The sequence below is a fragment of the Chenopodium quinoa genome, unplaced genomic scaffold (genome assembly GCF_001683475.1).
Source record: "Chenopodium quinoa cultivar QQ74 unplaced genomic scaffold, ASM168347v1, whole genome shotgun sequence".
NCBI lineage: Eukaryota > Viridiplantae > Streptophyta > Magnoliopsida > Caryophyllales > Amaranthaceae > Chenopodium > Chenopodium quinoa.
Genome location: NW_018745684.1, coordinates 4,166,387 through 4,308,876, shown reverse-complemented (window position 1 = coordinate 4,308,876; position 142,490 = coordinate 4,166,387). Strand labels below are relative to the sequence as shown.

The window sequence follows — 142,490 nt, the reverse complement described above, 5'->3', positions numbered from 1 at the left end:
AGAACCTTAATTAACTAATCCCCCATTTTTCCCCAATTACAGTGCAACAAGAACCCTAATTTTTTTTTTTAAAAAAAATAAGAATACCTGATGCGAATTCATCACCTGCTGTCTTTCTTGGGGATGCGTCTGCAATTAGGGGAAGTGTATTTTGTGAGATTTTGGGAGAAATTGAAGAAGAAATTGCTATTTGACTAAGGGGAAGTGTTTTATGGGAAAAAATCGGGGAGAAATGAATTAGAAAGAAAAAAATAGCCTTACTAGCTGTTGGGTGGGGTCCACAAACGAAAATTCCACCGGAAATTCGAAATGGGTGGTAATCTGCGCGCTTATTTAATTTAAGGGGTGATTAAATAAAAATAATTTTGTTTTGGGTGGTTATATCAAAAATGGTCTTATTTTTGGGTGGTAATTTTCAAATTACCCTAATAATAATAATAATATAATAACTATATACTAAAAGACACACCAGCAATGACACGTGTCATTTCTTGGTGTGTCCTTAATTTTAATTTTTTTTTTGAAAAAAAAAATCAATCATAGAATAAAATCTTATACGAAAATAATTTATTATATATGTTAATAACAAAGATAATTACTTTAAATATAAAAGATTTGATTACCTTTTCACACAAACATTTATGACTATAATAGAAAATATTAATATGATTTGCGACATATAATGATTTACTACACGAGAGTATTTATTTTTTTATTCCCCTAAAGTTGTTTATTTATTGATTAGAATTCACAATAGAGTAGTGCATATACTTGTACTACCCCTTGAATAATAATAATCCCGCTCTTTCCTTTCTCTAAGTGAAAATGAGTTACTGTATTAAATTATTTTATTTTATTTATAGAAACAATACTATTTACTACCTTAATATATAAAAATTAGTTAGACTATACTTCATAATATTAATATAAACACACACAAAAATCTCATGAAGATCAATATTACAGTATTATTTATTGTCCTCATCCAAAACATGTTGATACTATATATAATTATATATTTGAATACAATATCCTCACATCAATGTTTCAATTACTTAATAGACGATTCTATTACTTTGTATTTAAGAATATCAAATTATTCAATTTATACTTATTAGATATATCCACTTATCTTTCATATTTTAATAAAAGATTGTCCATAGTGTTTTTAGATTTTTTGTTTTATTGTTGTAAAATAACCAATTATATTGAAAACTTGATATTAATTTTTTAAAATTGTCGTGCATGGCATGAGACCTAACCTAGTTTTTAATATTTCCATACACCAAAGCTTGTATCAATTCTTTGTAAGTTTTTTAGATTTTTTTTTTTAACAAAAAAGCAGCTGAAATTACATTAAGTAAACTGAGTTTATAACAAACGAAAGGACAGTAAAGTAACATAAGTTACTATTGGCATAAGAAGCCCTTACATAATACCAATTAAGGTCATTAACGATATTTACCTTTAGGATATTACAACGAGTGAGGACAACGCATATAAGGCTTACCAATATACATTTAAACAGGCGAGAGACTATTGATAGAACAAGGGAAGTTGGGAATGATGTTTCGTGTTGTGCAAGGTATTTTCTAACATACAACTAAAAGTCTATGAATGTTGCTGATATGACGAAGACAACCCAAAATCAGTATGCCTTACCTTAAGGGACCTTAATAATTCAAATGGATAAAATTTTCTTGAGATCTATGCTTCATACATGTCAATCACATTTCTTGCGATCTGACAAAACCATATCTTATACTCCCTCCGTCCCATAATATAGTTCCTATTGTGTTTTTTCACGGTATTTAAGAAATGGGAGGAGAAGTGGAAAAAAGTTAGACAAAAGTACAAGACAAGTGGATAATTTAAGGGGAAAAAAGTGAAAAGTACAATTATAGACAAAAGTTAGAGAGAGAAAGTGAAAAAAGTACAATGCAAGTGGATAAGTTAAGGGTAAATTAGGAAGTTTAATGAATAAAGTAATAAAAATAAGGGTATAATGGGTTTAACATACTATTCAAAAATAGAAACAGGAAAAAAAATTTGGGTCTCTAAAATAAGAAAACAGAAACTATATTGTGGGACGTAGGGAGTATATATTCTCATACAAGGTCATAATGTTGTAATGACTTTTACCGTTATCACATACAAATGGGTTTAACAACACCTATTACCATCCTCCTTCAACAAGGGTTTATGTAAATATGAAATTGAAATTTTGCTACATCTTCCAACAAATATAAGTAACACCACTTCCATTAAAGGAACACATTTTTTTATTAAAACTAAAGAGATTAAAAAGATCAATTCCAAGAGTCAAACGACTCCATTTCATCCTCTAATTAACCCTGAATTCGACTTGTCTTCGTTTATCGATGTATTATTTTGGGTGCTTCTAAAATCTAAGTTTTATTTTTTAGAAAAATTCACTTTAATTTATTAATCCGAACTTTCAGCGATTTACTCTCAATAATCCCAATTTACATTTATTAGGGAGCATTATAAACTTTTGGGTTAATTTTCTTCCACTAGGTCGATCTACCAGTAACTTAAAGAAAGGGTGAATATTATTTTGTAAAAGCCATGTGTGATGTGTCGCAACATAATTGGTTCAAATTTTTTTGGTAAAAAAAGAAAAAAAATAATTAAAAACCCCTCTCGGCCACCATCCTTCCTCCCCTTAGCCCTAACCCCCAGCTCGACCAAAATTCGACCGCCCGCCTTCCCTAACAATCAATAACAGCCGGTCGGCCCCTCCCGACCCTTAAAATCACTTGGGCGACCCATCTACACCATCGAAACCCCCCCTTCCCCCATCCTCAAAATAGCCTCTCTCTTCTCAGGTCGATGAAACCGCCCCTCCTCCCTTCCCTCGTTGTCGAAATGGCCGATTTTTAGGCCCCCTCAATTGGAGATTATTGCCAAGAAATTAAATGTAGTTGTGTTACTCAAGGTTTTTGTGGTAGATTTTTTTAGATTTTTTTTTTTACAAAATAAATAAATAAATAAATTGTGGTTATTGTTCTAAAAGTAGTCATTATAATGGTAGTTGTTGGTAAAATTTTCTTAAATTTTCACAAAATTACCCTATATCTAAAGTATAATACTCCCTTTGTCCCTTTTATTGGATACATTTTGACCTTTACACGTTTGTCAATACACCTATTTGATTATTATTCATTAAATACTTTTTAAAATTATAACGATTGAATATTAATAGAGTATTCGTTGAGATGAATCAAACATGATCTCATATGACTCTTTTACTTTTGTGAGTAAATTTGAAGATTATCTAATACTCCCAGAATACATGACATAGTCAACATTGCACACATGTCAATGCACTACTTTGACTTTATTTGTATATAATTAAATATTAATGAAAATTATTTTAAAAATTATATTTTGAAATTTATATATATACCTATTTAACAACATATTATATGATAAAATATGTTTTATTATGTTAGTAAAAAACTACGATCCAAACTAATACATGAATAGTGAAAAAAGTCCAACGTCTCATATATTTTGGGACGGAGGGAGTATTATATATGAATACTGTTTAAAATCTAAACATAACCAATAAATAGAAACGGAGGAAGTATTATGAATAGTTTTTAAAATCTGATAATAATCAATAAAAAGAAACAAAGGGGAACCATACAAAATTAATCATCCTAAAGTTTTTGTCCAAAAAAAAACAAAAAGAATCATCCTAAAGTAATTGAAACACTTTAATATACATTTTTGTTGATACATAAAATTATTTTACCTTTAATAATTTAGATCGTATATTTACTATAATTAGTTGATACTATGAAATTCTATACAATGTATCAATTTTTTGTTAGGATACTAAGATAACAATTATCCTTACCCTCTCCAAACAAAATAAAGAGAGTTACGTTTAAGTGATTCAATTCTATGTTTAAACCAAACAAATGAAAAGAAAACGATTAAATGATTCATTTCCTTCTACTTATTAGAGTTTTTTTTTTTTTTTTTTTTTTTAACTCCATTTCCCATATCTATACCAAACGACCAGTAGTGCTACCTTTACTAGTTGTTTGGTATAAAAAACGTAAATGATTACAAGCAATTCATTTCCTCTTGTTTGGCATAAATAACTTGAAAACAAATAGTTTTCCTATTATTTTTTGTTGTCTTTGCTATTTTTTGTTAAAATTTATGCAATGTAGAGCAACACTAATTACAATACAATGTCATATGCTAAATATAGGCAAAGTAACATAAACTATTGATTACAAAAGTTACAGATTTTGCAATTCTTGCATTTAAAAAAAACAAATTCTTGCATTTAAAAAAAAAAAAAAAAAAACATTCAAAGTCTATTGCATATTTTTTCTTCATATTAGTTGGGGCTTGATAGAAGATGCGGAGTTTATGTTTCAAAAGAGGTGAGTGAATAGTGGAAAAGTGTAAATAATGCAATTAAAATAACGCATGAAGTAATTAATTAATTACATAAAATTATTTATGAATTAACAAATTACATAAAATTATTATAATTATTAAAACAAATAATTTATTCAACAAAAGTATTATCATTTTGCCCGGGCCACCAAAATATTAGAAACGGCTATGAGCAAAACTGTAACAAAGAAATTGCATTATATTATTTAACATAACTTTAGTAATTTCAACGAATAAGTTTAATAATTCGACATAGAAGAACCCTAAACTGATTATACAAACAATTGAATTAGCGATTAACAATAGACTGAAAAGAATATTCGATGATTGAAAAAAAGAAGCATCTTACCTGAAAAGGTGGTTCAGTGGAAGAAAGAAAGCTCAGAAGGTGGTTCAATGGAGGAGAGAAAGCTAAGAAGGTGGTTCAATGGAGGAGAGAGAAAGGGGGAGGGGTGCGACGAGGCAGAGTGAGCTTGAGAAGGCTCCAAACATAGGAGAAATGTTATTGACACGCTTGTATTGTCAACCATTTACCCGAGACTCAGTTTGACCCGATCATGGACCGGGTTTTGGAAACAAAGTTGGCCCATTTTGGGATAAAACTTCGGGTTAGGCAATAGCTGGATCATACCCTGTAAAATTAACACAACAAAAATGACCAAACATGTTTTTAAATGCTATAAAAAAAAAAAAAAAAAACAAACAAACAAACAAACAAAAGTTTTATTTTAACACAACAAAAAAACAAAATTTGTGTTTAGTCCATAAATACGTTGCAATTCATGAAATTGGTCCATTATGGACCGACCATCAACAAATTTAAAATTATTAAAATTGCTAACTAAGAATTTCTTACTTGAAGCGTCCTCTGCCATGTACTTGCTCTCCAAAGACTCCCAAAGCTCCTTGGTCGACTCAATGTTTTGGTAAACATCAAAGAAGTCATCCTCCATACCATTCAAGATATGACCACGACAAATAAAATCATCGTTGTCCCATTTCGATCTTTCCCGAATATTCTCCAAGGATTCATTCTCATGTTCACTAGGCCTTGGAGTACTAATGACATAGGCTACATTCAAAGATGTAAGAAGAAAATACATCTTCTTCTTCTTCCATCTTCGAAACTCCACACCGTCAAACTTTTTAAGGTTAACAAAATTTGTGGTCAATTCTTTCACACTAGACATACTTGACAAATTCTAAATAAACCTCTTTAGATTATTAGGATTTACAGTGATTTCAATTAAGAAAATACTTAAATAATGTGTGGGAACAAATCCTAAAAAATATTATTACAATTCCAAATTGTAAATATCAAATACTAAACAAAGTATTACAATCAAGTATTTGAATTGCCAATGAAATTACTGAAAATATACAATGACTACACTAGTGTGAAGATGATTAAACTTGCCTTAACTCCAAGCCGATACAACCAAGCATGAACATGAGAATACCAATGTCCCGTAAGATTAGATCCTTGATACACTGTCAAAGGCGTGTAAACACTTTCCTAAAGTGGTTTATTTCCCCCACACGGTACTTGGGTTAACCGGAAATCCTCTTTGAGATACAATTGACAGCAATTTCGTTCTTAGTACTAGAATCAAAATCAAGATGACAAATTCACAAAATTTGGAATAATTGAAAGAGTTTTCTCACAAAAGTTTGCAAGAAATTTGAGAGAAAATGTGGAGAATTTTGTTTAGGGAAATGAAGAAAATCTTCTGTGTCTTTTTCCTTTCACGAATATGTCTTTTAATAAAAGACTCAACCGTCAAGAAAACCGCAAAACAGGGAGACGCGGGCGCGCCACCAGTTGGAGCAGGCGCTCCTATATTAGGAGCGGGCGCTCCTCATCAGATATGCGAAATTTCCACAGGAAGGCAGAAGGGGGCGCGGTTTAGGCGCGACCAGCTGCGAGAGCGCGCCACTAGGACGCACGGCCGCGCCAACCTTACCCTTCCAAAGATCCAAATTCCAGAGAGGTACGCAGTTTAGGCGCGCTCTTTGCGCGCCGCGCCAAACTTGCGCGGGCGCTCCTTCATGGTCGCGATCGCACAACCATCAACACTCTAAATATTCAACAATCCTCCCCCATTTAGAGTGTTCCTTAAAACATTCTCCACTTCTAACAATTAAACCACATCTCATGCATCAATGCCAATGTCCCTTCGGATTGAATTGACACCCAGTACAACACACTTAACGATGATCATATCTCATGATTTCCATACGGATTGTATCACACGGATATATCCAACCATTCGAAGGTGAAGCACGCACAAGACAAATCGAATTTATCATCACTTGACACTTTTGTACAGCCATGTGTCCGTATCTTTCATAAGTTCATTAAAGTCTATATGTTCATCTAGATTTCTTGAAGCGGCTAAACTTCAAACTCATATAGGTAGGTTCTCATATATGTAATAGTGTCCTTGTGATAAATCACCTTCATTTAGAGCCTCTCAACTCTAAATCTTTGAGAACTTTAATTAGACGCTACCTTACACATCACAAGTAACATAGCAATATGGGTCATCAAATATTGCTAACAAACAACAAAAATGCGATTCAACCACATTGAATCTAAGACTTGATGTTTCTTTAAGCGTTAGATTGGGTTTCACAAATTCGTGTTTTCGGACATAAACTCATTCCATTCATAGCAAATATGATAGAATGTCTTGGCATTGCCTTTGTAAAGCAATCTGCCAAATTCAACTTTGTTGGAACATAGTCAAGACTTATGACTCCATCATTGATAAGCTCTTTCACTAGGCTATTCCTTAGTGAAATATGCTGAGACTTACCATTGTACACTTGACTATACGCCTTTATTAACGCCGAATTGGAATCATAATGGATTGCCACCGGTGGCATTGGCTTTGGCAATAAAGGCAATTCTATCATGAGATTCCTCAGCTTCCTTACTAGGTGAAGCAAGAGCTATAAACTCCGCTACCATAGTGGAATCAGCGATGCAAGTTTGTTTCTTGGAAGACTATGAAATGGCACTTCCTTCAAACATGAATATTCAACCACTTACAGAAGAGTCATCCTCTTTGTAAGTGATTTAACTAGCATCCGAAAATCCTTCTAAAATCGAAGGAAATCCATTATAAGTCAGACCATAGTCTAATGTACCCTTAAGGTACCTGAAGACCCTTCGAACTACAAACCAATGTTGTGCACCCGGGTTACTAATAAATCTACTTAGTTTCCCCACAACCAATGCAATATCCGGTCTTGTACTAGTCATGTCATACATCAAGGATCAATTATCCTTGAATATTCCAATTGGGAAATCGTTTTCCCTGAATTCTTAACCAATTTAACATTAGATTCCATGGGGGTGTTCACAAGACACTTATCAAACATATTAAACCGTTTGATCATCTTCTCAATATAATGAGATTGACTTAAGATAAGTCTTCCATTGTCCCTTATAATCTTGATGCCCAAATTGACATCTGCCTCCCCCAAATTCTTCATCTGAAAAGATGAGGATAAGAATTCCTTGGTCAATTCTACTTGCTGTAGACTTGTACCAAAGATAACCATATTATCAACATATAGACAAATGATGACACCATGACCTTTGTCATCAAATTTAGGGTTTAATCTGAGATTAGTATTGGGTTTCAGTGGTTCAATTGTTTAATGCTTGTCAAATGACGAATAGGTTTTAAGTAGTCAATTGAGGGTTATGTAAGATTATAAAGAAGGTGCAAATTTGTTTGAATGTCTTTTATGCTCGAATGTAGTCATTAACTTTTGTATTCTGTACTAATGTTAAGGGATTTAAACTCCTTTTGCTTTGTTTTTAATCCCTTTTCGGATTGTTATATCGTCTCTTATTCTGCACATGTTATGAAATGGAAGATTTCATGTCTCTTTGTTGTAAATGGGGACTAGGGAATGAATATTGTACTGGATAATTCCCATTCATATAACAATATTCAGTATTGACATTAATGAGTAAAATCTGCTTGCCCTTAAATTTTTGCAAAAAGAATGTAATATGATCACAAATTGCATTGCATTTCTTATAGAAGCTTTGTATTTCTTAAAGATGTGAGTTAGGATCAAAGAAATCAGATTAAAATGTATGTTTGCAATAAAGGTTATTGCTGATTTTTTTTTTTTTTTTTAAGAAAGTTATTGCTGAAATTTTGTTTAAATTGTAGAGAAAAAGTTCATCAGAATGCATGACTTGTTTTTATTTTTCAATGTTAATGTTTAATTTGTTTCTTACTAGCTATTACTTCTACTGGGACAAAGAAAGGCGAGTTGTATGTAGCTCCTCTTTTGTGTTTATTTCAATACCTTATGAAGAAATTAAATAATTGTAACCTAAATCTAACTATAAGACGAGTTTATAGTTATAATTTGCAATAACAATGTCGATAATTTTGTAAATTACTCCGTATTACTTCTATATTGGGGTACCATATTGTACATGATTTTATAGTAAGGAGAATGTTTATTCACCGCCTACATATTTAATATACTCTATATCAAGGTAACTATTTTACAGTTTCCTCACGACATAATATTCTTTTATCAAAATTCCAAACATTGCATGGATACGAAAATTGATGTACCAAAATACAATATAATGGACACAACCCTAAGGCATTAGCGCCAACTGCTATAACTCTCCCTAAAGAGTAAGCCATTTTACGTGCACGACCCTAAACATTAGCGCCAACTTCTATACTTCTCAAAGAGCTAACCGTTTCACACGCATCGCGCGCGTTAAACCCAATAGTAATAAAAAAAAGTTATATTGTAGTGGGTTTGGGTGAAGACCATGAAAGCAGAAATATATAATATTAAAATATACCCCCTCCGTGTTTTTAAAAAGTGTTAAACTTTAACCAGCACTGATGGGAGGTTGTCTAAGCACGTCGTTAAATGCTTAAAAACCTTATCAACAAAATTTATAACACTCAACCAAACCTAAACCGAGTATAGGGTAAGTCGAGGGTCGATCCACGAGGAATGGGGGGGTCAATCACTATAGTCTATGCGTTAAGCTATTTCGAAGAGTTTATGAATGTGTAGTTGAGTGAGCTAAACAAACGAAGCAAAATTGGATTAAAAATCAATATCAAATGCACTAGGGATTAGGATCCACATACAATCATGATAGTTATGCTAATTGAAGGAAAATCAATCAACCAAATGTTGCAAAGGAAAAGTAGTAATTGCAATCAAGAGAATATAACAGGTTATCTCCTAGAAGTCAAGCTAGGTTTCCTCTATGAATGACTAACAAGAAGAATCACAAATCAAATTCAATCGATAAATGTAATCCCTAAATCAATGGTTCGTGTCATTAGAGATCACAATGCAATCTAGCTTGAAAATCAAGGTTAGCTACTCCTTAACAATTCAAACACATGCACAATTCTATCAACCAATTTAATCACATCATTCAATCAATCAAAACCCAACAATCAGCAATGATCCATCATTCATGCATGTTTCACCATCACCCTAGCAAGAAATCTACTCAGTAAGCATGGTGGAAATGAAGAACAAAACTAAACTAATCATCGAAATCATCATCATCATTGCAAACAAACTATTAAGAAGAAATTGTGCTTGCATTCAAAGTAGAAGGAAATCAAATGTAGAAATCATCCAATTCTCTCAAGTTTCTCTCTCTAAAATTTAAGAACTTTCTCTCTCTAGCCTCTCTAATCAATTCAATGCATAATTCTCTGTCTAGAATAACTAACTAAAGGGAAATAAAGTGGACGTCCAAAAGAAACCCGAACAGGTGCGCCCTCACTCCGGAATGCGTGACCGCGAAGAAAAGGGTACGAAACTAGAGACTCAGAGGGTTGCGCGCTCGCGCCACCAGACTGCGCGCCCACGCCCTTGGAGTAGAGGATCTCCTCCGTGCGTCCATCAATGCAAGAGGTGCGCTCCTCTTGATTGTAATTGGGGATGGCAGTCCCAAAATGAGTTTACGGTGGGTTCAACACCATTATACTTTCATGAGAGCGCAGCATGAGGGCGCAAGCATGAAGTCTTGGAGTAAGCCATCCCTTGCTTTGTGAGCTATAAGAGAGCATCTACCTTGCACTTTAAGCATGTTCTAACCCGAGGAATCACTATGAAGGGCCTTGGACTCCACCTTTCTCCTGAAAATAAAGAAAAGTAACCAAGTAAAAGGTAAAAGACGATAAAAACTACGAAAATACAAGAAAAAGGGAGAAATAACTAGAATGAGATCAACTAGAGAATAAAAGACTAAAACTAAGGATAAAAGCATAAAAAAGCTATAAAAGTTACTAAAATCATCCCAAAATAATGCTATTTGAGTGCCATAAATGGAACTCATCAAACTCCCCCAAGCTAAACTTTGCTCGTCCTCGAGCAAAAACAAAAGCAAGTAGGAGTAGGATGAATGACTTATTCAAATAAGAAAAAGGAAAGAAGGGACACAAGAATATACACTAAGACTCACTAACGTAGAAATCACGGTTGTTTTTAGCTACAACAGGCCCTTAAAACCCCAAAGTCGCCAATGAGGACGAGTGAGATCTCGTAAGGGTTTCCAAAGAGCTTAACCCATAACTCTCAAGGTAAAACGAGGCAAAGCATAAAAGGAAAAATAAAACCAAAAAGGAAAAAAAACACAAAAGCTTTTGAAATGGACCTTTGCAAATGACCAAATACAAATGAATAACAACTTTCTAGACAAATAAGGGTATGCACGTTCCAAGATATCCAAGGTTGATTGAAACATAAAATATGCTAAGCATAGAGAACTAATAAGACACATTCACCTTCATCTCAAACAATCATACCGCGTTCTCCCTACTAGTTTCAAATCCACCTCTAGAGAGCATCTCAATGATTCCTCGAAGGAATCGGAAAAGAAAAGATTCTAGGGCTACTCGACATCTTGACTATGCAAACCGCTCCATAGGCTTGACTCCCATCTCCCTTCACCGACTTGTGACTCAACCATAAAGGTCAAAAGGTCTTGGAAAGGGTTGTAACGTATTGGCGAAAAGGGTAAAGGTAAGCTAAATTTTGAAATTTGGTGGTATACCTAAATTGTGAAACAAAGGGTGATCAATCCTCAACACCATAATCAAGTAATCATTAAAAAAAAAAAACACCAACATCCCCAAGCTTATTCAAAGCAAAATCACAAACATATATACAAAAAGCGTAAGAACGCTTCCTCCCAAGCTTAAATGGACTATTGTCCCCAATGCTTTAAACTAGGGGGATCACACTTACATCAAAATATTTTTGTGTTTTTCATTTATCACTTGTTCTCTTTTTTTCGTTGTTATTTTTTTTCAAAGCATTTGCTCATGCATGCTTCTTCTCCTTTTGTACTTTATTGCTTTGCCCTCGCATCTTTTAACTATGGACGGCTTTTTCAACTTGCATTCGCCTTTATTCACATACTTTATATACAACACATACTTGCTTAGCAATAAAACTAAATAATCATGCTCATATTCCCATAAGCACCAACAAACTATGGACCAATTGCTTCACCAAAAACCAAAGATGGAAACAGAAATGAAACAAATGGCTCAAAAGCTAGAAATATGGCTAGAAAAGAGGGTATAAGGCTCAAATGGTTAGCAAAAAGGCAAATGTAAACCCAAAACCAAAAATATAAAATCTAATCCTAGAAAAGGAAAAATTACCACCCCGAAAAGATTCCTTGGTCCTTCCCAAATGGTTCGATTGCGATCTTGGGAGATAAAAGTCAAGTTCTAGATAAAGTAAGCGATAGTCAAGGATCCATGTGTCTCTCATAAAAAATAGGTAGAAAGCTCGAAGAAATGAAACCTCACATGGTTGTAGAAAAAACTCACTTTTAGCTTCAAATCCACTATAGGAAGCAACATCTTCTTACCACAAACAAGTAGACTAGGGCTTCAAGGTCCCAAAAGTTCTAAACAAACTACCTTAGCATACTCTATTCTAGAATCAACCAAGCATATTCTCAAACCGTGATACCGTTACCATATAGGAAGTCATTTATTCAAAAGTACAAGTGCAAATGGTATTATGTCCAAATCATAAGCGAATGCAACAAGAAAAATCAAAAGAAAAACAAAACAATGCCTCAAAAATCTTTTTGGATTTTTTTGTTTGGTTTTTGTTTATATTCAAAGTAAATAAAAAGAGAAAAGAAAAGAAAAGGGAAAAGAAAAAGGAAAGAATAAGAAAAGGAAAAGAAAAGGAAAAGTAAAATAAAAGCACAGAGATGCATGCAAAATCATGTAAATCTCAATCGTCAAACAAGTGGTCATTCGACTACAACGTCAATGACCCCAAAAACCCTTACGGTGTTGATACAAACATCCTTGAACCGTTCAACTCTTCCTAAACTATTCCTAATCTAAGCAAACAATAAAGAAAATAAAGAGGGAAAAATAGAAAGATCTCACCAAGCGATCCAAGCTAGACTTTATATAAGAAGCATAGAAAAGCTTACACCTCCATGTTGCTCCAAGAAGCATAGCAAAAACTACATGGCAATATGAGAAAGAAAATAGGCTATACTCATAGAAGAATGTTAGTAACTTCAAAACAAAATCAACAAATAAAACTATACACTAACTAGAAAGAATTTGGATTATAGGGATTTGGATTCATGGGATTCGGATTGAAAGGGAGCACAATCATAATTATTCAAGTCATCATCAAAAATTAATCAAAAACTAAGAACCATCATCAAGAAAAATCATCACAAATCAGGAAAAATCAAAACACCAAGTAAGAAACATCAAGAACTATCATCATCAAAACAACAACCAACAACATCCTCAAGGGCGAAAAGAAGGCACATGCACTACAAGGCGAGAAGATAACAAGCATATCCACAACAAGCATGCTCAAGACACCCATACCTCCCCATAAACAAAGAATAAAAGTCCCCCCAAGCTTGAAAGAGATCATTTCAACATCCTATCATACAAAGCAAATGATCATAAAATAAAGGGACGGAGGAAAAAGCACAAATAGAGGACTATTGGCCACTAGGAACGACCTCACCGTCATCATCCTCCCTATCATAGGAAAAGCCGAACGGGGGTCCATAAGGATCCCATCCCCCAGTGTAACCGGGTGGCCAATTATAATGACCTCAAAAGTTCTCTTGTTGCCAAGAGGTCAAAGGAGTATATTGCGGAGGCAACTCAAGGGGGGCGGGGTGAGTGGGATCGACATAGGGGTAGTTAGGAACACCCCTATAGTCGCTCCCACCGGGCACACGGTAATCGTAGTTACCATGTTCATCCGGAAAAGAGCGCAACTCTTGCGGACCTTGCCAAAATGGATATGTAGGCTTACCATCAACCCCCCAAGACGGTACGGGACCTTGTTGTGGCAGAAAATATGGATAATTAACCGCGGGGGTGATTTCGCCTCGGTTGATGCTCGCATCAAACAAAGCTTGTTGTTGGAGAAACATACCTTGTTGCATCTCTATGAGTCCTCGCATGCCAACTTGCATGCTCTTCATTTATGTGTGCATGGCCGAAAAATCTTGCTCGAACATACCTTCCAAGCCAAGTTGCAAGCTCGTCATTTGTGCTTGCAAAGCCTCCATATCATGGTTGGAGCCTTAATGTTGTTGTCGTTGTTGTTGTTATTGTTATTCACCACCATCACCATCATCACCATACTCATCCTCCTCCTTATTACCTTGTAACTGATTGCTCAAGGGCACAAACCAAACATTCGGAGCATCTCGTTGCAAGGAAGTCAAGGAAGGGTTTGAGAGATAACACCGGTGCTCATTCCTTACTAACCAATCGACTACCTCATCATTGCTATTCTTTGCAATGAAATTAACTTGCTTGAGTTGAGGGATGTCGAGGTAGATATCATTAGCATCGTCCACCGGAGTACATGAGGCAAGATAGCGGTCATACCCAAAGCTTGAAGCTAACCGAGTAACCATACTTCCACAAGTAATCTCACCTGTTTTCCTTCCTCCCACCATTGATACACAACTCCTCATGAATAGATGTCCCATGTTCAACCTCCCTCGCCACTCTTCTCTCGTGGCTAGCCAAAGTACCACCAACTCAAGCTTCGATATCTTTCCTAAATATTGCTTGGGGAAAACCGAGTACCCTAAAAGCCTATGCAACACCCGAAGACATGGTTGGAAGATGTCACTTGCCAAAGAGTAACGAGCGGTGAAATGCTCCTTCCCCGAAATCACGTTCCACCATGCGTACTCCGCATACCCATCAAATCTTTCATACTCGGGGAAGAGGAGATCGACATCGGGGTTGAAGTCGAGAGTTGTATTGAATTCCAGGAGTGAAAGAGTGCCGAACATTGAAAAGTTGGAAGGTAATCTCGAAATCGGCGTCACCAACCGAGGTGGTAGAGAAGGAAGCTAGAAACTCCCTTATAGGCTCAAGATAGGTTCGATAGGCAAAGTTTACAAAAACACCTATCTGAAGGTTCTCAAAAAGCAACCACTAATCCTCGTTGATGCCCAATTTGATCATATCTCCTCTATGATAATGGCGACAAGGTCTTATGATTCTCTTCTTAAGTTAGTGTGGATTGATTTGTGTAGTGGGTTATGGAATTTGAGAGTTGGTAGAGGTAAGGGTTCATTGGAGGCATGTGTTTGAGGGGTTTGTTGGGGCTCCTCAATCCTCACTTGGGGCTCCTTCCCCTTCCTCCTTTTGGGGGACAAAGATCTCAAGATTCTGACGGAATATGACATAATGCTAACACTAGCACCAAGGTCACAAAGAGCATTTTGGAACAATTTTCCATTAATATTGCAAGGGATGGAGAAATTCCCCGGATCTTTCATCTTTAGGGGTAGGTCATTATGGATAAGAGCACTGCAACACTCCCCAACCTTCACCGAACAACCTCATTACACTCTCTTTTTCCACTCAAGATTTCCTTAAGGAACTTAGAATAGTTTGGCATTTGTGTCAAAGCATCGGTGAAAGGGATAGAAAGGTGAATTTCCTTAAGCATGTCAAGAAATCTTCCAAATTGATCATCAATCTTGCTCCTTAAGAACTTTTGAGGGTGGGGAAGTTTAGGTTTGATCACATCCTTTTGTACACTCTCTTCAATGTTGACCTTCTCATTGGCATCCTCACTTTTTTTGTTAGACACATCATGCTCATCCTCATCAAGTGAATCACTCACCTTCTAAACTTCTTTACTCTTCCTAGAAACACTCTCTTCAAGGACCTTACCACTCCTAGTAGTGATAGAATAAACCGGTTTCTTAGGATCAATCCTTTGAGAAGGTAGAGAAGTAGGACTAGCACTCTCTTTCAAAGTGTTTTCTAGTTGAGTGATTTGAGTTTCAAGCATCTTGCTATGTGTCATCATTTCATTGAATTTCTTATCACTAACCGTCATGTATGTGTTCAAAATCTTGGTTTGATTTTCAATTATCTCTTCCAAATTAGACCTAGAAGAAGAAGAAGAAGAAGAAGAAGAAGAAGAAGAAGAAGAAGAAGAAGAAGAAGAAGAAGAAGAAGAAGAAGAAGAAGAAGAAGAAGAAGAAGAAGAAGAAGAAGAAGAAGAAGAAGAAGAAGAAGGTTGAGCATAGGAATTATCACCTTGGCCTTGGGTCTTTGGAGCAAAACCGGGTGGGGGACCCCTTTGAGCATTTTTTTGAAAATTTCCCCTATTTTGATTGTTCCAATTACCCCTATTTTGATTTTGGCCATAGCTTTGATTATGGTTACTATAACCTTGGTTATGATTACCATAACCTTGGCCTTGATTTTGGCCATTATAACCTTGGTTGTCATAGTTACCTCGAAAACCTTGGTTTCCTTGGTTCCTATAGCCACTACCTTGGTTATAGTTGTCAAAATTGCCTTGGTTGTGATAGTTCCTATTCCCTTGGCTTCTTTGATTATCAAACCTTAACCCATTGTTGTTATTGGACACATAATTCACATGCTCATTCACATTATCATCAAAATCATCACATCCATCCGAAAAGGCATGAGGGCAATTAGAAGAATCATGCTCATACGAACCGCATATATCACAAAACAAGCATCCACTAGGCATGTTATTAGAAGTAGAAAAAGGAGTAGAGTTGGAAGATGTACCTCTCCCCTTATTTTTGGAGGGAAGAGTAGGTGTTAGAGATGAAGCACTCTCCAAGTTGGCCTTGATGGAAGTCATCTCCTTCCCTAGATTTGAGATTTGTGAGGATAAGTTATTGATGGCATTGAGGTGATCAACCGAGTACGCCGTAGAGCCACTCTTGCTTGTTGATTCTCACTCACCGTCTTGCCAATCCATATAATGCCTCACTACATCTTCAATGATATCCACAACTTCCTCTTCCGTTTTGTTCATAATGGGTCCTCCGGCTCCAGCATCAAGACAAGACTTCCCTTGAGGGCTTAGACCACCATAAAAGATTTGAATGATTTTGTTGGTAGGAATTCCATGGTGAGGACACTCTCTTTAATAGTCCTTGTACCTTTCCCAAGATTCATAGAGGCTTTCATTAGATCTTTGCTTAAAACTTTGGATAAGTGCTCTCGTCTCCGCTATTTTCTTTTGGGAGTAAAACTAGGATAGAAACTCCTTAGTAACCTCGTCCCATGTCTTAATGAGTTCGGCTTGACTTCTTTATCCAACCATTCCAAGGCACGCCCTATGAGAGAAGAAGGGAAAATCTTAAGGCGGATGAATTCTTGAGAAACCCCATTCACTTTGATAGTGTTGCAATACTTCTCAAATTCTTCGAGGTGGTTTAGAGGACTCTCAAGCTTGGCCCCACTAAATTGTCGCCTCTCTATCAAACTGATCATTGCCGGTCTAATTTCAAAATCATTCGCTGGTGTTGTAGGTGGAGAATCCCGCTCTCAAACCTATATGCACCCAGAATTCCCAATTCCTTCAATGCCACTCTTGGATTTGCTTCCATGCTTGCTTGTTCTTCTTGTTGTGGTTCTTCTTCACTTGGAGGGCTAGAACTCAAAGAACGGCTAGCAACTCTTATCCTTGTAATTGTCCTCTCTATTTCCGGATCAAATGGCGCTAGAGAACGACCACGTGCTCTATGAATACAATCTCAAAAGAAAATATTAGTAGCACGGCTACTAATGTAGCCAAAAAGAGAAAAACCATTTTGTGTATTTCAAATAAAATGAAATAGACTCAACAACAATAGCAAACAACTACACCACTCCTCGACAACGGCGCCAATTTGATGGAAGGTTGTCTAAGCACGTCGTTATATGCTTAAAAACCTTATCAACAAAATTTATAACACTCAATCAAACCTAAATCGAGTATAGGGTAAGTCGAGGGTCGATCCACGAGGAATGGGGGGTCAATCACTATAGTCTATGCGTTAAGCTATTTCGAAGAGTTTATGAATGTGTAGTTGAGTGAGCTAAACAAACAAAGCAAAATTGGATTAAAAATCAATATTAAAGGCACTAGGGATTAGGATCCACATACAATCATGATAGTTATGCTAATTGAAGGAAAATCAATCAACCAAATGTTGCAAAGGAAAAATAGTAATTGCAATCAAGAGAATACAATAGATTATCTCCTAGAAGTTAAGCTAGGTTTCCTCTATGAATGACTAGTAAGAAGAATCACAAATCAGATTCAATCGATAAATGTAATCCCTAAATCAATTATTCGTGTCATTAGAGATCACAATGCAATCCAGCTAGAAAATCAAGGTTAGCTACTCCTTAACAATTCAAACACATGCACAATTCTATCAACCAATTTAATCGCATCATTCAATCATTCAAAACCTAACAATTAGCAATGATCCATCATTCATGCATGTTTCACCATCACCCTAGCAAGAAATATACTCACTAAGCATGCATGGTAAAAATGAAGAACAAAACTAAACTAATCATCAAAATCATCATCATCATTGCAAACAAACTATTAAGAATCAAAATCAATAAACTTGAAAATGCAACAAATTATCAAAATCAAATGCAAAAGATTGAATTAAGAAGAAGAAGATTCTTACAAACTTTGATCAAATCAAAGGAATTGTGCTTGCATTCAAAGTAGAAGGAAATCAAATGTAGAAATCATCCAATTCTCTCAAATTTCTCTCTCTAAAATCTAAGAACTTTCTCTCGGTAGCCTCTCTAATCAATAAAATGCATAATTCTCTCTCTAGAATAACTAACTAAGGGAAAATAAAGTGGACATCCAAAAGAAACCCGTGCAGGCGCGCCCTCACTCCGGAATGCGCGGCCACGAAGAAAAGGGTACAAAACTAGGGACTCAAGTGGCGCGCCCGCGCGCGAGGTTTGCTCGCCCGCGCCACCAGACTGCGCGCCCACGCCACCAGCCTGCGCGTCCGCGCCCCTGGAGCAAGGGATATCCTCCGTGCGTCCATCAATGCAAGAGGTGCGCTCCTCTTGATCTTCATTGGGGATGGCAGTCCCAAGATGAGTTTACGGTGGGTTCAAAACCATACTTTCATGAGAGCGCAGCATGAGGGCGCAAGCATCAAGTCTTGGAGTAAGCCATCCCTTGCTTTGTGAGTCATAAGAGAGCATCTACCTTGCACTTTAAGCATGTTCTAACCCGAGGAATCACCATGAAGGGCCTTGGACTCCACCTTTCTCCTGAAAATAAAGAAAAGTAACCAAGTAAAAGGGAAAAGGCGATAAAAACTACGAAAATACAAGAAAAAGGGATAAATAACTAGAATGAGATCAACTAGAGAATAAAAGACTAAAACTAAGGAAAAAGGCATAAAGAAAGCTATAAAAGTAACTAAAATCATCCCAAAATAATGCTATTTGAGTGCCATAAATGGTATTCATCAGGAACATAATTTTAGGGAACTTAATTAACTTAAATAAAATAAGAAATTAGTGGGGGTAGTTAGAGTATTAAAAAATAGTAAAAGAAAGATAGTAGGAAAGTAACGATTGTGAGAGGAAAGAAATAATAAAAAAAATAAAAAAAAAAGTAATAGTAGATTTGGGTGGAGACCATGAAAGGAGAAAGGTATAATATTAAAATGTAGCTTTTTGCCAAAAAAGAAGTGTAACACTTATTAAAACACAATTACATTTGGTAAGTGTTGTATACTTTCTACTCTTACTTATATAATTAAAATACGTACTTTTATATCGTATCAAGGCTGGCCCTTACCCCAATGCAGCCTGTGCGGCCGCACAGGGCCCAAATTTGATAGGGGCCTCAAAATTACAAATGTATAAATAATACATGTTGTAGTAATTGTTCATATATGCTAATTGTGGCCTAGTAGTTTAATGATCTCAAACGTATTGCAGTAGTTAGCGGTTCGAATCTCGTATCTCACTCACATCCATAATTTTCAATTTTTTTGGCACTCTATATTTGCACAGGGCCTCCAAAAAGGCCGGGAAAACCCTGTATCGTATAAATACTCTAAAAATACGAAATATTACAAATTAACTCAGAAACAGTCATGGAACATGCTCGGCTACAACTGACCAATTGCAAAGTGAATTAAAAAGATGGGTTGATTAGTATCCATGGAAAGCATATTTAAAACATAAGCAACATTGAAGTGAGCATGCAGCTAGGAGGCTATATTGATCAAATAGTCTTGTTTGGCCTTCATTCGGTTTAGGGGCAATTATGGATATGATTGATTAAGCAAGGAAACCGACATGCTAAAAGTCGTATAAAATATTTTCCTCGATTAATCAACCTCTTTTGCAAAACCGACTAAAGACCAAACAAGGATAATAAGCCTAACAACTATCAATAAAGAGTAGAATAAAAGATTGTATCAGATTAAAAGTGCCGCCGATCTAGAAATATTGTCAACAACTTTATTAAATAAACAATCCAAGGGGGTTTTTAAAGGGATAAAATGGCGAAAGTTACAATTACGAGAGGTCACTATTTTCAGAAAAGCACCGTTTTGGTTGTGCCATTGAATATGTCAGAGATGATTATGTGGAAGCCACATGCATCACCATACCCTCTTTGAGAAGCAACCTCCCGGTTAGACCAATGAGAGCCTGACACGTGTTTAAGCAACTCAGCCTAGTTAGGGCAATTAGATTTGGACATGTGGTAGCCGGGTTAGTCCACTCGTAAAGAATGGGCCATAATGTGCGCGTTCTAACTTCTCACCCATGAAGTTAAAATAGCACTGTAATTAGGCTTAATGCTCTAATTACCATGCATTTACATGCTTTATAAAACCCATCACTAATGATAGTAAACACAAGTTGAACAAATGATTAGTGTTCCCTAAGTGCAATAGGTACCCAATTACTATCCCATTTATTGCTTTGAAAATTCATCTTTCAGTACTAATTTGACTGTTGGAGGCAAATCTCTGTCAAACTAGAGTTTCATAGTTTTGCAAGTGTAAGGACTGAGATTTGCAACTGTAAGGACCGATCGGAACATATTCAGTGTTGTAACTTTCTCGAGGGTCATCCGAAAAACCCCGAAATATCAATTTTTTTTATTTCATTTAAAACACTTGTGGATCTATTGTAGTTTTCTAATTGTGACACTCTATATTCATCCATTGTAGTTGTACTATTATTGCAAGTCTTGATGTAGACATTAACCGAATTTGCAATTAGATGAACAAAAAAATGCAATTAAATTAACCAAAGTTACTCTTAAAAATTTGTGATAAATTAGCAAAAAATTGTTGCATGTAAATTTCATCAAAATTTCTTCATAAAACTACAACTTGTTTGAACAAATTTGTGCCATAGAGTAATTTGTTTTTTTTTGTAAAAAAAAAAAAGGAAAAGTGTACATAACCTCTAATTCAAGGTTGTTTTCCGATTGATTTGTTGTTGGCTTCAATTTCCCGTCAAATATTGATGTTTATAAACCATATACATGTGATCTAGAAGCTTGCGTAGTGAAAATGGTAGATGATGAATATTTGTAGAGCAAGAAAGTCGTGGGAGGTTAGAGAGATAAAGTGAAAACAACAATTTTGAAATGAATTGAAAATTAGGGTTTTTGTATTCTAAAGTGGTATTTATACCTCAATTTGTAATATTACAAATTTTTGATTCTCAAACAATTATAAACGGTGTCGTGTTTACGTGGGACTTTAAATTGGTAGATAGACCAGCTAATACTAATAGTTCTAGAATTTTACATTCCAGGTCTTCAGTACGGTCGGGTCCGATCTTGGACCGACAAACAACCCTAATCACAAGCTCACAATCGCCCCCTTCACTAGTCAACTCGGGTCACACACTGACACTCTAGGTATGAAGTATAGGTTTAGAATGACTAAAACCCATATCATATATTTGGTTGTCAAAAGTATGAATTTCAAACTCATACCTCAAACCCATGAGGTATGGGGTTTAGAAACCTTGGGGGGGAGGTGGGTTTGGCACTTTGGCCATTCCATTTCCTTAGGTATCAAATAAAAGGAGAGAAGAGTGAGGGGAAAAGGAAAATTACCGCAAAAGTCCATCTCCTACTTCTGCTGCCGTATTAATTCATCGTTCATCCTTGAGCTGTTTAGCAGCAATAATTCAGCCTTCTTCCAAGTAATTCTTCTTCTTTTTTTAATTTAATTTAAATAAAAATTAAAATCTTGTTCTTATTTTATGATATTTCCCCAATTTTTTTATTCACTTTTTCCCGAAATTTAATGTATAATTATTCCGGTTAGCTATATATTGTGATCAAAGTAGTCACCTTTCGAGTAAAATTTATTGAATTTAATTATAATAATTGTATATGTTTAGCAGAATTTTTATCAACTAAAATAATATCAGATTGGTAAATTACCGACATTTAATTGTGAAATAGTTCTGATGTATGGAATGGAGTGTTCACTATTGCGGCCCACTATTGTGAACTATCTTTGATTTCGCTTTTTCTGTTCCATTCTCTGTTATCTAGATATTACATGCTGACTTTTCTTTTTAATTCTTTGTGTGGATTGCGTGCCTTTCTTTGGCTACTGCTCTTTCATTTTTCTTTTTACTCCCACCAAAGGTTGTATATATATTAGGCAGAAAGACACTTAGACAATAAAATAAGAATATTATAGGCAAACACATGAGTAAATACTAATAATCAATTTGTATAGTAGGGTAATCCTTTTTGTGTTGTGTTTTTACAAAAATGGAGCCATGTGGACTATCCTTGTTAAGGAGGAAGAGAAAGCGACAAACAGAACTACTTGTAACTTTATTGGAATTTCATGATTCTCATGTATTTCATGTTACGTAACCGAATTAGAGATTAGAAACGTAATATATTAGTTAAATTAAACTCGTTGATTAGATCAGAGATAGTGATGTTGCTTGTAGGAGTGAATTGCGTATGAACAGACATACTTTTGGTGTGCTTTGTGAGATGATAAGCAATATTGGTGGATTGAGAGGGACTAGAAATATGAGCTTACAAGAGATTGTAGCTATGTTTTTGTATACATTATCTCATCATAAAAAGAATAGGTCGATAGGGCATTACTTTTATTGGAGTGGAGAAAGTGTTAGTAGACAATTTAACCTTTGCCTCCTTGCGGTTCTAAAGCTATATCATCGATCACTTGCTTAAAAAACCTACACCTATTACAGAGGATTGCGAGGATAGTAGATGAAAATGCTTCCAGGTATATTAACACTATTAAAATATAATAAAAAAAATGTTCATTCTTTAATTGATTAAAAGCAATGTTCTACATACGTTCTATGTAAATAATCTTGTGTATTTTCTTTATAATTGTAGAATTGCTTAGGAGCCCTAGATGGTACATTTATTGAAGTTCATGATCCAAATGAGGAGAGAGAAAGGTATCGAACAAGGAAAGGAAACCTTGCAATGAATGTTTTAGGTGTTTGTACACCTAAAATGGAATTTGTTTTTGTCTTACCTGGATGGGAAGGCTCTGCACATGATGGTCGTGTTTTACGAGATGCAATTTCGAGGCTTAATGGTTTAAAGGTGTCTTAAGGTAAACCATGTGATTAAAATTAACCATATATAACGATTTTCTTTAATACAATTAATAATGACTTCAATCTATTCTATGATTTTATTTCAAGGTTGTTACTTTTTGGTAGATCCTAACTACACTAATTGTGAGGAGTTTCTTGCACCATATAGAGGGCATCGTTATCAATGAGAATTAGTTTTCATGAAAACATATTTTTAAGGAAATGTACAGTTGCAAATTAATTTTCTTTTGTTTGGTTGCATACTAGAAAAGTTCAAGAAAAATAAAAAATAGGAGTGGAAATGTGAGAATGGATGAGAGGGAAGTAAAAAAGAGGCAACGAGGAAGGAGGAAAATATGGTTTCTCTTGTTTTGTAAAGAAATATTTTTTCCATCATTAAGGATGCAATTTTCCACCATTGGAAAAATTGTTTTCCAACCTCTTCACAAACCAAATAAAGGAAAATGGAAACAAATGGAAAAATTGTTTTCCATTAAAACACTTTACATTAAACCAAACAGGGCCTTAGTGTAGTTGTATAGTGGTCTGTATAGTTTGGGACATCCTTTAATTGAGATGCGACCTGATGAAAGTTTGTTTAGATTTATATTTGTAAATATGTTTTGTGCTACAATTTAATCATATAAAAACATCTAGTGCTAAAAAGTTCTATCCAAATTATTCATTTGTCACTTTGTTTCGTTCGGTTATAAGTTATATGGCTTTTGGCCTTTGTTCATTGTTTGGGAAACAAATCATATATAAATGGAATGATTTTTTTTTTTTCAGCCACTAAACAAAACCAAAATTTTATTTAGATCCTTTTTCTAGCTTACATAGCTAGATTCTGAGCTCTAAAGACCACTACTCTAGGAACATAATGTTGTTAGACATAAGTACTTAAACAAATATACATATTACTAACAAACTTTTTGCGAGGATGGTAGGAGAGGACCGATAGTGGTGGTGGTGGTGGGGGGGGATATTCTTTCGCTTCATACCTGCACAATACAAACCTGCACCAACTAACTTATCTTTAAACTTACTCTTATATTTAAACTTATTCGTGTCCACCACCACCTCTTTCACCTTCACTATCAACTCTGTCTTCCTTCATTTCCGACTAATGTTGATCTGTGATGCACGGACATGCCAGAAAACTGAAGAATCCGAGTCGACACGCATGTCGGACACGGACACGAGTGGGACACGGGGCGACACGTGTCCGACACGCAGAAAACCGTGTCCGGTTTTTTTTTATGTTTTTGATTTTTGGACACGGGCCGTTCGGTAGTGGACACGCGAAATACCTAAATGCCTATGCTTTGCCTGCCTCTCTGCCTCTTTCCAGCTCTCTAGTCTTAATACTCTCAAACTCTCAATCCTCTCATCCTCTCAACTGAACCCTTCTGTCGTCGTCAGTCTCACCGCCGGCTTGCTGACTTGCTGTCGCCGCCACTCGCCGGCCGTCAGGGTTGCTGTGTAGGGTTGCTGTCGCGGCCTCACGGGGTTGCTGGAGTTGCTGCTCGTGGCCTCGTGCTAGCCTTCGCTCATTGTCGCCTACTCACTTGCTGGCTTGCTGCTCGTCCTCAGCCACCACCCACCACTCCACCGGTCTCATTGTCGCCCGTTCCGTCGTCAGCCACCAGGTATGGTTCTCTCTTCTCTACTTTTTTTTTTTTTTTTTTTTTTTTTTTTTTTTTTTTTTTAAATTCAATTAAAGTTCTGAAATTCAATTGCTTCTTCAATTTGTTTGTGCTGGATCAATTGCTTCTTCAATTTGTTTGTCCGTCGTCAGCCACCACCGTGTTCTGTTGATTACTTGATGAGATGTTTGATTTATTCACTATGTATCTCTTCTTATGCTATGTTACGTTGTGGTTATTCTACGATTTTGTGTGTAATGGTTTAGATTTTGGTAAAGTCCCATGGCGTGATTGTTTGATTTGTTTCATATGTTGTTCTTCGTGGTATTGGAGTAGCTTTGGAATGGAAGTATAGGAATTGTTACGAGGAAGGCTTAAGATTTACAGTAATTTGTTACCCTGTTTGTGCACAATTGCTACAAATCCCATCAAAGGAAATTCAATTCAATAAATTGTTTTTGGTATAATGGTACTTTGGGTGATATGTTCAAACTACCAAGTAGTAAGCTTTGAAGTTCTGTTGTACAGAAGCCGCTTACACTATGTTCTGGGTTGTGCGATGTGTGCATTTTGGCTGACTCATGGCCGAGGACTCTGTTTGGGCATATCTGTAACGTGTATGTAGTTTATGGATTGCCTCCAATGTAGTCTATGTCGACTTGTTGAGGTATTGGGTTTCTAGGAGAAGTGAAGAAGTAGAGAATACACTAAGGGGAGATCTAAGTTGTGGGATGTGGGTGGAGATGAGCATGACAACCTAGGAGAGGTTGGTATTCTAGAGATGGCCGAGCTCTCACTTGATGAACCCAAGATGGAAAATATGATTTTTGATGATGTACTTGGTGATGGTGAAGAATGAAACTATTAGTACTTATGTTTATTTTATTTATGATTTGTAAAACTATTATTAAGACATGTATTTGGTTTGATGGTTTCTTGATATGTATGAGACTATGTCCGTACACTTTGTTCATTTACTTGTTTGATTAAAATTGTGTGTTTTGAGGCTAATTATTTAGTGTTTTATTGAATTAGTTGTCAAATTCTCGTTTTTTTAATATATTATATGCCTTGTTATACGCCGTACCCGTGTCCCCTATTTCAGGATTGCCGTTTTCCCGTGTCCGTGTCCGTTTCCGTGCATCCTAGATGTTGATTCGAATCCTTGCTAGAGCAAAAATTCCATTTTTATCCCCTCTGATTCTTCATCAATTGAACAAAACATTTCCCATTAATCAGCCTTTAACCTCATTGTTAAACCCTAATTTATCGAGCTTGGGTTCGAATGACATAGCAAAACCAACAAATGGGTTTTCCTTAATTTTGGAGAGAGAATACCACGATGGTAGACCAAGAGGTCCTCTTTGGAGGGGTAAGAAGTTAATTGGCAAAGAGGCTCTTTTTGTAATTCTGGGTTTGAAGAGGTTTAAAGATGATGAAGAGAAGCTTGATAAATTTGTCAAAAATCATGTGTTGAGGCTTCTGAAGATGGATATGATTGCTGTTCTTTCTGAACTTCAGCGACAAGATGAGGTTTCTTTGGCCCTCAAGGTTTGTCTTTCGATTTCGAATTCTATTTTTATGTGTAAATTCTTGATCTTTATTGTTTGTTTGCGCATGATTGTGAATTTTGTCTGGTTATTTGCGCTTGATTCTGATGTTTGTGTTTTTATTTTTGCATGATTCTTGAATCAATTATTCTTTTATATGCAATTATTTAAACTATTATCATTTAGTTGTGGGTCATTATAGTAGTTGGGTTGCAAAATCGTAATTACTCGTGATACAATTTGCTTACAAGCATCTTAGGATGATATTATTGCTTCAAATTCTAATAATGGCTAGAGGTGGGAAATTTTGTATTTCCTATTTTAACTTAGGCCCCGTTTGGTTTGATGTAAAACATTTTCAATGAGAATTAGTTTTCATGAAAACATATTTTTAAGGAAATGTACAGTTGCAAATTAATTTTCTTTTGTTTGGTTGCATACTAGAAAAGTTCAAGAAAAATAAAAAATAGGAGTGGAAATGTGAGAATGGATGAGAGGGAAGTAAAAAAGAGGCAACGAGGAAGGAGGAAAATATGGTTTCTCTTGTTTTGTAAAGAAATATTTTTTCCATCATTAAGGATGCAATTTTCCACCATTGGAAAAATTGTTTTCCAACCTCTTCACAAACCAAATAAAGGAAAATGGAAACAAATGGAAAAATTGTTTTCCATTAAAACACTTTACATTAAACCAAACAGGGCCTTAGTGTAGTTGTATAGTGGTCTGTATAGTTTGGGACATCCTTTAATTGAGATGCGACCTGATGAAAGTTTGTTTAGATTTATATTTGTAAATATGTTTTGTGCTACAATTTAATCATATAAAAACATCTAGTGCTAAAAAGTTCTATCCAAATTATTCATTTGTCACTTTGTTTCGTTCGGTTATAAGTTATATGGCTTTTGGCCTTTGTTCATTGTTTGGGAAACAAATCATATATAAATGGAATGATTTTTTTTTTTTTTCAGCCACTAAACAAAACCAAAATTTTATTTAGATCCTTTTTCTAGCTTACATAGCTAGATTCTGAGCTCTAAAGACCACTACTCTAGGAACATAATGTTGTTAGACATAAGTACTTAAACAAATATACATATTACTAACAAACTTTTTGCGAGGATGGTAGGAGAGGACCGATAGTGGTGGTGGTGGTGGGGGGGGGATATTCTTTCGCTTCATACCTGCACAATACAAACCTGCACCAACTAACTTATCTTTAAACTTACTCTTATATTTGGAAGATGATCTTGACATAGTTTATTAGATGAAAGGTTGGCGGAGTTCTTTAATTTCAATCAGATTTCCTTCTTCTTTGTTGTCCAATAATAAACATATTGTCTCGTCCATTACTAGGTTTGCTAGCTGCGTCCTGTGGCGTATCATCCTGGGACTCTTCGATCTCCCTCTGCTTCGCTTTTTTCTAGGCTGGCCTCTGTCTTATTAGAGATTTTTCTCATTCTATGCTTCCATCGGAGCAATCTCACATGAGCTTTCGCTTGATGTGACGATTGATGAACTTGAGACCGCTTAATTCATGATTGCGGGGGGCCTCCATCAAGATTTCCAATTTATTGGGGAAGGTACGAACCTTCATAAAAGAGTTTGTATGAGGATGATAAAGATTTTCATACGCATGGAAGGTTTTCTTGTGTTGACAAAGGTAGTCTTCCAATTTGTTTGCCTTTGTGAGACAAGGCACGTGATATTGGCTCCTTCACATTATCAATGTCTACGCTCTCCTCTATGGGAAGATCCCCTTCATTACCACTTCTAGACGAGGTTTCGCTCCCTTCCTTGATTTTGTCCGCAAAGTCCTAGTCTTGGGTCTTAGAGCTTAATTCCTTCCCCTCTGACGGTTCACAATCCTGAACTTCTGAAGGTATGGGGTTCCTTCTTATACTTTGATCACTGAAACCAACTTTTGGCTCATGTAATAGGGCTCTTTTCACTGATGACAACTCCCTGGCTATAACTTTGTTATTTGGTTCCAATAGCCTTGCCTTATCCATGTCTTCGTAAGCCCTATCAAACATCCTAGACTTCAATAAGACTATTCCTCTTCTTTATAGGGCCTTCACATTTCTCTTGTCAATCCCCAACACCATAGAGCAATAGGCAATGGCTTTGCCCAGTTCATTTAGTTTAATAGCACAAGCTGCCAAATTAAAATGTAATATTATGGCTAAATCCATAAACAATGGATTATTTTCACAAGCACTGAAAATCATCACAAATTGTAGTTACTAACACACAAGCACTTGATTGCTTTGTTATACTTCACAAACACAGTACCAATTACATTCCTCTTGTAGGGAGAATTCTCCTCTTCTTGGAGGAAAGTCGCATAAGGGATAGCTTCATCCAGGCTAGAAGTTTTTTCAAATAATCTTCAACATTGTAATCATCTTCCAAATTTCTAGATGATAACACACAATGGAAGCCAAACTTAATTCCTCCTCACACTGCTCCAGTTGAACCATACTGAACAATACACTAAAATACTAGCGAAACACAAGAAAATGAGAATGAAATCACCCCAACATCAATATCGATAAGCTAGCGCATACTACTTAAAGAAGACCCATTAAGAGGCAGAATAAAGAACACCACTTAACTTTTACAGAGAAGACAATCCCATCGGAGCTAAATTGGAGAGTAAGCCTCTGCAAACAGGCTCTTGAGCGGGGTATAATCGTCTTCTAGGCGTTAAAACAGCTGGCTTGCCGGCAAGGGCAGCAACCCTAGGGGCTGGGGTGGCTGCAGGCAAGCTGCCATTGCCTGAAGCTGATGGGTTTATTGGTTTGGGGTAGTTGGGGGATGAGAGAAAAGTTATTGTAATTATTAATGGAATGAGTATTAGTGACTAGAATCTTCTGGATTGTGCAATCTTATATTCCCTCCATTTTTTGATACTTCTTCCATTTATCAATAATTGCAACAAGTTGACTTGTAACGAGTTAATAATAGAGTCAACTTGCTGTTTGTATTAAGAATCGAAGCAAGTATATGGTGACTTTTACACAAGGAACCTGTGGAGCATTTCAGGTGGGTTTAGCTAAAAGTCAAAAGTGGTGACTTGAGTTAGAAAACTGGTTGGTAGAATTACTATTTGCTAGGGTCTGTTTCTAGCTTTGGTAATTTATTCAACTCTGAGAAGCACGGATGATCATTCTGATAAAGTCGGCCGTTCTTTGTCTGTCAAATTCTTGTTGCAACTTTGAGAAGTATCTTGACTTCCCTGACCCCAGTTTTTTTATCCTACCTTTCTTTTGGCTATGAATAATGATGACTTTAGTGTGAGTCTTTTCTTCGAATGTCTTTTTACCACATTATGAAGAGTGAACAAGAAATGACTTTAAACAGGTTGTTCCTCCTTCTTTGCATAATTTTATCAAAGCTCAATAAAGAATCATTGACTTTCTTTGAGATCCTGAATTGATATATTTGAAATTTGAAGTACTATTATTCCAAAAAAAAAAAAACCTAGTAGTTATTTTGTACGGGCAAAACTTTTTTTGAGTGCTCTATGGCTGCCTTGAACTTCTGTTAATTTCAATGCTTTAATTGTGAGTAGTTTTGTGCTATTACAAGACACTAAAATCTAGTGGTTTATGAGGGAATTGATTTTTTCCCATTTTGTGAACTTTTCATTTCTAATATTAGATAAGTAGAGTTTTGCAAGTATAATATTTAAGATGCTGACAGCTATATGCTAATTTATTGCTTTAAGCTTAGTCCAAATAAATGTTACAAAATTTGCAGATGCTCTGCAAATCTGTGTCCCTCTTGTAGTGGTAGGTATGTGGGAGTTTAGGGTAGGAATGGGACTTGATTTCAATTGGATGAAACTCCCCTCCCATATTAGTTTCTTGGGTTTGGGGATAAAGCTTGGAAACGGCTATATGCCTTCTTTATTAAAAATAGTTACATTTACCTCTTACAACCACACAACGCATTGATCTTTTTTTTTTTTTTTTTTTTTTTTTCCTTAAATGAATTCCCAGCAACAAATCCCATTCTGTATCCCAGTCTCTATCGTCCAAATTCCCATTCCTACAAACGCCTCGTCTATGTGGGGAAATGACTACTCTCCTTCTAGGAAGTTTGCTCTTTCCATACAACTAGCAGTGTTTATTTCATTCTGTGTGCCCTACTCAATCATGTATACAAATGGCCATTGGAACCCTTTTGAAAAGAACTTTGTCTCCCCAATAGCTATCTTAACGGTTATCTTCTTGAATCAGGTGTTTAGAGTAATTCAAAAACAGGACTGGTATCATCCTGATACCTATCTTTATAAGGACTTGATTATTGCAATGGCGAGATCTAAAAGAATGGATGACGTGACGACACTTTGGGAAGACATGAAAAACGAGAAGTTGTTTCCTGATTCTCAAACATACACTGAAGTCATCAGAGGCTTCTTAAGAGATGGTTCCCCTGCAGATGCTATGAACATCTACGAGGACATGCTGAAGGCTCCAGAACTTCCAGCAGAACTGCCATTTAGGATTTTAATGAAAGGTCTTTTGCCACATCCTCTTTTGAGAAACAAAGTTAAGAAGGATTTTGAGGAACTTTTTCCCGAGCATTCTGTGTATGATCCACCTCAAGAGATATTCGGAATGCGATGAGGTTTGTAACTTGGATACTTATTTTGCTGTCAGATCTATGTCTCCTTTTTCCTTTGTACAAAGTGTCATATTGTGGTTTGTGGTCTTTTGTATATGTCATGCAGCAGAGAGCTTGATATTGTTGCTGTTGTGTTTGCTTGTGTGCTCTTTGTGCTATATAACTGTTGAAGTGTTGACAATATGTGTGGTATAGCTCTTTGTGCTATATAACTGTTGAAATGTTGGATTCTGTTTGACAATATGTGTGGTATGCTGGTGGTAAATTGGTAATTGACCTTGAAACACTGGTATGCCAAATACTTGTATATATAAATTTTCATATCCGGAATAGATAAAATTTGTAAAAGCACTGAGGTAATATTAAATATTGAGAGTTTTTAGTTCTATGCATATGTAACATAACTACTATGGAGTAATTTAGATACTTTATGATGTGTGAAACAAATTAAATAAGGATTGCCTTGTAACGTGGGCAACTTATTTGCTACTTTTAGGAAATTTTGAGTTGAGAGTTGATTTCAAATTGGTGTAATATATGTGTGGGATAAGCTACAGGGAAGGAAGTTTGTTTTATTTTTTTGTTTTTTGTTTTTTGTGTGTAGTAGGCTGTTAAAAGCATTAATTTTGTTTGTGTAAGGAAGTTTGATGCGTATGCTTAAGAGATTTAAACACACACAAGGATAATTCAAGCCTAATTCTCTATAGGATTCGTCCACGGAGAATTAAACAAGAAGACAAGTAGATTAAGTAAGTTAAAGGTCACGCCACCCCTTAATTAATCAACTTAAACAAAGCTTAAAGAACTTAATCACCAGCTTTAAGAAACGAATGTCTTGATTGCAAAACAAACAAATACTTTGATTTTATAATCTGAAAAAAATTTAAATCTCCAAAGTCATGAAATTACAACTATTTATAGACTAAAAACTAACTAATTCTAAGTCTAATAGGACTAGGACAAGCCCCTAGCCTTTAGCCCCAAGTAACCCAAATAGAATAGGAAAACTAGTTCTACTTAGATTAAGAAACTAATTCTAATTCTACTTAGTCTATAAATAAATAAATAAAAACATTATACTCCAGTATTAGTGTATTACGTCTAAATGAAATAAAAAAAAAAATGAAGTTCTAGGGACGTAAGAAGCTAGTGCCTAGTGCTAGGAAAGTAGTACTCCAGTACTCCAACATATTTTCAATTCATTCATAAATCACAATTTACAGTATAATTGTAGATGATGGTTTTAGTGAATGGGTTTTATGATATTTAATATTCTAATTTTATGAGTTGCATGTTATAAATAGCTAGTACAAAGTAGTTTAAGCTCTGGGTACTGTGGGTAGGTTGTAAACTTTAGAAAAATCATGATAATTTCATTAAATTTGTTAAGAGTGAGGGATACTTCAAGTGATTAGAACTCTACTTTCGGTTAGGGATGTTAACGAGGCAGGGCGGGGTGAATGTTGGTTTTCCCATCCCCATCCCCATCCCCGCCTAACATACTCAGCCCTATTCCACGGCGGGTCAAATACTCATCCTCATCCCTGCTCCGGCGGGTACAATTTCAAAACCATCTCCGCCCCACCCCTCAATTGGATATCCACCTCTACCTAATCCTTACCCAAGAGGCCAAGACCCGCCTAATCCCCGCCTTCCAAATACAACAATACTACATAACATAGATTAAAATTTAAAAAAATAAAATAAAATAAATTCATTGTTAATATTACACTATTTTTTAATATAAGTATATTAGAATGTATTATATTTACTACTTTATTTTACATTATAATTTTAATATAAAAAGTATAAATGTAAACAATTTTTTTTTTTAAATTTATAGATGTGGGTACGGGGTGGGGATGGGGCATGTACGAAGTGGGGTGGGCGGGGCGGGAACAACCTAATATCCACCCCCCCCCCCCACCACCCGCCAAATTGGGACACATCGGCGGGGATGGGGCGGGTCTCCTACTTGACTCGCCCCACTGACAACCCTACTCCTGCTTCTAGGTGATCTTGGGAATGCCAAAACCCGCCCCGCCCCGTTGACATCCCTATCTATTGGTAATACGAAAGGAGTAATACATGCTCTCTCCGTCCCATAATACTTGGATCGTTGAGATAGACACGTAGTATAAGAAAACTACAAGTGGGTCCATTTAAAACATTTATTTATTATATAAAGGATTCTTTTTTGTATTTTTATATTGTAAGAAAAGATAAAGTGGGGGAGGTAGGAGTAGTGAAGAGAAAGAAAATGTAAGATTTAATTTGGTTTTGGGATTTGTGGTCCCAAAGAGAGTATAGGAAAATATTTTTTTATTAGTGATCTTATTTCATATTTAATAATGTGTCAAGTATTTTGGGACGGACAAAAATGAGAATTGTGTCAAGTATTATGGGACGGAGGGAAAACTAACCACTATTCACTAAAAACAATGAAAAGACGCTACTGCCCCTCAACGTGCTGTATAACATAGCTGCCCTTATTGACAGTTTTATTGAAAAGAAAAATAAAATATATCTTCGGTTTTACTACCTCCATTTTATATTAATTGCAACAAATGAATTTTTTATATCTCACAAAAAAATACCCTTTTGTTGCATTTAATATGAAATGAAGGTAGTATTTAAAAAGTGTAATTAATGTTGACGTATATATTGATCTCCATGAGGCCATGAGGGACTAGCTTAGATTATGTACTCAAATTTTCATCTCTACCGTGTACGTGTGTAATCCTTTATACTTCGTATCTATAATTGAGAAAGTTGTATATGAGTTTGATTTATCATAAAAAAACTTCTGCAATTTATTTAAGATTTATACGTTTGAAATGGTCTTTAATTGAGATAGTCTATTACCTTTTAAAAATGAGAAGTTTGCCTACTGTTCTCTAGGAACAATGAAAAGACGCTAATGCCCCTCAACGTGCTAAATAACGTTGCTGCCCTTGTTGACAGTTTTGATTAATGATTATTCTTCGTTTTTATTTAGAAAGTGTGTTTAATGTTGATGTATATATACATTGATCTTCATAAGCAGCTTAGGTTATGCATCTGAATTGTGTGTAATCCTATAATGGAGAAGGCTATATACGAGCAAGATTTATCATAAAATATATGCAATTAATTCATGCATTTGAAACGGGCTTTATATAGGATTAGAATTGATATGCATGGTTTGGTTCTCATGTTTTGAAAATATATATACTTTTAATTTGAAAATACAATATTTTCATATCAAACAAAAAGATAGGAACTTGATTTTAACTTAATTTACAATTTGATTTTCAATTTGTACTACCCTTTTGCCTCATTTTCGTATAAAAAGTTCATAACACTGGTTATAAAATCTCAAATAATAAAGGGTGACTTGATGAATCGGCTTTATCATATAACACTTGTTTTTTTTCACTGTGTCAGTGGTTTGTTTTGTTCACCCTTCGGGTTGAGGACAGCATAAGCTTCAGTCAAAACATCCAAATTAATCTTCTGTTACTAAATGAAGCTCAAGTGATGCAGGAGCAGAAACTCTGCATCAGTGCATCACCTGCAGTAAGTCATTCATATGTCGTCGCCCACCTTTTATGTGTGCTGATGTTCTGTCTACCCCACTTCTGCGTGCGGCTGCTTGATTCCTCCACCTGCATATCATTCAGGAGGTAGCTCAATCATGTCTCTTGCAAGTTTATGACAATAGCAACTACCACCCTTTCAAAAATGCTTTTACATAATTTAAGGTGGAGTTTTGTTCAAAGTAAACTTTTTAAAATGTGTATTACAGCATACTCAAGAAGTGTACGTTCGAAATCTATTCAATTCATATAATCATATCAAGTATTAATGTACTCGATAGTTTTACTAATAGCCAAGTCTGAAGAACATAGCTCTGTCATGCTCACCTCTTTAGTCCAATTTGTTCTGTAAAGGATGAAGAGTAGAATGAGTGTCTGCAAGACGGTTCCAGCTATCATGCCACCCCAAATGCCCTATAATTGATAAAATTGTATTTCAGAAACTGTGTTTGCTAATGAAGAAATATAGTCTAAAGCGCATATGTAAAGGAATACATATATTATCCAGTACCATCACTCCAAAGTCTGCTACATAGCCAAGAAGGTATCCAAGAGGTAGCCCGAAAACATAATAGCAAGCCAAGTTTACATTAGCCACTGTGGCTTGCCACCCTCCTCCAACAGCAACTCCTACAAGTACGATAAGAAAATATATTAAATTCGGAAGTAGTTACGTACGGGTGTTTGTTCAAGAGGCCATTGATTAGTTGCACGTTGTCAGAGGAAATAAGGAAAAGTCAAAATCAAAAATACATGAGAAAAATTACACACAAGTCATATACCTGAAATGACAGGCTGAATACTGTTAAGAACCATTGTCACACCAAGAAGCCAGGCTAATTTAGAAACAGCTTGCTGCAATTCCTTGCTGTCTGTGTAAATAATCGAAAAATAGTCTCTTGAGACGGGGATAAGGACCATGCACAAAAGCCCAATGATGAGAGACTGGAAGACTGCAACGTAAACACCGTATTTGGTTGCCCTTGGATGCTGCAATCCCAGTTCATTTGATACACGAACACTGATAGTAACAAAATTACTTCAGAACTGACAGAATAATCTACCATAGCCACTTATAGCCTCCAAACTCCTAGAACACATGAACTGATCTGAAGAGATCAATGTCTAACATAGTAAGAATATTGATGAGTATGTATTTACCTTACAGCAGCATTCATTGCGATGAATATCATAAATTGTAGTCCATTTACATTCATGCTGAAACAAAGATAAGAGAATTTTATAAGCGACTTTGTTTGCAGAAAAATAACAGCTTGTTATCAAGCATAATATTTCAGTGAACATTTATCAAGAAAGATCAGGTATACCACAATTGTTCATCTTCTCAACAATCAAATGATGATATGCATGCAAATAGACAATATTCATACAAGTCATAGCTCAGAGAGGATCGGAAACTCACCATATAGAAAGAGAACCTACAGTAATCACAGCATTAGGAAGGTGACCAGCTAGAAGCATTATGCTCATCATGTACCAAATTTCAAGGCAAAGCATCACAGCAGAGGCAATTGAAAGACGAACAAAGGCCCATATATCCTTGAATGCTGCCCAAGTGAACCCTGTCCAAGCATCCCGGCACCAACCAAATGCATAAACAACTTGGCAAATTGCAGTCACCCATCTTGCAATGTTGTAAGCTGCTGCAGCTCCTTGCAGACCCCAGCCTAATACAGGAATGAATAACCAGAGAAGCACAGCGTGTTCAATTAGAACAATAAGTCCGATCCAAGCCATAACATCAACCTTGCTTTGGGCTTGGAGGAACTTCTGAGTAGGAAAATTGATAGCCAATGAGAATAGTGAGGGTATGGTAAGGATGGCAAACTTTCCTGCAAGGTTGGCTACATCATGGTCCTGTCCTAGAAGCTTTAACAATGGTGCAGCAAAGATGTATATCGGCATGAGTACAAGACAGCTTAGCAATAGTATGATCCAAGATCGTTGCATATAGACTCCAAGCATATGAACTTGCCCGGCACCAAAAGCTTGTCCACATAATGTCTCAAGCGCACTTCCCATACCAAGCTACAATATTGAACAACAAAATTTGATCCCACTTAAATCTTAGAAAATTCATGCTTCCACTTTTTGTGCTGCTGACAAGTCAAGGAAGAACCTCAAGAACAAGTAATACACTCTTTTAGCACTTAATGATTGTAACAACCAGTGCACCAAATAATTTTGATATCGTTTAAGGTAACAACTCAAGCATTTTAGTACATTCATGTAAATCAAATATACTCTTAACAAATTATACTCTTCAGATGTTAATGTTATGTTATTCACTTACTCAAAACTTTGTATTCAACAGTGTACTCAAGTTTTGAATTAATGAATAATTGTTTATGATCAAAATTCTTCTAGCCAACCTGCTCTTAACAAATACTCTCTAATTATTATTTTATTCACTTATTCAAAATTTATGAGAAACTCAAAGCATTTTAGTACATTCATGTAAATGTACTCTTAAATACTTTAATTAATTTTCTTGATCATATGTAATTAACTTATTTAAAACTTTGTCCAATCAGATATACTGATGAACTTGCTTATTGACTAATTGTTTATGTGAGAGCTGGTTGGCTAGAAGATTATTCTTGCACCGACGGTGTCAATGCTCAATATTCATTTTTGTTATAATGAAAAGACATACAAGTAATAACAATTAACTATCCTTAAAACACTCTTTAATTACTCGTATCTTCTAATGAAGGCATAAAGCTATTAATGACTATAGGTGACCAAAGTTTTAGGGAATTTCTTTCACCTATCACCTATATATGAAGTGCGAGTATAATTTTTTTTTGAAAAAAAAATCCTATTTCAGTAAATTTAAAAGGTGACCAAAAGGGTTGCACTCGTCCAAAATAGACATCGAAATATAATGACTATTTCAGTATAGTCATTAAAAATTATACTGAAAATTTTAATATCCTATATTTAAGCAAGTGATTATTTCGAAATAAAAGGAATATAAATAAGGTCAATTGGGCAGTCTAATACGGCAAATCAAAATCAAATCTTTGAACGCACGTTAGCCATTTAACATGCCACTATTTGTGCTGACATTCCCTAAAAAAAAAAAAAAAAAAAAAAAAAAAAAAAAAAAAAAAAACTATTTATATTTTTATATGATCACTCTTAAACTAATCATTATCATTAATCATACTACGAAAACAATAATTAACCAACTAACTAACGAAGGAATTGAGAGAAAGAAGCCGAATGCGAAGGTGTTAATGACGGAGACCGAAATAGAGATAGCAGGAAGTTCAAGTTCTCCAAGATGTCCTACAAATATGTTTGTAAGTGAATTTGTAGCGTATAAACATACAATGTTAAACACTAACGGTGTTGCTATCTTCCATAACTTCACCGTTTCTATCCATAACACCGTTGCCGCCTCGCTTATGCTTTGCACGGCCGTGTAATCCCCGTTTTCCACCTCCGGCCTCTCATCGCCGCCACGGTTCACCAATAATGGTGCCTCGTCCATTTTTCTCTCTTTTGTTAATTAGTTTTAATAATGAGACGTACAAACTACAAAGAGGTTTCGGTTTTTATAAGTTTGAATATAGGTTTATGGGTATCAAATTATTGCAGCAGAAATTAAGAACAGAAACTAACAGCACACCAAGGATTTTCAGCCTTCAACTTCATCGCTCTGTCCGCAGAGTACGAGCTTGGGCAAACTGGAACTACTTCATTTGCTTGCAACATCACATTATTAAGCACGTATTTTTAGGAGGTAGAAAATAAACAAATAAGTTTATCAAAATAATTTTAACACAAAGAAAATAATTATTGAAAAACTATAGTTCCTTCGTTTTTTTTAACTTGCAGCAAAAATTATACAATATCAAAGCACATATATTTAGGAGATGATTAAACTAAATAAAGGATGGAATAACTTTATGTATCAACACCTATCTCCGTTTTATATTATTTGCAACGATTTGACATAAAACGGAGATAATAATTTCTTTCTCAAAATGTGTATCATAAACCTGCGTTACAAGTAAAAGAAATTAAAACAACGAAAAATACAACGTTTTTTTTTTTTACAAGAAAGGAAATACACAAGTTGTAAAATTGGTTTCTCTATGGAAAAAAGAGCCCCCTGACATTTTCATTTTTTTTTTCCTTACTTCACAAGATGTCATAATTCATAATTTGGACAATAATAACATTAATATATACTGTAATTCTATGATTACTATTTTTGTGTTGAATCTTTTGTTAGGTTGAACAACTCCGTATAGGCGTATAATTATATATTATGACACTAAAAATATACAGAGTATCCATTTCAAGAAGATTTTGGTTCTTGTATGTTGAGGGATTTGAACCCACTACCTACCATATACTAAAAAAGGTATTGATGATAAAATAAATCAACTACCATATAAAAAAAATTTCATAATAGCATACTCATATCAACATAGAAATGCTTAATAAGTTAATATAGGAAGTACTTCGTAGAATTAAAGAACTTTTAGTGTTACGGCAACTAAGGATTACAAAGGAATATTAATTAAATTTACTACTAGTCACAACTAAAGGTCCTATGGTCTAGTGGTCAGGACATTGGACTCTGAATCCAGTAACCCTAGTTCAAATCTCGGTAGGACCATATTATTAATTATTAATTTTTTAGAGTTTTAATTTTAAACAGCAGATGTACTACGAGTAATGTTTATAGTGTAGAACATATTTACATTTGGTTGAACCATGTACTCTGGTTGGGACTTTCTTCATTTTTGTGCTCATAAGCTAAGAGGCCGGCCTAGATCGAGGGAAGCTCACACCTCAGTTGATTTAATTTTGCCAATGGAATGATATTATTACTCGACTAACTTCGTCAAAACCAAAATTTTGAATCATTGGTTTGGTTCGCTATTGATAATCTGAGCTTCTGAAGTATGCCATGGCTTATGCTTCATCCTGAGTTGCAGACAAATTATATCACGCTGTTGTAACAGACTAGCATATGACAATTATAAGAGAGGGGGGGGGGTAATAAAGTACCTATCTCCCATCAACAACATAGGCCAATCTGCCTGTGGAGGATTCAATCGATCTATTTAAAACCAGACCTGTAGTTAGCAACGCAGCAGCAGATAGCATATGGACCAAGAGTCCAAGAGAAACAGCAATTTCTCGTTACAATGTCTAGGTATTAACTTGTTAGGCCACTTCACATTCTTAAGTACTGATCTCTCCGCCTGTACCACTTCTGAATTTGATCGAAAATTTCTTTTTTGGTCTCCTAGAAGTCTAGAACCTCCTCTTTACTACTCCAGCTTATAACGAAGTACTTGTATAAGTGGCATAGACCTACTATAATTCATCCGGTAACTACTTTCAACTTTTTCTAAGCAACATGAATTACATACTATCACTTCTTTATGAATGTTATAGTATCTACAGAAACATTACCAGGGTTCTTTCAAAAGCTGATGAGACTAGTGCATATAAGAATTCAAAGATATAACGAACAGCAACCGATGGTAAATGATGTTGGAATTTCTGATATTTAGGACCTAGGATTTAGATTTAAGAGGCAGGCTGCATTGACAATAATAAGACCTCTAGTACAATAACAACTTTGAAAATGCTACTTTCTACAAAACATAGGAGCTCGTATATTTTACTCAATCGACAAATTTTAGCATGAAAACTTTGACAAACTACAAGACAGAATATGTCATCACTTAAAAATCATAGCCTAGTCTAGGGATGTATCATAGAAGCTCAGGGTATGAGTGAGTACTAATTTTGAAAATTATAGTCCTACTGTATTCCTTTACAACGTGACATATAGATGAAATTCATAACTTGTAATAACCTGCACAATGGTAGTCAAAGCCAAGTTTCGAACGCTATATGCCTGATGATACAACCACTAAGAGGATCCCAGGAGGTTTTGAATCTCACTCTGCAACAGAAAATTTAGAGGGGGAAACAGAAATCAGACAAAACAAAAACATGGTACTTTTGGAAGGACTTCTAACATCAAAACACTTAAAGAAAGTACTGAATCGAACCTCAATTTGTAGGGGGGAGGTCACAGGAGCATATCTCTCAACAACGCTTCCTTGCCTGTCCACCAAAAATTTTGCAAAGTTCCATTTGATCTCATCTACTATTACTCCGGACTTCTTTGATTTTAAAAACTTGTAAAGTGGTGCTGCATTCTTCCCATTGACATCTATCTGTGGAGTTCACATAAGCATCTTGTAAGTTGTATATACTCCATGAAGTTGTAAAGATTCAAAAGATTGCAAAATTAAACGCAACTTAAACCCTTAAGGAGTAGGGGAGGATGGGAACTAAGCAATGAGTTTCTACTCTACAAGAGTAAACGAGATCAAACGGAGGACAAAATTCTGCATCAAGTGCTTATCTAGGGCTTGGAGATAATTATTTACATGTTTCTTTTTTTATAGTTTCCAGATCACCCAGAGGGCATTAATGAAGTTAATTTACCATTATAGGAGCGGCGAAAGCTTTTTATATGATAGTTTTTATATTTTTTATCAGCATATAATACTTGAGCTATAGCATGAAGTCTCAGCAGGCATTGTTACACCTTAGCAGCAATTTTCGTTCTAGTAATCTTGAGTAAAGACCCATCTTAGATTGAAAAACAAGTCTATCTTTCAACTGTAACTAATTTTAGATGCATTTAAACATACGGCAGAAAATAAAGAAACAAACAACTAAAACAAGATGAGAAGAAGTATGGCATCATCATTAAATCTGAGAACCTCCTATGCAAAAAATCAAAAATATATATCCTTAATCTAATAAATTTCAATATATTCACTAGAAGCAAATTCTTGTAAAAGATGGTTAGACTGGTTCCAATCCATACATGATACATTAGTTAAACAAAAGTAAATAAAAGCTGCCAAAAAAAGAGAGGAAAAAAAAACAGGTAAAATGTCAGATTGTAGTGATAAAAAAATAAAAAAATAAAAAAAACCTTAAAACTTAAGAAATGGGGGTTAGAGAGAGAAGTGTAAGATCTAATTAATAGATATAAGGAAAGTATAATATGATTTAAAAATATCTAAGTTTATCTTTTTACATCAGCGTTACATTATTCACTAAATGACTAGTAAGTTCTCATTTTATGCTTTCTGACTATGTGAGATATATTACCTTCTGAAATAAAGGGAATTCTGCTTTAAAAGAAGAGCAGACAGCTTCATTGATTTCTTCATTACTTCCTGGTTCTTGCCATCCAAACTGATTACATGGGAAGGCTAAAATTTCAAAGCCTATCACAAAGATGACAGCCACATCAACATACAACTTAACTAATTAGACGCTGCAAGCAAACTTTTCAAAATTGTTGAAGAGAAAACAAACCTTGGTCCTTGTACTTCTTATACAAAATGTTCAATTCCTGATAGTTTGACTTTGTTAAACCACTGCACATGAAAACAAAGATCTCATATAAGCAAAATTCCAAAAGGAAAGGACTGAGTGAGAGGGAAAAAAAAAAAAAAGAAAAAAACTGAAGTATTCACATGTGGCAACATCATAGTTAGCAGTCTTAGCACTCTAATCAAAAGACTAAATTTTGTCATGTTGAGCTGACCCATGAGGATCAAGAGGATTTAGCCAAAATTGTACTTCCTACAAGAGCACTTTTCCAACGTTAGAAATGGCACTGGAATGGAAGCAACGAACCAGGTGGTATGTTGTGCTGCGCCTGTTCCTAATGCAATTACTGCGCAACTTGCTTGCAATTAGGTCTCTCTCATAACAGATGACTCGTTTGGGAGCCTTAGCTCTTGGTAGAATCTCCTAAAAACGGGTGATCACATCCATTTAATGAGGAAAGAAATACACTGCTAATTTTCTATATCCAGAAGATCTAACCATTTCAATACAATTAGTTGAACGCCTGTACAACATAAGAGTTACAGTTTAGCTCGCAAAGCCAGATCAAATTTGTGATTGCAAGGTTTTCAGTGTGCCATTAATCAACTAATCAAGGGTTTTATCTTGTTTCTCAATGCACCAAACCTTTCTTACTCACAACATTTTACTTTTCCATCCTTCCATGCTAGTTTGTGAATCAATGAGAATCTCAAGACCACATTCAATATCTATTGAAATTGTTAATTGAATTGTATCACATAACACTTCAGTATAACACCCTTACTTTAGCCCGAATTAATATCTCATAGAGCATTAACACGTCTCACACTTGGCTTTATAAGACTAAAGCAATGTACATACATTGCTTAACTTATGCTCCATAAAGATTGGTAGTTTCCCTCCGCAATTAACAGCTTTACAAAAAAACAAAAAAGACATTATTACATTATGCACATCAAACCACAACTGTTTTTGAACCTCACAATTCCTAGTTTCTAACAAAGTAACTTTAAGCTAGACTTGATAAAGTGGGATTCTTTTGATTGTTCCCATAGAAAAAGAGTTCAGCCTTGACCAAGATATATTATAGGCAAAGCAATTGGCACCTCGTCAGCTTAAATTGGGTCTCATCTCACGTTTCATACTTATGCACTTACCCAATAATTTTACCGCTGTAGATTGATTCAATGGTTCCTAGCACTAAATTCCTGGTTTTTGAGAAGTATGTGAATTCATACCAATTTGGAATGGTCTAAACATAAGCAATTAGTTTGAACATGCAAATGTACCTAATAGAGAGAAAGCATTTCATAGTTTACTAATCTCTTCTGTCCTCTTCACTTGAGAGAAATGGTTTGGTAATGAAATATGCAAAATACTTTCACTTACGCATCCCATATTTAAGCAACTCAAGGATTTGTAATAAACATATACGGAGTATGATCTACTTTTTTGTTTTTTGGATTGACCATGCCGTTCTGAGAGCCAAAGTTGGAAGACAACAAATGATAAATGATACTCCTTTATCTCTGTACTGTTTCCCAGAAGGATGATTTAATAAGATGGCTATACAATCAAATGATAAAATCTGACAACTGTCAAATTAAAATCCAAATCACTTTTTCCAAATTTCTAGGAGAAGTATAAACACTTGTTAGTGGGTCGCAAAATGTGTCATCAAGATGATCAATGGGCAGGCAAGTCTGCATAGATAGTTCTACGGAATTTCAAGAGGAGAAAAGGTACGTGGTAAAGCTAGATGAACTTGGACAAAGATATCAGACAGGACTTAGAGAAGTGTCCATTGCACTTGCCGCCCATTATGGTTCATATCCCAAGCCCAAAGTACTGTGGATTCCTGTCAGATGATCTCTGCTGGGTAGTTCTTGTGAATCTGTAACAGGCTTCCACTTTTCTATACAGCATAAAACTACTATTCAACAAAGATATTTCACCACTTTTTGTGAAAGTGATAGTGCCTATAGCAACATCACTAAGGATGATCTTTGATAACTGATGAAAAATGATGCATATAAGAGTTCAGAGAAACACACATTCAACAGCACAACAATAGAGAATAGGAAGGATATAGAGGATTGTATATAATACCATTGGGAAGCAACATTGACGATCAGAAGAACCTTCCCCTTGTAAGTACTCAAACTCACATTTTTACCATTGATATCCTATTATTCCACAAAGATTGAACCAACAAATCAACGTCAATAATAATACACTAGTTTCAAACTTTGGACAAGATACATCCGCATACAGTAGAAATAGTGAAATCTAACTCGGTTGTTTTTGAATATTTCATATTATTCAAGAAGGAACTTTTCCATCACAATCCGGGTACAAAGGTTCATCCCAAAGATCAACATCAATTTATAATGTTATACTTTCGTCTCACCAAACGCGGCATCAAAATCAAATGATCAAGGCAACAAAATTAGATAGTTCTTTATATGACATAATATCAAACAATCATCCTCAAAACACAACCATAATGCCGGTTGACATCTAATATATACGATTATTTTCATCCATAAGAGCAATACACCCCAAGTTACAATAATCACAAGTTCACAACTACCATTATGCAATCAAACACAACAAATAATGTCAAATTAACAAACAATTCTTTTAGACCCAAAATTTGAACTTAAACAAATACTAAGTATGAAACATACACTTAATCAAAAACCTTAAAACCAGTTGGGATTTTAAACATCAGCACTACAATTCACACACTTACAGCATAAACATAAAAAGGGGACAAATCATGATTGTAGTTAGTAATAATTAGCAAAAAAAAAAAAAATGAACCCAAAGTTCAAATTAATTAGATTTGATAATTGATGATTACCTTGACAGTGAAATCATAGAGAGAATTGGGTAATTCTTCAGCTGATTGTTGAGAAGATAGAGATGGGTAGATGTAGAAAAGAGTAAGAGCAAAACCCAGAAAGAGGAGAGAGACCCAGTGTGTTAATATCCCAAAAGCCATCAGTTGACCTCAAAGATATGAACTTTGGTTTCTCTCTCCTCTTCTTTGATCAGGGTAGTAGAAGACTAGGTAGTTGGGCACGTCTGCCGCACATTGAATGATCCCCAACAATCAATGATATCAGTTCATTCTTGACAAACATAATATGATCTTCCTATGGGGGACGAGGGGTGTAAATGACTCAAGAACTTGAGATTTCAATAAACAACTCGAATTTGAGGTTGGGTAAAGCTCGTTTATGTTAGTTTGTTAAATGAATTAGCCGAGTTTGAATGGATGTTTAATTTTGAAATAAACGAGTTTGAATATAATGTCGGTTTATTTATGTTCGTGGATAAACTCATTTATAATATGGAGTGTTTTTTTTTTGGTGAATGCAAAGAAACGAAACAATGATATATTTAGTATGATTATACTTATTAATAAAAGTTGTTCACTTATTCATAATTATTAACTGTGATTAGTTGCTTCTTTATAATTAGGATTTGATTATGATCTTTGTTTTTAAGATTAAGAGCAAGTAAAAAAAATTAATTATAATATCTATAACTATTACTAAAATAATAACCGCTGACATCATCCCTTCTCCTAATTGTACATATGTCAAGCTGCGGTAGAAAATTTTCCCGCCTAAAATATATATGTGATGTCATCACTTTATTTTATATTTTTTTAGTTGATTAAGTAATATCCAAATTTAGTCTAATAACTTTGTAAGCGTGACAATATAACAAATTTAGTTGTCAAAATCGTGCATCGCAAGAGATTAATTTAGTAATAAATCATTATTGAAACCAACTCAATTAATACACAGGTCGTTCATATTGATCAGGGGATTTTTATCCACCAATCACCGTCTGACAAGTGGACCAACCAGGTTCCGCCACGTGTCCTTCACGTAGGCCAATAGGAGCCTGCCACGTGTCAATCACAGATACGTCCTCTACGGACCAATTGAGACACGCCACGTGTCCACCCATGCCAAATGGGAAAACCGGCCACCCAGGCCCAACTTTCGATGGAAGCCCAATCGGCCCTAGGTTTACCTAAACCTAGGATGGGCACGTTTCCCAAGGTTATAAATACCTCCCTTAATCCTCATTAAGGAGAGGAACAGAACAGAAACGTTACGGAACACACTAATAACCGGCTGATCTCGCTAACAAAGCAGATTACCAACATTAAACACTCTCACCTAGAGAGACCTTATTACTTTAATTTCCGCATTAATTACTCCTTAATCAGGTACTAACTTGACCGTTGAAGGCGGAGCTCCCAGGAGTCTCCGTTATTTTGCAGGTACAGGCGTCCGGTTCCAGTCTCGGAATTGTAACTCTCCCGCAGGACATCAGAAAACCCCGAAACATTTGGCGCCGTCTGTGGGGAGAGTACTTCAGAGATGGCATCCAAGTCTGTACCGACTCCTGAAGAGAGGCGTCCCCTAAACGACCCTCACGTTCAGTCAGACCATGACACCGAAAGTGAATTTGAAGTTGAAACTCATACGGCTTCAGACGGGACCCTAAGGGCCCGACGTACCCGTCATACCGAAAGGAGGGAACGGGAGCATCTTCAAACAGGAAGCGAGCCAGCAGGCGCACCGCCTGCTCGGCAACAGCCGACTGATGGGTCTGCTCCCATCACAAGGAACGAACTCATGACCTTCATGAGGGACTTCAAGGGAGAGATTCAAGAGTTGATCAACAAGAAGCCGCCTGCTTCAGTCAAGGAGCAGTCGGCCAAGAAACCCTCCACTTCACTGAAGAGGAAGCCAGTTCAAGGGCGAGAGGCGACTCCTCATCCTAAATCTAGGAAGCGGGAGCCACCTGCCCTTGATTTCACAAAATTCCGTTATCCTACAGGAAATAGGAAACCGGTTCGTCATATTCAGGCGGACGGGTCAAAGCAAACATTCACAGATGCTCGGCTACTGCTAGAGCAGAAGAAGAGTGACCGATTGTCAGAGTCGGCTTCTACTTCAAACTTTCAAGACAGTTTGCGAAATGCCTCGATGAGGCATACTCAGTCGTACCATGAGAGTCAGTCAGGCGGCACCTCCCTTCAGTCCGGCTTTCATAGTGCCCAGGCGGTACCAAACTTACCATTTGTGCCGCAACAACAGTATTTTATGCAGCCACCTCCATTTGGTGGACCTACAGCAAAAAACGTCCAACCTATGGACTGGCAGCTACGGTTGCTTAGACTTGGTGAACAGCCGTCGGCCTTCTCCAAGGAAATTACTGAAGCCGCTCAGCCGGCCAAAGTGAAAAATGTACTAGTAGGCGCCTATGACGGCACTACTAACCCAGAAGACCATCTGATGGCATTCACCAACCTAATGTACCTTCAAGGGTTGGATGATCCCACTTGGTGCAAGTGTTTCCCAGCGACTCTCAAAGGAATCGCACAGCAATGGTTCGGCAACCTGCCGACTGGTTGTGTAAATAGCTTCAGGACGCTTGCTTACTTATTTGCCTCCAACTTCGCCATGAACATCCCTGCGAAGAAAACGACCCTTGATTTGGGAACAATTCAGCAGGGCGAGAAGGAGGGGCTTCGTTCTTACATCAGGCGGTTTAACCTGATGAGAATACAGATTCAAGGGTTACCGGATGAGGTAGCTTATACCGACTTTTTTAGAGGTCTCAAAGACGGGTCTACCTTCAAATTTGATTTGGTTCGAAAAAGGGTGGCGACTCTTCAAGAGGCCTTGATTGAAGCAGAATCCTATATACAGGCGACTGATCTGTGTACGATAAAACAGTCGGACGGGAAAAGGTTCGACAAAAGAGAAAGACGACAGAAACAGTCGTCAAACAAAGATGAGAAAAGAAAAGAGGTCTGGGCGGCTGATTCCTCTAAACAGTCGGCCCAGAAAAAGAAAAAAGAATTCAAACCATACTCCCCAAAGTATGAGTTTAACAAGGATAACCAGTTTATCCTAAAAGAAATCAAGGGACGGATCTCAATTGAGAAGCCGGTCCCCATGAAGGGTTCTGCAAACAACCGGAACCAAGATAAAATCTGTGCTTATCATGATGACGTTGGTCATCACACCAATGACTGCATCAGTCTTATGCGGTACCTAGACCGCCTGGCTGAGCAAGGTGATCTTGACACTTATGTCAAGAAGTCTACGGGGAACACTTCCTCAAAAAAGTTGTCGGCCAAAAAGAATCAACAGGCCGACAGCTCCGATACAGATGATGCAGTCGTCTACACCATTGCAGGCGGCTTCTCAGGAGGCGGCCCCACTATTAGGGGCAACAAAGATAATATAAGGCGGTTAGATGTAAATTCCGTTCACCAAGAACGGTCGTCCAAATATACATTTCCTGAGATTGTCATCACTGAAGAGGATCTAGGAGGGATAAGGGGGCCGCATGACGACCCTCTCGTTATTGAATGTAAAGTGGCCAACCAGAGAGTTGGCCGAATCCTCATAGATACCGGGAGCTCCTCAGATCTCATCAGCAGCAAATGTCTGTCGAAACTGAAATATCAGACTGACTGCCTACATCCGGCCTCCCACCCTTTAATAGGGTTTGGAGGAGGAGTCGTCCACCCACTGGGACGAGTAGATTTACCCATTCGCCTGGGCGAAAAAGGGGAAGGACGACACATGGTAGTCCGGTTCCTAGTAGTAGAGGAACTCTCGGCCTACAACATGATTCTGGGTCGACCAACCCTGAATAATTCCAAGGCTGTTATAATCTCGTCTCTTATGTTGCTCAAGTTTGAGAGGGATAATGGAACAGTCGGCTCCCTTAGGGGAGATCAGAGGATGGCCCGAGAGTGCTATCTCTCGGATGTCAAGCCCACTGTTATGGCCACTGGGTCAAGTGGTGAAAAAACAGACCTTGACAATGTCAAGGAGAGTGCGCCTGTTCAAGAAGCAGGCGGCAAAAAGAGAAAGGCGTCCCAGACAGAGTCCGCAAGAAAAGCAAGGAAATAGCAATCATTGGCAGAGGAGCGGCCGGATGAGTTCCGCCCTCAGCCGGCTGGTGAGCATGGGGACCTGATCTTAGACGACTCACGTCCTGACCGAACAGTCAAAGTTGGGACGACTGCTCTGAGAAACCTTGGTGACGACTTTCACAACCTATTGAAAGAATACAAGGACATCTTTGCATTTGAAGTCCATGAAATGCCAGGCATTAGTCCTGATCTGGCGGTACATAAACTCGCCGTGGATCCGAAAAAGAAGCCGGTACGACAAAAGAAGCGGAACCATGGCGAAGAAAGAAGTCAGGCGGCAGCCGCCGAAGTGAAAAAATTACTTGATGCAGGGTTCATTCGGCAATGTTACTTCCCAGACTGGGTTGCAAATGTGGTGCTTGTTAAAAAGCCGAATGGCACCTGGCGAATGTGTGTAGACTACACAGACTTAAACAAGGCGTGCCCCAAAGACAGTTACCCTCTGCCTAAAATTGATAACCTGGTCGACTCAACAGCCGGCCATGCCTTGATGAGTTTCATGGACGCCTATTCTGGTTTCCATCAAATTCCCTTATGGAAGAAAGATCAGGAGAAGACGGCCTTCGTCACTGATCAGGGGTTATACTGTTACACGGTCATGCCGTTTGGTCTTAAGAATGCCCCGGCTACCTTCCAACGAATGATAAACACAGTGTTCTTTGATCAGATTGGGAGAAACGTCGAGGCATATATTGATGATATGATTGTCAAGACTAAACTTCAGAAAGATCATCTGTCGGACCTCCGAGAAACTTTCGCCACACTCAGGCGGCACCATGTCATGCTCAATCCCAAGAAATGTGTATTTGGAGTTGAGTCTGGGAAATTTCTCGGATTCCTTATCAATCAGAGAGGAATAGAGGCGAACCCTGAGAAGGTGCAGGCGGTCATTGACATGCAGTCGCCTCGTACCATCAGAGAGGTTCAGAAGTTAACAGGTTGTCTGGCGGCCTTGGGAAGATTTCTAAGCCGATCAGGCGACAAATGCCTATACTTTTTCCAGGCAATTAAGAAAAAGGCAAGGTTTGAATGGGGGCCGGATGCCGAGGCCGCCTTCCAGAAATTAAAAGTTCACTTGCATTCCTTGCCGAGGCTGGTCAGCCCTTTGCCCAAAGAGGTTCTCTACATGTACCTGGCCGTCTCTGATCATGCGTTAAGCGCTGTTCTCCTTGCTGAAAGGGACGGCTGTCAGCTCCCGGTCTACTTTGTCAGTCACGTACTGAAAAATGCCGAGTTGAGGTATCCCCTAGTGGAGAAATTTGGTCTTGCACTCTTCATGGCTGTTAAAAAATTGAAGCCCTACTTTTTGGCACATGCAGTCGTCGTGTATACAGACCAACCTATCAAGCGGCCACTGACCATCATGGAGTCGTCAGGCCAAATGATCAAATGGGCCATAGAAATACAGAGCCTCGAAGTTACTTTCGAGCCTAGAAAAGCCGTGAAGGGGCAAGCCTTTGCTGACTTTATTGTTGAGATGACTCGTCCTCCTGACTCTCAAGTTCCAGACCAAGTCTGGAAGGTATATGTTGACAGAAGCTCTACTTCAAATGGTTGTGGAGCAGGCGTCATATGTCAGTCGCCAGAGGGTGACAGGTTCGAGTATGCTCTACGCTTCAGTTTTCAGGCTTCAAACAATGAGGCAGAATATGAAGCTTTACTAGCCGGGATCCGCATGTGCAAGGCGGCAGGGGCAAGAAAAATAGACGCCTGTTCCGATTCACAATTGATAGTGAGTCAGTACAATGGCGAATACGAAGCAACCCATCCGGCCATGATCAAGTATTTACAGGCGGTCCGACAAGCAGTCGGCTCCCTTGAGGATTTCCATCTGATCCAAGTGCCGAGATCAGAAAACAACCAGGCGGATGCACTGTCAAAATTAGCATCATCCGCCTCCTCTGATACTCCTCGAACTGTTTTTTGGGAAGTAATGGAGAAGAGAAGCATCGAGGAAAACCCTATTGGAATCCTAGACAGAAGCTCAACCTGGATGGATTCAATCAGGGCATATCTGACAAACGGTACACTGCCGGATGATCCTCAACAGGCGGCAGCCCTGAAAAAACGTGGTAGGATGCTTGCTCAAAGGGCAAGGCGGCAGGGCTACTTTTGGCCTACTTTGGAAGCAGATGCAATGGAGATGGTGAAAAAATGTGACAAGTGCCAAAGGTTTGGCAAACTAATTCACCGTCCGGCTACTGACCTCACTACCATTCACAGCCCACTACCGTTTGCTAAGTGGGGCATGGACATTCTGGGTCCATATACGCCTGCTACAGGCGGCAGAAGGTACATACTTGTTGCCGTTGACTACTTCACTAAATGGGTAGAGGCGGAGGCTGTAAAGGGAATCAAGACGAAAGATGTAATTTCATTCATTTGGAAAAATGTCATCACTCGGTTCGGGGTTCCCATGTCTATGGTTTTTGATAATGGTCCCCAATTTGAGACGCCTGTTCTCAAAAGCTGGTTGGGTGACCAAGGAATTGCAAACTACTTTGCATCTGTCGGCCGTCCACAAGCAAACGGCCAGGTAGAAGCCTTTAATAAAATCATCTCAGACGGTCTCAAGAAAAAGATTGAACGAGCAGGCGGCCTATGGGCGGATGAACTACCACATGTTCTCTGGGCCATTAGGACGACTGAAAAAGGGGCGACTGGAGAAACTCCATTCCTCCTAACTTACGGTGCGGAAGCTGTTCTTCCAATAGAACACTACGAGCCGACTCTTCGTGTAATGCTATATGACGAAGAGGCAAACTGGGAAGCCATGCGCCTGGCATTAGACTCACTTCCTGAAAAGAGGGGCAATGATGTCTTGCGCCATGAGATCTATCGCCTGAGAATGACTAGATCATACAACAAAAAAGTACACAGGCGTCCACTCAAAGTAGGGGACTTTGTACTTAGAAAAATGGAAGCAGTTGGTAGGGCTAATGAGTCTGGAAAACTAACTCCCAACTGGGAAGGACCCTACCGAATCTATGAGGAAGTCAGGGACGGTACCTACCGTCTGGAAACACCAGACGGACAACCGTTGCCTCGAACTTGGAATGTAGATAATCTTAAGAAATATTTCTTTTGAATGATGTAAAGTAAGGAGCTACTTAATAAAAGTTTGCACTTACTATTCAATTTTTGTATTACGAGGGGCATGCCGTCTGTACCTTTACAGTCGGCTACTCTCCATTGAGTTTTACACTCTATCTTCAGAGGGGCATGCCGTCTGTACCTTTACAGTCGGCTACTCTCCATTGAGTATTTCACTCACAATAGGGGCATGTCGCCTGGGCATATAGTCGGCTACTCTCCATAAGAAGATGGCCGACTGGTTCCAAGCACATAGCCACCCCCCTAATACTTAGCTAAAAAGATTAGGGCCTGGCCGACCCTGTGCCTAACAGGCGGCTACCCTTCTTTTACTTAGCACCTACGTTCACCAAGAACTTACCAAGGCCACATGCCGAATGATCAGACCAGGCGCCAAGCCAACTGATCAAATCTACAAAACTAATACGACCTGTCCCAACATCATAGCAGGCGTCCGACGGCATCCCTCCGGATGAAATTCGTCGCAGAGAGCAGCTCCCTTTTGGGTGGAACATTGTTCTATAAACTAATTACACGGCACCTATACGATTGTCCCCAAGGGCAACCACGTAGCCGTTTTTGAGACAAGGATAACTCTATCACTAACCAAACCAATGGTAGCAGTTGACATCTGAGTCAGATGACCGCCTGTATTACTTGGGATAAATGCAGGGGGTACCTATTGAGTTAATAGCCAACAAACATTGGCGAATCAAGGGGTCTAGCCGGCCTACGCCGCCTGGTACCTCTACTTCTCAAACAAAAGTGACGGCGACTGAGTAACTCCAACGTTAACTCATAGTCACTCCCTCAAATTTGGTATGGAACCTAAAAGGTTTGAGTCGTCCGCCTGTTTTTAACAAACAGGGGCACTCAAACCCCTATTCCTACTAGGTAACCTATTGAGTTAATAGCCAACATTGGCAAATCAAGGGGATCAGCCGGCATCCGCCGCCTGGTACCTCTACTACTCAATCTAGATTGTGACGAAGACTAAGTAACTCCTATGTTAACTTAATAGTCACTCAAACTTAGTATGGAGCCTAAAAGGTATGAGTCGTCCGCCTGTTTTTAACAAACAGGGGCTCTCAACCACTACTCTTGCTAGGTTAACAAATTATGAGTTAAAAGCCAACATTGGCAATAAAGGGAAACAACCGGTACCCGCCGCTTGTTATCTCTACTACTCAATTCCTTGGCGACTAGGTAATACTCTATTTACTTGGTCAGACCACTTTCCTACTTGGTTAAATTTACAAATGACAGGCCCGCCTGCCTAAAAAGGATCCAGACAAAATAGTTCGAATACCGATTGAATAAATGGTCGACTGATCGTCTATCCTGGAAACAGACAACCAGTCGTCCAGGGGCATAGGCGGCGTACTAACTATCCGTACCTGTCTGCAACGTTCGGCCATGTACAACAGTCGGTCTAGTAAACAATGGGATATTAGATATGGAATACTTGGACAAATTTGAAGCAAACAAAAATTCATTGCAAACAAAAATTCATTAAAAATAAGCCGGTCATTAAAGACCAGCAAAATATTCAAAGCCCCGGCCCCCTGGCCGGGTAAATACAAAGCAAACGGCACGCAGGCCGTGGAAAGAATACATTAAGCTTAAGAAGGGGGCAGTTCAGTATTAGCAGCTGCCGCCTGGTCAGCACTCTTCTTGCTGGACTCGGCTTCAGCTGCATCCTTTTTTGATGCCTTACCCCCAAGTGGCACAAGCGCCACAACCGGCTCCTCCTCCTCCTCCAACGCTTCTCCCAACGCCTCTCCTTCAGCAGCCGCCAGGATCTCTTGATTATATGTTTCCGAACACTGGCGGTACGTTCTTTCCCAAGAGGCAAAGTCGGCACTGGGGAAGAGGCGGCCCCAGGTCATGCGCTGGATTTGAGCGGAGTCTTCCATCATCTCCCGGACGAGCTCTTTCTTCTCTTGCTCGGCCTTTTCCGAGAGCTCTTAGGTAAGACTCTTCTCTTGGCTCACCAGGCGTTCTTTTACGCTGGCCAAGGATTTCTCCATGGCTTCGTAAGAGTACATTTTTTGGCGAAGAGGTTTCAGCTCGGCCTTAAGATTTGTGATGGTCGCCTCCAGCTCGTCATTCTTCTTCTGGGCCGCCTCTAACTGAGCCCGAACAGCGGCGGTAGCCTGCGCCTGATAATAAAGAATATCAATGGTCAGTACTTCATTTTGGGCAATTTGAAACATTGCCTTATCACAGTCAGAGGCGGCCATAGCTTTTGCAGCCTTTACCTCTTTGTTCTTCCGATCAAGCGGCTTGCGAAGGCCGTTAACTCGGAGCAGGGCCTAAGTACAAAAAAAAAAAAAAAAAAAAAAAAAACAGGCGTCAGTTTCCAAACAAAAAAGATAACAGGCGTCCTGGAATTCAAATACTCAAAAAGTATACCTCAGCAAGGACCCCTGCAATCCCATCAAGGTCAAGGGTGCCGACACCCCTGACCGCCTCCCTTTCAGATGGAGGAACTACTTTGATCATGGACTTGGCTACCTCTACCAAGTCAGGCCCCTGAGGGCCGGCTGCATCAAGCGTAAAAAAGCAAGTTAGACCTAGTCAAGAAGGAAGCAAGTGTAAAAGTTTTTACAAGTAATTGTCCATACTTCTAGGCGGCCCCGCCGGAGTTTTAGAAGAAGTGGCCGGTTGCTTCTCAGCCGCCACTGTTTTCCTGGAATACCCAGGAGAGCTTGCAACAGTCGTCCTCCGGGCCTTGGGGTCCGGCTGTTGCGAGGAAGAAGCTCTTGGAGTGCCCGACTGAAAAAAAAAAAAAAAAAAAAAAAAAAAAGAGTTAGTATATGCATAAGACAACTCCTAAAAGAGGAAGAGTTTCGAAGCCTACCAAGGGTGCCCCCTTGTTGGGGGAGTCGGTACAAGACTGTTGCATGAGAGAGGCCCGCAACATGGCCGCCGCAGTCTTGGATGCTGTTATTTTACTCATGGCGTCAGCTGCAAAAAATAAACAGCAAAGTTAGTAAAAATCCCAAGTAAACAAGGCGTGAAAAAACAGAGTATTTGTCAGGCCGGCTACCTCTAGAGCACCGACTGCTGAGGCCACAGGCGGCCAAAAAGTACTCGTCATAGAGCCACTTGAAGCTCGGGACGCAGTTTAGGGGTACTTGCTCTCGTACCCCTGAAGTAGAGTTCACCCTAGTCTCTACTTTGAAGAGTCCTTTGTCTAGGATCTCTTTTTTAGCCTTTGGGGGAACAGGCGGCATGCTGCGGCCGCCTGCGAGAAGAGGCGGATCCCTATTCCACTTGTTAAAGCGTTTGTTCAGCTCCGTGTCTGAACCCTCGATGATAAGGAAGGTGTTCCGCCAATCCTTCCATTTGTTCGCCTTACCTCTCGTCATGAGGTAGCCCCTATGGCTTGTTAATTGATACCAGCCGGTACCTCCCGACTTAGGGGTCCGGCTGAGATAGTTCATGTGGGCGAAAGCCTCAAAGCTTGGCTCCACCCCGTACATTTCGCACCCGGCCACATAGCCGAGTACGTTTACCCAAGAGTTGGGGGCTAACTGCCATAACCCCAAATCATACCCATCTAAAATCCGCTGAACAGCCGGATGTAATGGGAAGCGCAGTCTAGCTTTGATGGCCGCCACATAGCAGCCAAAGCAGCCGTCATCATAGCTGGTACCAGCCGGCCAGACGACAGTGTCTTCTGGATCCGGCACAAACACTAGAAAGTCGGGGCCCATTCTGTGGTTAGCTATAAAGCTCTCCACTTTGTCTTGCATGGCTGCGATCCGGCCCCGGGGTACCGTGCAGTAGTAGGGGGTGTTTTCCTCTCTGTAAGAGGCGGACGGCTCCGCCCAATTTCCCCCCTTCTCAACTGCATGAGAAAGCCTCGCCTCTTGTAGGCGGCTGTTTCTTTCTTCTGAGCCTGGAGAAGCGTGGCCAGAAGAGCTGGACTGAGGACGACTCCTCCCCTCTCCCAGAGGGGCCCGCCTCCTCTCCCTTAGAAGGAGCAGGAGGAAAATTAGACATAACGGTGAAATGGGAAGGGACCACCTTGACCCCTCCCTCAGAACTGTCGGCTTGGCAGCCGCCTCGTTTCACTTCTACATCTGGCGCCTGGTCAGATGTTTCACTAATGAGCACCCTTTGGGAGGAGCCGTCCGAGTTTGAGATCATAGCAGTCTTTTTTGTTCTGGCCATCACGTTCTACATAGACACAGATACAGTCGGACTTTGTATAAAGGGCAAAGATGGGTCCAGAAAAGGGCAGGCGGCACTCCTAGTCCTAGATTCAGCCGTCCCCGGTGACCGGCTGATCACTAACTTAGGTCGTGTCGTGTGCTTCCGTGGTGCCATTTCAAAAAATAAAAAGAAAAATTAAGAGTAAGAGAACTGACAGTTACCTGAACGAGTGACGGTTGATGTAGTTCTGAAAATCCTGTGCAGTCGGCTTGTCAGAACAGGCAGTAGGCAGAAAAGGTCCAAAATGTCAGAGCAAGTTCAGGGGTCCGAATGTTCTCGCAAAGTTCTCAAATGTGAAAATGACCGAAGTCAGCACTTCCTTATATAGGCAAAGTGAGAAGGCGAAGGGTCGCTTCCAAATTCAAAATTTGGGCGGGAAAATCTCTCGGCCATTTGCAAGGTGACACCTGTAGCAGGCCGTCGCCTGTCACCGTGCGGCACCTGTCACAGGTGACACGTGACCAGTCACGTGCCACCTGTGAGGGGCAAATGATTAGGGGATTTTTATCCACCAATCACCGTCTGACAAGTGGACCAACCAGGTTCCGCCACGTGTCCTTCACGTAGGCTAATAGGAGCCTGCCACGTGTCAATCACAGATACGTCCTCTACGGACCAATTGAGACACGCCACGTGTCCACCCATGCCAAATGGGAAAACCGGCCACCCAGGCCCAACTTCCGAGGGAAGCCCAATCGGCCCTAGGTTTACCTAAACCTAGGATGGGCACGTTTCCCAAGGTTATAAATACCTCCCTTAATCCTCATTAAGGAGAGGAACAGAACAGAAACGTTACGGAACACACTAATAACCGGCTGATCTCGCTAACAAAGCAGATTACCAACATTAAACACTCTCACCTAGAGAGACCTTATTACTTTAATTTCCGCATTAATTACTCCTTAATCAGGTACTAACTTGACCGTTGGAGGCGGAGCTCCCAGGAGTCTCCGTTATTTTGCAGGTACAGGCGTCCGGTTCCAGTCTCGAAATTGTAACTCTCCCGCAGGACATCAGAAAACCCCGAAACACATATGTTCTCAATTTTTGAAGATTGAGAAGAAAAATTTGACATAAGTGACCCATGCTCAATCAAATTTTTTTGTCACCTATGATTCGGATCACCTTAGCTCATTCATACACCTTATACATAACATATTGAGCGATATAGGAGACTTTTATGTCAATAATCTAACCCTCTATGCCATTTTAAATATCTTTGCGAATGAGTTTTATAAGTGAATTTAAGAGTTTGGTGTAATGGATTATTTCCAAAACAATAATCTGCAATGATTTTGTATAATTAAAGTTTAATGTGACCATTTTATAGTCAGCAATTACCAACCCTTATCACTAAATCCCTAAGTGGATTGTTAAACAACGTCATAAAAAATGATCACCACCACCAACATTTGGAGTGAATGAACAACCATGCCCTTACTACTTCACCACACTTTATCCTCCCCGACGACCCACCACCCCTTCCGACCAGCGACGACCACCACCACCTTGACCGGCGGCCCACAACATCTCCCTCAATGACGACCCACCACCTTCCCTTGCCGGGGGGAAGGTGGTGTTTTTTTTTATTTCTGGTAGCCGGTTAGTAATCGGAGCCCAAAACTGGACACTGTCCGGTTTACAGCTCTGATTACCGTGGTTGCTAGAATTTTAAAAAAATCCACCACATTCTGTGGGGGTGGTGATCGTCGCCGGTCAGGGTGGTGGTGGTCGTCGCCGATCAGGGTGGTGGCGTCAAAATGTTAGTGATTGGTGGCAAAAGGGAAGATGGTGGTGATGCATGGTTATCCATTTATACTAAATGTTAGAGGTTTTGATTATATTTTATGGCGATATTAAACACCCCAATTCCTAATCAATTCAAATTCAGGAAAAAATAAATGTATGTATTTCACAAGTGTATATTGTTATACACAATATACACTTATACTTATCAATTTGTTCTTCATATTTTCTCAAAGACATTGTTTTGCCACTATATCTAAAGTCAAAGGCTCACAGCTATAATTTTTATATGGGTAGTTTTTGACTTTTGGTTTTTACAATGTTGATTTTTTTTTTGCCCCTTAATTAATAATAGTGATTAGTTGTTACTCCATAATAATTAATTATTAATACTCAATAGTAAATTATTCACGGTTTATAGTTAGTGTTCTTAAAGCCATTTTACATTGTTACAATCAACGAGTAGTTGATTTTACCAAACATTTTTTTTAAAAGTCAATCACCAAACAACCAATACAAACAAGTAGCCAATCACAAAACAAACCATGCATCCAACCAATACAAACAACTAGCCAATCTAGCCAAATTGAACAACCAACAATCAACAACCAATTGCTAACAAAGGGAAATGATTTTGGCACGCCAAAAATGATTTTGGCACACCTCTATGTGAGAACACAGTGTTGTATGTTCTTCTCACATAAGGGTGTGCCAAAATCAATTTTTGCTAACAAAGTTTTAAAATTCACTAATAGTTAGAGTTTGAGTGAAGAAAGGAGAGGACTTGAGGAGATGCAAGGTGGCTAGCCAGTTATATTGTATAACAAAAATATATATAAAAATAAACTCAATAGTTTTTTATCACAAACTTTCATAATTAACAGGTTATACGGTGTGACCATTTTTCATGGGGTTACTCGATTAGTGTTATAGGGGTTTCGTGTTATTAGGGTTAGTTATATGAGTTAATTAGTTGGTAATACAAGGATTACTCTATTAGTGTTGTAAGGGTTAATTTATTGTTAAGAGTTATTCAATAAGTATACTAAGATTTATTCCGTAATATAATAGGGGTTACTTTGTTACTGTTATACTAGGTTAGCAAGATAATTTCACTATTATTTTAAATTCAACACTATATTTGTAACAACAACAATATACTACGTATATCTTTTTAAGAAAATTCGTTACAAAATTACATATACTCCATACAAAATATACTTATTGAACATTGAACATTTGAAGGTATGTATAAAATACTACATACTCCCTCTGTGTTTTAATAAGTGTTATACTTACAATTTAATATTATATCTTTCTCCTTTCATCGTCTTCACCCAAACCCACTACTATCTTTTTTTATTATTATTTTTATTTCTTCCCTTTCACATTCATTAATTTTCAATAAATTATTAACCCCACTATATTTCTTTTACAAATTTTTAATACTCCAATTACCCCTACTTACCTCTTATTTTATTTAAGTCAATTAAATTCACTACAAGAAAATTGTCTTTTTGTAGCGATTATTTCGTAGCGATTGTACATTCGTTACCATATGCATATATGTTTGTGAAATAATAGAGGCATTTGTGTCGTGTTATAATCGACATAATAAACCCATATGAAATCGGTACGAAAAACATAATAATGTATATTCACCTTTTTTCAGCGCATTTATAAAATTATGTAAAAGCGTATCATTTACAATCGCCACTAAAACCCAAAAATCGATACGAAAAAGCCTTTGTACACTAGATTTAAAATTTTTGTTTGAAAAAGAGAACATAAAATATGTCATAACTTATTGGAAAAACATTTAATATTTGAGCTTGAGGTTGTAAGTTCGAATCTTAGATAGATTATAAGTAGGGATTTTTTTTTTAGAAAATGAGTTCAACAGTTGTAGCGAATATAACTGCTACAATAATCACCACGATTGAATGTAGTTTTCCGTACCGATTACTGAGAACAACCCAGCAAAAGCGAAAAACACTACTAAAGGCTATGGTAACAACGAATGTTGTATCGAAAAAGCATTCGTTGGGATTTTTTTGGTAGCAATTACAATCGATACCAAATTTTGAAATAATCGCTACGAAAAAGTTATTTTCTTGTAGTGATTGCCTAAAATTATATGTCGGTCAAAGTGTAACACTTATTAATACAAGGAGGGAGTATGAACTTATGAAGTATTATCATATTTTATACTTCCTCCGTTCCAATAATATTGCAACAAGGATGAAATTACACATCACAAACCATATTTTATATGCTAAATACCTATCATTGTATAAGAGTAAAAATTATAAAAAGTTGATATTGTGAAAGTATTTTATGAGACGAATCTATTTGAGATCCTACATGACTATATTGTGAAAGTATTTTTTATGAGAATAATCAATTTAAGATCCTACATGACTGTTTTTTTTAAAATTTTTTTATTTAAGTAATTAAATAATATTAATAACAACCAATTACAAGTTGCCGTGGCACAATTAATCTTAATTACTAACGGCTTACAAAAAATGATATTTTGTGTTAACGTACGTTAACTGAGTGATATTTGATGAATTAAAAAATTTTGTGTAGTATATGGTGACGCATTAACTCAGTGGCATTTAATGAAAAATCCGCATACTAATTAATACATTTATTCTGTCAGTAAAAAAAAAAAAAAAAAAAAAAAAAGCCTGAAACGGTAAACCTCTCTAAATTCCCCATTTTGTATCCGTCTTCTCCAAGGCAACACTTCCCCCAAACTCAGCCACTATCCCTACCTCCGCCGCCGCACTTTCTCTTTCCTCCTCCTCTTCACACCCTTCAACAATGGAGGACGTTTGCGAGGGAAAAGACTTCTCCTTCCCTAAAGAAGAAGAAAAAATCCTCAAGTTCTGGGATGAAATCAAAGCATTCGAAACCCAATTACAAAAAACATCAAATTGCCCAGAATTCACCTTCTACGATGGACCCCCTTTCGCTACTGGTCTCCCACATTACGGCCATCTTCTTGCTGGTACCATTAAAGACATCATAACCCGGTACAAATCTATGACGGGTCATCATGTGACCCGCCGATTTGGGTGGGATTGTCATGGTGTACCTGTTGAACATGAGATTGATTCAATGTTGGGTATTACGAGTCGGTCCGATGTGATTGATATGGGAATTGATAAGTATAATGAAGAATGTAGAGGAATTGTTTCTAGGTATGTTAAAGAATGGGAGGAGGTTGTGAGGAGAGCTGGGAGATGGATTGATTTTCAGAATGGGTATAAGACTATGGATTTGGATTTTATGGAGTCTATTTGGTGGGTCTTCTCTCAGTTGCATCAGAAGGGGCTTGTTTATCGAGGGTTTAAGGTATGGTTTTGTTTTGTTTTCGGGTTTTTGAGTGTCGCGGAGGGGTAGTGGTGTAGACGGGATTTGATTTTTTAGCATCGGGTTTTACTTCCGAGGTTTAATGGACTATGTTAGATAATATATGCTGTTTTTGATTGTTTTGTGATGTGGGGTTTAAGGTTTTGGTTTGAGTGTGGATGGTTGCGTATGCTCTTTTGATTCGATTATGTATATGCTGTCTTTTGCAGGTTATGCCGTATAGTACCGGTCTGAAGACACCTCTATCGAATTTTGAGGCCAATTCTAACTATAAGGTTGGAGGCATTGTTAATTGCTTTAATTTGTCATAGTTAGACAAAATTGGTGTATATGTTGAGCTGTTGCTGTTATTTAACAGCATAAGTGATGCAGGAAGTACCTGATCCTGAAATCCTGGTGACTTTTCCCATTGTGGATGATCCTCATAATGCGTCGCTTGTGGCATGGACTACAACTCCATGGACTCTTCCTAGTAATCTAGCATTGTGTGTCAATGCCAATTTTGTCTATGTTAAGGTGGGTATCTTGTTTTTCTGTTGATATGGACTAGCATTTCATTCTTACATGGACCCTTCCTTATAATCGCGCATTGTGTGTATATATTTTGTGCAGGTCAGGAGCAAAGCTACCGGTGCTACGTATGTGGTTGCAGAGTCTCGTATGTCACAGCTTCCTAGAGATAAAGTAAAAACTGAGAAATTACCGAATGGATCAGGTGGTGAGGCCAAGAATACTAAGTCTAAAACTAAGGGTTCCACTTCTGAGAAAACTGCTTTGGATGATAGTTCGTACGAACTGTTAGAGAAAGTTCCAGGTGCATCCTTGGTGGGTCTGAAGTAAGTGTTTTCTCTCTTGGCATTTTATATTATGTGCCCTCCATACTCACACTTATGTGCTTTTACTCAAGAATTGTTTCATTTTGGTGGTAGTTGATGATAACACTTCATATTTTTGTGATTTATCTTGAGATGGTTGGTAGCATTTAGTGGTTTTAGTTCAAATGAGCTTAAAATGTCTCATGAAGTTGAAAGGTGCTTTAAGTTACTGTTGTTGGACTTCATCAAGACACCATTGTCACTGTAATATGTGCTAAGAGTTGCTGATCGCTGTAGCCCTGCCTAGGCATACATATTTTCCTTTAGCTATTAGTACTTATCCCAGAAAAATTCGCTAGAATATTGTTTTTAAATCTTTGGTCAAAAGATGAATGATTTGTAGAGAAGGATGATAGACTTGATAATATGTTGTATGAGAAGAAAGGAGACCCTTTGAAACAAAGGGCGCTTCGGAAAATTTATGGTTGACCATCTGTGATATTTTAGCTACACCATGGTCTCTTGTGAATGATGCCAGCTAATGAGATTCAGTTGCTTCACTACCAAATACTTGGTAGCACCCAGGACAATTCTGTTAGGGGATGGGTATCTTACATATTTGGCCTCAGCCCGAAGAGTCAGGATGCTGATGCAGAATCTTGTTTTTTCTACACCTGTATATAAAAGAAAAAAAAATATTTGTATGAGAGGGGTAATTTGGTTGTGTGCAGATGCTTTCCATCACTCCATGTAAATGTTTAGCTTCTTTTATGGCGGCCCCCTCAAGGAAGGGAGGGAGGTTGAAGTCATGTACTTGTTGGGGGAGCTTTTGGATCTTTGTTTTCTTGAGATTAGTGACTTATAAGTTGGGGGGGGGGATGAATATACAATGGTTCTTTTGGAATTGAAAATTATTGTAATCATATACTCTGTAATTCTGTAGTCATTATCTGAGCCATTATATAATCTTATGGAAAGAGCTGATTTTCCTAAATCAAGGGTCAGGATTAACATATGATGATTGTTTCATAAAGGGATTCATTTTGGAATTTTTTCTCTGATTGTATCATTACATTTTTGTGATCTTGGATGGGACTAGGGATTGGTAGTTTAATAGTATTCTGCTTCTATAATATTTGTTGAATAAGAGAGCACCCCATCATTGTATGACTTGTTTCTCTCTATATCAAGAATTGGTTTTGAGACACGAGCCTTTTTTGTCTCTTTTCCTCTAATATCATATTTGCTTATTGCAGTCCTAGTCTCCTAGATTATGATATTATTGGATACTTTGCCCACCTCTGGAATTGAGTCAGGTTCATAGAACCTAAAATGATTATCTTGGCGTAGTTAGTTTGCCTTTATTGAAATACTTCCAGTATGCCAATTGTTGGGCTGAAGTGTCTTTTCCATGTTCTGATTAGGCGTTTTACCAGCAAATTTCGTTCTATGAGTTTCTCATGTCTGTTTTCTGTTTTATTCATTCTCTATTATATAGAAATAGTGGCAACAATACTAATAAAAAAATTAAACTCTGCTTATTTAAAGCTCAAGGACAACTCAAATGTTGTGATTTGTGAATCTGGCTTAATCTTATCTTTTGAGGGCATCTTGTCTTCTCTTTTTCTTTTCTTTTCACTTTCTCTTGTTTCTGGTTTTCAAAATTATAATGTAACGAACATGGTTGCAGGTACGTTCCTTTGTTCGACTATTTCAATGAGTTTTCTGAGGTGGCTTTCAAGGTTGTGGCAGACAACTATGTGACTGATGATAGTGGAACTGGAATTGTACATTGTGCTCCAGCATTTGGAGAAGATGATTATCGTGTTTGCCTTGAAAACAAAATAATTGAACTGGTTAGCTACAAGCCTTTTTTTTTTTTTTTAAATTGGAAATCACTACATTAGTTGTCTGGCACTGACTTTTTCACTTGGCATGTTCAGGGGCCAGACTTGATTGTAGCTGTTGATGAAGATGGGCGCTTCATCGAAAAGGTTTCTGAATTTAAAGGACTCTATGTCAAGGATGCTGATAAGGAAATTATTAATGCAGTAAAGGCAAGGATATTTGATCTTTCTCATTCCCTTTTCTCTCCCTGTAATAAAAGAAAAGTTTTTTAAAGGAAGAAAGTATTTTGTAGCTTGGATTGACCTTGGCTTACCAGCATTCTTGATCTTATGGGGAAAACTGAAGCAGCATATTAAAATAGTTAATTTGTATTGTCACTCCCATGTGGTGAAGTACCGCTACTCCTGGTGCTTGTTATTTTATTTCTGTAATTGGCTTGTCTGTACAGATGCAAGTTTGAAATTCTCATGCTATTTCTTTTTGTTATGCAGCAACGAGGCAGGCTTCTCAAACAAGGAAGTTTTACTCACTCGTATCCCTTCTGTTGGAGATCTGAAACTCCTCTTATTTATAGAGCTGTTCCCAGCTGGTATGTACATTGGGCTTTCTGTGCAACTGCTTTTGACTTTATGTAGAGAATTGATTGTCTAATTTTTATTTGTGAAAATTGATTACTATCCTGACATTTTGCTACAATTTTACATTCTGTATTGAGGATTATCTTGGGCAATCAAGATATTTTTAATGAAGTATTTAGCTATCATTATGTGTCATATAGCTGAATATGTTTATTTTTTTATGCAAGGGCATGTTAAGACATTTTTCTTACTAACTGATCTTTTGCTAATTATCTGTAGGTTTATTAGAGTGGAAAGTATCAAAGACCAATTGCTTGAGAACAATAAAAAGACTTATTGGGTTCCTGATTTTGTCAAGGTTCTATTTCATTTATATCATCATATGTTGTAATTTTGTCTTCATTTTTCTTTTTGCCGTGTTTTAACATTCAAGTTTTTATTTTCATAATTTTAGGAGAAACGTTTCCACAATTGGCTTGAAAATGCTAGAGATTGGGCCGTGAGTAGAAGCAGATTTTGGGGGACACCGCTTCCTATCTGGATGAGTGAGGATGGAAAAGAAATGAGAGTCATTTCTTCTGTTGAAGAACTTGAAAGAGAATCAGGGGAAAAGGTTTGTCATATTCTTTACTACTTAAGGCTAAGCTGATACTTTGCATTTTTATTGATAATTTTTATATCCAATGTATACTTAATAAGTTTTCTTAGCTATCATGCAGTTTCATGTTTTTATAGTCATAATCTGATATAAAAACTTGATGATTTGGGACTACTTTTTTGAAGAACTCAGGAAAAGAAGAACCCCTCCTTTTTATTTTATAGTGAATTTGTAATTTATAACATGAGGTTTTTGCTCTGACTAAAACAGTTAGGAAAAAATCGTGGGAATAATCCCACCTTTGGGGTGTTCTTTTTTAAATAATCCCACCTTTATACTCAATCTGCTTTAAATGGTCTCAACCGGTCATTTAACTTGTTATAGCAAGTTACATGACACGTGTCGGCAGTTGATTGGTCTAAAAATAAAAGAAAAAAATAAAAAAAATTATACTTAATTAATTAAAAAACCACTTGGTTCATTTAAAAAAAAAAAAAAAAAATACCCCCACCAGCCCAACCACCCTCCATGGTTGCTCACTCCCACCAGCCCTCCACGCTGTCTGCCCACCAGCGCCCAAAGCGCCGCGCCGACTGTCTTACCCCTTGAAACGTCCCTTTCCCCCTCCCCTTGAACCACCAACTACACTCGAAAAACTCTTCCCTGTCCGGCCATCCTGATCGCGACCTCCCTCCCCTTCTCCGCCACGTTTCTTGCTCCCTCCCTACCCGTCCCTTTTCCGGCCACCTCCCCTTACCCTAGCCCTGAATTTGGCCCCTCTCCCCTTCACACGCCGCGATTTCAGTCCTCCTCTCATTTCCATGCCTTGATTTCGGATTTTCGGTAATGGGTTTGGTGGTTAAAAGGCGATGGAAGGGGTTGGGGTTGGGGTGGTGACCGCTCTGGGCGTGGTGGGACTGGGACGATGGTGGGGCGGAGAGGTGGTCGGGGCTAGTGGTTGGGCAATTTTTTTAATTTTTTTTTGAAAACACAATAGATTTTAATTTTAATTATTTTTAGAAAAGTTAGTTTTAAATTAGTTAATTAAAATTAATTAGTAATAATCTTTTCTCAAAAAAATTAAAATTAAAAGTTATTTTTTGACTTATTATGTTGTGACACGTGTACTTTAAACCAAAAAAAATAAAATTACCTACTCAACCAATTCCATGTAAAATGGGACTATTAAAAAAGATTGGGGGGTAATGGTGGGATTATTTAAAAATATCCCAAAGGTGGGATTATTTAAAAAGAACGTCCCAAAGGTGGGATAATTCCCATGAATTTTTCCAAACTGTTATTAAAGTCCAAGTTATTTTGTGTTATTGGTTATGATGAGGCCGGTTTTTTTTTGTTTTTTTTTTTTTTTGTTTAATGTTAATGGTGGGTTCTGTGTTGATTCCTATGTTTTCCGTTTTGTGAATGTTTAGTGGACAAGGCAACTGATTATTGCTGGCTTAGCATTTTTGATTCATCTTCTGAATACTTGCTACTTGTATAAATGGCCCCTCTTCTCTTTTTCAAGAAAATTCATTTAGGATATATGGCATTTCAATCTTAATGATCTGTTACAGATTATTGTTGTGTTTAGCATTACTAGTCAAGAATATTAAAGGTTGCTTTTACGTGGCATACCATGCAAGCAAAATTGGTTAGGGGAAGTTATAGAGGGAAATGAGTTAGTAGTAGGCAAATTTCCTGTGAAAGCAATGACTGAAGGAGGGGAGGAAAATTTTGATTCTCATGTGATATGGAGGGAATGAAGGTTTGGTTAATTGAAAATTTGCCGTTTGCACCATGTGATATGTCTTATGTCTGGTAAATATTATGGTTGGAATATAAAGCTTGTGTTTTTCTCATTCCCTATGTCCTTACTTTTTGTTGGTTGAATTGAATACATTTCTATAGTGGTGCTTTACTAACTGGTATATCTTCTACAGGTTACTGATTTGCATCGGCACTTCATTGATCACATTACTATTCCATCCCAGGATGGAAAAGGCGTCCTCCAGCGTGTGGATGATGTAAGACATTTTAATCAGCAATTTTATTTACTCCCTCTGTCCCACAAAATAGTTAAGAAATAGGTGGAACAAGTGGATGATGTACATTAATAAAAGTGAAAAGTACAATTATAGACAAAAGTTATATTGAGAAAGTGGAAAAAGTACAAGGCATGTGCAAAATTCAAGGGTAATTTAGGAAGTACAATGAATAAAGTAAAAAAAAAGTGAGGGTATAATGGTCTTTATAGACTGCCCAAAAATATAAACTGGAACAACATTTTGGATCCCCAAAATAGGAAAACAGGAACTATATTATGGGACGAAGAGAGTATAATTGATGTTATACGTGGAGGTGGAATTAATTATGAAGGGGGTGTGATTGTTAGACCGTTGGCTACCATTTTCTTGAAGTTCTAAATTATAATCTCGGGCATCATGCCTAACTTTTGACGTATCAGTTCTAGGGGTTTGTGTAATGGACTTGCATATAGAGATCTTATGTAAAACTTAAATCTTTTGAAGTTCCAAAAAAGGAAATACAAACACAACTGTTTTAATTTTTTTTGATATAGAAGTTTTATTAGATAAGAGATTTTTTTTTTTTTTTTTTGACGGGTAGATAAGAGTAAATTTTATTATTGTGAATAGAGAGCAGCCAAGAAAGCTACATATGCTATTTAAAGTTGTCAGCTAAACTGTGCTGTTCACAATTCATGAGTAACATGTTTGCATTGGAAGGTAATGGCATCATTGCGCTTAGTTGCAGTAGTCTGACAAATTATAGTAGAACTAATTCGTCTGAATTTTTGTAAACATGTTAATATCCTTTGATTCAAAGGGAAATTGTGCAAATTTTCTTTGCAGAGCTTACATTATCTTTTATTCCTCCATTTATTGTATGGAAAAAGGTTATGTATGGGTAAAATGAGTAAAAAGTTGTAGTATGTTTTAACATTATTATTTTGCAGGTTTTTGATTGCTGGTTTGAGAGTGGTGCTATGCCTTATGCATACATTCACTATCCATTTGAAAACCGTGAGCTATTTGAAAAAAATTTCCCTGGACATTTTGTGGCTGAAGGTCTGGATCAAACTCGTGGATGGTTAGTATCTTCCTCTCTATAATCAACACTCCTTATGCTGTCCTAGTTGCTTTTAGGTCTATGTATTAAAGACAATATAGAAGCATTGGATTTAATGTTGATGAATTTCACCCTTGGTGATTTATAATAATCAGTAGAAAATCTAAGTTTTCATAGTGGTCTAGTGTTACCTTTTTTATTGTTGCTCTTTTTGTCCTTATATCATGGACAAGACAATGCAAAAGATGTGTATGTGGTGTATAGTTGCTAGTGTTTTTTATTTATTCACATCCATTTGTAGGTTTTACACATTGATGGTTCTCTCCACTGCATTATTTGGTAAGCCCGCTTTCCAAAATCTTATCTGCAATGGGCTTGTCCTTGCCGAAGACGGGAAGAAGATGAGTAAGAGACTCAAGAACTACCCTGCACCATCAGAAATTCTTAATGAGTATGGAGCTGTAAGTGTTCTATAATTTTCCTTTTTTTCCATTTGTTCAGTCTTTTGCTGCAGCTTTCCGTATGGAAATTTTAAGATTTGACAAGGTGATTTTAAGTCTTGACATGGTGTACATTTTATTCAGGATGCGTTGCGGTTGTATATTGTAAATTCGCCAGTTGTACGTGCAGAACCTTTACGGTTTAAAAAAGATGGTGTGTTTGGTATGGTAAGGGCTATTACTCTATATTCTTAGTTATTTGTTTTGAGAGTGTCATCCCTTAGAGTTCTTGTTTCTCTTGATTTATGCTAATATTTCATTATGCTTTATCATTGTCTGTTTGATTGATGTGCAGATCAGAGATGTCTTCCTCCCATGGTACAATGCATACAGATTTCTTGTTCAGAATGCAAAGAGACTTGAAATTGAAGGTTTTGGAACTTTTATTCCAACTGATCGAAGTGTGCTAAAGAATTCCTCCAATGTCCTTGACCAGTGGATCAATTCGGCGACCCAACACCTGGTTCATTTTGTCCGACAAGAAATGGAGGCTTATCGATTGTATACGGTTTGTAACTAATTACTAATCAAATGAAATTTCATTCTTATACATGTGAGTGCCTTATGAATGATTATACCTTTGATAAGGCACCAATCTTTCTACAGGTTAGGGTATATCCCTTTTTCTTTTTTTTCTTTTTTATAACACACAGCTTTTAAAGTTGTGTCTGGGCCCTTTAATTGCTATGCACTTTGATGGGAAAAACGATTTTTTTTTTAACATTATCTACCTTTGCATTGCCCATCTTATGTAGCATACCGATCTACATGTTTCGCTAAACATTTTTAATGGAAGTAGCTTCTTTTGCCATTCTAGAGACAAGTTCGCATACATCCTTTATTCTAAATATAATTGGAACTTGGTGTAAAAAGATAGAATTTTGCTACAAAAAATATATATTGCTCTCTTCTATTCATGTCTTTCTGGTTTCTTTTGGTGTTACTTTGTAAGGTCTGTATCTAGGTTTTCACTGACTTCTGTAAAGTATGGTTGTCTCATTTTTCTTCTGACCAGGTTGCTAGAGGATTCTATCTTTGTTAAGTTAATATTGTTTTGCAAACAATTCTTTTAAACCAGGGGTCTATGAGGTCCTGGTTTGTATGAGTTGTATCCCATGCAGTGTGCTGATAATTTGAATTTTTTTTCTTTAGACCAACTACTCATATGGATTGCTTGACATTGTTTTTGACTTCTTTATGTCCTTTGCAGGTGGTTCCTCAACTACTAAAATTTCTTGATGATCTGACAAATATTTATGTAAGGTTTAACCGTAAGCGGCTAAAAGGTCGCACAGGAGAGGAAGATTGCAAAATTGCACTGTCCACTCTTTACCATGTATGTTACTTTTCTTCACCCGAGTACTGATTATCGATCCTTCATTGTAGGCTAGCTTATATATATTGACCTACAATAAAATCTTATGTTCTTAGAAGAGTGATCTTGGTTCAAGCATGATAAGGTTTTACTTTCTTTCTCTTATGTCCATCTATTTGTATCAGTTAACAGGCTACACTACCTCTAGTCCTCAATTCACAAGTCTCACATTTTCGATATTTTACTTTGACTGCAAATATTTAGTAAATTATGTAGATAAAAAATAGAAACTATACCATTAGATCATTTTAAATAGGTTATATATACTTTGTATTTTTTTCTTTTGTTTTTTATTAACACGTGCTAATAGTAATCAAGAGATAATAACAACTTAGTGAATCACGGGTTCCTTATATATTGAAACAGAGGGAATTGTAGAGTATTCTTTTAAGAGTTGATATAGGATTAAATCATTTTGTATAGTAACGGATCTCAATATCGGCATTTTATTTACCATAGCCTTAGTGCCTTGCATGAACTAGTGTAGCCTTGTATCATAAATTCCCTTGTCTAGGCCATTGCATGGTAGTTAGCTATAACGTAATCTTCATAAAAGATTTGAGGATCATATATGTTGATTATTTGCTTTCCAGGCATCTCATACGTTCACATTGATAATGTTGGATTATTACATGGATCCATATTCCATGTTTGATGCAACTGTGCACTCATGCATTAGAAACTGTCAAACCTCTTTTTTACTAGTGACATATGTATTTTTTTTTTCTGATGGATTTGGTTGGCAAGGGTTTCTACTGTGAAGAGGTTATACAATGTATTGTGTAATGTGTTTCCGTGGGTCAGTATCAGTAAACTATCCTGGTTTCTTTTAAAATTATTTAAAGGTATTAGGCCCTATAGCTCAGGCCTCCGTTTGCCCAATAGGTGGTTGGCTATGAGTAAATTAAACTCTTAACCTCTTGGTCTGAAGGTAAGAGTCTATTGGTGGTTTAAATGAGTCTTTTTGAAGATCTTCCGTCTCAAAGTTAATATGCTGAGTGGTCTGGAAGTCAATGACCTTTCTTTACGCATGGGAAGATCTGCCATTATAGCTCATTGCAGCAATCTGTTAGATAATGCTCTTGAATCATTTTTCACTTATTATCTGACTTTTTGGTCATAGGTACTGCTAACTTCATGTATAGCTATGGCTCCACTGACACCATTCTTTACCGAAGTTCTTTACCAAAATTTGAGAAAGGTTCGTGATGGGGCTGAAGAGAGCATTCATTATTGCAGTATCCCTGAAGACGAAGGAAAGGTAGTCTCTTTGGCATGAACTTGAAGAAAAAAAAAAAAAAAAACTGGGGTTTTTTTCCAGTTAATTTTAATTTTGTAAAAGGTATCTTGACTCAATCTCTCCGTAATTTAATATTTCAATTCTAGGGAGAAGAGCGCATTGTACAAAGTGTTTCAAGGATGACGAAAATCATTGATCTTGCACGTAATATCCGTGAGCGCCACAACAAGCCCTTAAAGACACCCCTCAGGTAGTATTTGTAACTTTTATGCTGTTTTATTTTATTACATGTTTCTACTTGCTCATGAGACTTGTTTGTTATTGGAGAGTACAGGGAGATGGTGGTGGTGCATCCTGACAAAGATTTTCTTGATGATATTGCCGGGAAACTAAAAGAGGTACATGTATTTCAAAGGTGTATTGTGTCCATTGCTTAGATTTAATTCAGTTGTGTCATGTGTACGGGAGCGGGACCTTAACAGGAAAGATTTCCATCAGTCGATGAATTTAACCTCTTTCGTTCAAACTGCCCTGCCCCTTGAAATCCTAAAAGCAATAGAGAAGGATTCAAAATTTTCTGTGATTTTTGTAAAAACATTTTCTGTGCTCTTTGGAGAACTGTGTTCTGTTGTCTTTATATCTTTCTCAATTGTTAACCTTCTATCACAAGAAAATTTTCTCATCTAACTGTTTGTTTTGTTTACTGGTCTGTGAATTGTAGTATGTTCTGGAAGAGCTTAACATAAGATCTCTGGTTCCCTGTGATGATCCGTTGAGATATGCTTCTCTTCGTGCTGAGCCTGATTTTAGGTATGTATGCTAGACAACTCTCTCTCTCTCTCTCCGTTGAGGGGGAGGAGTTGAAGTGCTTTTTTATTTGCTAAACTTTATCTGGTTTTACTTATGACGTGCATCTGTTCTCTTAGTGTGCTTGGGAAGAGGCTTGGCAAATCAATGGGAGTGGTTGCAAAGGAAGTCAAGGCAATGTCCCAGAAAGATATATTAGCATTTGAGGAAGCTGGAGAAGTAACCATTGCAGGCCACTGTTTGAAGCTGGGTGACATTAAGGTTCATTTCTGTGCTAAAGTTTAATGTGACGTTAAGTTTAAGAGTTTGCTATAATTTTTTTTTTCTTCTTTTTTTTTAAAAATGAAAATGTTGGATAATCAATTGTTATTTTTTTTGCTTATTTTCTGTGATAAAACATGAAATGGTTAGCTTGACCTAGGAATGTTGGAAGCTTCCTGTTTTCATTTGACATGAAGATCAAAATTAGGAGTATATAATTTGCCTGAACTCTTATATGACTGTGTCAAGCAAATTAATATCAAGTCAGAGGATACACAGTCCAAACAATAACACAGAAGTGTTGTCTAATCTGGCAGAAATTAACTAAAATTCTGAACTCAGTGAGGATAAAGTTTTTTATTACGTAGATCTTTTTTCTAATTCAAAACCCAAAAGAAAATTTGAACAGTCTTATCAAGTATGTACTCACATCTGCTCATTTGTACCCCTAGAATTTACTTTGCTTTACAGAAGTCATTAAATTATTAAAATGTACTACTGTTACGTGAACTTTCAGGTATTGAGGGATTTCAAACGTCCTGATAATACAACAGAAAAGGAAGTTGATGCTGCTGGAGATGGTAATAATAATTGTAAAATTAATTCTAAGGTAGACTTGTTTGTTTGTTGTTAACCCATCTGATAGCTTCAACATCCTGTGTAGGTGATGTCTTGGTCATTCTTGACTTACATCCTGACGAATCATTGTTTGAGGCTGGAGTAGCTCGTGAGGTTTGTTAGTGATAATTCTTAATTTTTGTGTTTTTAGTGAATGAAACATTGACTTGTATCTTCTCTATCTGCTTCGTTATTATACCATTCTTCTGCTAATACAAAAGGAATTGAAAGTGGTCTTGTTGTGCCGAGGTTTCATTTACAGAATATGCCATGTATTAATAAAATTTACAAGATCCTGTTAAATGTTTTGTCAGCGTTCACATTATAAGTACGCTATTTCCTTGAAGATTAGTTCTATTTAGAGTTGAGGTTCAATTGACAGGAGTCTATAAAAAGTGAAACTAAAGCTGCAATAAAATTATATCATCCTCATCAATTATTACATTCCCAAAATCTTAGGTTGTAAATCGCATCCAAAAGTTGCGGAAAAAGGCAAGTCTTGAACCTACCGATGTTGTGGAAGTGTACTTAAGTCCATCAGACAAGGATGCACCAACCTTGAAGCAGTTTCTGGCTTCACAGGTAATGAGATCCATATGCCAATCTATGGATTGTCTTTGATGTTTTTCATTCAGTCGTGGGTTTGAAATTTTTTATTAGTTTTCGACTATTTTCAATTACTGATTTCCTATTATTTGATACTGTGAAAATCCTCTAATGAGTATATTCTTTGTTGTGCAGGAACAATACATAAGGGAGGCTATTGGCTCCCCGTTACTGCTTGCAGAATTCATGCCATCTTATACAGTACGTATTTCTGTTTATTGTTTTTTGCTTAGTGATCAGCTTTTCTTGTATGCATATTGTAGTATCTTACCTTTTCTTCTAATTGATTGTTGTGTTACTCTGAGTTCAACTTTATATACTTCATTCGTTTTTTTCAAATGCAACACTTTCACCTGTGCAGAGTTTTATGCGCTTGAGTTGAATTTGTTAAACCTTGTCAAGAGATGAATTTTTTTGATTGATTAAGTCCTATATGCCTGTAGCCTGCAATCTATGTAAGATGTATGTTGCAGTTTTTATCTGATTTATTTGAGCATTTGTTACTTGGTCTGTACAATTACAGGTTATTCTCACTGAAGAAACTTTTCACGGTGTATACGACATGTCGTTCACTATTAGATTGTCAAGGCCAACATTAGTGTTCAATGATGAAGCTCTACTCAGCTTATATGAAGGTTTGAGCTCTTAGATCCCATGAAAACTGTAGCTTAGCTATTTGTTTAGGTTTGAAGCTCACAACACATTTTGCAATTACAGGAAACACAACCTTCGCACATGGTTTACAGGTTTACCTTAGATCAAGAGATTCTAACAAGCTGAAGTCTGAATTTAATGCCGGAAATGGCAAGGTATTTTTATTTACAATGTCCCTGTATTTTGCTGTAACTTATATCTTTCTCTTATTTTTGAGGAAATTGGCTTGCTTTGCTCTGATTTTTTCCGATCTTAATATTATTTTCAGATTAGGGTCGATTGCATCAAAGATCAACCACCAGTGGACGTATTGCTGGGTCAGCATGTATTCTTGAGTGTTGGAGATCATTATTTGAGCAGAAAGTCCGGGTGAAAAGCAAATTTAAGCCATTAATTACTCTTTTTTTCACCTTTTATAATTTTCATTTGCGCACATTATAATTATTAACATAATGATTGAGTGGTTACCAAATTATTGTCAATTTTGTAAGATTTCTCAATTAAATGAAAGAAAACAATATTTACCCACAGAAATTCTAGTCTTCCTTGTTGCTACTATAGTTTTGATACAGAAATGCTGATAATAATGTAATATAGACGTCTTGTTTGATACGGTTGTACGGATTTTCAACCCCAAACAGTGTCATACCATACCACGGAGTACTGGGAATCAGGAAAGAAAAAAACATCATCCCACAATTCCACAAATATTGCATCATTGAAAATTGGAGAGTATTATGCTTCCCAACGTATACTTTGAACATTAATGTGTTTGATTTTCAAATCTATGAAAACAATAGATTTGATATTTATATTAAATTATCAAGATGAATTTGACCAGATTTCATTTTAGTTGATATGTCTTTTTAGTCACGTTTGTCAATGCACAAATTCAATTATTAATATTAATTACCGATGACTAAAATTTATAAAAAGTTGATATTTTGAAAATATACATCGTGACGAATCTAATAAGATTTCACATGACTATATTTTTCATTGTGTATAAATCATAAAACAATATTAAAGAAAACTGTATGAATAGTGCTAAAGTTAAAACGGGTCAACTAAAAAAAACGAAGGTTGTATTTTTTTTTTTTTTCCATTTACTTACTACTCACTCCATCCCTTAATTAACTATGTCATTTCTCTGTTTGGGGACTGGGGTCGAGGTTCACCTATGCAGCTATGATCATTTGTTTCAAAGACAATTGTCGCACCAGTTCCCAAGACCCTTGTTTCCAAAGACATTTGTCACCTGAAAACATGCTTGCTACAATTCATTTACTCAACTCACTACCTCTATAATCACTTGCTCACTCTAGTAATGGAAAACATCGATTGGAACTCAACTGTTGTCGGAAAATTCTTCGGTCCAAATGCACCATTAGTCCAACAAATCGTTGTTTCACGATGGCTAAGAAAGGGGACAATTACAGTTCACAACACTGCCAATAGTCCTTACTACATCTTTGTCTGCTCACACGAGAGTGAATCTTTTGAACTTAGGATTGGGTAATGGTGGCCAAGGCAATAACGAGAATGGAGATGATGGTCATTAGAAGTGTTGATTTTATGGTTTGTTACTTTTTCTTTTTAATTATTAAATTAGAGTGAGTAAAGTGTGATTGTGTGAGTAATTTTGTGATTTCGTCCAGTTGGTCTAGTATATCAAATATCAATGTGTAATTTCTTTATCTTTCCAAAACTAGATTTTAAATCCATGTTATGTACGGTTTTTTTTTTTCTTTTGCTAAGCTAATTAAAAGAATATTTATGTAAGCTAACGATAGGGGTGTTTCTAATGCTGAGTCGAGTTCAAGTTCGAGTTTGGAATATCTCCACTCGAGTTTTGACCGAGCTTTGACCGAATTGAGGTTTGACCAAGTCAATTTCGAGTAGCTTGTTAATTGATTTGATCTTAGCAGAATCCTTATATAGTGTAACATTTGTTCCTTCTCTTTAATTTTGTATTATAAGAAATATACGAAGTATATGTGATGATATGAGTACGTAAATGTTATATTTATTCATTATTATTGCAAAATAAAGTTTTTGAATCAATTTTTTTTTTTAATATAATAATGTATAAAAGAATTCGAGTTTTTCACGAGTTTTTGAGTCGAGTATTGAGCAACTCGACTCGACTCATTAATATTTCGAGTCAATTTCGAGCTCGAGTTGAGTTCACTCGAGTCAAGTTTTGACCGAGTCGAGCTCGAGTAGCCTACGAGTTGTCTCGTCTCATAAGCACCCCTAGTTAACGCACTATGACTCTAAAGTAAAAAGTGTGTTTGTTCCTAACTTTTCGAGCCGAGCTTTGTTTGTATTTGATCTATTAAAATATTGAAAATTTCAAACTACTTACCCGCTCATTAACATCCCTATATGTAGTCATTTACCCCCAAGGTAATTTCAAAAAAAAAATGTACCCCCAAGGTTTCTAAGATATGGTGCCTCCATGTTTTAAAATATGAATCATGTAATTCTACCGTTTGCAAAACAATTCATCAAATATTGATTTTACGTTCTTTTGTTTGGATAGCTAATGTATGTGATGCTTGAGTATCAATCATTAACTTACTAAATGATACATCATCAAACGGGGTTGCAAAGTTGAGATTTCGATTTAGGACCTCAATTCTAATGGAAAAATCCATTCTAGGCTTTCAAATTCTAAAAACATGGGGCTTTATATCATGAAAATATAAGAAACTTTCGTGAAAGAATCACCTTAAAATCTTCTACAACCTTAAACTTATGGAATCACGAATTTGGAATTTTGTTTAAAGACTTCAATTTTGAGGGAACATCAAGTTGTGTGTTTCTAGAACTATGAGAAGACATGGCTTTGTATCATGAAAACATAAGAAACTTTCGTGAAAAAAACACCCTAAATCTTTTACGAGTCAAGTGGAGTTCTTGTTTGATTTGTTTTGATGAGTAATATTTTAAATATCAAACTTTTATGATTTTTATTGAGATGTAATTAGAGGCAGTAAAGATTTAAATGTGCCCTGACAAACATGTCAAAAAGAAATGGAATGAAGTTAAAAGGAATGTAGAGAGTATTCATTAAAATTCAAATAAATACATAAATAAAGAAGGAGAAGTACAAGTGCAAACTAAGATGAGATGAATGAGACCTATGGAAACTCATTGTTGGCGATTTACAGAATCATAACCAAAATTTATAAGCGTAATTCAAACAGAGACATAATTTCCAGAAAAGCCTCTCACTGGTGGAGAAGTCTGATGTCTTGGTGTAAAGAATGATTCAGAAAGTTTCATTTTAATCGCTCATTCATCATGCAAGAATATTTCAGGTTGAACTACATGATTCCAATTGCTAGCAATGAAACGTCTTATAGCAATCGTAGGAATCTCACCAACAATATACATTACCTGATGTAACCCACTTGCTGAACATAGCCTCCAAATCCTCCTTTTGAAGTTGACCATGGGGGCAACAAAGTCCAGAGAACTAGAGAAGTACCTTTAGCAGCAAGACGAGACCCAGCAAGAGACCAGCCCATGGATCAGAATGAAAAGTATCATTTGTTCTCTACGTCTCCAATCTTCATTATCACAACTTGGCTACACACACGTCTTCATTTTCACAAAATAACTTTTTTGTCCAACAGATTCTTCTCTTTCATATAGCAAACTTCTGATGGTATGATAGCTTTTTGAGAGGGCAACTCAGAGACAAAAAGTAGGGTTTGAGCCCAGCCAGCATATTTCCCATACCTAGTAACAAATGCTTCAGCCACACTACTGCACAGCTTTGGTGTCATACGGACACCTGCAAGCTCAGGCATAAAGTACCTCGTAGCAACCTGCCCAAACAACCGTCGCCGATAGAAGCTCAACAAATCAAAACAATGACTTTAACAAGAGAAAAAATCAAGAAAATACAAGCAATTGAGCCAAGGATAGCAAACATCCCTTGATTGATGCATGCAACTTCTGCAATATTCAGGTGCCCCCCAACTACCCAATACTATTTATGTGCACATTCCCTTATTTGGATTTTGGAGCTCTTGAAATGAGCAAATAAACTGAGTGAGAGAGTTCTAAGAGCAAAGGAGCAGAAAATATTATTGAGTACATAGAGCTAGGTACACCTGTGTATATATTGGAGCTTCTAATTGATGTAATAGTAAACTGAATTCAAAATTAATCATAAATCCTTTTCCTTTAATTAACCAACAGTGTTTGGTTTGTGCAGAGCAAGCAATCAAACTCCTCAGGTGCAAAGATATTCTACCCCAAAGATCCAAAACAACAAAGAGAAACACTTGGGGGTGGGGTCTTGGTTTATAAGGATCCAGTCACCATGCCAGATGTTAACTCTACGCCAACCATTAAAGGTATAAGTCATGAAAGATGAATTAATCTGCAAAAGATACAACTGGATGGAAAAAGCAACCTCTCAGCAGGAAACGAAGATTGTTATGTCAGCAACCTTCATGACAAATGCAATAATAATTTATATTTTGAACGTAGACCTTGTTCACAACTGGTTTATGAATGTATAGGCTGGACCCTAAGCACTATAAGCAGAGCATATCCTTCAGGTTGAGCTATCATATAACTATCTAACTAGAATAATGTATATATGCCACTACATACGCTACATATCCATCAAACATTAGAGTTCACACCATGGTTGTGACAACCAACTGAAAATTGATAAACGTAGACCATATTTAAAAAATACTAAGGAAAGAAAACTCAGCTATCAACATCAAAGGCCCCTTCAGCTTCCAAACACTCGCTCCTATTTGAAGCTAATTGACGCAGACTAGCCACCCTCATGCTGCTTTAGACATGAGAATGAAAGTTCTAGTCAACAAGGAGCCCCGAAGGCCCTCACCTATGATGCAACATCACATATGATCTGGTACTTTACCTTTCAGCATTTCAACTATCCCACTTAGTCCAATCCTTCTTTTGTTCTACTTGCATTCATTTGGTAAGGTATAGTAGTCAAAAGCACATGCTGCTTTACATGCCTGAATAGTTTCAACAACACCGTGTTATCACCAATCCAGTACCTCTCATGACTACATACCTATTTATTCTGCTTTTTTAGTTATTGTCTGTAAGCTTAAGCCTTGCAGACCTTCACGACTCTATAGACCCTTTTATTGGTTCATCCTAAAGGGACTGTTTTGATTACATAGTCAAACTTTGAACAATATACAACATTAATAATTATGTAAGATGTTACATAGATGTGATGATAAAATTGGGACGGAGAGAAAAAAAAAATTATATGGTGAGGATAAGAGATCATGTGAGTAGGTAGGAAACTAGGAATGTGCGTGATAAGACTGAAACCAGATGTTATTTTCAAAGAATTAGGGGTTTTCTTTAGGGGGGGAAAAAGCAAAAAGGTCCAACAGATTGATATGTTCATTTTATATAGTGTTTTATCCCCGCCCCTTGGTCATAGTTAGGAGTATTTTCGGCTCTTTAGAGCCACTTTTATTACTAATATGCGTTTTCTAGTGTTTCCGTACTTGCGGTATTGTTTTATAGGAAATTGCGGATTTGGAGCATTTCCCCGGACTTATTTGAGCCATTACGAGCATTAGAGTAGGAACGCATTATTATGACCACATTCCGAAGCCCAAGGCCGTGTTAGAGCAATTAAACTGGTGGTTAAGGGCTCGATGAAGAAAAAGAGTTCGAGGCAACGGACCGTGTTTCAAGACTCAAGAGGAAATTCGTTTGGGCCAAGAAAATAGCCCAATTGAGGATCCCAAGTGAAGAAGGCCTTGCCGAGAGCTCGCCCGACCGGGTAAGGGTAAGCCCTCGCCTTGAGGCGCGCCCGACCGGGCGAAGTATATGGGAGAGAGCATCCTTCGCCCTGTCTCGCTCCCGACCGGGCGCGAGCGAAGACTTAGAGAAGAAAAAGGCGCGCTTGACCGGGCACGTGTATTTATTAAGAGTTTCAGCGATTTTAGTCTTTCTTTAATTAGGATTTTTAGGCTTTAGTATAAATTCGTTTTATCTTTAGAGAGTGGATTACGTTTTTCATTACGCTTTTTCTCATTAACAAAATTCCAGATTTAGTTTTAAGCTTCGATTAACACTTGTTTTCTCTCCATACTTTTGATTTATGCAATTCATCCTTTCCGTTTAATATGGTAACAATTTCTTTTCCTTCTTATTTTAAGTAATTTAATTGCTTTAATTAATTATGACTTGTTTAATTGTTTTGCTTAGCTTAGATTTAATTATGTGTTAGTAATTTTATTTCTAGGGTTGTGAGGATTCATAAATAATATGAAGAGGTAAATTATTATTGTTGATTGTTAATGCTTGATTAAATTCCTATTGATTGTTATAATGCTATGCAATTAGATTTGGCCAGGTTTAATTGTATGAGTTATGCAATATTAATTCGAGATGTTTAGGCTTAGTTTCAATAGGCAGGTTAATTTATAAATGGTTAAGTCAAGATTCGAGAGATGCGATTTAATACCGATAGATTAATTTTGTGATTGTAATACGTAGCGAAAGCCCTTTATGATCTAATTAATTTATGCATTGATGATTGATTGTTGATTTCCTCCCTTATTTAATATAGCCTTTTATTATTGATTTCCTCCCTTATTTAATTCGCTTAGTTTAATTCTCACAAAACAATTTGGTTACTTGATAATTTAGATTATATTAATTAATTAAAAATAGAAAGACCTGTTTCTCTGTGGATTTGACCCTACTTCCTTATCTATATTAGGTAGTGGTTTTAGGAATTATTTTTGATTAGGTGATACGACTTTAGCCTGTCACAGATCCAATACCATACTGACCGGAATTTTTAGGTCCGGTCCCTGGTCCTAAAAAGCCATATTCCGGTTCCAGTAACTGTCCGGTCTGATTGTTTCTGGACCGTATGAGTAGGTTGCAAATTCTTTTACTAGTATGAGTTTACTAACTGACCATTCTCATACTCAACTCAATTACTTACTCCTTGCCCGCCAGGCCACCACCCATTTTCTCACTCTCTCCAGTTTTTTTTTTTATTTACTTTTTCTAAATTTCTCCACCACTTCCTGACCACCAGAAGTTGCCTCAGTATGCAACTCTTGTTTTCAATCACATTTCTAATAATTCTGAATGTATTACAACATAAACGTCCCTCTCATATTTTTTTTATTTTATTTTAACGTGTGGTTATTAACTCCTGAAATCACAATGCCAACAAGAGCAAGAGTGTGCAACATAGAATAAGTTGAAGATGGTGAATCCATTATATTCTAAAAAGCGGGAAGTCAAATGCACAGAAGTAGAAAGTACGGATGCAAAGAGGCTCTTTCCACTATACTAAAAAAGGTGATGACTACTAGACTACTTCACAATTTGGGCTCAGTTCTCCACTTATTGAAATAAGTTTTAGCGATAATAAGTAAAGTTTAGCATAATTAATTATTGTTAAAAAAAATTAAGTAGCAAAAATAAGTTTAGTTTAACAATAATAAGCCTAAGAGAAAAGAGCCACATAAGAAGCAAATGATCATCATAGCCTAACGCTTATAGAATAGTCTTCAACTTTACAATGAAGTTTTAGTATTTGGGAAGGAAAAGGAGGGGAAGAAGTGAGAGAGAAGGAGAAGGAAAGGAAGGAAAAATTACGTGAATGGAAGATGTTGGTTTAGAAGGATTTGAATTCGACAGAAGATTTGGAAGGAAAATAAAAGGGTAGCAAGTTAACAACCTTTCACAAGTCTCATTATGAACTATTCTTATTTATCTGAACGTTGGAAGATTGAAAATTTTAAAAACATCAAATTTTCAACCAATGACAACTTCCACAGCTACTTGGGAAATTAGACCAAAACTTTTTGATTTTATGTATCAAAGGATACAATATTTCTATCCTACCGATGCACCTAAGGCGCACTTGAGGCGCACCTAAAACACACTTGAGGCACATATAGGCAAATTTCTTTAATTATTTAATGTTGTGCGCCTCACTTCAAAGAGGCAAACCGAGGAGCGGCCAAGGCGCAGCAAGACCTTTATCGCCTCATTGCCCCTTGAGCCTTTTTATACATTGGTCGGAATTCAGAGAAGATCATCTGCCAACACTGATAGTCCATTTCAAATAAGTTCAATTGAAGGTTTAAGTCGTTTAACGATTAGGTAGGCAATTTGATGCTAGAAGTATTTGGCTTAGAAAAAGCATCAGGGAGCACACATGACACATCACAAGAAACAGCTCACCCCCCTTTACTTAAGCCTAACTAATTGTTATCCAAACAAAAGAAATTGAACCTTCTATTCCTCCCCTTCCCCTGCCCTCCAAAACTTCTATCCAACAACAATGTCAGTAAAAAAGAAGGCCATAATCACTGACGAATTTACAGTTGTTTACCTTCCAGACATGTGTGTCAACTGGAACTGCATGATGTTGATCCAGGGAGAAGAGAGCTATACATGATGCCACCTTTGGACCCACACCGGGAAAAGTGGAGAGTTCATTTATGACTTCTTTAAGGTCCAATTCACGCAAAGAAGAAAGCCACTCAACACCACCACCAGGCTTCAATTGCAGGGCTTTTACTGTGCCAACTATATATTTTGCTCTTTTCATGCAAATCAATGGAAGTCAAGTTACAAACAATGACAAGAAAAGCTATGCACTCTGACAAAGGTAAGAAGAGGACACATTATTTATAAAAAAAAAAAAAAAAAAAAAAGTAAAAAAAAGGATGCATAAAGGCGTATTGGGAATTGTATAAGATAATCTAAAAGGCTGAAAAAGTATAAAATAAAAACAGAGCGGAGGTGATGGCCAAGGCACAGAAGATCACAGGCAAGATTAGAGGTGGGCACCGTGCCGGGCCGGGCCGTCACGGGCCGTGCCTGGCCGTGCCCGGTGCTGGCTCGTGCCGTGCCAGCCAAGTCGCGGGCCGTGCCCGTGCCGTGCCACAATTTGGCACACCCCGGCCCACGTGCCTGTCGTGCCGTGCCGTGCCGGGCAGCGTGCCGAAGTTACTTTTTTTTTTTTTCTTTTTTTTTAATTGATATATATTTTTTTTAAAACAACTTGTAAAATAAGTATATTTAAATAAGTTTATTAATTTATGTTTATGTTTATGTTTTTGTATTATTATATTGTTATGTGCTTTTTATTATTAATTTATTATAGTTGTTTTACTCTTTATTATTTATGTTATTATTATACATATTTATTATTATTTAGCAAAAAGTAACAATGCACATAATTTAAAAATTTACGAGTACGATAACACAAAAATTGATGAATAATTTATTTAATTTTATTATAAGTCGATACGATAAATCGATAATACAATAATTTATAATGATAAAATCGTATAGTAATTGATGAATAACTTAACTTTATAGCTTATTTTATATAAGGTGCAATAATTTTATTTTATTATTATTATTATTATTTTATAATTGATGAATAATTTTATTATTATTAACCGTGCCCCGTGCCGTGCCACGGGCCGGTCGTGCCGACGGGCCGTGCCAGCGGGCCAGTGTTCGTGCCGACACGCCGTGCTCGTGCCTTTTCCCAAAATCGGTGTTCACGGCACGGCCCACGGCCCACCGGTGGGCCACCGTGCCGTGCCGTGCCGTGCCTCAGGCGGGCTCGTGCCGGGCCCGTGCCTCGGCCGTGCCGGCCCGGCCCGTGCCCACCTCTAGGCAAGATATAACAACTTTTTTATTATGTATTGGCAACCCTCACAATAAAAGTATCTATTGAGTTGTGATTGCAATAGAAGCTAAATTATTTTTATTTTCAACATAAATCACATGTACCTCATCTTCACAATGCCACTTAAATCGTAAGAAGTTCATGTTAGTATTGCATTCACACCAAAAACAATCAAAAACCAAACAATTGATAGAACTTAGTGCGGAGCTAATTAGCTCGTGTCAAAAAAAATCATAGCACCAAGACTTACACTAATTTGTTCACCAATGTAGCAGCAATAGAGGAGGAGCTCAAAAGATCTCAACTCAAAATCTCAAACTGGTTAAGCAGCCTTTATAGTGACATCCAACAATACAAAACCATGACATTCCAAGCACAAAAAATCATGATATTTTGACCAATCAATTTTAGTTGAGCATACATGAAGTTATACCTTATAAGTTATAACAATAAAAGAAAAGAGAAGAATTCCTTTCTGTTTGCAAGCCATTTAATCTTCACGAAAATTAAACGCAAGTGATTCAAGACAAAAGACAAAGAAAGTGACAAACTAATCTAGATGCAAAATGAGGGGAAAACCAACCTATAACCAAAGCCAGCCTCCCTTAGCTCCTCTTCAGAGATCATGGCCAACCGCTCCAATGATGGAAATTGATAAAATTGAAACCCCTCAACACTCCCCAAATAATGACCTAAAGAAGAAATGTAATCAACCATTCGAGTGATCCTTTGAATGTTATTATTAGATGAACACAAGAACTGAATGAGGCACTCCAAAGGATCCTGCCTAAGCACACGGGCACCAGCCAAATGGGGTGCTAGCTCAGAAAACCTCTGATCAAAGGCTGCAAAACTCTCCCACAAATCAGCCAGACGAATACCCACATTGAGAAAATCAAGCAAAGCTATCTTAGCATCCTCCTTCTCAGTGAAGTTGGAAATGGAACTGGAATTAGAACAGATAACCGGGTGAAATTGGTAAGCGACATCACCATTTTCAAGGTGCTTTAAGGACACCAGATGAGACTTGACAACGCCAGTGTATTGGAGTGTCCCTGTTTTCTTCCACCTGAAGGTCTGTCCAGTTGGAAAAGTCAGGGGCAAAGACAGCTCTGATTTCCCCAAATCAAGGGGCACCCATTTATCGGTTGGCAAGTTTTGGATTTTGAGAATTTGCGAAAGAGATCTCTTAGACGGTCTATTTGAAGAGTGGGACAAAGTTTCCGAGTTGAGGTTCGTTTTGGTTTTAGCAAACTGGGTGATGTCCACATTGCGCGGAGTTGGTGGGGTTGAGGGAGCTGTGCACTTAACAGCAGAACCAGGAGAAGTAAAAGGTCTCCTCCGTTTCATGATTGGTGTTACGAGTTTTACAGCGTTTCCTGAAACTGGCAATAAGGCATTGGAGAAGAGTGGTCAACCACTCCATAATTCATAGCATATATCCTCCAATGGACGATAATAATATGCTAGTTGTATCACAAATATGCAAGCCCAACAAATTAACATGCTGATAATTTTGTAATTATATCACAATTATCCAATTCTCCATAATAATGGCTCATCGAGCCACAACCAAGAAACGATGAAGCACAAGAAAAGTTCCATTTAAGCATGAAATGTTATAACTTCCTAAATTAGGGAAAATTATCCCAACTCTGACATAAATTAAGACAAAGCAATGACAATATCGTTTCAAATTAACTCGTAATCTTAACTGAAAACACTAGTTCTGGATTCAGTAGTTCAGAACTTATTCAAATTCTCGCCAAAAAAGAGAAGCAGAAAACAGATTAAAATACTCACTAATAATTCCGGCGACTTCAAGTTAACCTACAAAATCGATGAATTTTCCGAAACCCAATACGAGCTACCGTTAGAAGCATGCGATACCATTAAATTTGAGTTGATAGATCAACGAACATTTGAACAACGAAAATTTTTATTTGGTTAGGGACGAAAGAACTAGTGTTTGAGGAGAGTATGACTGAGTAATTGTAGAACGAGTGGGAAACCGGAAAATGTATGGGTACTTTGGTCTTCATAAAACATTTCCAACATTTACTATCTCTATTTCAAATTATTTGCACTAATTAGACATTTATCTCATATTTTAGGTCAAATCATTGCATATAGTACTTTTTTTTTTTTAACTGCATTACTTGTGTGTGTTTTTGCATTAATCTAGGGTTCAACAATTGGTAGTTTCAGCTTTTGATAATTGACATTGTCAAAATAATTATTCCGTTAAGAAATTGAAGAAGAAAAAGTTCAATAGTGGCTTCAATGGAGCTCTTGAGCGGAGGAAGTTAAACACCTTGCCCTTAAAGTTGTTAGTTGCCACTAAAGTTGTTGCTCTCCATTAACGACGTCACTTTATCTTTATTTCTGATTTACTTAACATTAATCTTTATTTTAAAATACAATATACTTACTCCCTCCTTTTTTTAATACTTGCTCCAATTCTCCATACGCGAAATTTTAGGAAAAATTAGAGAAAGTAATAAGATATGGAGGTAGTGGGGTTAGCTGGAAGGTAAATTGAAGGTGAGAGAATCTAAAAGGGCGTTTGGCAAATGGGAATGGGAATTTGGGGAATATAGGGTGGGAGTGGGAGTGGGAATTAATAGGTGAAAATTCATGAAATAATCTCAATCCTTTGTTTGGCATATTTTGGAAATAAGATTGAGAAATTTTAAATCCTATGTTTGATATGTGGGAATAATAGAGGGATTAAAAGGATAATTTACAAGATTACCCTTTGCAAATTAAAAAAGTGTAAATATATGTTATAAAAGAGGGGATAGTATTGTCTTTTTAACAATTCAGTGAATTTCCCCCAAAATATTATCCCCCCCCCCCTCCCAAGTAATAAAATGTAGGGAATACAAGCTAATTACTCCCAAGCCCATTCCCATTTTATATCATAATTCCCACCAACCAAACATGGGTTTATAAAGATTAGGAATTATTATCCCATTCCCATCCCATAATCCCACTTACCAAACAGCCCGTAAAGATAATAAAATATAATTCTATTAGGTTCCACTAGTTGAGAGAAATGAATTAAATATTGTAAAAGTTTTTCAAATGAGGAAATGGAGCAAGTATTTAAAAACGGCCAAAAATGGAAAGTAAAGCAAGTATTTAAAAACGGAGGGAGTATTAGTTATTACTCCATTTATTCAAATGCCAAACATAAATTTACATTATTACCACCAAAAATTGTCTGTCCTAGTGGTTTTTGCTCAATAATACTAATGATGCTAGATATGCAAACATTTGTAACCCTAAAATCACTTGTTTACCTATTTCCCTTATTAATATTACCAACAATTAAAGCTGTGACACAAATTCAAGCTGTGAAAGAACTCCCCAGCCGTGACTAGTTGTGACGCACGCGCATTAACTCAAAAACGCATTAGTTTGACAAGAAAGATATTAGCATTAAAAAAAAAATAATAAAAAAAAAATTAAAAATTAGAGTGGAATTTACCTAAGAAACCCCAAGTAGAATTATACCCCCAAATCAAAGGTGCCAAAAGTGGAATTTTGCCAAATTTGAAGCATCCAAGATGAGAATTTTGCAACAATATTTGCGCAATGTTTATGTCATGGAAACCGAGCAAAACAAAAATTCTCCTCATCAATTTGCACATGATGAATTGACAAACTCAAAAACGCATATAATGCAATTCCAGTCGAAATCAAACAACAGAATTTTTATTACGGAATTCCAAGATTTATCATAATAGCTCATCAGTGATGAGTATCACTATTGTCTTCACCCTTCGCCTTTCTTGCAGCTGCTCTTATCTGACGCTGCTCTTCCTTGTACACCCTGTTCCTTCTTTGAAACTGCAAATTAATCAAACAAATATACTTAATTACGTAGGAAGCCTCAAAATAAAGTATGCCAATAATGTGCCTAACCATGTTACTGTATTTTTGTAGCTTCTATCCTCATCACTTGAATTAATTAGTGGCAAACTGGGTTACACGATCAAATATATTAATTATATTTGAAAAGGAGATAGCTTATATGCATCTTATAATCTAATTACGATGGAGGGAGTGTAATTTGGGACAAGATTAAAGCTTCTAATGAGAGCCTCCCTCCCCAGATGTACTCTTGGTTGGAAGTCTTGGCACCATCAGTGAAAACTGCATGAGCAGGGATGTTTCCACAATCTGAGCTACCAGAGGCATTGGCAATTAGTTAAAGTGGTAACCTCAGATCATGGAAACCAGGAACAGTAAAGAAAAAAAATAATAATAACTATAAAGCAAGCATATTATCAAAGAAAGCAAAAGAATTCTCCATTGGCAACCTTCAAAGCCTAGCTGTAAAAGTTATGAGTTATGACATAGCTAAGCTATAGCCATCATGAAGATTTATTCTCATTGTTCCTAAAAACTGTCCATTTTTAGATGTGCCCAAGACATTCCCCAAATTCCCATGATGACACTAGAAAATTAATTGGATGAAGGAAATACAAGGAAACAACATCAAGTAGATGCCACCTTTGTTTTTCATTTCTAAAAATATAATGAGCACTTAAGGGGTATGAACATATATGTATCTTTACATCATTTCAACTGTATTACATGTCATTGATGAACTAGGAAGCTCAGATTTTTCACCAACAAAAGGTTGGCTTATACTTCAATCAATCTCAAACAGAATAGATAACCAGATTTGGTCAGTTATCATAGACCTAGTTTGCTGCATCACCAATGATCTGATATTCAATTTCAGAATTCCCATTCATTTCCTGCAGCAATCTTCAAGAAGAATTTAAAGTTTTACGATTTGTGTAATGAATTCACACTCCATCATGTTGAAGTAAACCCGAAATAACAGGAAATTGTCATCATCAACTGGATTTTCCTACAAACTAATTTTTTTTATATATATATATTTTTTTCTAAAAAGAACCAAGAAATCATGTATCAAATATTGTATAGTAAAGAGTCCAACAAACCAGCGTGGAAAATTTGTGCGCCAATCACACTATACATCAGAAATGAGGTTATTCGAAAGAAAGTACGGGTGGCAGGCATAGCAGACAAACTACAGGAAAATTGTCTGCTTTGGTTTGGACATGTAAGACAGAGACCCAAGGGTGCACCGGTACGAAGAGTGGAAGAGTGGGACCATGGAGGGGTTAAACGAGGGAGAGGGAGACCGAAAATGACTTAATTAGAAGAAGTTAGGAAGGATATGAAATATATGAATTTGCATGAAAATGAGGTATTGGATTGTAAGGGATGGACGAGGAAGATTTTTGTCAATGACTACACGGAATGATCACTTTTGGTTCATGTAGCCGACCCCACTTATAGGATTAAGGCTTTGATTTATTGATTGAATTACACTATACATCCGAAATTGATAAACTCATAAAGACCACAAGACATACATTCAAAAAGAGGCCTGGAAACAGCTTTATCCCACAAACAAACCCAATAAGAAGCCTTACTTCCAAAGTCCTTGTCATTACTCCCCAATTGTACACCTACTTAATAGCTAGAAAAACAGAATCATCAGGGGTAAAGACAGGTGTAACATACCACGGATCACTTGAACCTGCTTGAATGAGTCCAATAGTTTGCTTCTACTGAAGGTTTTACATAATATACATGAAACAATAACAAATGAGGCCACAAAAACACCTGACTACTAGGTCAATATAGCATATTGGGGCAATTCTGTAACTTTCTGCACCTGCATACCGTGCTCTAATAACTGACAGCTTACATGCTTCTACCAGGTGACACTATTTACCAGCAACCATCAAACCTTCAGAAATCTCAGTTGTTGTGAAAAGGATCCCACCTAAAACTGAGCTACTAAAACCACTTACCACAACAGATTTCTGAAAATATATAAGCCATACCTTGGCTAAGAAAATCGCTTCTAAGTTCCAATATGACATTATGGATTAGTACCCAATATTGTCACTCAGACTATAGATAGAACCCAGAACTAATCTAAACACTAGGCTTCATAGCTTTATACATCTACTATTTTTATTGCTAATTTACTAATTTAGCTTGCTCAAAGACCAACCATGATAGGGTCCCATTCTCTCTCCCCTTCACCCACTCTTATTTTCATAGCCTAAATAGACTTGTATGATATCTCCGATCTCTTTCTGGGCTTTAGATAACAATTGTAAGGATGTAATAGAAAGAGAACGGGCGTTAATTTGGCAAATGGTATTCTTAATGATGTTGGCAATATAAAAGAGTGCCAACATATGACGAAGGAGTGAAATAAGGTTCAATTTGGAAATGTTCAACAGGAAACCCCAAGAGGGGTTAATATTAATGAGAAATTCATGATACAATACATTAAAATGCCTTAATCCGTAATTTTAATAATAGAGATCAACGTAATTTTCTAAAAATGTTCAATTTCCTTCAATACATAATCACAACAGTAAGTTACTAATGATTTTTTGTATGGTTGTACCCAGGTCAATTGATTAACTCAACCGTATCATTTCATATACATTTAAAAGTCAGACACTAATCAACAAACAATCAATTTTACAATGACAAAGCCATAATAGTTTGAGAAAATTGGCGATCATAAATCAAGTAAATATCCAAAAAATTGCAAGCAGCAATCTTCGAAATTGTTAAAAGGGAAACACATCAAACCAATCGCCATATCTTTACAAAAAAATATAAAAATAAAAATTAATTATAAAACCAAGATCTAAAAAGAAATAATGAGCAACAGGCAATAATAAAATTAGGGTTTTTATAATCAGAAATGGGGACGATGAAAGTGAAGAAAGGAAAATGAAAATGGAAGAGAGAGAAAGGTAAAAGAAACCTCTTTGGAGTGATGAAGGCATTCAAGGTAATCTTCGCGAAGGAGAGAGCAGTCCTTGGGTTCACGACAACGAGACATACACTCACTGAAGTCAATCCAGAAGTCGTAGCATCTTCCCTTGTTCCCTGATATTCCCCAACCCGACGCCATTGTTTTCTTTCTCTCTCTTCAACTCGTTTTTCCGAAGGAGAACGATGATTATTTGGTTTTGGAGGTTTCACTAATCACTACACAGACCTGCCAATCTGCTCATCTACTTTGCATCGGGTCGGGTCAAACCTACCATCCTCTCATTTTTGTTGATCTAAATTATTTTTTTTGTATTAAAAACAAATTATTTGTACATAATAAATTTTTCACAAACTTTAACGTGTGGGCATTGGCCAATTATTACGGGGTTACTCGGTCAATGTTATAAGTAGTCATATGGTATAATCAGCCGCACACAAAACGCGCTGTAATTTTTTTTAAACATATAAAAATTTATTACTGCTATTAGAGTATACTAAAACTTGTTTTACCTATTCTAAAAAAAAATAAAAATTGTTTTACCTGTTTCAAAAATAAAAAACTTGCTTTTACCAAACTAAACCAATTTTTTCAAATAATAAGGTGAAGAAAATATATTCTTAAATTGGGTCAATTTCTATCTTTTACTTTTGTGATTTTGCCCCGTCTTTCATTTACTCGTACATGATTTTAGATCAGATAGATCTATAATCTATTATGCTCAGTCAAAGTTTAGATTTTTAATTTTCAATTTAAATCAAGTTGTGTTTGCCGTATTCACTTCATCTTTTGTTTTTTTTGCTGAAATTAAAATATTCATTGAAATTAAATTATTTTTACTAATTGCTATTATATTTGTTTTTAAAATTTAATAATTTTACCGATTAAAACTTTTTTTTACCAAACTAAACTTATATTAATTAAATTTAAATTAAATTAAATTGAAAAAAAATTAAATTGAAATTATCAAACTTAAATTATGTTTACTAAATATTATTTGAATAATGTGAATAGAATAGGACCTTACTAGTGAAAACAATACTTCCACTATTGTTTATTTGTTGAAAAAAAAGACTTTTACACATTCCCATGCAAGACTTTAATTAATAAAAAATATATCTAATTATCAATAAGTAAAAATTATAAAAATTAAATATTATGAAACTACTCATGGAAAATTGGAAATGTAACTACTAACAAATAGGAAGTAATAACACCGGAGTAGTATTGGTTCTTTCACCGTACTTTGTAAAAATAATCAAGAAACTTTTTTGTTGCCATGTCACTCAGCTCTTTTTTTTTTTTTTTTTTTTTTTGGGTAATCTGTACAGATATCATTGAACAACGTAAGTCATAACTTGAGTCCTGATTTTTCGAGAATCAATTTGAATTATATCAAAACTTACCCACTTTAATGTTACTCCCTCAATCCCTATTTTATTGCTCAAACAGCAAAGTTCACTTTATTATGAAATGAGACAAAACACAAAATTGTACACATAGGATTATAAGTGGTGTTAATGATGAGAGAAAGGGAGTAGGAATTGGGGTTGCAAGTAAAAGTATTTACCAAATAAGAATGGAGCAGTCCCAAAAGGACACTCCAAAAATATGCAGGCACAAAAAAAAGGGACTAAGAGAGTATTTCTTTGCCCATAACTAGATGCCCAAAACATCATTTCTTTGTATTAAGGAAACTGAAGTAAAAGATTTACAACCAGTAGAACAGAAAATACAAGATATTGGTGAACATCTCCAAAAGACTAACTTGCCACAGCTTGCCCCTTTCAAAGCTGTGACTTGTCTTCATAGAATGAACTAAAGATTCTAATCCCCTCGATGATTTTTTCTTTTTTTTTTTTTTTGAATGCAAAAAGATGGAAAAGAAACATCCCCTGCAACCATATAATGAGTCTAAAAATGACATGTATCACCATGAAAATATAAAATGTGCCTACCATATCTTTGCATTAACATCAATATAAGATTTTAAGTCTACATTGGGAAAAAAAAAATACAGCAAGAGCCAAAATCAAGATACTACGGAGTAGGTTAAAATAAAAGGAGATCCAGCGACTACTAGAAGGGAATGGATACAATGGGTACAAAAATTACGTCCTGAAAAGGGTAACAGTTCTCATAATCCTTTGCTTGTGTCCTTGTCCTCAGCTACAATTTAACTCCCAAACTCTTCTTACATTGCTTTTGTCTTGGGGACCTTCTTCTTTACTTGCCGTCTTGGCATAGAATTCTTCATGCCAATGAAGAAAAGCAAAGCGCCAAAAAGTGCCAAATTCTACAAAGTAACAGCTTATAGCAATGAGAAACACTAGTACCTGAATTCTAAAGCAGAAAAAGAAGGCAAGCAAGTCTGATGCAGAAATATGTACACTGTGTACATCTTTTAAACCTCACCTGGGTAAATTTGATAAAGAGTTGCGCAAATTCCTTGTGATCAGCATCATAGTTGTAAAAGTCGTACAGGATAGGGGTAGCAAGCACTTGGTGCAAAATCTGTATGAAAAACATATAAGGGAAGCAAGACAATCTTAAACCATTACACTACTTGGTTAGGGGCTAGAGGCTGAGCTCAAAAGAGGGACAATAAACTAATGTCTACTTACGAGAAGATAAGCTCCAAAAGAGCTTCCCAATATGAAAAGAAGACTCCCAAGTCCCTTCAAGGCTATTGAGGCAGCAATTAAATGTTGCATCTGTTAACAAAAAAGGGAGAACAGCTTAGCAACAGTGAATAAAGTATTCAAGTAATAATCAACAAGATATTACTTAATGCGATGATGGTAATAAATGAAAGGGAAAAATGAAATTTCACCTCAACTGGAGGCAGTTTAAACCCAGTGTGTGATAACACATGTTTAGAAAAAGCATTGAACTTTGGACGCAATGCCCTAGCCGCGGGCCCACCGTCAACACCAAAGTCATTGAACCTACACAAAAAAGAAAAAAAATTATAGTGTAAGGACACATTAATGGTAATGTAGTAGGTCCACAAGCAAAATAACCACCCTAGAAGAAATGGTCGTGTTACAGACTTGCAGATTCACACAAACAGAAAATATAGCAAAGAAAGCAAAGAATAATGGAGAAATCATAACGTAAAGAGAGAGGTTATGCAACTCTAAAATATTTTAAGTTCACTTTAAACTTTAAAGCACATCATTCCCATTAAGTTAGAGAAACAATCCACACATTTTTTTCAGGGCAATGCCACAGCCATAACGAACATCCCTTTTCTTATATGGTAATGCCAAAAAAAAAAAAAAAAAAGAAATACTTATGTCAAAATCTTGGGGTAAATACCCAAGGATTGAATCCCATCTACATCATTTGAACTTTGTAGGTTGACACCCAAAAAAAGGACTAGTGATTGCCTAACACATCAATATTGAAAATTAAGAAAGCTTCCTTAGCTTTGCAATATGTCAACACTTTTTCCCAAAACTTGATCTTAAAACGTTACAAGCATTACAAAGCATATTCATGAAAAGTAGCAAATTCCTTAAGAAATTAACCATGAATGTAGGAAAGCCTCCAACAGAAATGGGAAAGCATGATCAAAATAAGAGCACAATCACTATTTACAAATGCATTAGTTTATAAATGATAACAATTTCCAAAATCACAAGGTAAAAAATAGGACATCAAAATATAAAGCTAAGCCCCTTCATATAATATGTATACACTCCCTTAGTTCCTAAAGTTAACTAAAAAAACATACAATATATATACACTCCCTTAGTTCCCAAAGTTTCGAATCACTTGGATTTTGTACGGTCACTAATGCGCATCATTGATCATTAATATTTTCGAACATATAAAACCAAAAATATACAAAGTTAAATTTTGATAATTTATATTGAGATGATAATAAGTGAAACTATGCACATCTTTTACATACATTGTAAAATACGGACAAAATTGATTTGAAGAAAATACAATGATAACAGTTCTCGCAACACAACTGCTTCTAAAACGATTTATTAACTTCCAAGAGAATTTGCGACTAGAGACAAGTCGACAAAAAGTCAAGGAATCATCAGATAACAAAGATCTGAAGAGATTGAAGTCAACAATCACATATGGGAGACTGATCTAGATCTTAAATCAGATCAAATCAATCAATTGCATTGTTTTATCACAAATCCACTGCTCTTAGCACTGAGTTCACCTCTAAAATTGAATGCCAATCACTCATGCAAGTCGGCTAAATTTGACAGTGAAGAACACAGCTATAAGCATCAGATCAATTAACATCAAAATCAATTTGCAACAAAGACCTAAATTTCAGATTAAACAAAAACGCACATTTCAAATTCCTCAGTACTACAACTTTCTACTCAAAACCCGAAATTCAACAATTACAACTGCAATCAACAGATTAACTTAGAAAAAAACAAATATTTAAAAAACGAAAGCGGAAAAACAAGCAGATCTAAAAGAAAAACCAAAAAATTAAGCATTAAAATCAGATTCAATTAAAAAAAAAAAAACTCACTCTTGCCAAACAGAGAGGATGAAGACAGATACAAAGAGTACTCTTCCAACAAACGACATAAACGCCATTGATATTGATTGATTTGTTTCTCTCTCTAAACACAGTTTTCTCTCCTCGATCTAGCCGTAAGATAGAAGACAGAGATTCAATGGAAGAAGTGAGAGAGAAACAGTGAAATTGCCGCTTGAGATTTCAAACGCCTTTTATAAAATTTTAGTGTTTGTCACTTTTTACAAAACCATGAAAATAAAAGTAGGTGGGAGGAGAAGGAAAGAGATATTTGCGAGGTTGAGAGAGTGTTGGTAACGCGATTTAAATATATGAGAGATAGTATGGGGCCTACTGAGTGTTAACACGTCTGACGGGCCAATCAGTTTAGTTTTTTTAAATGAAAGTTGTGTGATGTGGATGCATGTGGTCGCGAGTGTTGTGGTAGTATGCTCAAGCGCGTTATCTCAGCTATGGAGCATCTATTTTTTGCTATCACTGTTTTAATGCTTTTTGGTTTAAATCTTTTAAACCCTCCGTTCCCATTTATTTTTTACGTTTTCATTTAGGGGTGTTTGGTATGGGTTTTCATGGGAAATGAAACAAAATCAGATTACTATTTTCGTTTGAATCCGTTTGGTTAATCACTAGAGTAACACAACCCGTTTCTGGGTAATAACCCATTCCACCGCTTTTATTTTCGATGTGAAAACTGGGGAAAACAAATCACGTAACTTTCCTATAAACAAAAAAAAAAAAAAAAAACCAAATCTATCCTCTTCTCTCTCTTCTCATTCCATAATTCCAAAAAAATCCCAAATTTGATTGATCGAATCTCCAGATTACTCTCAATTAGACCAATTTTCCTACCTCAAATTTCCTGAAATCAACAATCTCAACAAACAGGTTTGTTATTTATCAATTTTTTTTTTGTTAAGGAAACCCTAGATCTTGAATTTGTGTTGAAATTTGTATTGAATTTGTATAATTTCGATTTTGATTGTTTGTATTTTATTTGTATTTTAATATGTTTAGAATATTAAAATACAAACAATCAAACCCCCCCCTCCTAATTTGTTTCCAATCCGTTACCTATACTAATTTGATACCAAATGCCCCCTTAGGGCGTTCCTTTTTACTCTTCACATTTAGTTTTTTCCTTTTTTAGTCATAAAATTACGACAGAATTACCCTTGCTTTATAATATAAATACTCAAATGTCACTACTTTCCACGTGCAATTGTACTTTTTGTCTTATTTTTATGGTTTTCCAATACTCATTAATACATAATCTCTCCTCTCTCTTCTACTTTCTTCCTACGTTTGTTACCCCACTTGTACAATTTTTTTTATTTTTTAACTAAAATTGTACTATCAATCATTGATTTTATGCTAATATACCTCAACTTTATACTTACGATTCCTTAATAACCGCGCATAATTCCAAACGTCAAAAACAAAAGGGAACGGAGGGAGTACAACTATAACTATAGTCTGGTTTAAATTCTTGATTAAGGTTTACTTTTATTAATTATTGTAAGACGGGTTAATGTCACTCTAAAAATATTGAAAGTTACAATTTTTATATACTACAAAAGTTACTTCTATTTTTATAACAAAAATATTACCCTTAAAAAATATTTATAATGTATTAGATTAATCATATTAGCGTTCAAAGCATGTATTTATTAGAAATTACACATTAAAATACAATCAAACTTTTATACAAAGTACAAGTTATTCTTAACGGGGTTAAAGTTACCATAAAAATTGTTAAAGTTACCCTTAAATTGATCATCTTATAATAAAATTAACGTAAGTCCGCCTTACACAAGACTTATTGCCTTGTTTTTGCTTACGGAGTATTTGATTGGGTCTGATCTGATTTAATCTAATCTAGGGGCGAGCAAAACGGGTACGCAGTCAAAATTATAAGAATCGGACCCGGAATTGGTTGGGACCGGGTCCTAAAGTTCGAAACCGGAATGAGTTCAACCGGTCCTAAAATTTAGGAATTGGAATTGGAACTACCGGATACCAGTTCCGATTCCAGGTATCCACTTATGTATATAATTGTTAATATATAATAGAAATTAGCGTATAATACTTATATGTATATATGCATTAAGCTATTTTATTTATGTTAGGTATTAAACATATTTTCTTTTATAAAACTAACTAATACCTTAAACATATTTTTGTTTTTTTTTAAAAAAAAAAATATTTAGTTTAATATATGTTGGGTAATCGGGTATCCAACCGGTTCTGGGTCTTAAAAATTGAGAATTGGAATTGAAACCGATTGCAACCGATTCCTTAATTTATTAATTGGAACCACCGGGTCCATTTCTGGTTTCGAACCCGTCGGTTCCTAGCCATTTCCAGTTCCAATTTCGGGTACCCGGAATTTTTGCTCACCCCTAATCTAATCTAGTATGGTTTGATCTGATTTAATTGTTTGATTAGACTAAATTTAACCTTAATTGTACGATAATCCATGATGAAAACACAATATATCAAGTGGGATCTTGTTAGATTCGTAATAATGTATATTTATCGATATGTAGTTTTAATAATTTTTACATCACGAAATTACAGATATTTAGCAATAAAAAAAACCGCACTCAAAATGATAAAAGTGTGTCAGAACTTATTTTTTCATATCTGATCTTAACTTATTTTTTCTGAAATGAGTATAAATAAGTTGACTAAACAAGGCCTAACTTCCTCAAAAAAAAAAAAAAAAAAAAAAGGTCTAACTATATTAGTCCTATCCGATCTATGATTTTGACCCAACTAATAAAAGATTGATTTGTCCCAATACAAATTGATTGATAAAATTCGATATTACCATAGTATGTAATTTTCTTAAAATTAAAAAATGGAAATTTGATAATTACCACCAACAATTTTTATTTTAAAAAGGATTAGTCTACTATGACACTATTTATATAATGATCGCATACTCAATTTTCTAACTTTTAATACCAGGCAAACTTGGTTTAGTGGAAAGGAGAGCATCTTCCAACCATGAGGTTGGAGGTTCAATCCCCAATAGTGACAATTTGGAAAGTGGGATTCCCTTACCTGCCCCCCACTCTCCCAAATTATCTAGCCCGCTAACTCTAACTAGATTGACCCATGAGGGATTCTGGCCTGATAGGGCCTTCATCTTACCAACCCCCCTTAAAAAAAATAAAAAAAAATAAAAACTAACTTTTTATGACAACTTTCCAACCCCTTAATCCTCAAATTTTCTAAACTTTTATTATACTATGCTTTATTTTTATTTTTGATTAAATGTTATCACTTGTCAGGTTTTCAGCATATAACTTCCACCATCATCCAAACATCCTCATTTCCTCACATCCAAAAATGCGAAGTATATACAAACTTTCCCTTAACATATAGTATAAATACGTACCAATCATTAAAACAAGGGTACTAAGGGCATCATTATTGGTGAACAAAAAAAAATGGTTCATGGGTCACTATCACCATTTCTCTCTCATCCACATCAACCCAACAAACCATTTACAATATTCACTCTTAACAATGAACACTAAACAATGGTTCATCATCAATACTCCCTACCCCACCTTATTTTATTTTTGTAAATATAATCTATTTAATTCATAATTATAATTTATTAACTCGATGTCAATGTAATTAATTGACGTATTTAATTTTTTAATCGTGATTACTAATTAAGAAATTATCGCGTTTTTTATCAGCTTTTTTAAAAACTAATTCTTGTGATCAATATTTTTAAACAACAACGCAGCTAATTTTAATTAACATAATTAAAAAAAAAGAGGTACAGATCGTGATTACAGTACTACAACTATAATCAAGTACATTTTTTTTTTAAAAAAAAAAGAACTACTACACATCGTTTTGTAAGATGTCCTTAGGGATAACCATTTGTTGTAAACCTAATTGCGTAAGTTCTCGTTGTTACCAAATTTATTCCATATATGTGCGACCAAGTCGTTTTTTAGCTGCAAATGAGTCTGTTGATCCTCAATCTCTGTTCTACGAGTGAAGTATAAGCCGATATCCACAATACGATCAGTACGGTACTCGGTAGTGTCCTCATTAGCGTTGCCTCCAGCATTCATAAACTCATTGGTATTAACGTTATTTTGATACGTCTCTCGTTCATCTTCAACGATCATATTATGTATTATGATGCAGGCGAGCATGATATTGTGGAGTATGTCGGTATCCCACGCCAAAGACGGCTTTTTAATAATGGCAAAACGAGCTTGAAGGACCCCAAATGCGCGTTCAACGTCTTTCCTTGCAGCTTCCTGGTGTTTTGCGAATAAACGATCCTTACGAGCTTGTGGACTCGTAATGGATTTCACAAAAGTAGCCCATCTAGGGTAGATTCCATCAGTAAGATAATACCCATTCGTATAATGATGACCATTGACTACGAAGTTCACAGCAGGTGTTCGACCATCTAAGACGTCTTCGAACACAGGGGATCGATGAAGCACATTAATATCGTTGCAGCTACCTGGCATCCCAAAGAACGAATTCCATATCCATAGATCTCTGTCCGCAACTGCCTCCAGTACGAGAGTTGCAACTCCTGCTCTTCCTTGATACTGCCCCTTCCATGCGTGTGGACAGTTCTTCCAATCCCAGTGCATACAATCAATGCTGCCTATCATGCCAGGAAATCCACGTTCTTCCCCAATACGTAGCAATCTTTCCATATCTGCGATGTTTGGACGGCGTAGGTACTGATCACCGAACTGGTTGATGACACCTTCTGTAAACTTTTGGAGTGCCAATCGTGAAGTAGCCTCACTTACACGGACATACTCATCACAAGCGTCTGAAGCACACCCGTAAGCTAGTTGTCTAACGGCCGCAATGCACTTTTGAAGTGGAGACAACCCAAGACGACCTGCCGCATCTCGCCTTTGTTGAAACCAAGGGTCATGTTGGGTCACTGCGTTGAGAAGGCGCTCAAACACATGTTTACGCATTCGAAACCGGCGCCGGAACAAGGAACTTGGATAAACTGGGACTTCCGCGAAATAGTCATTGTATAACCGTGCATGACCTTCTTCGCGTCCCCTATCCTTTCGTGGCTCAGTAGATTTGCGTCGGCGTTGCTGAGTGGCAGCTTGAATAATTGGTGGAATGTACTCATGCATTACGTGTTGTATCATAAGACACACTTCATTACGTTGTTGAACTCTAAGCTCCCTTCCCTCATCATCCGAGTTAGATGAAGATGAAGAGGAATCGGTTGAGCTTAAGTTGAAACTGTTTGAATTCATTTTCTACGTAAGAAATGTAAGATAGAGTGAGGTTTTCTAATAATAACTGCAAACGATTTATGTGTTTGTGTGTAAAATAAATGAAAGAATGGTGTTTATTTATAGTGAACTAATTTGTAATTCTTCTTCAGAAATAACTAAATATAAAGAGACAAAGATCACATGGGCTATGACAAACACTGGATTAGAACCACACAGAAATTGAATGGAGAAGAAGGGTTTCACATGGGCTAACAAAGGGGAAATTAAGATACTGACACAATTATATATAAAGAGACAAATTGATATAATTGAATAATGAGACAAAGATCACATGGGCTATGAAAATGGGATAGTGGAAAAGATCCATTTTACTGATTAATTGATAAAGTACAAATAATTGGAAATGAGTACAAGATGTTGAACTGGAATTGAAAACTTATCACTACTGAAAATGAAGATTACAATGCCTAAGCATCATTAGTGAAACTTTTAATTTTGTTCTGAAGTATTACTATCATTTCGTCTTCCCACTGTTCTCGGTTTACTTTATGTTCTAGACGAGCTAGTTGCTCCCAGTGGATCCTATATATGTTGTTCTAGCTCAATTTTCCGTTGTTTCCTTGCCTCCTTGTGCTCCTGTATTTCAAGCCTCTTCATTTTTGCTTCGTTTGACACATTCATCGAATCCCCAAATAGCTGCATTTGGGTGTTGAATGTTTCTAATTCCTTAAATGCTTCACTTGATGGAGCTTTACCCTTCAACCTCGACTTAGCCTTTTTAATTCCTTTAGCACGAGCTACTCTCTCATCACCGACACCCACGCTGGTCGGTGTGGTAGGTGAGGAATTGTCACCCTCATCCCGTGTCCTCTTCCCACTACTTCCGCTCCCTACAGACTCATCCATCAGTGGAGTTGAATGTGGACGTCCCACCGAAGGCTTGAATGTTTGTTGGTCCAAGAAAGACCGGAATTTGTCCCACTTCCTAATTTGGATCCATTCCTCGTAGAAGGTGAATCGTCCGAACGAGTTCTCATGGATTTTGTGGGCCTCTTGGATAACATCATCTTCGTTATAGCCACTTCCCTTTCACTTTCGGGCCTTATCATAGCTTCCGCACCACTTTAACACGGCTTCAAAGATTCGCATCCACCTTCCCTTCAAACTAGTAATAGTTCGTAGGGATATTTCAACTGGATTCGATTCCCTGGCAGCATCGTATGCGTCCAAGACTCTGTTCCAAAATACACCCTTCTTTTGATTTGTGCCGATAATTATGTCGGTGCTGGTGTTCATGTAGGCGGATATAAGAGCCGCAGTTTCTGATCGCGACCAACATCTATTGTTTGAACAACCAACACGAAATTCCGGAGTTGATTGGAATGGTTGCTATAACATTTGAGTGAAGTTTTGATGGGGGGAAGGAGTTTCATTTCCTTCACCATCATCCTCGCATTCTTCATTTGCCTCATCTTCTTCAGATAAGACATTGCTCGATTCCCAAATATTGGGATTCGGTTGTTGTGACGGAAAATAACCAGATGCAGCACCATATTCACCGTAACCCATTGGTGTCATGGATGGATGTGGGAAATTTGAACTGCTTTGAGAAAAATTAAAATTTTGAGGGAAATTTGGTGGATTATATGGGAAACTTGACTGGGGTCTTTGAGGATAAACACCAGAAAAATTATGGGGAATATTTGTGGGTGTTTGTGAAAAATTATGGGGATTTGGATAGAAATTGGCTTGATTTGGGATAATATTTTGACCCAAATTTTTTTTTTCTGCTTTCTATTTGTATTGGGGTTGGTATTAGCATCCATAATTATAATTTATAATTGGAAAAAATAAAAAATTAATATTAATAGTAATAATAGTAATAATAATAATAATAATAATAATAATAATCTTAATAATCTTAATAAACAGAAATAATAATAATAATAATAATAATAATAATAACGATAATAATAATAATAATAATAATAATAAATAATAATCTTAACAATCTTAATAAAAAAAAATAAAATAATAATAATAATAATAATGATAATAATAATAATAATAATAACGATAATAACAATAATAATAATAATAATAATAATAATAATAATAACGATAATAATAATAATAGTAACGATAATAATAATATTAATGATAATAAATAAAAATAATAATAACAATAATAATATTAATATTGGTAAAAATAATAATAATATTGGTAATTAGTGAGGGGATTTTTGAAGAGAAAAATATAGTAGAAAAGAAAATGGATTTTTAAAGTTGAAGAAAGTATATCAATATGGGTGTCTATTTATAGAGGGGAAAAAAAGAAAGCCGTTGGTAATTTTTTTTTTTTTGGATTTGTATTTTGTAAAATATATCCGTTGTGAAATTACAACGGATATATTTAAAATTGACAACACGTGTCAAGCAGCGGCTGGGCCAAATGGCGCGCTCCCTTGAAACGACGTCGTTTTGCTTTTAGTTGAGTGGAAAAATTGGGTGGGGCCCACAACGAATTTGTTCCTCTGACTGATTGCAGCAACAATCGAACTTGCAACCACTCAAGATGAACAAACTTAGAGTTTGCCATTAAGCCAACCATTTTATTGTTCACTCATTGTGAACCATTTAATTGTTCAACCTTAAGGGTGCTCTAACTTCCCTTAACATACAATCATACTCCATGAGTGTACATTGTACATCTCCTTGTGTTGCCCATAACCATTCCTCTGCTAGGTGGGTGGTGCCACCTAATGGTGTTGTCAAACTTAAAATTGATGCTCATATAGCTAGTGAAGGTTTTGTTGGCTTGAGGATTGTTGATCGTGATTATGAAGCGGAAATTTTGCTTGCTGCTCTCAAAAAGGTGAAGGGCATGTGGGATCCTACACTAGCTGAGACTGATATCTTATTACGATGTGAACTTCAGGTGATACAGCGCTTTGGTTATGCAAATGTATGGGTGGACAGTGATGCCCTTGTTATTATTCAAATTGTCAACAGTGCTAGTACTGGTCCAGCTCAAGCATTTCTAGTCTTTAATTTAATGATATTAGATGGTTATCAAGTTTCTTTGATTTTATTTATTTATCTCACGTAAAGAGAGCAGACAATACCATAACCCATCTCGTTTATAGATGGAAAACTAAAGGTAATTCTGAATTAAGTCCCGTTCACTTCACCTTATTTTTGGTGAATTGAAATTGTTTTTACTGAACTAAAATTATTTTTACTGATTTTTATTATATTTTTTCTTTAAAGTTACTAATTTTTAAACTTATTATTATTGAACTGAAATTATTTTTACTGAATATTATTTTTCAAAGTGAGGTGAACACGACCTTATTTAGTATGAACTTTTCCCCAAAGCATTATCGGGTGGATCTTGATTTGCGATAATACTTGCTCACTATTCCTAAAAAGAAAAAAAAAACATACAAAATAAATACGTAACACCGAACATCGGTGGTTTTCTTGATCGGGAAACTGCTGTTGAAGCGAGGCGTGTCATCTACTACTATTAATGCAAAACAACACTGGAATTCTGAAATTCTCCACTATCCGTCAACATGGTAAAGCTTGGTTCTCTCTATCTGTCTCAGCGACATCAACATTTCAAATTGCCTCCAATTCTAAATTTCTTTTTTGCAGGATTATTTAAAAACGGTTGTTCCTTCTCAATTCGTTGCTGAGCGAGGTGCTAATTTAGTCATCATAAACCCAGGTTTTTTCTCTTACAAAACCCTAATTTCTCCATCAACTTTATACAATTTGGTTTTGTTTTGTTTTGGTTAGGAATTTGCACTTGAATTTGCTGAAATTAGGAATTACATTGTGTTTTTATTAGGTTCTGCCAATATAAAAATAGGCCTTGGTACTCAGGATGCTCCATTAGTCATCCCTCATTGCATTGCTCGTCGAACCACTGGTGCTAATTTACATCCTAGAAAAAATGTCGTAGATCAGGTCTGTTGTATCCACATATTTATACTATCAATATTATTTTTTTGAGATATTTCTATGAACTATGTTGGTATGTTATGGACTTATGGTGTTGATTTTCAGGCGTTAAATTCTCAGGTTACTACGGCACAACATGTCGAGCGTGAGAGAGCTTACGACACTGTGAGTGAAATTGCTTTCTTTCTACTAAATTAATCATTTTAAAGATTTGTTGTGTTCAAATGTGAGTTTTCTTAGCCTTAAGAAATAGAAATAGACTTAATCATGAAAATTATGGCTTAGGATTCAGAACGAGTGATGACAACCTCAATAAAGCATGAATTATTATGTCTGTATATTTCATGACAATGTTCTGACAAAATTTTCTATCCCCACTTCTGCCTTTTGGTGCTTGCGGTTATCTCCCTCACCTCAAGGGTTAGGTTTTAATTATCAAAAGGGATGTGTGAGCATTCTGCTTGGTTTTATTAAACGCTTTTGATTTATTCTTTACAGATTGCTTCCTTTCTCAAGATCCCTTCTTTGAATGAAGAAGTTTCCAATTCATATTCCAGGAAGGTGTGTTGCTATTTCATGTTTATTAGAATCAATTTTTATATTTGCGAAGGATTCCTATGCTTTTATGATTTGTTGTTGTCGATGAGGCACATGAGGTGTTAAGTGTAAACTTTTACTAATTGCAGAGCCTGTTATACAGTTAGTGTTTTAATGAACACAACTAGCTTATACTTTTTTGAATTTTTATGTTTTGATTCTATGTTTAACACACATGTTTATGAAGTGTGCAAATGATGTAAGGATTTCTTTTGTTATGTGATTTGGAAAGGAGATCATGTTTTTTTTTTCTAATAAATGATATTGTCGTTTCATGTGCCTCATAATTACAACAGTTCCATGTAAACCTTACTTATTGTTTACCCTTCCAAATTTTGTGCATATTTGCTTGGCAGATGTCACGCCTTGATGGATCTAACCTCACAACTTGCAAAAAAGATCCAGGATTCACTTGGACGGATGTTTTTGAGAAGAAACCTGATTTTTTTCCTGCATCAGGTAATGTTCTCATTCTTTTCATTTGGTCCTCTTTCTTTTGTTGTTGGGCTTCGTTGTCTGATGTGTTTTCCTTAAGCAAGAAGGTAAATCTTGATATGGAGACTATTAGTCTTTCCCAGATTAATTCTCAACTAGGATTTGCTTTCTTAGCTTAATTACTCGTCTTTCTCGACTAGACAATAATTCCTAATAAACCAAATTTTATTAATCCCTCTATTCCTAAATAATTGACATAGTCAAACTTGACACACATGTCAATGCAGAAGTTAGACCTTAGATTCAAATGATTAAATACTTGTAATATATTTAATAATATATTTCATGATAAAATTTTTTTTTTTTTTTAAATACATTTTTAAAAAAAGATGGTCAAATTAAGTATACGAATAATGAAAAAAGTCAAACGTGTCAATTATTTAGAAACGGAGGGATTAATTAGCAATGAATAAATTGCATATTAACGTTGCCTGTATATAAGCTAATAAAATCTAAAATTCGTAACTTAAACTTTATTCTACCCTAATTAAATCTATATCTTTAGTAACAACATAAAACTTATAACAACTAACAAAAAAAATATCTTAAAAATAATCATCAAAATAAAATCGCATTATTAAAATATCTTAAGGTGTTTCACTTTAACTTCACTTCGGTAAAAATAAGTTCAGTTTAGTAAACATAAGTTCACTTCAGTAAAAATAATTTTTAATTAGTTAAAATCAGTATTTTTAAGAACAAATATAATAGAGTATTAGTAAAAATAAGCATTGATCAGTAAAAATAGTTTTAATTTATTATAAATAATTTCAATTCAATCAATCAATCAATCAAAGCCTTAATCCCATAAGTGGGGTCGGCAAATAATTTCAATTGAGGAAAAATAATTTATATTCAGTAAAATTAATTTCAATTCAGTTCAATTAAAAACAATTTTAGTTTAGCATAAGTAAGGTGAAGAGAACATAACCTAAGCCTAAAAAAAAACCTTTACAAGTACGCAAACTTCTAAACATAACAATTACAACTACGAATGGCAATGGGTCAGATTATGTCAACTCCAACCTGCCACACAATCGAACCCAAAATTCGAATCCGAATACTTAAAGTCTGACTCCGCAACCTCCAACTCCGACCCCGATCCGAACTGTTTGTAAAAGAAATTTCTACATCGTATATAATTGCAATCGAAATTTCTACATCATTACATCGTATATGTTGATTTAATTTTATATAACTAAAAAGGTCGACGTCTTCAAATTCATTGGCATAGTACCAATGTTTTCGTCAACATTTTTGCTTATTGACAAGCTACAAAACTAGATCTACAAATTGATTAGAATAATCGGAAGAGAGATGCATATTTGAACCCAATACACATAGCTACACATGAGAACCAATTTGGGTTCTTTAAATTGATAGAAGAGGAGAGAGGTTAACTGATGAGATATAAACATTAGAAGGGTAAAAATGGAGGAGGTTTTAGAGAAGAGGTAGTTTTAGGATATATTCTACTAGAGAGAGAAAGAGAAGGAGAGAAGGAGATGGAGTACTATAGATGAAAGGAGGATAAAGGTCATAGTATCACCAAACAAGAATTAAATGGCGTGAAGTAGTATACAAAGGGTTTGGCTCTTTTATAGATAAAGATATACATATAGGGTCTAACTCGGACTCGGGTTGGGTTCGCCGGACCTCTAGCAGGATCCAAGTCCCGGACTTCTACATTCGGACTCGTTTATTTCTCGGATTTGGATTGGACTTTTTTGGATCGGGTCGGACTTGGATCAAATTCGGATTGACTTGCCATCCCTAACTACAACCACCCTTGGCTTCATACTCATCACTATCTTGGAGTTATCATATACTGACTTCAAGAACTTTGACTGTGCATTAAAGCATATCCATATATTTTCCTCAAGCATGCAAAATTATGTGGGATGTCCTTGCTTACTACTTTTTTTGCCTCCTGGCTTACACTTCAGTGATACATGCAGAAACTTCAACAAACAATGATGTCATTCATCATTTGTCAGATCTTAACAATGAACATAAGGAGACTGCTGTTGTTAGTGAACGAAAATACAGGGAGTTCATATGTGGTGAAGAAGCACTAAGAATTTCACCATGTGAGCCATTTTGCTTGAGGAGGCCTATCCGCCGAGGTCATTTTAATGTTTCTCCATATTATCCTGCACAGCAGGTAGGCTCTCCTTCTAAGCTTAAATAATGTTAGCATTTTTTTTTTCCCTTCTGTTTCCACATCATCCTTGGGATAATCATCCTTGGGATATGTACCCTTACTAAGCAGATTCTGTTTGTTCTTACCACTGTCTGCAGGTACTAGAAGACCTTCGTGCTATTTGGGAGTGGATCTTGACTGAGAAACTGCATATTCCCTTAAATCAAAGAACTACGTATTCTGCTGTTCTTGTTGTGCCAGAAACTTTTGATAATTGCGGTACAAGTTATATAGTTCTTTCTGTTTTTCTTTTATCGATCAATGTTCTTTTCATGGGAGTTAATATGTCACAATTTGGGCTTTCTGTTATTTTGTTTTCTTTGAAACATGTGGCTCTTGCCCTTTTACTTGGTAAACAATGAGTACTCCTCCCTAATTCAGCATTTGCATGCTATGCTAAATGTTGCATGGTCTCACTGCTGTATGATGGCTGAAATCAGGACTGAAAAAAGATCAAAGAGTGCTGTCTCAGATATCAACGTCATATAGATTATAGCTATTTTAATTTAACTCTTCATCTAATTTTCCATACCCGTGTTGGACACTTGACACTTGAACAAGTTATAGAATCAGTCACTTAAATCATCTTGAACCACACAACCATAGAAAAAGGTGTAGAAATAATAGGATGTAAAAGAAGAGTAAAAGACTATGTGCCATATGTGCTCATGCAGAGGCTTCCAGAAACATTTTTAACAAGAATTAGCTATCAAGTCATCCTTAAATGGCTGTATGTATATTCCATTTATGCCATGTCCTCGCACCCATGTCCTATCTTAGAATAGTGCCCCCCCGTGTCTGAAATTTCCAACCTTGACGTGTCTGATCCTTGGGATATGTACCCATTCTCGACACTTGTATCCGTGTCTGAGTAGAGCATAGATCATGGCTTGTTGTGGCCTTGGCTTATATCAACAACAAAAAAAAAATATCTTCTTGGAAATTTCTTATTTTTCTTCAGTTGACCTTGTTTGAGTTACTTTAAAGCAGAATCAGAAAAAGAAACCCACAGAATCTTCTTATTCTTCTCTTGTTGACCTTGTTAGCACAAAGGAGACAAGCAAATTAGTATTGCTGGATTTTTAGATAATAACATGTTTACAAGAGGGAAACCCTTTGTTTTGTACTTGTCATGATAAACCGATGGACTGCATTTGTTTCTGATGCATGTAGCAGGATTTTCGCTTCATTTCCATTTCTGCATCTCTGGCTATACATGAGTCCTTGTCACTAGGTTCAGAAGGTATTAACTAAATTTCCTGAAATTAAGGCTGAGATATGTGGCCTTAACTAGTGCTTTACTTTTAGAGTATATAAGCTGCTGAAACGCCGTGGATGTTCTTTGTGATTTATTGACTAAATATCATACTGGAAGTTAGATCCTTTGATGTGCTGGGTTGGTGTCATGTTAACCTTAGTGAGCCTAACACCAATTCACCCATGTATATCCTGCTTTAGGTCCATGATGACTATTTTGTCATTTTTATTGCTTTGATGATCAATTACATGAAATAGACGGATTACGATGCCAAGCTCAGACTTAAGATATCTGGGGTCTCATACTCTCATTCTCATCTCCTCGTTATCATGAAGTTTTGCTGCTACATTATATCTATGAGATTCCAGGAATGTTTTTTAAAATCTAGAATCATTGTTGACCTTCAGGGCATCTTGGACCTGATGACATACTTCATTGCTATTGTTTTCCTGAGCAGAAATTAAAGAGTTGCTGTCCATAGTATTGGGAGATCTGCGCTTTGGTGTAGCAGTTATTCACCAGGTTAGAAAATGCACAAACTTTGGTGTTTTTCATTTTTATGATGTTGCAAATTTGCCATGCGTGATCCTTAATATAGCTCTTTCAAAAATCTAGCATTGTATAAACCTTAAGCTTTGTATATGCTCACGTGCCATTATTTTTGTTCAGCCCTAGGTATATTCTTGTAGATATTTGTAGTGAACCAATGAGGATTTTTTTGTCCTTTTGAACCACACCCTTAATCTTGTTGTGAGCTAAGCTAGAGTCTAGGGATTTGGTAAGCTCACGCATAACGGAGAGTAGAGGCTTTGCTGCCATTCTGTATCGGAAATTAAAATACCCTTATTGAATGAAAATACAATCTTTGAAATGGAACACAGTGAGATTTAAACCAAAACTTTCGTTTTTCTTCACTTGCATTAGTAATGGAAGCATGGTTTGAAAATATGGTTTTGGTCACAATCACAGGAGTGGTTTGAAAATATAACACCCTATATTTAACTGGACAATTTTGGTTCGTTCTATTGAAGATCCTTTACAATATGGCCGGATCTAAATGATGATGCCGTAGTTTTACACCATGAGTAGAAGCAAACAATCAACTCAAATATCCATTACCCTTAGAAATGATATTGTTAAAACTTCTGAAGCCATCCTGTATGTTGTAGTGAATTTAGAAGCGATTTTTGAATACATGTTGGTATTGCCGTCAGTTTGTACTTGAAGATATAGGTGACTACTTAACCAAACAACTAGATTTTGAGGTCACTCCTAATATTAACTTGCTTGCTGTCAAGAAGTCCCCTAAACCTTTATCCTCTATATTTCTTGTTTTTTTTTTTTTTTTTTTTTTTTTTTTTTTTTTTTTTTTTTTTTAACCTTGCTAATTGTCTGTATAATATTCTTTGCAGTGAACAAATTTTTCCACCGCTTATTTTTGTGCTCATACATGGTCCTTTTCTAAACACATATACTTGTGGCTTTTTGCTTGTATGTGGAAGTATATCATGGCCCATGTTACTTATATCTTAATTCTGATGTTAATTGTTGGTTTTGTCTGATTAATAATTATTGGTGATTGGCAAATAGTAAGCGTCTGTAACGATTCTTCAGGAAGCTCTTGCTACTGTCTTTGGGAATGGGTTATCAACAGCATGTGTTGTGAATATTGGTGCCCAAGTCACTTCAGTCATTTGTGTTGAGGTATGCCTCACGCCCTCTCTCTCTCTCTCTCTCTCTCTCTCTCTGTGTGTGTGTGTCACCAGACTCACCACTGGTAATTGTCTCATTCCAAGACGCTTCTTTTAGTGAAAACATAATGCAACATTTTACTGTCATCTAAAAATGGTCAGTAGAGGAATGTAGTGCAATGATTGGGCTTAATCAATATGTGAGTGAATATTTGTTGCAGGAAACTGTGTAAATAAAGATTTAGTTCAAATTATTGCTCTTCATCACCTGCTCCAATTGTAGGTCATCAAGGCTTTGAGTTTAATTGTAGATATTGTATTTACTGAAGTACCGGAGGCTTTAAAGATGGATTAATTCTAATGATATTTCTTATTGCACTGTAAGAGGTGTATACTTGAAATGCATTTCTTTATATTGCGATCCAAATCAACTATTCACGTGCCTTGAATCACCAGGATGGAGTTGCACTACCCGCAACAGGAATTACGTTATCTTTTGGAGGAGAGGTGTGGTGCAATTCCTTTATACAAATACATCTGTATTGTTGATTTAAGCAGCTAAGAATTTTGTGTTTTGTTCAGGATATATCAAGATGCCTGCTGTGGACTCAACGTCATCACCAAACTTGGCCACCAATTCGAACTGATGCAGTGGCAAAACCTATTGACCTGTTAATGCTTAATCGACTAAAAGAGTCCTACTGTCAGATTAAGGTGATTCTTCAAAAATGAGATTTTTCTTGCTTGTCTAGTTAAATGAATATGATTTAATGTATATTGAGTATGTTGGTTATAAATTTCTCTTTGGTACATAAGAAGAGAAGAAGTTATGTAAAAAAAAACTTGACATTTATTTTGGTGCATGCTACTTCTTCATTTAAAATGTTGCTTTGAAATAATAACCAAAATGTTAGATTCTTCTAAATTAAACTAATAGTGGGTGAGGTGATTTGGATGAATCATTAGCCTTCTTAGGTGGGTGTTTCTCATGATGATGCAACTAGTGTAGTAGCTAGTTTTCTAGAAATTCAGCTAGCTTGTTGATTTTCCCTACTGCTTCATATATACTTCTGGATTCTATTTGCTGTAGCTCTTGATTGGTATACAGTTAGCTTGTTGATTTCCCTACTGCTTCATATATACTTCTGGAATCTATTTGCTGTAGCTCTTGATTGGTATAGAAAGGTATCCCCTTCTCTATGTACAACTCTTGTTTCCTGTACATTCTGGGGAGCCTGCTTTTAACGTGTTCTGGGCTTAGAGAGTTTAAAATAATAAACATCTTTAGATTTGTATTCTTGGAGTGAACATGACAGGTCATTAAATTAAATTTAATTACGTATACAGGAGGGTGACACTGATGCTGTTGTGGTAGTTCACTCGTATGAGGATGGCACTTCAGTTGGAGCTCATAAGACAAGGCTAACAGCTCTTAATGTAAGTTTTTCCAATGATAGCTTTATTGCATCCTAATAGATAACCTGTGTTTCAAGCTATGTTACTCGGACACGGCAAATTTGCCGTCATACCCGGGTCGGTACGACCCGACATGGATCCGGGTATGAAATCCGTTCCGGACACGCCACTTGGCTCTCGGGTATGGCATAGTTGTCTTGGAGCTTCAAAATGGCAGAGAAGAGGTTGAAGGTGGAGCTTGGAGCTTCAAAAACGGCGAACACTCAACAGATTCAACAGAGGAGAGAGGAGAGAGAAATAAAAAAATGAATGGTGGAGTCTTTTATTGGACCCACGCTCCGCTCTCTCTTTTTACAAAAATTTCAACGTATGCTTTTAAAATTTGGCAGTATCAATAAGAGTTTTGGCAGTATTAGACTATTTGGTACTTAGGTAGTAGACTAGTAGTAGTACTACTTTTCGTTAAAAAAAAGTAGTGGTACTGTAGTAGTACTACAGAGTACATTATACAGTCTAATTTAAAATAAAAATTGTTAACTTTTTTATGGGGACTTGCCAAGGTTATCCTTTTTTTTTTTCTTTTATTGCCGTATTCGTACCCGAGTCCAAAGTTAAGACGGTGTCCCTGTGTCCTTAATTTTTGAAAATGACGTATCGGACACTCAGATCCGTACCAATATCGGATACCCGTACCCGTGTCAATGTAACATAGGTTTCAAGTCTCCACGGTTTCCCACTTTCCCTTATAGTTTGGGTTCCTTGATGAAAAGTCATGGCGACAACTTCATTTACTATGAGTCCATAATAATCTTTCCATGTTCTGCAATTTTTATTTTCTTATTTTTGCTTCCATGTGCGGGAATGCATATTTTTAGAGCGTGTGTAGAAAAGAGAGAGCTCATAGCCACATTTACTTATGCTGCAATTAATTTGCAACTTCATTGCATTTAAATATATATATATATATATATATATATATATATATATATATACCTTATTGTACAATTTTAGTGACAAGCTGAGGAGATAATATTATCAGTCATTTTTTACGATTGCTACCTGTGGGGGAATGCATATTTTGTAGCTCGTGTAGAAAAGAGAGAGCTCATAGCCATTTTTACTAAGGTTGCAATTAATTTGCAACTTTGTTGCATTTATAAAAAAACAAATAACGGAGGAAGTGTACAATTTTAGTGACAAGCAAAGGAGATAAGATCATCATAGTCAATTTTTTAATCACTTGGGAACTTTGAAAAGATCGATTAACTAATTAATTAAGGACTTTACCAAAGACTAATACTATTACCTTGTCAAAAGTTCATCAAATTTCATAAAATGGTTGAGGTTGAGTTCAAATTCAATCCCTTACATCCCTAATCTGTGTAATGGTGATAAATTTATTTGTTAGTTGTTGGTAGTACAATTTAGTTGCTTAGTAAAGAAGGTAAGTTGCAAGAAAGAGAGATAAGAAGTATGTTTTCAACTCTCCTTACCTTTCCTCCATATCCATTTGTAAATTTCTAGGATTTGTTGAGGGTTTTTGGCGGTTTAATCAATAAGCTAATGAGAGGATAAGAGAGCTGTATAGAGGTGCAAATGAATATGAAATTAGTCCCATAATGAGTCTCTCTTTCTTTTTTTCTTTTTTCTTTTTTTTTCCCCCTTTTTAATACATTGTTAAAAATTGTCAAAATAAATTTCTATACAAAACACATTAGTGGCAATTGACTAAAAGTATGTCAAGTCTTTGTTTTGTGGTAGCCATTAAACTACTAGACATGCATTTTACCAAATTACCAATGTATTAATGCCTTTAGGACCTTGTTTGACAGGTGATATTAAATTTAGGTAATGATTTTGAGTTTTTATGAAAATTGAACGAAAGCCTCATGATATTGATGATAGTGTCTATCGTAATGCTCTTGGCCTCTAGGTGTGTTCTTATTTTTTTTTTTTTTAAAAAAAAATACTACCTCTAGCTTTTACATTGGTATTGGAATATTTCCATTAAACACACATGTGCATGTTAATATGTGTTAACTATTCGTTTATAGCTTTTTTGCTATAGCGTTTTATCCTGACATTCACCACTCTTGATTTCTGAAGCCTCTGTATTTCTCGTTGGTTATCTAACCATCTTAGAAAATTTTTCACATATCTGAATATTTTAATCTTATCTTCACTCTTGTGTTAAAACTGTAGCTAAATGACTACTAGAACATCTGTTGTATGATTGTTAGTGTTTAATTTGACCTTTAACATTATTGGTTTCAGTAGACTGCTCTGTATAGCATCTAATCACCTTCAATATACCTCTGTGGAATTTTTCGTTCCCCCCCTCCCCCTCCTCCCAAAAAAATCCTAGTCTCTAAATCTCAACTTTTCAATTAAAACATGTACAGAGTTCTTAAACCTTTCACTTTCTTGAATTAGGTACCTCCTATGGGCTTGTTCTATCCCAAGCTTTTGGTCCCAGAAGTATATCTTCCACCGCCCCGCACATGGTGAGAGCATCTCCTTTGAGCATTATATATGACTACAAGGAGCTTGTTAATTTTGTTGCACCTATATGATAAAGTTCTGTCCTCACATGTACTCATCGCTGTAACATGTATAGATTCTACTTTGCCAGGTTCCATGATTATGAGGATATGTTGGAAGATACTTCAAATGTGGAGTACCCAAGGAGACCAGATGGGTCAGACTTGTATCCTGGCTTCAATGCAGGATTTTCTATGTGGGAGGGTTATACTGTTTTTACTAACAAGCATAAGAAAGAAGAAAACCTTGGCCTTGCTGAAGCCATCACAAAAAGCATACTCTCAACCGGTAAAGCTAAAAGATTCCATGAGTGAATGTTAATGTTTTTCACTATGATACGATGTTTAATTAAAAGTTTTGGATGTCTTTGGGCAGGTCGAATAGACCTTCAGAGAAAATTGTTCTGTAGCATACAATTGGTGAGCTTCCCACTGAAATAAGCAATAAGTAGTATCTTTCTTAATGCATTTTGATGCTTGGAGGAGCTAAAGTGCTGTTTCTTTTAGGGCGGTGGTGCATCTATGACTAATGGTCTTGTTGCTGCTGTGGAAGACAGGTAAATTTTCCTTTATGGTTTGACGTATGGGCTGATCAGTCTGATATTTCTCACCAGCAGCTTTTATGAACTGGCTTGGGGGCAACTTGTCAGCAAAAACTATTGATAAAAAACCCTTTTGGGACCCCTTCCTAATAACATCGCTCAATAATGTATTTAACAGTATACTTCGCTATGACATAAAACATACTTTGGTATTTAACTGTTAGTTAAATGACTCAGTTGCTTTCATTAAAAAAAGAACTCAATTCCTGCCATATTCTGAACGCTACATGCGAGCTGTTACGGTTTTAGAAACTCTTTTCTAATGTCACATCCTTATTAAATGGAAAAGCACAAAAAACTATAGGGAATATTTCAAACATCTAACTTTAAGCCCCACTGTGTTCATGCCTTTAAGCATGGTGATGTCCAAAGGAAAAGAGTTAGAGATAAAAGAGTTGCCAACAAGTTTTAGGAACTTGTAAACCGTTCACGGGTGTGAAGGTTACACACCATTCACGATCACGGAAATCGCTAACTCCATAGTGGTTCGGAACCATAATTGGATATTCGGGGATGATGATACGAATCCAACCTAAAAGAGATTGAACCCGCCCTAAATTGGCATCTACTTAATTCTTATGATATTCATGTGCGCTTTTTAATCAACATACATACAACAAGTTAGCCCCAAACCTGTTTAATCTACGTTGGTTGATTATTAATGCATAAATAAATTTATTATTGGTGATCACTTGAATTAAAATCATATTAACACTAAATTAAATTATTAATTATCTTATTAAGCGTGATTTCAAGTACAAATTCCCTTTAAACCTGCAGAAAAGGTCGTGATCAAGCAATAACAATAAATTATGAATAATCAAACAATGTAATAATTAATGACACAACAATCATCATCATAATAAAAATATCAAAATATGATTAGCAAGATCCTAGACATGATATTAAACGGATTAATAACAAACCCTAGCATGTCACTAATAAAAATCACAATCAAAGCATTAACCTAAACATGATACTAGAAACCACCATGATATTAGAAATATTAATTAACACCCTAACATGATACTTGAATCAAAATAAACATCCTAACATGAAACTAGAAATCATAAAAGCATCCTAACATGATGCTAGGAATTAAAATAATATTCTAATCATGATTTCTATATCAAAAGCGAGGAATAAGGATAGTAGATCTACTCACTTTGATGACTCGTACCTCTTTTTATCAAAACAATACACACGTTAGTAACTTCAAGAAAGATTAAATCAAATAAACCAAATAAATTAAATAAGAATTAGATGCTGATTGTTGGTGCCTAAAAACGGGGTAAAACGACCTCTATTTATAGGGAAAAAGGAGGGTCAAAGATCAGAAAAAGAGTCAGAATTTGGCTCGGAGTAAAACAGGATCCATCGCGGCGCAACAAGCTTATCGCGACGCGATGGTTTTATCGCTCAGCGATGGGTTTTAGAAGATAGAATCTGTATGAAATCCGACTTCCAATCAAATTGGGTTAATCGAATTTCCGTACGTATTCTAATTTATTAGAATTAAAATTATTGAAAAACAAGTGTTTTATCCGATGCAAAATTCTTAAGTCTTTATCTTTTTCAAAAACAAGATAAATTAGAACCTTCTAGAGGATTTTGAAAGCTAATAATAAATCCTAAGGGATTTAGGATTGAAAACAACCTTATAGAAGCTCATAATAAATCCTAATTGGTTTAGGAATGATGTTAAAGTTAATGGACCCTCCCATGATCATTGGATTTCGTCACGAGTTCCTGACTCCTGATGCGTGGGGGCTCTGTGTGAAGAAATCCAAAGAAGTAGGAAACAAAGAACAAAATCCAAAGAAGTAAGAAACAAAGAACAAAATCCTAACCTCAAGAATCGCAACCCTAACAGCAGCGGCAGAAATCAGACCTCTAGCCAGGGAAATACTCGTAGAGCCAGATGTGTGAGAAGTCAAAAAATCTAAGAGTCGATAAACATTGAGAGTGATATGACTTCACGCCGACTTCACAAGACTAGAGTGAGATTGAAAGCCAGAGATAATCTCTGTCGTGCAATGTCGCCGACGACACGCCGACCACAGCTCAAAAGCAAATCAGCGTAGCCAAGGTTGGCAGTCGTACGTACCGACCTGCTGAAGGTCGCGCACTGCAGAAAGATAATGCAGCAAAATAGGACTTCCCCTGTTAGGAGAAAAGGTCCCCAACAGGAGAATGAGAACAAAGATGCGAACCCGCTGTTCCAGGGTGGTCGCATCATCATCAAAGGCCTCTGCAAGCAGTTCCCTGTAGATCGTCCTCATGCTCGTATCCATCCTCCGAGCCTCAGCAGCGGCTCTGTGTGCAACAGGACCCAACAACTCTGTAGTCTCGGGAGAAGCCAGAGTGAGCATCCTGTCTGCAGGAGTGGAGCCGGTCGAAACTCGAGCCTACCAATGACAGAGAAGTCGAGAGGGGTGATAGTCATCTCACCCCATGGAAAATGGAACGTGTTCGTGGAATCCCGGAGAACTCCAGTACACCTAAAACAATGCGACGACTCTCTTGGAAGGGATGAAGAGTCGTAGCAACCCAAAGAAGGGGAGTCAACCTACAAGACTCCCAAAGAAACCTCACCGCCTCGTTCTCGACGATATGACGGCGGTAGATAGACAAAATGGTATCGTTGCTCGAGCCGTGGCAACGAACATGTTTCTTGGTAAAACCCAGCCGAACGCGCTAGGAGATGTGGTAAACCGGCTAAAAAGCTAGGGTGTGCTCATCCCACTTAGGGAGAGACCACGTTCGGCTAGTGGAAGCGCCGTCACCATCTCCTACGGGCTCGACCTCTCGGTGAGACGAGCGGGAGCGCGAACCATAACCTCGACGTCGAGCCATACTATTTATTGTTCACATAAAAATAGTAAATTAAAGATTCTATAGTATCTAAGTCCGCCAACAATTTCTTGCAAGTTTACGACAAGTATTGCAACAAATTAAGCACAGAGAGTGAGCAAAATCATGAAGAACAAGTCACATCGTACTCACAAACCTAGAGTGTTCAACAATGGCAAAATGCTCGTTTCTTCACCTAATCATGCAATTTTAGTCTCAAATTACTCACAAAGCAATGTACAAACATGTACAAGCAATTTCATGGCAAGAAGTTCAACAAAAATTGAGCAAATAGCATGAACATTTTCGGATTTTCCGGAAATCCGCAAAGATCATGCTCGAAATTCATCCAAAACAAGAAGAGTTCGAGCAAAACTTACATAGATCGGCAAACTAGGATGAAAATGCAACAATTTGAGACAAATTTGAGCGAATTTGGTCAACAAACGAAGGAGAACGAGCAATTTGAAGCTCTGAGCAAAAACGAACAAAGCACGAACAGCCGAGAAAATGAGGAAGAAGAAAGGGTTTAAATTCGCAAACTGCGAATTTATCGCAGCACGACAGATTTTTAGAATAGTTTTTATTAGGTGGTTGTGGTGGTTTCTTGGTGGGTTGGTGGTGGTGGCAGGGTGGTTTCTGGTGGGTTAGGTACAGGGGAGGTGGTTTCTGTGGGTGGGGGTAGGCTTTCCGAGATGGTTGGTGGTTTTAGTCTTTTAGAGGTTGGGTGGTGGTTTGGGTGTTTTAGAAGGTGGCTGGTTAGGAGGGGTTTGGTGAAAGGTGCTGTTGGAAGGGGAGGTTCTGACGGTGGTCGGGGTGGGTCTGACAGTGAGTGGGACAATTTCGGTGATGGTGAGGTGGTGGTGGTGGTGGGGGGGGTGGTTTATTTGGTGGTCTTATTGGGTACTTAAGTTGGTTGGGTTAAAAGAGTTAGGGGGTTAGGTGAAGAGAGAGTGACGATTTGAGGGTGAAGCTAGAAATAATGACGGTTTGAGATTTTGAGGGTTAAGAGAGAGAGAGATTGATAGTGAGGCTAGAGGAGTAAGACAAGGATTTTTGTCATTTTATTAGATTTGCGCCTTAAAAAATCTGTACTCTACTAAAAAGTAGCAACCAAATCAGGCTCCACAATTTCAGAGTCGGAATCGGAACCGGTTCAAATGGGGTCCTAAATTTTGGAACTGGACCAGACCAGTTGGACCGGGTCCAAGTCTGGAACTGGACCTGCTAGGTCTAAATCGGTTCCGATTCAAGAACTAGGTACCGGGATACTTGAACACCCCTAGTACACATGATGACATGAAGTGTGTATTAGCAAATGGTTCTGGTAAATGGAAGCTAATTAGTGAAGACTTAGCACTTTAGAAATGAGGAACATAGAGTGTTTGGTTGGGCCTTTTGGTATATATTTGAATGGAGTAGAATCTATTCCAAAATTTCCAATGTTTGGTTGGGCAATTTTTTTGTCATGACACCCTGTATCAGTAGTATTTAACTCCCGTTCAAGTCCCCTACAATCTCATACCTCTTCACACCCTAAGATTCTAAATCCATTCCCACCTAGATTCAAGCCCTAACTTAGTAAAATCCATTTTAGTTTCAAATTAAACAAATTTAGCAAGGTATGGGGTTCTCATATCCATTCCATATTATTTTGTTGGGAATATGATTCTCTCTTTTCTCATGCTGTCCTTTTAAAGTCAAAGATCATCTTAGTTTTCTCTTGTATGATGATTCTCTCTTTTATCATTGGAGGAGATAAGTCTCTTGCTTGGAGGGAGACCATGAGCTGTTGGTGAGCAAACTGTGTCGCTGTGATTTTGAAAAGGACTAAATTCAGGAAAATGGGAAAAGGGTTTTTATTTCTATTTTTTTATTTTTTATTTATTTATTTATATATATATATATATATTCTACTGTTTCTATTCCCACAATTGGATAGAGAAGTTACAAGAAAAAAAAAAAGGTAGACTTATAAAGTATAGAAATTGTAACATGTTCTTAATTTGCAAGTTGCAACCCTGTTGGGAATCCCTGTTCTGCCACTCAGGCTGCAGCTTATTGGTTTAGCACTATTCAAAACGGAATTTTATACTACATGACTAGATTCTTTCTGAAGTACGTGTTCCTTTTTTTGACATACCTCCTTTGTTACTTGCAGGGTCTTGCATGCAATCCCTTCAAATGAAGCAATTGACACAGTTGAGGTTTGTGCATATATTCACTTCTCCTTTGTCCATAATTATCTACTCTGGATTTACCAAGGCTCTTTAAGACTCTAATCCTCTGTATGAATGTCATTGATAAAGGCAATTTTAACAAATTATATATGTGTAGGTTCTGCAGTCCAGAAATAATCCAACCTATGTTTCATGGAAAGGTGGAGTGGTAAGTAAGGGCTTGTACAATTTTTCTTTCTTTCTTTATTTTTTTTTAGTAAAAAAGGAAGATTATCATTAATAGTAAGCCAAATGGCACTCACAATCACAATAAACCCTAATGGCTTCACTTCTAGTCTGCTCCCATACCATGGTTAATTATCGAAGTTAAAGCATATTCCTCAATGGAAATACATGTAATGAACAGACTTAGGGGGGGTATTATGGGTAGTTTAGTATGTTAGTAGTTATCAAATGTAGTACATAAGGGAAAATATCCAATGAAGTAGGAGATGCCACCTAGAGGTGTCAAGACCACGCCCGAACTGACTCGATCTGAAACCGACCTGAAAAATATCCGATTTAGATTTCGAATCGTGTGGACTAGGCATGACTTAACTTTTAAAAATTGACCCAACTCGGCCTGACCTCACCAAATCCGAACCGGACGCTCGGATTGGGGGAAGGAAAGAGAGGGATCTATTTTCCCTCTCTTTAACAAGCATTATCCCTCCAAAATTGGAGAGTTTTGGAGGGTAAATGGAGCTCACCTTTCCCCTCCCTTTCTCTTCTCTCCCCTTCACCCTCTTTCCACCCCTTCCTTTCCTTCTTTGCTATCCAAACAAAGCATTTAAGCCAAAATACAATCCAGAGGCAGTATTTTGTTCCAACTGCATGACAAGTTCATGTCTGATAATTTTTGTGTACCTAGGGGGATCACTTTTTTGCATTAGGGCCTTTTCCACAACAGTTTCATTGGTGATAGCGAATATTGTCTTAGAACATTCATCCCCCACACTCCTTCAGGACATTAGTCTGAGGAGTTTAACTGGTACCTGTGGTTCCTAATGACTTTCTCTGCTCAACAGATTCTCGCCATTCTTGATTTTAGCCGTGAGGCATGGATTCACCGTGAAGATTGGATCCGTGGGGGCTTGTATATTGGGAGTAACAGAAAGTACAAGGATTCTTATTATATACAAGCTCAGCCTATGTGCTATATGAATTCCTGAGTGGTTTCCCTGCATGAAAACACACTTGAGGTAGTATATTAAGTGGCCGGATTTGTTTAGCCGCCCTCTAAAACATCAGTTGGCACATGGCAATTGTAATGGTTGAAACTGGTGTTTACTGTTGAATGGGGAAATTAGTATGGAGTATTATTTGCTGCAAAAAGGTTATTTTTTTCATTATCTATGAAATTACCTTTATCGGGATTATATTATGGCCAGAATCCTCCACGTTGTGTTTCTAAGAATTAGAACTATTTGGAGACAACGTTAAAAAATATATACTTGTATATACTTCTAAGAAATTGTTACTTATTTTTTTTTTACACATCTAAGAAATTGTTACTTATGGACGTATGGTCAGCCAAAATATTTTAATGACTCTTTCAATAAATTGTAGTCCTTTTAACGTCTTTGAATAGATTTTTTTTTTTTGCTGCAAACCAAATTCATGGATTTTGTTTCATTCCAGATATAACTGAGATTCAGTGTCTGTATTTCATTTATAAACTCTAAATTCACATTAAAATAAAATTAAAAAGTTTAAGATTAAAACTATGAATTCTGATGATTAAAACGAGTATTATGCAAACACAGACGAGAGGTCATTGCCGAATTTGAATTTATAGCCTAAATAGTTTCTATTCTACAAATTTAACTCTTTTGTTTGAGTTCTGTAAGATTATCAGATGATCAAGGTAAGCGTTCTTATTTTATTATTTCCGGTTAAGTGTATTGTTTCTGGGTCTTATGATGGTTTCCTTGGAGTTTTCAAAGAAATCCAAGGGGAAGCTGAAATTTGAATTCTTAAAGAAGGGGATAATATCATGGAAGAGGATGAGTTTTTGATTGATTTAATCTGAATTTCAAAAAATTCCAAAGCTGTATATGAAGTGTTGAGGATGCGTTGGAGAAGTATGGGTATGTTAGTCTTCAACGAAGTAAAGTTGATACCACACTTTGCAAAACAATGAATTTTGTACACTCCTTCGAGTCCTTTGGTTTTGTAATAATCACATTATTTCTTTTTACGTTTGTCTCATCATAATTATACTAGTAATACTTTTTTATTTGATAAGGATACACTAACCATTAAACGTATACTTTATATTATAAAATTTCGCCTTTGGTTCTCAATTTATAATTTTCATAAAGCTTTGTAAAATACGTGTAACAAATGTTGTAATTACAAAATAGAGTGTAATAAAACAGTAGAAGACCAAACTAAGCTTGGTCTAGTGGTATCAATTCTCACTAGAGACATTTTAAAGGTGGAATTCTTTACGTTTTCCCCTTATTATCAAAGTGTTTTACCCGTAAATATTGGACCAAAAAAACCGTGAGAGTTGAGGCACGGTGTCCTTACCTTACAATGCGACTAGTGTAGATGAGTTGGAGCTTGAAGCGTGTAGACCACATGCTTGTGGGGTCTATATAGTCAACAATATTTATAACCCTTTCTCTCTCACTCCTCTCATTTTGGCTAACGAGTCAGTATTCTCCACAAACACAAACCCAATAATAAAGCAATCTCTGATTTAATGGCGGATACTTCTACTTCTTCCAACCGCCGACGTCAATCAAGCCGCCTACAGCGTCGAGCTCCAGCCTCCATTCAAGTTCACCGCCCAACTGACTGGAACGTTGCGATTCCCCTTTTGTCCCCTCTCGCTTCATCCCCTCCGTCCATTAATCGAGCCCTTGAGATTGAATCTTCCGCTTCCCAAACGACGTCGTCTAGGCCTGACCAAACTAAACCGGTCGTTTTCAAGAAGTGGCAGCATCCTGCCGCCCCCTTTTGCTATGATTCCGCTCCTTCGCTTGCTCCTTTTGGTTCTTGTAGATTTTAATGGTTTTTAATTTTTGAATTACAAAATAGGGTTTGCTTAGTTTGTCGCAGATTGTATAGATTAGATTTGAATAAAACTAAAGTGGTAATACGATTCGGTGTTTTCAAATTTTGTTTCTTGTTATTACTTGTTTACTGTTGGATTAGATTGATAACACTGATTCGTCTTTGAAAAAATGAAAAGGAATACTCCAGGCTAATTGCTACAGCTACAGTACTCACTTGTTCAACGGAATAAAGTTAGCGCACCTAAGCATTCAACGTTTCTCTAATTCAGCAACTGGGGCTGGGGCTGCATCGTAATTAAACCCAATTCAAATCCCATCCAACTAGCCATTTATTAGTCTATTATTTTGAGAGGAAAGGAGTAACACATCTCAAACATTATTAAGCTTAACACTTAATTGACTTGCACAATGTACTACAGTCAAACCCAATGTTTAATGCCCAAAATTTGCTGAAGGCTGAGCTAAAACGGCTAAGCTAGAAAGCCTAGCGATCAACGTCTTGTGCCCAGTCCAACCAACTTTGCGGTTACCTTATCAGTTTGCATGCTCTTGCCTATAAATATAAACAGCTTTTCTTCTCATCAATAATTATGCATGTTGTAACCAAGTATACTTGGTGGAGTTGGTACAGAACTCACTTTGTAGGTCATAAGCTTAAGACTCGCAAACTACATTTGCTTGGGAGTAGGGGGATTTCCTTACCTCTTTTCTCTACTTAAGCGTTGACCTATAGAGCAGGCTTAATTAGTTTATATGACGATTGATTGTTGCCACCTATTGTTATTGCTAAAAATAAAATATTTGAATTACATAACATAAGATAATATTTGGACAACCAGTTAGGATCCTTCAATCAATATTAGATTCAAGTCGTCATAAATAGTTAGATTTTATGTGTTATTCAAGGATAGCTATTGACATACCTGTAAGGTTTAACATTGTATGGGCATGTTGTTCAAAATAAAATTGCAAATTCCACTTGTCTATACTAGAAACAAGTAAAGGTTAATTCAAGCAAACACTAACTCATGGTTAACTTTATCCCTCGATCCTCAAGACCATATTTGAGTTAGCGATCTCATAGATTATTGCACAAGTTGAACCTTAATGAGTTAATGGATCAATGTATCTTATTCAATTCATGGTTGCCTTGAATTTTTCCTACTCATGAGATCCATCAATGGTTTAGGAGCTCAAAACGAAATATTTCATGACAATTTTTGGGACTCAACAAAATAACATGCAAACCGAGACAATTTTTGACACACAAAACGAGACATTTACTTTTTTTAACTACAATTTCAAGCTCAATTTGGACTTTTAACTTCTTAAGAACTAAAATGACTCCTAAAATATTAACCACATGTGCATTAGTGAGAAAGCAAAAATTAATAGTGTACCAATGGAAAAAGGCAATTCTAGATTGACACCAATGGGAATTCCCCTAAAACTTCCTACGGAATATTTGCCACGATTTCATCACTACTTCGGACGTGATACAATCACTCTTTCATTGAACTAAATAAAGATTACATTTCATGATCCGTCCTTTTTTCCTACTTTTCTCTCTCCTCAATTTCTTTCTCCTGTTTATGTGCAAAACATCGATGGAGATCAAAAAGAATATTTTAAGTGAAACAAACAAAATAAATCAGAGGAAAATTTTAAATACTCCCATACCCTTAGAGGGCTTACTCATGAAAAAGCAGGTTAAATGTTCAAAACCAATATGATGATTAGAACTTCAAATTGGATAACTCTTAAGTTCGTGAATTTATTTACTCCCTCTGTTCAGCATAATTAATACAACTAAAATCAAACATGTCAATTATTAGAGGACGAAGGGAGTAATTGTTCTATTATATAAATCTATGATCAATTTTACTCTATTATACTATCAAATCTGTTAATAATACGAAGTAAATACTTTATAGTACATCCCTTTTAAATTATTTAGTAACAATTTGACATAAATTGTGACTTTGTGAATAAAAAATGCATTGTAAGTTACTGGTTGAGTACAAAGTATATAATCAATCAATCATACATCTAAAGTTGGTAAAATTGGGAAAATGGAATGGGTATCAGGTGGGGTCATAGAAGTTGACAATTTGAGAACCCTACATTGACCATCCCACTCCAATAACTACATTTACCATATTTTGTTATTTTGGGTGGGAGTGAGTGGGAGTTGGAATTTGCTGCCTACTAAACCAAACAGAAGATAATTGGTTTTCATTTAAGATCCAAATACAAAAGCTAACCCCCTCTAATCACAAAATTAATTCAACCCTATTTCTCTGTCTTTTGAATTTCAGAAAAAACAAGTAACAACAATCAATGCCTCTTTCCCTCCATTGCTAAAACCTTCTCTCTCCTCCTTCAATTCATTATACCTCTCCTCTGTCTCTGAAACAATTTAATTAACTTACCCCCCTCTGCTAAAATGCGCCCTTGATCCCAATTTTCTTTTCTTTGAAAGTTGAGATCTTTCAATTGAAGAAGAAGGAGAAGAACAAGAACAAGAAGAACCCCAGTAAAGCAATGGTTGCAGAGCCTTGGTTACTGAGAATGGGGAATCAGGTAAGTAGCAATCTGAAAAACTCCCTTCTTTTACACCCAACAAGCACAAGTAATAGTAGTAGTAGAAAGAAGAAAAGTAGCAGTAGTAGTAGTTGCTCTAATATTGGTATCTTGTCATTTGAGGTTGCTAATGTTATGTCAAAATTGGTCCATCTTCATAACTCAGTCTCTGATGAAGAGATCTCGAAACTGAAGCATGAATTGATTAAATCAGAGGGTGTTAAGAAATTGGTTTCTTGTGATGATTCTTACCTTTCAGAGCTTGCTTATTCTGAGAGGGTAGATGATTTGAATAGGGTTGCTGAGGTTGTCTCTAGGTTGGGGAAAAGATGTACTGAGCCAGCCTTGCTTGGTTTTGAGCATGTTTATGGGGATATTATTAGTGGTAGGATTAATGTCAAAGATTTGGGGTTTTTGGTTAAGGATATGGATAGTATGATTAGGAAGATGGAGAGGTATGTGGGTGCTACTGCTAATTTGTATGGTGAATTGGAGGTTTTGAATGAATTGGAGCTTGCTACCAACAAGTTCCATTTGAATCATAATCTTGATAGTCGTAGGGCTTTTGACCAGAAATTGTCTTGGCAAAGGCAGGATGTTAAGCATTTGAAGGATATTTCTCTTTGGAATCAGACTTATGATAAGGTTGTTGAGCTTTTGGCCAGGACTGTTTGCACCCTTTATGCTAGAATTTGCGTTGCCTTTGCTAATGTCGATGTGCTTCGAGGAGTGCCTCCTCAGCCTGTTGTCAAGAGCATTGGTAAGCTTGAGAGTCGCCGCAGTCTTAGGCTTATGAACCGGAATAATTCTTTGCATAGTCAAACTTGTGAAAAGAAGCCTCCTAGTTTCAAGACTCAATCTAGCCTGAAAAGAAGTGAATTAGACCTGCTTCATCGTCAGGATTTAGTTTATCCTTGTGCTCCTAGCCCGGGGAGGATCTTCATGGAGTGCCTTAGTCTCAGCAGTTCAGCTTCAAGAGTTGATGATGATGAAGATGACTTTTCTTGCAGTGACCAAAATTCCTTTGTCTCAGAATTCAAAGTTGTGGATGGCATGAAGGAGGAGCATCCAGACTGCTTAAATCGCGCCCAAGCTGGATTTCGTTATAATGGGGAACATGGGCAGCTTCTAGATTCAGTGAATGCCTCACGTTTTGGCCCCAAAAGTAGGCTGGCTACTCATGCTACGCCGTCCACTGTTGGAGGTTCTGCTCTTGCTCTGCACTATGCTAATGTCATTATAGTTATAGAGAAACTTCTTCGTTACCCACATTTAGTGGGAGAGGAAGCCAGGGATGATTTGTATCAAATGTTGCCAGCTAGCTTAAGAAAGTCTTTGAGGATGAATCTCAAGTCACACTTCAAGAACTTTGCAATATTTGATGGTGCGCTGGCTCATGATTGGAAGGAAAGCCTTGATCAGATCTTGAAATGGCTAGCTCCTTTGGCGCATAATATGATCAGGTGGCAAAGTGAGCGCAATTTTGAGCAACAACAGATTGTTTCAAGAACAAACGTTCTTCTACTTCAAACCCTCTATTTTGCGGACAGGGAGAAGACAGAAGCAGCAATTTGTGATCTCCTTGTTGGTTTAAATTATATATGCCGTTATGAACATCAGCAAAATGCTCTGCTGGATTGTGCTAGCAGTTTTGACTTTGGTGATTGGATGGAATGGCAACTGCAATGCCAGGCTTCTTGCCTCGATTGATGGGTTATATGAATGAAGTTAGGGTTTTTTCTTGGTTTAATCAAATACAAAGATACAGAAGATCACTTTGTTTTTGTTGCAAGGCATCTAGGGTTTTGGCTTTGGCTTCTCAAGTACTAGTACATACAACTAGTTTTCTCTCACTAGAGGGAGGAAGTAATTTTTTCTTCTGCACATTACGTATGTACTTTTGTACATAGTAATGATAATTTCTTACATTTTTATCCTAGATTTCTCTCAACTATCCCAATCGAAGCTTACATATTTGGAATTAAATGTACATGGATCTTTCTAGCTTCTCCCTTAGTAAGGTTATAAATTTGCATTCTGGCATTTTTCGTGTAAATAGACAGTTAGTCAATGGTTGAAAGCATTGTTTGTGTGATAGTTGTATCATTAATCTTCTGGTTTAAATTATGTAATCTGTGAGCATCTGCAACTTCTATGGTCGAGATATGATAGGAGTCACCGATCCGAGTCATAACCGCATTTGAATGATGGATGCGCGTTCTCCACCCCCTGTATGATACGGATCCAGATTTGGTGTAAGGTTTAAGTTCCCAAAAGGCAGACTCGAGGAAAAAGAATATGTTGTGAGGAAGCAACAAATACAAGAGAGGTATGATATTTCCCATTCTTTATGAAGTGCTTGTATTTGGTGCGAAAACATTCTTATCGCTAGCATCCTGACGTTTTGTCATTTGTAACATTGTTACAGTAAGTAAACCCCTTCTCTAGTGATATTAAACCTGCTCCATATGCATTAACCGTGTCTTTTTGTGTATTGTCACAAAATCACAACACCTAGTGATGGTGGTTGTGAAAATAGTAATACACTTGTGACATGAAAGCATGTTGCTTTTGTGTATTGTATTGTAAAGCTAATGGATCGGGATAAAATAGTCTAAAACCCACTGATCCATGGATTTATCTTATCTGTCTTTGTTTTAATATGAGTATATTTTAATGAATATAATGACCTGTTTGTATTTGTAGTATTACCAAGGATTAACATGAACTTGCACTTTGTTGCTTCATTATCAAAACCACACCTTTTGGCACTAATATAAACTTATCTCCCTTTCTATGTAGTGATCATGCTTAATCCGCACTTATGTTCATTTTTGTGTTTCCAGCATTATCAATTACGAACCGGCTTTTCTGGAGTTTTGGTCTTGGGGTCCAAGGGAGCCTGCCCTTGTTTATGGGTAGTATGAAGATATTTTCGAAAACGTACAATTTTTCCTGCATATCATATACTTGCCATACGTCAAAAAAATACCAAAATCAAATGTCAAAAAATATTTTTGGTAGAGTAGTATATATACTAATACAAACGTCAATATTCATTATGTTTGTATTTAAAAGAACGTATGCAATTTCTCGCAACAAAAAAATTTGAGAGCATTTTCATGATTTGGACTCTCCTTACATCGGAAGTGCAGAGTTAGGTGTTGACATTTTTGTCAAGTAAATATAGTGCAATTATATATTGACCTGCTTTTACAACCAACTTTGGAATCTGGTTGTTAACAGGGTACTGAAGCATTAACACGAACCATCAGTGACAACATGTATTCATAAATTCTATTTTCTTGAATTGGGGTGTTCACCACATTTATGTAGCCAACGTACCATATTTTACACAGTTGGACTGTTGGAGGATGTCAAATAGATTGTAGATTTATTTGATAGATTTTGGAGTCTAATCATGACAGATTATTCTATTTTACTTAGGTGAATTTGAGAGCGGAGGTAGTACTAATTACGGAGTAATTTGTTCAATTCATACTCATAATAATGATTTTAGATGGAGAGGTGAATACAAATTGAAATTTATGATCAATAAATTTGGAATTTCTATAAGCTTGATCAATTTCACCAATCTATCCTTTGAATTCATTGATACAAATTAATCCATCAAATTGACGAATTTCAAACTTAAATCTATCCCGTCTTTAGTCTCCCATCAAAAGCCCATATTATCACCAATATTTTTCAATCAGTACAATAGATAGATATTTTGTTGAATCAAGCGGGGCTAGTTGACACAATATGACTAAATTGTTGCTCATCCAACTGTTCTTATACACAAATAGCAATTTTGTCCCTAAACTTTGCTCTATAATTACTTGTATTATTCTTGCCCTTCACCAAGTCCTTAAACTATCAATTTTTTTATTTTTTATTTTTTTTTAAATACCCTAAACTATCAATTTTGTATTATTTAAATGTCATGTCAGCTTATCAAGATCCCTAACTTTGGTTTTTAAAATTTAAAAAAAAATAAAAAAATTGCCACATCATTTGTTCAGTCCCTAAACTTGCCAAAACAACCCAATATTTAATGTTGACCGTCGGATTTTATTATTTGTGGTGGTTAAGGGACTAAAATATCACACTTTGCAGTTGAATTGTCGAAGGAATAAAATACTACAAATACTAAAATTTAGAGGTCCGTATTTGACATTTAATGGAATACGAGTAAAAGATGTCCTAAAAAAATGGTAAGCCAAATCAATGCATAACAGTAAGTTTGGTTTAGTGGTAAGGATTGTACCTTCTAATCTTGAGGTTAGAGGTTTAATCCCCATTAGAGACACTTTAAGGGTGGGGATCCCTTACCCTTTTCCCTTCACTCTCAAAGTATCTGACCCGTAAATACCGAACCAAAAAAACCATAAGGGTTGAGGTACGGTTAGGGTCCATCTCCCCTTACCTTATAAAAAAATGTACTAAAAAGTGTTTGCTCACCTCTTACCTTAGAGCCTAGAGATCTAGATGTCTGGAATTTGAATCCTATCAAGCGAGGGTACTTGGTCGATTATTTGTAGGCTAGACACTTCGGACTTTGGGAGTAGAGAACTAAGGATAGGGAATCCCTTAAACCAATAATGGGCAAAAAAATCATGACAATTGAGGTAAGAATGTAGGATCTTCTTACCAAAAAAAAAAAAAAAAAAAAAAAAAGTGGTATCCCGCAGCTTCCAAAACGGGTATTCTTCAACAGTGGAAGTTGAAGTTGATGATTCGTCGATTCGTCTAATTTTAGGAAGAAATTTTACAAGCATGAGTTACAGAAGGTAATTTCCATCCCCTGATCTTTCTTCAATTCCGTAAATTTATTAATTTCCGTGGCAATCGGATTTACTCTTTGTGAATTATTATCAGATTTATTTTGATCAAATTTAAGAAAAAAAAAAAATGGAAACCAATTTTATTAATTTCCGTGGGTTCTGGGTGGGGTCGCCGGTGAGGGTTGGGATCGCCGGATGGGGTTGGTGGGTTGGGTAGGGTTTTGCGTGCAGAATTGGGGGAAACTGTTGTTGAATATTTTAGGGTTCAATCAGATCAGATTGAAAATCAACATCTTTAGTTTTGAGATTATATAAGATTATTGTATTCAAACAATTATATACATCAATAATTACTGGAATTGTATATTGAAACTTGGGAGGATTAGTCATTGGTGCTTAGATTTGCCGTTAGTTAAGTTGTTCGATTGGCATTTCAACACTGCCTGAGGCTGTTGCTTCTGTTAACCTTTTCAATGCATCATCATATTCTGTTGTGGCAGTCATATTGCATAGCAATTGTGTTTTATTGGTGATGATTCCTGTTTCAAACATTGGCTTAAGTTGTGGTGTCATCTCTTGATTTTTAGAGAGACTCGTGCTTCGAAAGCTGGCCTTTTTGATGGATACAATAGCATTGAAGAGGGTGGTCTTAGGGCATCTTCAACTGACATTAGTGAAAATGAGAATGACAAAGCACTTGATAGCCTAAAAGACCGGGTTTTCTTTTTGAAGCAGGTATGGATCCTTTTTTTTTGCATCAATTTTAAGTTCAATGTTTCTTAGTTTGAGCTTTAATTTGAATTGTTATGTAGCAATAGGGACATAGGGTGTTGCTTACTGTGGAAGGGGGTATATGTATATGTAAACATTTTTTCATGAATAAATAGGTTTCTTCATAGTCTTGTAAGCCATGCTTGCTGGATTTTTTCTGCTTGTGAATCCTGGGGAGTTGTCTATTCATACATATGCACTATGTGCTTTGATAGAGTTTGCTGAGTGAAACTGTTTTTAACTCAAGTAAGCTTTTTGTGGGGGTTGGACAATTCGAAGTCTTCACATCCTGCTAAACACTATCAATACTTGAGTTGTAAGGATTTGATCTATGTATCCGGCTCTTTTGTTGATTCAACATTCATTCTTTTCAAATCCAACGCGTAAAACCTTATGTCTTTGTGCAAGGCTTGAATTTTTGTCGCCATTAGGCTAGAGTGCACCAAAAATCATGCCAGAGTAATACAATTGAACCATAAATGGAAAAGAGGACAATCATTTTGAAGTGCAGTTGGATTTCTGCACATCGCTTCTAATCTCTAGATTTCTTCAATCATGTTAATGAAGCCAATTCTGATGATGTCTGCTTCTATCTCGTGTCAGTTGTCTGGTGATATACATGGTGAGGTTCTTAGCCATAATCGTCTCCTGGATCGGATGGTATGTAAGTGTATACCTTGCTTTTAATATAAGTAACTTTGATCGTGTTAGATCGTCATGTTTTACATGTTTTTTCGATTATAATGAACTTGGATACTGATGCAGGGGAATGAAATGGATGCATCGAGAGGTATCTTGTCAGGAACACTTGACCGCTTCAAGATGGTAAGATGATATCATGTTAAGTTCTATATTCTTGCATCATTGTTTATTGTTCTGTTGACATTCTCGTATGTTACATGTATAACATCTTAGGTGTTTGAAAGGAAGTCAGGACGTGCTACGTGCAAGCTTGTTGGTTTCCTTGTGGCATTTTTCTTATCATTGTACCTCCTCATCAGGTAAATCTAATCTTGTTCAGTTCCAGTTATGATCATAATATTAATGGTATTATAAACTTTCTTGCATGTTCTTTTCCTGTCCAATTCTCCGAGGTTTATGATCTTGAATGAAATTTCTCCTTGCATGTCTCATATCTGAATCATCTGAGTTTGCAAGCAATTGATTTATTACAGAACCTTTTTTCTTTTTATTATTAATCATTAGTTGCTCATGCTGGCTAGGATGAGGATAGGGAATTGCTTAAGATTATCAATGAGCAACTTCTGATCCTTTTTTTCTTTCTTAAACAAAAAAGGGATCAGAAGAAGTTGCTTTGTTTTAATTTTTGCAACTTTTTGTTTAGATGGGTTCTCAACAGACCACTTCAACATAGAATTGGATTCTACATTCAACCAGAACCAACACCACCTGTTTCTTGTTGGGATTGTTGATTTTGTTCTTATAATTATTTTAAGAACTTAGCTTTGAAGTATTTATTAGCAACAATGGGTCATTTCCTGTGGTTGAGCTGCAAAGCCCTAGTCTTGCGTATATGTGTCTAAGAGTGCATATTTTCACATATTTCCACTGAATAATTGATATGTACAATATATTTACAGGGTCCTTAGACATTCTATGTGAGTGTGAAGTGAAGAAATGCAGGCTAGTTTACGTATGAGATGCATGAGTGAAATATTTCTTGATATGAGGAGCGGCAATGACAGCTGGTGATGCACACTTGCATGTATGACGGGGTCCTAGATGAAATGCATGTGCACTTTTGGCAAGCTTACAAGCCAAATGCATGTGTAATTTTTAAACACAATCTGTCGACGTGAAACTGACAATTCATTCAAGCATATACAAATTTTGGTACTGTTTTGTAAAAAGGAAAATGGCACTTCGTATAGTGTGGGAGGGAAAGAATTAGTCTTAGATCTATGAACATGAAGTGATGATGTGTGTTTGTTATTGAGTTATTGTATTGGATAAGCAAATCACTGTATAACTGAGATCTCGTGTTAGCTTGAATTTGATTTTAGCCTTCAAAGCGGGTTGGTAACGCGGCGATATTGAACTCGGTGTCATTATGATCAAGCTGCCAGCTATGGACTAAGGGCAAGTCGGGCAACTCCTAGATGCTTTTTGCATCGTTTCAAGTTGGAACACCTTTACTAGGATGTTGTCCACATTCTACTTTGGATACATAAATTGAGATTTTTTGGTGCATCTTTAGCAAATTGAAATCAACTACTTTTAACGGGTTAACATATCCAAAGCATAGCCTTGATGTTTCTAGTTTATTTTCAATTCTTTCTTCTGATACATTAGGAGTATCCCTCGTGAGGAGGCATCCTAATGTTTTTTTATCTTATCTTAAAAAAAAAAAAAAAAAAAAAAAAAAGCATAGCCAAAGACACAACGGGGCAGAGGTGGAAATCATCATAGTCGGCATCGGTCATGCACAACAAAGCCAGTGACCTATAAACACTACCAATTAACAGGAAAAATTCCGGTACCACTATAGAGGAATTGATTGAATCTCTCGAAAAATATTGCAAAATGATTTTAATTTATATAAATCTTTCTTTTACTTTTTTACATAAAACAAAGTGTTCTTCGGAAATTTTAGATTATGAAAGTTAAAATTTGTTATTTACTCATAATCATATTCTAACCAATATATTTTGACAAAATTATGAGAATGAGCCATGAGGGATAATTCAAGTGGTTAAAGTTTTCCTCTTGGTTTCCACTTTCTAGTAATCCTGGGGTCGATTTTATCAGTTGCCTTATGGCTCTCTCTACACCATAAAAATAAAATAAAATAATAATAATAATAAAAAATCAATTGTTAAACATGGTTGTACAATTTTAAATTATCGACTGTTAAGCATGGCTTACTCCTATAACTTCCTTTTGCAGGTCGAAAACAATAGGGCCAAGGTAATTTGTTTTTTTGGGTGTTTAAAGAGCCACAAGGACGGGATGAGAATCAATTCCAGGATCTCTTGAAACCACTTGAGCTATCCTTCGCCAAGGTAATTTGTTGAATCATTCTTAAACCAAGCTCATGGGTATTATTGTGTTCTTGCTAAATAATTAATTAAATGTGGGGCCTCTTTCTGTTTGGGGTAAGATGATGTAATTATAAAATACTCAAAGGTCTCTTAGATCTGCTTCATTTCATGTCGTCTCATGATCCCATACCCTTGAGAGAGTTGAGTGAACATGAATACAGTCAACATTTACACTATAATATTTTATTTATGGAGAGATGCAGAGCACTTTGAGTATTTTCTTTAGCACAGAGACACAGCGAATCAACTCCAACTGCTCTTGCTAACCACTTTCACGGCGACTTTATTTTTATTCATAGCCCACTTGTAAGGAGCCTATATTTTTATTAAATTTCAAAAGGTTAAGACGATAATAGACGTGTTTGACAAAATTAGATGTTGTAGACCTTATAGACCTTGTAGTGTACTCCGTATTAAATACTCCGTAGTAGCTATGAGTCGGTTTTAACTGAAGATGCTATATGAAAGTATGAAACACATGTTGCACACAATTATGCAGCAAGTACGTGTATGCACATGCAGTTTGCAGTTTTCGGAATGAAATCACAATTATTCCACTTGTTGGTGTGAATGTGTGATGCTACTAAATTTTTAGAATTGATTCTCAGGTAGTTGATTATTATAATATATAATAGTCACAACATTATTGTTTTAGTACATTCAACTATCACTTGTGTATATATAAATATAATATGAAGTATATCAGGTCAATTGCCAAAGGTAAAAACCACAGATTTACCTCAATTCTTAACATCAATCTATAACTGCATTTTATCCATATGTGTTTCAATGTAGATTTACACTTTACAGCATCTCCTAAATCTGCTAATTCCTCTAATTTCCTTTCCCCCGCCAAACAAATGATACTTTCCCCTACCTACTGATTTACCTGTGTATAAGAGAAACCTAGGAGCTCAGCTTCTTACACTCCATTTGAATCAAAAACAAGAACATTTTTTTTTCTTTCTTAAATAAAAAAGTATCACAAAATCGCTTTATTTGGCTGTACTTAAGACTCTACGCACCTCATCGATGATTTCCTGTAAAAGAACTGGTTTTCTGATAACCCCGCTTATCCCAACCTGCTTAAACCTCTCCCAGAATTCATCATCATCAGTAGCTGTTAAAGCAATAATCACAGGCCAGCTGCGACTTCTGCTCCTGAGCTTACAGATCTGTGTTGCGACTTCAAACCCATCAAGCTCATTCATATGAAGTTCTAGGAGGACTATTTGGTAATTTGAGCTTGATGGACCAAATGCACTTAGACACTCAAATCCTGACGATACGGCAGTAACTAAACAACCCAGCTTCTCGAGTAACTTTTTTGTCACAGCCCTGTTGATATCATCATCATCGGCTAATAATACTTGAAGGCCCTTTAAAGTAAAGTTGGAGGCGTTATCTGATGATGGTTCTCCTGATTCAGAGATCGTTATTCCAATGGAAGGTCGTAACTGGAAACGTAGGACCAGTGCCATACTTTGAGGAAACCCCTGAGGATTTGGGACTACCCAAATATTTCCTTGCATCAACTGTCAAATTGTAACAACAGTCAGAAATTCAATGAAATCAAATCATTTTCCTGATCCAAGGACCTAATTAAATATCTGCCTACATGCATTGATGCATAGTTTCTGGTATATTGTTGTATTTTATGTAAGTACTGTGTGACAAAATCAGCATAACAAATGACTCAGAACCTATTCTCAGAAGAAATCATAATTTCCCACAAAAAAGGCATAAGAACAAGCACAAAGAATCTCCAATTGAAGGCAATAGATTGATTAAGCCATCTCAGCCTCAGAAAGCATACCCCTTTTAGATAATTATAGGAAAGCGGGCCCCTTTCCCCTGCTAAGACACCACACTACTTCCACAAACCCAGAAAAGAAAAGAAAAATAAAGGAGATATATATAAAAATACACATCTCCAGCAAGAATCTACTGTTCCAAAAATATATTAATATTACAAGTACATCAATTCACTAAGATCTATCTTCTTGTGTCATCTTGAATTCTTAACTGATTAAGATACGTTAGTTTATAACCCTTGTACTAAATGATGTCGAATTACATAAGCACCTATGAGGTCAAACAACTCTCCAAAATTTGTAACTGATATATATTCCCTACAATGTACTCCCTCCATCAAGATAAAATGTTAATCCGTACTTGTTACTTCCAAAGGAGCTGCTTAGGTGAACTATAAGAAGTAGCAATAGCATTGAACGACATAACAATTTGAGGAAGTTATGAATGAAATCATAATATGAAAGGAAAATGAGCAGTTTATCAGGAGGGTTCAAATTAGAAACTAAGGCATTGATATTGGGTTGGACGGAGGGAGCTACATAACACCACGCTACAATAGCTACTTGCTTAACTAATGTTTGCAAATGTTTTGGGTGGGTGCAAAGTGAAAATATAAACAAACTAAAAGATATAGTTCCTCTAACCTGAACTAGCTTCTGGCAAACGCTGAAACTCAAGTCGCGATCCACAATCTCATTACTGCATCTTGGACCACTGTAGTTTGAGGCCAAGGCTGAATCGTCTGTAAAGATAGCACTATTGGTAATCTCAACTTCAAATCGGATATAAACATTTCCATCAGAAGAGCCTGATCGCCAGGTTGCCCATCTTTGATCATTCCTCCCTTGACTTCCATGTTGAGAGTACACCCGAAGAACCATAGACCCACCACCGGTGTTGTGCTCCACCAAGTTACCTACCATATGCAAGATCACCTGAAATACCCTTTTTTCATCACCCAATACATCATCAGGTAAAGACCTATCAACTTCAATACTAAAGCCAAAACCATTTTGAGCGCACAAGCATTTAGCAAAACAACCAGCTTCAGTTACTAAGGCATGGAGCCCAAATGATCTGAATTCAGATGGAAATCTTCCACTCTCTTTTGGTGAATCGTCCATCACATCATTAATCAAAAGCGAAAGGACATTGCCAGTTTTCATCATTGTATCAACAATTAGTTTCTGTTCACTGCTTAATTTCTCGTCTTTCAGTACTGAAAGCAACCCGAGGACTGAGTGCATTGGCTTTCTCATCCCATGGCTCATCACTCTCTGAAATGAGTTCCTTGCTTGACTTGCCATCAATGCGTTTCGCTGTGCCTGTTGCAGTGCACGATTCTGCTCGGCCAATTGATCTCTCATGAGCTGTGATTCCTCTAGGATGGCAGCATGAGAGATGGCCACAGCAACTTGATCAGCAACCACCTTGATAATCTCAAGCTCAGGGTTGGTCCATGACCTCTCTTGGCCACACGGAAGAACCAAGACTAATATAGCATAGCAAGCCTGCATCAACTCAGGAGTTCCTCCTTTGAAATTTGAGACCTTGAGCATGGGCATACGTATAGCAGCGACAGCACCAAAATTTTCCAATCCTCCACTGCTGGCAACAGCGAGAGCTGAATCTGGTCTGAGTATCTGGACCTCATCTCTCTCCTTAATCTTTCTGACATCAGGATCAGCATAGGGCACTCTGCAGTGGCTGAAGCTCTGAAAGTTCCTCCCTTTTAAGCCATGAGTCAAAATGACCTCAGTCCTATTCTCATTGGGCATCCAAACAGCACAAGTCTGCAAATCCAAGGTCTTAGAGAGCTCAACCATGGTAGTATGCAAGATAGTATGCCTATCCAAAGACTTACGAATCTCGTGAGTAAGCATCCTAACATGCCAACCAGCTTCACTTTGTCTCTTAATCATACCAACCTCTCTACCCAAATCCCAAGTCTTCTTCTTCAACATAAATTCTCTAACCTTGACTTTGAGAAGCAAAGGGATGAGGGTGATAAGGGTAATGGCAGTAGCACAAGAGACAAGAGCAGTTAAAAACTTAAAAGTAGTGAGCGCAACGGCGAGTTGGAAGGCATGAGGACCATAAGTCCAACCATTAAGCAAATGGGTCATACCACAAAGAACAATGAAGGCTATGAATTGGAAGAGAACCCACTTAAAAGGAACATTTGAGCAGCTAACAAAATAAAGAAGCTCAATGGGGATACTAAAATAGGCAACAGCAATCAAGAAATCACTCACCCTTTGACATTCTAGAATGCTCTCAACACTCCATACCCCCTCATCCTCACAATTGCATCGAGGGTAACCATTGTCAGTTGCAGAAGCACAAACAACCACAAGAGAAATCAACAGAGCTGCCCTCAACAACATTATTAATTATTAATTATCAACATCGATTACTCAAATGTACTTGTATGTAAGATTCAAGTTTCTGGCTTCCAACTCCATAAAACGAAGAACCAACCTGAGCAATCAAATACAATAACAATTAGATTATGTAAGGTGTATGTTTAGTAGGAATGGACCCTTTTGCATTATTAATATCCTTGTTGTTCTTCCTCTAATAAATAAATAAAGATCCCACCATTTTTATGTTCCATTCGAGTAAATTTTCATTCAAATCTCATATGATATCCAACAAAAATATTACCAAAAAAATAAAAATAAAAAAAATAAAAAAATAACCAACCTTGGATTGTTGAAGAGAAAACCCAGAATCTGAATTAATTTATACAGCCGGTGGCTCAGGCTAGAATCCTGGTATAGTTGATTGGATCTTGTATAGCAGCTGCTGCTGTTGTTGCAAAGTTTGGTTGTCTTAAATTAGAACAAGAATAAAAGTATGAATATGATTTGAATCATAAAACTTACCTCCATTAATTAATTGATTAAGCCCCCATTACCATAATTGAAAACAAACTCCGTCCACCTCGCAACGCATAAACCGGTGTTCATATTCCAATTGAAATAGGGAATTTCAGACAATACTCTAGGAAACACGAAAGAAATAGTCCATTTTAAGTGTAAGAGAATAAGAAAAACAAAAGTATTTTATGATTTGGAGGGTGGAAGTGAGGGGGGAAGTCGGGAAGATGTCAGCGCCGTTGTTTAGGAACAGCGGTAATTAAATTAGTAGTACAAAGTGTGGGGTCATCGGTCATGCCCTTCTATATGTTAAGAGAACTTGGACACTTGAATCCTTCCCCCCTAAAAAAAAAATAGTAACTTGGACACTTTTGCCTTAAAATAAACGTATTTTTCATTTTAGGAAACTATTTATTACCTGAATTTTTCATTTTTGAGCGTCCAAACCTCTAAAATTTAAATCACAAATTTTTATGTGGCTGGTCATCCGTGTAACTAGGAGGTTACTTATTCAGGGGTTATTCGGTTAGGAATTACTTATTCAGGGTTTACTCGGTTGGTCAGGGTTACTTCGTAGGTCAGAAGTTAGCACTAATCGACTAAGTAACCCTTGACCGATTAAGTAAGCCATAAATAAGTAACTCCTAAAAAAGTAAACCCGGTCACACAGTTTGGCAGCCACACAGAAAAAGCGAATTTAAATATGTAGGAGTATAATTTTTAGAGATTGTAATTTTTTTTTGATATTTTATAAGTTTTTTTTTTGTTGCTTAAATGAGCTTTATGGAAAGGTGATAAGAACCGATCCAAACATCTCCTGGAATTGGGAGGGAAACTCTAATCACTTGAGTTATACCTCATTTTCTTGATATTTTATAAATTACTTCTATATGTCAATTTTTTGAATTTTATGTAGTGGTTGGGTGAGTTTACATTAAAAACGAAATTATCCATTACTCCGTACTTTTTTTTCCTTATACCCACGTAGGTTTTTTTATTACATGCTTTTTCCTATTTGTCCGAATTCTTGTATAAACAGTACAATAAATGTTAAAAACATTATACTTTTTATTTTATTTTTTATTTTTTTAGGTGTATCACTTTTTAAATGGAAGTTTTAATTTGGATTGAAGATAGGGGGTAGGGGAGGGTGAGAGGATTGGATGAGAATGTGAAATAACAAATCCAAACCAAATCCAATTCAAATTCCAATTCCAATTAAGTATGTTAATTGATATAGTTACGTAAGATGTTCATGTTGTTTGTACATCCGGTGGTGGTGTAACATTCATTGAATATGAATATGAATATTGACCTCTGACTGTACTCATACAATACAGCCTTTTGTACTGAAGGCGAGATATTATCTGGTAAGGTGTAGTCCACTGTTAGCATTTTGTAGCCCTTGACTTTGAGATTTCATCCCTGCACTTTGATTCCTCTTATACGTAGTATTACAGCCCCACTAGTCAAGTCTTATATTTTTCCTTCTCATATTTTTCCTTTTCTATTTGAGGCAAATAGAAAAGGCAAAAATATGAGACTAGACTTGTGGGGCTGTGGTGTGGGCCCTGATATAAGAGGAATCAAATTGGAAAGGGAATGGTGAGGAAGGAAAAGAATTTGATCCTGCTTCTCCCACTTTACTCTTTCTAGGAATATTCAAAATTTATTTATTTACAAAGTATACTCTTTATTTTTTTATTTTGTAACAATCGAAATACTTTTTTTTTATATCTTTTTCATAATAATTGTTATACTTTTTAATTTGATAAAAATAAAATAATTGACATAAATAATCTCACCTTTTAGTGATCTGCTCATATTAGTCCCACCTTTCAATTAACTTATAATAATCCCAACTTTAAGGCCCATCAGTTTTAACTGGACCCTCTACACTTATGACCTGCTACACCCGGTAACTTGCTGACGTGGCATTTGAGTTAGATTCTTTTTAATTTTTTGCCCGTTTAAAAAGCTACCCTTCCTTATTTCCTTTCCCCTATATTGTTCTTCGAATTTTTGCTCCATCAATTCATCTCTTCTCTTCTCTGATTAAAAAAAAAAAAAAAAAAAAAAAAGTAGCAAGCAAAAATTTGAGAGTTCAAATGTCTAGTGGCAAACAAAAATCTGTCATGTCTGAAACTTTATCTAGGCATAAAGGTGGTAGAAATTCCATGGGTCTCATTGCTTCGTGGTTTTTTTTTTTTTTTTTTTTTGCAATTATATACTTGATGAAATTGGTTGTAACAGTGATTTTGTAGTGATGATTATGTAATGCTTATAATTTTATAAACATGAATCTTATGTAATTGAATGATGAATGTTTGAAATGGAAATTATTATCATAAATTTAGAAAATTGTCTACATTACTGATATTTAGCGTAATTGTTCGGTAGTCATTCAATTTAATTTGATACAAAGAAAACATGCATCAAATACAAAGCCATTGTCTACAAAAAAAAAAGCCAAATACATATAATTGCCATAGAAAAATAAACTAGCAAAATCTCTAATGTGGTGATTTTAAGGACTTGAAGATGCATTCAGTGAGCTCTGACTTGCTTGCATTCTAGTTAACCCCAAATTTTGGGAATTTATTAGCTTATATTAATGGAACTTAAGACACTAAAATAAGGGACTTTAAATAAATATAGCCTACATTATAGTATGATGATCCATCAACTGCTGTATAAACACCTATTCCAACAAGTACCTGAAAAATCAGAAGTTAG

The 142,490-nt window shown here is 36.4% G+C and overlaps 13 protein-coding genes and 1 non-coding gene across 18 annotated transcripts; 7 read left to right on the top strand and 7 right to left on the bottom strand.

Annotated features, from left to right (window-relative positions):
* The first annotated feature begins 24,704 nt into the window (after positions 1-24,704).
* LOC110717560 (pentatricopeptide repeat-containing protein At3g46870-like) lies at positions 24,705-35,100 on the top strand. Of its 2 annotated transcripts, XM_021896291.1 has the most exons (4): positions 24,706-25,048; positions 26,151-26,596; positions 30,840-31,230; positions 34,654-35,100. In XM_021896291.1, the coding sequence occupies exons 2-3, from the start codon at positions 26,195-26,197 to the stop codon at positions 31,227-31,229; spliced, it is 792 nt and encodes a 263-aa protein (XP_021751983.1). In that variant the 5' UTR covers positions 24,706-25,048; positions 26,151-26,194; the 3' UTR covers position 31,230; positions 34,654-35,100. The 2 variants fall into 2 exon arrangements, with proteins under 2 accessions (XP_021751984.1, XP_021751983.1); XM_021896292.1 differs by lacking the exon at positions 34,654-35,100 and having other exon boundaries at positions 24,705-25,048; positions 30,840-31,352.
* LOC110717561 (protein DETOXIFICATION 35-like) lies at positions 34,791-36,854 on the bottom strand. Its single transcript, XM_021896293.1, has 6 exons — positions 36,229-36,854; positions 35,967-36,023; positions 35,588-35,826; positions 35,317-35,435; positions 35,133-35,219; positions 34,791-34,874 (listed from the first exon to the last, which is right to left on the bottom strand). Exons 1-6 carry the CDS (start codon positions 36,846-36,848, stop codon positions 34,791-34,793), a joined length of 1,206 nt encoding a protein of 401 aa, XP_021751985.1. The 5' UTR covers positions 36,849-36,854.
* Positions 36,855-39,390: 2,536 nt separating this feature from the next.
* On the top strand, positions 39,391-39,462 carry TRNAQ-CUG. The gene has a single exon. It is a non-coding gene; the product is annotated as a tRNA-Gln (tRNA).
* Positions 39,463-40,409: 947 nt separating this feature from the next.
* Positions 40,410-45,481, bottom strand: LOC110717708 (probable glutathione peroxidase 2). The gene is made up of 6 exons (XM_021896475.1): positions 45,091-45,481; positions 44,334-44,410; positions 42,207-42,268; positions 41,997-42,115; positions 40,877-41,044; positions 40,410-40,767 (listed from the first exon to the last, which is right to left on the bottom strand). Exons 1-6 carry the CDS (start codon positions 45,229-45,231, stop codon positions 40,735-40,737), a joined length of 600 nt encoding a protein of 199 aa, XP_021752167.1. The 5' UTR covers positions 45,232-45,481; the 3' UTR covers positions 40,410-40,734.
* A 15,462-nt stretch (positions 45,482-60,943) lies between these two features.
* On the top strand, positions 60,944-75,174 carry LOC110717841 (isoleucine--tRNA ligase, cytoplasmic-like). Its single transcript, XM_021896624.1, has 27 exons — positions 60,944-61,635; positions 61,863-61,928; positions 62,026-62,169; positions 62,266-62,489; positions 64,159-64,324; positions 64,412-64,525; positions 64,808-64,905; positions 65,174-65,252; positions 65,349-65,507; positions 67,433-67,516; positions 68,467-68,600; positions 68,881-69,040; positions 69,164-69,247; positions 69,375-69,587; positions 70,290-70,415; positions 71,578-71,715; positions 71,841-71,944; positions 72,029-72,092; positions 72,416-72,504; positions 72,621-72,762; positions 73,280-73,343; positions 73,427-73,494; positions 73,840-73,962; positions 74,122-74,187; positions 74,510-74,621; positions 74,704-74,795; positions 74,909-75,174. The coding sequence occupies exons 1-27, from the start codon at positions 61,102-61,104 to the stop codon at positions 75,011-75,013; spliced, it is 3,552 nt and encodes a 1,183-aa protein (XP_021752316.1). The 5' UTR covers positions 60,944-61,101; the 3' UTR covers positions 75,014-75,174.
* A 2,585-nt stretch (positions 75,175-77,759) lies between these two features.
* On the bottom strand, positions 77,760-86,785 carry LOC110717545 (N-glycosylase/DNA lyase OGG1-like). The gene is made up of 4 exons (XM_021896272.1): positions 86,150-86,785; positions 84,930-85,731; positions 83,033-83,243; positions 77,760-78,479 (listed from the first exon to the last, which is right to left on the bottom strand). Exons 2-4 carry the CDS (start codon positions 85,694-85,696, stop codon positions 78,258-78,260), a joined length of 1,200 nt encoding a protein of 399 aa, XP_021751964.1. The 5' UTR covers positions 85,697-85,731; positions 86,150-86,785; the 3' UTR covers positions 77,760-78,257.
* Positions 86,786-87,834: 1,049 nt separating this feature from the next.
* On the bottom strand, positions 87,835-91,464 carry LOC110717787 (NADH dehydrogenase [ubiquinone] iron-sulfur protein 5-B-like). The gene is made up of 2 exons (XM_021896552.1): positions 91,191-91,464; positions 87,835-88,201 (listed from the first exon to the last, which is right to left on the bottom strand). Exons 1-2 carry the CDS (start codon positions 91,338-91,340, stop codon positions 88,103-88,105), a joined length of 249 nt encoding a protein of 82 aa, XP_021752244.1. The 5' UTR covers positions 91,341-91,464; the 3' UTR covers positions 87,835-88,102.
* A 1,423-nt stretch (positions 91,465-92,887) lies between these two features.
* Positions 92,888-95,959, bottom strand: LOC110717627. The gene is made up of 5 exons (XM_021896374.1): positions 95,716-95,959; positions 94,033-94,147; positions 93,824-93,913; positions 93,615-93,713; positions 92,888-93,495 (listed from the first exon to the last, which is right to left on the bottom strand). The coding sequence occupies exons 1-5, from the start codon at positions 95,781-95,783 to the stop codon at positions 93,394-93,396; spliced, it is 474 nt and encodes a 157-aa protein (XP_021752066.1). The 5' UTR covers positions 95,784-95,959; the 3' UTR covers positions 92,888-93,393.
* Positions 95,960-99,638: 3,679 nt separating this feature from the next.
* Positions 99,639-101,003, bottom strand: LOC110717963 (putative nuclease HARBI1). Its single transcript, XM_021896765.1, has one exon. The coding sequence runs from the start codon at positions 101,001-101,003 to the stop codon at positions 99,639-99,641; it is 1,365 nt and encodes a 454-aa protein (XP_021752457.1).
* Positions 101,004-104,357: 3,354 nt separating this feature from the next.
* Positions 104,358-122,340, top strand: LOC110717412 (actin-related protein 9-like). 2 transcript variants are annotated; one of them, XM_021896099.1, is made up of 20 exons: positions 104,358-104,566; positions 104,646-104,718; positions 104,842-104,960; positions 105,060-105,119; positions 105,453-105,515; positions 105,908-106,010; positions 108,005-108,210; positions 108,348-108,468; positions 109,965-110,029; positions 111,122-111,211; positions 111,655-111,705; positions 111,781-111,912; positions 112,546-112,635; positions 115,048-115,118; positions 115,247-115,443; positions 115,531-115,574; positions 115,662-115,711; positions 120,771-120,816; positions 120,947-120,997; positions 121,857-122,340. In XM_021896099.1, exons 1-20 carry the CDS (start codon positions 104,564-104,566, stop codon positions 121,998-122,000), a joined length of 1,779 nt encoding a protein of 592 aa, XP_021751791.1. In that variant the 5' UTR covers positions 104,358-104,563; the 3' UTR covers positions 122,001-122,340. The 2 variants fall into 2 exon arrangements, with proteins under 2 accessions (XP_021751791.1, XP_021751790.1); XM_021896098.1 differs by having other exon boundaries at positions 107,993-108,210.
* Positions 122,341-123,444: 1,104 nt separating this feature from the next.
* Positions 123,445-123,940, top strand: LOC110717603 (uncharacterized protein At4g14450, chloroplastic-like). The gene has a single exon (XM_021896347.1). It carries the CDS (start codon positions 123,539-123,541, stop codon positions 123,845-123,847), a length of 309 nt encoding a protein of 102 aa, XP_021752039.1. The 5' UTR covers positions 123,445-123,538; the 3' UTR covers positions 123,848-123,940.
* Positions 123,941-126,037: 2,097 nt separating this feature from the next.
* On the top strand, positions 126,038-129,098 carry LOC110717548. Its single transcript, XM_021896276.1, has one exon. The coding sequence runs from the start codon at positions 126,399-126,401 to the stop codon at positions 128,145-128,147; it is 1,749 nt and encodes a 582-aa protein (XP_021751968.1). The 5' UTR covers positions 126,038-126,398; the 3' UTR covers positions 128,148-129,098.
* Positions 129,099-130,931: 1,833 nt separating this feature from the next.
* LOC110718201 (bet1-like SNARE 1-2) lies at positions 130,932-134,205 on the top strand. Its single transcript, XM_021897011.1, has 6 exons — positions 130,932-131,230; positions 131,812-131,959; positions 132,599-132,655; positions 132,761-132,820; positions 132,911-132,996; positions 133,597-134,205. Exons 1-6 carry the CDS (start codon positions 131,217-131,219, stop codon positions 133,616-133,618), a joined length of 387 nt encoding a protein of 128 aa, XP_021752703.1. The 5' UTR covers positions 130,932-131,216; the 3' UTR covers positions 133,619-134,205.
* A 1,586-nt stretch (positions 134,206-135,791) lies between these two features.
* LOC110718200 (ethylene receptor 2-like) lies at positions 135,792-140,082 on the bottom strand. 3 transcript variants are annotated; one of them, XM_021897008.1, is made up of 4 exons: positions 139,761-140,082; positions 139,579-139,683; positions 137,517-139,353; positions 135,792-136,592 (listed from the first exon to the last, which is right to left on the bottom strand). In XM_021897008.1, the coding sequence occupies exons 3-4, from the start codon at positions 139,257-139,259 to the stop codon at positions 136,053-136,055; spliced, it is 2,283 nt and encodes a 760-aa protein (XP_021752700.1). In that variant the 5' UTR covers positions 139,260-139,353; positions 139,579-139,683; positions 139,761-140,082; the 3' UTR covers positions 135,792-136,052. The 3 variants fall into 3 exon arrangements, with proteins under 3 accessions (XP_021752700.1, XP_021752701.1, XP_021752702.1); XM_021897009.1 differs by having other exon boundaries at positions 139,579-139,680; XM_021897010.1 differs by having other exon boundaries at positions 139,793-140,082.
* Positions 140,083-142,490: the final 2,408 nt, after the last annotated feature.

What these genes read in the sequence shown, in the direction of transcription:
- LOC110717548 (XM_021896276.1), top strand. Translation starts at nt 126,399, where the DNA reads ATGGTTGCAGAGCCTTGGTTACTGAGAATGGGGAATCAGGTAAGTAGC.
- LOC110717545 (XM_021896272.1), bottom strand. Translation starts at nt 85,696, where the DNA reads ATGAAACGGAGGAGACCTTTTACTTCTCCTGGTTCTGCTGTTAAGTGC. An exon ending in GAGGCTGGCTTTGGTTATAG is followed by an intron (nt 83,244 to 84,929) that starts GTTGGTTTTCCC and finishes TTGCATGAAAAG; the next exon opens with AGCAAAATATATAGTTGGCA. An exon ending in TTGACACACATGTCTGGAAG is followed by an intron (nt 78,480 to 83,032) that starts GTAAACAACTGT and finishes TTGTTTGGGCAG; the next exon opens with GTTGCTACGAGGTACTTTAT.
- LOC110717603 (XM_021896347.1), top strand. Translation starts at nt 123,539, where the DNA reads ATGGCGGATACTTCTACTTCTTCCAACCGCCGACGTCAATCAAGCCGC.
- LOC110717560 (XM_021896291.1), top strand. Translation starts at nt 26,195, where the DNA reads ATGTTGATTCGAATCCTTGCTAGAGCAAAAATTCCATTTTTATCCCCT. An exon ending in AGGTTTCTTTGGCCCTCAAG is followed by an intron (nt 26,597 to 30,839) that starts GTTTGTCTTTCG and finishes TTCTTGAATCAG; the next exon opens with GTGTTTAGAGTAATTCAAAA.
- LOC110718200 (XM_021897008.1), bottom strand. Translation starts at nt 139,259, where the DNA reads ATGTTGTTGAGGGCAGCTCTGTTGATTTCTCTTGTGGTTGTTTGTGCT. An exon ending in TTTGCCAGAAGCTAGTTCAG is followed by an intron (nt 136,593 to 137,516) that starts GTTAGAGGAACT and finishes ACAATTTGACAG; the next exon opens with TTGATGCAAGGAAATATTTG.
- LOC110717841 (XM_021896624.1), top strand. Translation starts at nt 61,102, where the DNA reads ATGGAGGACGTTTGCGAGGGAAAAGACTTCTCCTTCCCTAAAGAAGAA. An exon ending in AAATTATTAATGCAGTAAAG is followed by an intron (nt 64,526 to 64,807) that starts GCAAGGATATTT and finishes TTTGTTATGCAG; the next exon opens with CAACGAGGCAGGCTTCTCAA. An exon ending in AAAGAGAATCAGGGGAAAAG is followed by an intron (nt 65,508 to 67,432) that starts GTTTGTCATATT and finishes TATCTTCTACAG; the next exon opens with GTTACTGATTTGCATCGGCA.
- LOC110717963 (XM_021896765.1), bottom strand. Translation starts at nt 101,003, where the DNA reads ATGAATTCAAACAGTTTCAACTTAAGCTCAACCGATTCCTCTTCATCT.
- LOC110718201 (XM_021897011.1), top strand. An exon ending in GGGTTTTCTTTTTGAAGCAG is followed by an intron (nt 131,960 to 132,598) that starts GTATGGATCCTT and finishes ATCTCGTGTCAG; the next exon opens with TTGTCTGGTGATATACATGG. An exon ending in TCATTGTACCTCCTCATCAG is followed by an intron (nt 132,997 to 133,596) that starts GTAAATCTAATC and finishes ATATATTTACAG; the next exon opens with GGTCCTTAGACATTCTATGT.
- LOC110717787 (XM_021896552.1), bottom strand. Translation starts at nt 91,340, where the DNA reads ATGGCGTCGGGTTGGGGAATATCAGGGAACAAGGGAAGATGCTACGAC. An exon ending in GCCTTCATCACTCCAAAGAG is followed by an intron (nt 88,202 to 91,190) that starts GTTTCTTTTACC and finishes ATTAATTTGCAG; the next exon opens with TTTCAAAGAAGGAACAGGGT.
- LOC110717708 (XM_021896475.1), bottom strand. Translation starts at nt 45,231, where the DNA reads ATGGCTTTTGGGATATTAACACACTGGGTCTCTCTCCTCTTTCTGGGT. An exon ending in TCTATGATTTCACTGTCAAG is followed by an intron (nt 44,411 to 45,090) that starts GTAATCATCAAT and finishes GTGGAATAATAG; the next exon opens with GATATCAATGGTAAAAATGT. An exon ending in GTCAATGTTGCTTCCCAATG is followed by an intron (nt 42,269 to 44,333) that starts GTATTATATACA and finishes TTTCATGTGCAG; the next exon opens with TGGTTTAACAAAGTCAAACT.
- LOC110717561 (XM_021896293.1), bottom strand. Translation starts at nt 36,848, where the DNA reads ATGGGAAGTGCGCTTGAGACATTATGTGGACAAGCTTTTGGTGCCGGG. An exon ending in GTAGGTTCTCTTTCTATATG is followed by an intron (nt 36,024 to 36,228) that starts GTGAGTTTCCGA and finishes TCTTTGTTTCAG; the next exon opens with CATGAATGTAAATGGACTAC. An exon ending in TAGCAGACTTTGGAGTGATG is followed by an intron (nt 35,220 to 35,316) that starts GTACTGGATAAT and finishes TATCAATTATAG; the next exon opens with GGCATTTGGGGTGGCATGAT.
- LOC110717627 (XM_021896374.1), bottom strand. Translation starts at nt 95,783, where the DNA reads ATGGCGTTTATGTCGTTTGTTGGAAGAGTACTCTTTGTATCTGTCTTC. An exon ending in ATCCTCTCTGTTTGGCAAGA is followed by an intron (nt 94,148 to 95,715) that starts GTGAGTTTTTTT and finishes TTTTTTGTGTAG; the next exon opens with GTTCAATGACTTTGGTGTTG. An exon ending in CTTTTGGAGCTTATCTTCTC is followed by an intron (nt 93,714 to 93,823) that starts GTAAGTAGACAT and finishes TTTTTCATACAG; the next exon opens with ATTTTGCACCAAGTGCTTGC.
- LOC110717412 (XM_021896098.1), top strand. An exon ending in GTGAGAGAGCTTACGACACT is followed by an intron (nt 105,120 to 105,452) that starts GTGAGTGAAATT and finishes TATTCTTTACAG; the next exon opens with ATTGCTTCCTTTCTCAAGAT. An exon ending in GTTGCTGCTGTGGAAGACAG is followed by an intron (nt 115,712 to 120,770) that starts GTAAATTTTCCT and finishes TGTTACTTGCAG; the next exon opens with GGTCTTGCATGCAATCCCTT.